The sequence below is a fragment of the Tamandua tetradactyla genome, chromosome 9 (assembly GCF_023851605.1).
Source record: "Tamandua tetradactyla isolate mTamTet1 chromosome 9, mTamTet1.pri, whole genome shotgun sequence".
NCBI classification, from domain to species: domain Eukaryota; kingdom Metazoa; phylum Chordata; class Mammalia; order Pilosa; family Myrmecophagidae; genus Tamandua; species Tamandua tetradactyla.
Genome location: NC_135335.1, coordinates 78,784,519 through 78,928,697, shown reverse-complemented (window position 1 = coordinate 78,928,697; position 144,179 = coordinate 78,784,519). Strand labels below are relative to the sequence as shown.

The window sequence follows — 144,179 nt, the reverse complement described above, 5'->3', positions numbered from 1 at the left end:
CAGAATGCAATATACCAGAAATGGATCAGCATTTGTAAAAGGGATTTATTAAGTTACAAGTTATAATTCTAAGGCCATACAAATGTCTGAATAAAAGCAGCAGCAAAAGGATACATTCTCTCAAGAAAAGCTAATCATGTTTGGGGTTTCTCTGTGACATGGAAAGGCACAGAGCAACATCAGCTGTCCTCTCCCAGCTTCTGGTTTCAAAGAGCCCACTCAGCTCCTGTTTCATGGCTTTCACTCTAAGCATCTGTGATTCCTCCCTTAGCTTCTCCACGGCAGATTCTGGGTTTCATCCTTTAGCTTAGCGTCTCCAAACATTTGTGTCTTGGTTTCATCTCTTTCCTCTCTGAGTTGGCCCTGAGCTCTTTCTACATGAACACTTTTAAGGATCTCAGCAAGCTAATTAATACCCAACTTGGATGGGCAGGGTCACATCTCCAAGTAAATAATCTAATCAAAAGGTCCCATCCACAATTGGGTGAGTCATATCTCCAAGGAAACAACCTAACCAAAAGATTCCAGCCATATAAGTCTGCACCAGCAAGACTGGATTGAAAGCAAGGCTTTTGGGGTACAGAAGTTTCAAACCAGCACAAACATTTTATAAAAAAATTGCACCCCCTTGCACATTGTAGAAACTCATGCTTCCTTTTTATCCATAGCATTTTCTACCTCCCAGAGTACATTTTCTGTCCTTTTTTTTTTTTTTTTGCTTATTGTCTTTGTTCCTCATTAAAATATTTGCTGCATAAGAAAAAAGATGTTATTGAATTTCTCAGTGCTGTATCTCTGTAGCTTAGAAATATACCTGGCAACAAATAGTTGTTGACTGTATGAATGAAAGAATGAACATATTATACAGGCACTATATTAAAAGCAAATTTAAAAAGGCATGGACTTTAGAGTTACAGATAAATGTGTTTGTGTCCTATTTTCATCACTAAATCATTTACTATTATTCTTCTGTGAATACATTCTTCATGTTTTGTTTTATTCAGTTTCTTTAACATTGATCATTGTAAATGTCAGATTATTGCCAAATGTAATATTAACATAATGCTTTGGTTTGTTACTGCTGCCAGAGTGCAATACACCAGAGATAGGCAGCTTTTATACAGCAGATTTATTTAGTTACAAATTGACAGCTCATTGGAGAAAAGGCAGCTGGCTTTCCTTTGGGTTTCTCTGACACATGGGAAAGAAAACAGTGACATCTGCTGGCCTTCTCTATAAATTTCTGGGTTCAAGCAGCTTTACCTGGGCATTTCTCTTCTGTGTCTCCAAACATAAAGACATAGTCTTTAATCTAATGTTTCATCTTTTCTACACATATTGCACTAAACATTTCCATTTCAAAATGCATTCATTTCATCACAATATCACAAAAAACTTCAATCATTTCAGTAACAATACAAATAAAACACCAACACAAAAAAGCTATCAATGTTAGCTACAGACATGAACTGCCCTAAAGAAAACTTCTTCTCTGTTTGTGTACTTAGAACTGTACTTAGAACAAGTTGTCTGTTTCTGATCTACAAAGAAGGACAGTCAAAGGATAAACTGTTCCATTGCCATATAGAGAAATTGGAAGGAAAACAGGGGTCATTAGACCTAAACAATTCTGAAAACTTGCAGAGCAAACTCCATTATATTTCAATATCTGAGAGTCATTCATCCTCGGGGCTTTAAAAAGTGGCAATCCCATACTTTCCACGGACCTACACAACTGCCCTGTTCTCTCCAGACACTGGGAGAAGGGTTGCACCATTGAGGAGCATTAAGCAAACCATTTTTACTCAGCCTTACCCTCCTCAAGTATCTGGGTGGCACCTGGATTCCCTACCATTTCTGAGGTACATGCTCAAGTCCTCCAGAACAATGGTGTGATAGCCAGGCTCCCATCAATCACTGGCAACTGTTCTCCATCCTCTCTGAGGCCTGGGCCACTAGAATTCTTCCTGAACATGGAGACCGAAGGCCTGCTCTCTGCCTCCAGGACAAACTTACCCCTTCCATATGCACAAATGGACTCACTCTCCTGGTCCTAGTTTCCTTGACTTCAAACCTTAGCTTCCATGTTTCTGCCGCTGATGTTATCTTTCCTTCTTTCTGTCCATTTTCTGTCCCTTCAAGTCCAGATCAACAGTGGTTCATTTATTCAGGTCCCACTAAAAATTTGTTGACATGAAATGGATATAGCATACAGAGATTAAAGCGATCAGATAATAATACCATCTACTATTACTTTTGTATGACTCCATCTCCAATCCTGGCTTATGTTGTAATTGCTGAGTGCTTCCATGTTTGGTTCTATTCTCATGTGGGGAACTATTCTCTGTGTTCTCATTTTCTGGAAGCCCCAAATTTACCAGGTCATCAATATCTTTGTACCCAAGAGTTCAATTCATAGCCTATTCCTCTCTTGTCTCATTTTACTATATGCTGCAAGTAAAAATCAGACTGCATTCTCCACATTCAATTTGAAAATCTCCCAGCCCAGCATCCTAGATCATCAAATTCTTATTCCCCTTTCCATGCCACACCAGGACTCAATTTTGCCAAACTTTCTGCCATTTTGAAACAAGGGTTGCACTCCTTCCAATCTGCAATGGAACTATCATTAAAGTCTATGTTTCTACCAATGGTTTCTTCAAAGTAATCTAGGCTTCTCTATCAACATTCCACAATTCTTACAAAATGTTCCCCTTAGCCACTGTTCCAGCATGTTTGATATTTTCAAATGCAGCAGCACTCTACTTCTCTGGTATCAAAATCTGTTGTATTTGCTGCTGCTTCTGGAATGCAATACATCAGAGATGGATGGTTTTATAAAAGGGTTTTATTTAGTTACAAATTTACAGTTCTTTGGAGAAAAGGCAGTTGGCTTTCCTCTGGGTTTCTCTGTCATGTGGGAAGGCACATGGTGGCATTTGCTGGCTTTCTCTATCAACTTCTGGGTTCAAACGACTTTCCCTAAGGTGTTCCCCTTCTGTGTCCCCAAACATCTAGGTCTTAGGTGGTTCTGAGCTCTGATCTGAATTGTGCTTGGCTGCACTAAGCTTCTGAACTCTCTTCTGACCTCTCTCTCTTAAGCATCCAGCTAATTAAGATAAACGTCACTCATTACAGAAGCATTCCCCTAGTAGACTGCAGATATAGTCAGCCATAGATGAATTTCACATGCTGATAATTTAAGTTCACACCAGCAAAAGACATGGGCACTAACACCTGGCCAAGTTGACACCTGAAACTAACTACTATACTGTCATGGTCAGATTCATGTGCCAACTTGGCCAAGTGGTGGTGGCCAGTTGTCTGATCATACAAGCGCTGGCCTGTCTCTTGCTGTAAGGACATTTTATGGTCTTAAATCATGATTATGTTGGCTGTATGCACAGCTGATTGTGTTTGTAATCAGGTAAGGGTGTATTTTATGCAATAAGTAATGCCTAAACTAATCACCAGAAGGCTTTTAAGGAGAATTCATAAGAGACATCACTAACTACTTTAGCTAGCAAGCCCATGCTAAAACTCCATAGATCACCTGACTTTCATAAGCCCCCACTCTGACTGGTGGACCAGAGTTATGTTTTGGATCCGCTGGAATTAATGTCACTTCTAAGCCAGTGTCTATCAATCTCCAAAATATCTGATCATTTCCTTTTCCCCACTGCAAAGTTACCCTGGTAAAAGGCCATTGGTCTCCTTGGGGAAGGCTTGGAGGAAGATTAACAGTATAAATTTGTGGCAGTGTAACAGGGTTCTCCCCCAAAGAGACCTGATCTCCCTTTCATTCAAGGAGCTCTGGGTCTGTATACTGTCTCAAGCCTGGAAATTTATTAAGGTGCCATGACTCTGTCTTTTTGTAATTCAAGTTAAACTTCTGTTCACTTGACCTAGAACTCTTTTGTTTATATAGCTCAAACAAGAACTTAGTAGAATGTCTATCTATTGCATTTCTAGGTACCCCATGATTTACTAGCCAATGCCACAAATCTCTGTGAGTCAGAGTATTTTGATTGCTGCTTTGACTTTACTGTCTATTATAATAGCCATGTCCACCTTGTCTTTGGCGATTAAGTCCATGCTGGCTTCTGCCAACTTGGGATCTGGTCATTCTCATTGTGTTTAAGGATTCCAGCTCAGTGACAGCAATTCCCATAGTAATATCTAACCTAAAGAGAAGCGCAACTACAGAGCTCTTCAGGGATGATAGTGCTAGTCTCACAAATTTATTTCTCACTGTTCTAGTAAAAGGTGCATCCTCCAGACATTACTGGGGCGTAAGAGCAGGCTTTGCATGATAAATCCACTCTAACATTTTAATCTCTCTAAGCCTCTGGATCCCCTCATCTATATTATACCAGGGAAGTTCTGGCATTTCAACCTTAGGTAATGTTGGCCACTTTTTGATCCATGTTTCAGCCAACCATCCAAGCAAACTGCTAATGTGTTTTCTAACCCCTCGAGCTATAATATTGAATGCATAATATCTGCTTAGTGGGCCCATATCAGTAAATTCAGTCTGATCCAGCTTTATATTCCTCCCACCATTATCCCACACCCTTAAAATCCAATGCCACACATTTTCCCCTGATTCCTATCTATATAAATTGGAAAACTCACACAGTTCTTTTGGAGTATAATGTACCTCCTCATGTGTGATACTTTGCACCTCACCTTTAGGGGGTTGTTGGGACTTTAGTCCAGTTATAGGTCTGGAAGAAATGAGGGGTGGTGCAGGTGGGTCATGAAAAGACTTAGAAGTATCTTCCAAGCCATTTGCTTCTGGGCATTCATTTGCAGTTTCATGTGGTGAAACAGGATTAATCACTCTAGGGCAAATCCCTTCAGGTGGAGGTTGGGTGGCTAAATCCTCAAGGCAGACTGGAGGTGGGGTGGCTATATCCTCAGGGCAGACTATTATAGGATTATCTAGAGAAGACTCAGCATGACCTAGGGTTTCAACCTCTCCACCAACATCATTATCAATCCATTAATCGTCATCCCATTTTTTAGGGTCCCACTCCATTCCAGTCAATGCCCTCATTCTAATGGCAGACACCATGCAAGATTGAGATTTCAGTTTATGTTGTAAATTTGCTACTCTAACATAAGATTCTGACCCTGATTTTCAGAGATGTCAAGTCTATGGCTACTGGAAATAAAATTTTCCTTCAGGACACTCACAGAAATTTCTACATCTGTCAGACAGAGCTTAAGCTTCTCTTTTGAAGCCTTGAGCCCATCCCTTTCACTCATTAATGCATACAGTGTGTCTAACAACAGCCAGCCAAGATCTCTACATTTACTATTTCCACAAAACTTTGTAAAGGTGTCAAAATCATTATCTCCCAGAGCCTGGCTTTGCACAAGCGAAGCATTAGAAGAATTGAATGGTGATATTTTGACTATCACTTTTGGCAACTCATTCCACGGATTGGCAATGTCATTCTGATTATAGGAACCAGAGGTCTTAATGCCTTTGATTCCAGTCAGTTTAGAAAACTAATCATAAACCCATTTTTAAGATTCTGTTTCTTAAGAACCACTCCTGGCACCAAGTTGAATTAGTTAGGGTTCTCTAGAGAAACAGAATCAACAGGAAATATTCATAAATATAAATTTTATAAAAGCGTCTCACATAACCATGGGAATATAGAGTCCACAATCTTTAGGGCAGGCTGTGAAGGTGATGACTCCGATGGAGTGTCTGGACGAACTCCGCAGGGTAGTCTTGCTGGCCGAAGCAGGAAGAGAGCCTGTCTCTTCTGAATCCTCCTTAAAAGGTTTCCAGTGATTAAACTGAGCATCACTCGTTAAAGAAGACACTTCCCTTGGCTGATTACAAATGGAATCAGCTGTGGGTCTAGCCAACATGATCATGATTTAATTCTATGAAGTACCCTCATAGCAAAAGGCAGGTCAGCACTTGCCCAACCAGACAAATGGTTCCACAACCTGGCCAAGTTCACACATGAATCTGACCATGGCAATAACATTTCTAGTCAATGAGTCTGTTGAAATTAAACTATGGGTTTACTAGTCTAACAGAAGATACCCTTTCCCTGCCATCTACCATAAACTTGTTTTCTCTCATTTCTATCTTGTCTAAAAATCTCCCCTTTGACACTGAGACACAAAAACACAGTTTGAAACAGGTTTATTTTGTTTTAAGGCATTAAGATAGAGTGGACCACACAGTCTAAGAAGCACTGGAAATTAGTTAGGGGTATGACCCAAGCATCACAGCTAAGTCAATAGCTCCCCACAAGAGTTTATACTGGTAGTATAATGCAAATAAGAAAAACGTATTTTTCAGACCCAAGCCTAGGTATTTATTATGATATCTTCAATGTATGTGAAATGTATAAAGAGTAAAAAAGTATTAATGCATCTACCATTCAACTAGACATAAAATACTATTAATTCACTGGAGGGCCTTGTCAACATTATCACATCCACTTGTCTCATTATAAAGGAAATCACAACTCTAAACTTTATAATTAACATACGTCTGTAATATTTTTTTATAATTTTGTCATATGTCCAAGTATGATGTGTACTTGTGAATGTCATATAGAAGTCTTAACATTTCATGGGCAAATGCTGAAATATGGAACCCTGAGAGTAAATGGATAAAGGTTTTTCCCTTTTGATTCCCTCCAGTGAACTGTACTGGAATATTCAATTGTGCAACTTGATAATTCGTTCAAAATTTGGTTTTCTCTTCTTCATTGGCATATTAATCATGTATAAATTACTCTCACAGTAGAGGAGGGACAGAGAACAATTAAGATAAAGTATATGATATGTACTTCATGCTTTTCCTTAAATTGGTTGTACCGATTTACATTTTCACCAGAAGTCCACATAAGTTCATATAATCCTTTCTCACTGATAAGATATGGGAATAAGGGTCCCAAATTTGTATCATCATCTGAGATCTCTTCTTGAACACCCAATTAATATATGTGACTGCCTTGGAATTCAATTAGGTACTTCAAATTTAATAAATGATATATGACTCTTGATCTGCATCCTGCCAATTCAACTTCCATGTCAGTGGTGTTCTTCCCAGTAAATTGTGCCATCATCGAGCATTCTGCTAAGGCTCCAAAATGTGGGGTCATTGCTCTCTCTTTTAAACGCAGCACTCCAATCTATTGGCAACTATATTCTACTTCATTTTCAAATATATCTAAAATATTTTATGAATATCATAAAAGAAGAATGACCCCATTCAGTCAAAAAACAGCAATCCATTTGTCTTCTCCCATAATCCCATAGTCATTCATATACTCTCATGTATTTGGGGTTTCATGAAAAAATTAAAAAGGAAGAATATGCTGTTATTGGCTGCAAAGAGTTATGGTTTTAAAGGTAATTGTTTATGTTTGCCTGCAAACATAACTGATATTCTTCTTCTTTTATGAATATCAGTTCTTAAATAAACTACCAAAATAACTTTTCTTTACTTTTTTTATTAATTAAAAAAATAACAAACAAAACATTTAGAAATCATTCCATTCTACATATATAATCAGTAATTCTTAATATCATCACATAGTTGCATATTCATCATTTCTTAGTACATTTGCATCGATTTAGAAAAAGAAATAAAAAGACAACAAAAAAAGAAATAAAATGATAATAGAGAAAGAAAAAAAAACTATATGTACCATACCCCTTACCCCTCGCTTTCATTTACCACTATTTCAAACTGAATTTATTTTAACATTTGTTCCCCCTATTATTTACTTTTACTCCATATGTTCTACTCCTCCTTTGATATAGTAGCTAAAAGGAGCATCAGACACAAGGTTTTCACATTCACAGAGTCTCATTGTGAAAGCTATATCATTGTTCAATCATTGTCAAGAAACATGGCTACTGGAACACAGCACTACATTTTCAGGCAATTCCCTCCAGCCTCTCCACTACATCTTGAACAACAAGGTAATATCTACTTAACGCGCAAGAACAACCTCCAGGATAAACTCTCGACTCTGCTTGGACTCTCTCAGCCATTGACACTTTGCCTCATTTTACTCTTCCCCCTTTTGGTCGAGAAGGTTCTCTCAGTCTCTTGATGTTAATTCTCACCCAGATAATTTTTTAATCTGCCTGTCAGCTGTCATTATCCATCTTCCTTCTAGTCTCTTTGCCACAAAGCACCCAAATTAATTTTTATTTATTTTTTATTTATTAGAGACATTTTAGGTCTGCATAACAATAATGCATAAAATACAGGATTCACATACACTGCCTCTGATGGTAAGGTGCATGTGTCAACTTGGCCAGGTGGTGGTGTCCGGTTGTGTGGTTGGGCAAGTGCTGGCCTGTCTGTTGCTGTGAGGACATTTCATGGATTTGAATCATGACCACATTGACTGCATCCACAACTAATAGTATTTGCAATCAGCTAAGGAGAGTGTCTTCTGCAATGAGTGATGCTTAATCTAATCATCAGAAGGCTCTTAACGAGGATTCAAAAGAGATCATCACTATTCCTGCTTCAGCCAGTCAGCATTTACTGAGAGTGTGTTGAGGACCTTTGTTGGAGCTGCCAGCTGTGGCCTGCCCTACAGATCTTGGATTCTTAAATCCCCATAGTGTGTGAGACACTTTATAAATTTTATATTCACAGATATCTCCTGCTGATTCTGTTTCTCTAGAGAACCATAACTAATACACTGCCCTATGATTAAAACCTTGCATTGGTATGGAACATTTTTTTTTAATTAGTGATAGAACACTTTTATTAAGTATAATACTGATCTAACTTAGGCTTTACTCTTTATTTAGTGCAGTTGTATGGGTTTTTAAAAATTTATTCTGTTACCATATATAATATAGCATTTCTCCTTTTAATCACATTCAGCTATATATTTCAATGCTGTTAATTATGTTTTCAATGTTCTACTGCCTACATCATCCATTACCAAAACATTTTCATGATTCCAAATAAGAGGCTCATACAGTTTAAACCTTAATTTCCAATTCCCTATTCACACACAATACCCTGCCAACCTATATTCTAGATTCTGACTCTATGAATTATATTTTTCTGTTTCAAATCTGTGAGATGATTTAATATTTGTCCTTTGTGCTTACCTTCAAAGTTTTCCATCTATGTTGCTTATATCTGGACTTCATTCCTTTTTATAGCCAAATAATATACCATTTTAGGTATATACCACATATTTTCCATTCATTGTACTTATCCATTGCACATATATACTACTCACTTGAGTTGCTTCCATTTTTTGACAATTATGGGTAATGCTGCTATAACATCACTGTGAAAGTATCTGTTTGAGTCCCTCCTTTCAATTATTTGGGTTTTTTTTTTTACCTAGTAGTAGGATTCATGCATCAGATTTGGTTTTATACTTAGCTTTCTGAGGAATTCCAAACTGTCTCCCACAGTGGCTGCACTATTTTGCATTCTCACCAGCAATAAATGAGCGTTCCTCTTTGTTTGTCCTCTCCAACACTTGTTCTTCTTCTTTTTTTTAAATCCCAACCATTCTAATGGATGTGAAATGGTATCTCATGGTTTTGATTTGCATTTCCCTGATGGCTAATGATGTTAAACATCTTGCTATTTGCTTTCAGACCATTTTTATATCTTCTCCTTAGAGATGTCTATTCAAGTCTTTTGTCCATTTATAATTGGGTTGTTTGTCTATTTCTTGTAAAGCTGAAGGGTGTCTTTACATATTCTGGATATTAAACATTTGCCAATTTGGTTCCCAAATGTTTTCTTTCACTGTGAGATTGTTTTACTTTCAAAAGATTTTGAGGTGCAAAAAAATTTGATATTGTCCCATCCAAAGTCATTTCTAAAATGTAATTCAAATCATGTTAGTCCCATTTCTCTATTCAAAAAATTTCCAAACTATTCCATTTATACTACAATAAAAAGCAGAAATCTGGTATTGGCCCCTGGTGGCCTCCCTGTCCTCGTTATGGCCCTCTACCTGGATAATTCTCTCTTAGGTGATTAACTTGCTTCCCATTAAAAGGGACCTTTATATTTCGCACTCCATTCATTGGAAATATACTTTTACATGGCATTTTCACTGCAATGTTTCCTCTTTAGAGGTGGCTTGCTGTTACCCAATCAATATTTCAGTATCATTTCACCCTATTTCACTGTAAAACAATTATTACTAACCTCATATAATATATTAATTTAATTTATCTTTCTAATTGTTTATTGTCTAATTCTACTTAACTTCCTGTCCCAGAAGAATGAGGGTACTTTGTCTATTCTTTATCCTTTTCACAAGCACAGGCCAAGGCCTAGCATAGGGTCAGAATCATACTTGGTACCTAATCAATGTTTTATTTTCAACTATTCATGGCTAAAATGAAGAAATAAAATATTGTAGCATATGGGGAAAAATCAGCAACAATAAAAAATCAAGAGGATTGAAAGAAACACTCTTGAGAGTGGGGATACGTATTGTAAGGATTCTTGTGATGAACACTTCTTGGGATGGTGGGCCAACAGCTCCCACTGGGTCTATTAACTTATTGATATGGGTGGGCTGTGGTTATTCATTGTACAATTGGAAAAATGGATGGCAGTGTTTTCCATCTCACTTAAAATTGAATCAAGGGAAAAAATGGTGTTCAGGTTTGCTAAAGCTGCTGGAATACAATATACCAGAGATGGATTGAGTTTTTTAGGTTACATACTTTCAGTTCTAAGACAATGAAAATGTCCAAATTACGGCCATCAACAAGAGAATACCTTCACTCAAGAAAGGCTGATGGATTCGGGGGTTTCTATGTCACATGAGAAGACATATAGCATGTCTTTTGGCTTTTCGTCCCAGCTTTCATTGCTTTCAGCTCCTGGTTCCAGTGGCCTCCTCTCTCAGTTTCTGTCTCTCTCCAAACATTTCAAAAGGCTGTGTCTACTCTTCTTAAAGGACTCCAGCAAGTTGGTTAACACCCACCTTGAATTGGGTAGGTCAAGTCTCCATAATCAAATCTCCCAAAATAGGTTTGCCCCAACAGATTGAATTAGAAGAGCATGGCTTTTCTGGGGTACACAACAGTCTCAAACCAGCACATATGGTAATAAAATATTTTCTCTTGTTTTGTCATCAATCACATCCATGTGACCTCATTCCTGCAACCCACAATTATGTTAAATAGTAAGGTTTATTATATTTATTGAGAAATAATGAGAGCTATTGCATAAAATATGCACTGTAGGTATTTTTAAGGTAACCTCAGTGAAAACAGGCTTCATTTTCTAAATGTCTTAATTTGTTCTATTTCACTGCTGTTGCAAACTCAATTTCCAGAATAGAAAATAATCACAGTTTCGGGTTATACTCTAAAGAGATGCTTCAAATTACAATTACTAACCTAATATATGTCATTCCCTCTACTGCAATGAAAATGAGTTCATACAGGGGCACTCTAAGTCTTGTGACTTGTTTAATCAAATGTCAATTTCCAAAGATTATTTTATTATTAATGAAAGTACATTTGCCAAACTATTTCCATTGAAACATATTAAAGAGAAATTTACCTAAACATTGCAAACCTTTGTTGCAACTAAAATTTCTATTTAAATATTTATATTGCAAATTTTAAAATATCTACCTATTGCATAAAATAAAGCATGTTCTCTATATATCTAATTCAGGTAAGTTCTTTAATTTTTCCTATTGTAAAAATGGATATTTTAGGGACAAACCCTTTGATTCCTTTTCTTTTTTCCTTGTGTATTTCTGAGTTTTCTGATGTCTCTTGTATAAGCAAATGAGTTTTTCTTGTTTATCTAATTAATATTTGAATCACATCTGAGTCAAATTAAATGATGGAGAAATATTTTTCACCATGCATCCTAGAAATGCATGTCATAATTGTTCATTGGATTCTTTTTCAAGAATTGCACTGAATGAAAAAGCAAATAGCAACATATTTCATCAGTTTGGCAAATATTAAAAATATCTGACAATATCAGATGTTTGTGAAAATGTGAAATATCATCAATATGGGTTGTCTACTACTTTATTTAACAGTCATAAAGATGAAGATGTAAATGCTGTCCTACTGAGCAATTCAACTCCTAGATATTCATCTACCTGCATACTTATTAGAATATCCATATGGCACTTATACTGATGGAAAAAAAATCAGAAAAATATACATGTTAACAGTAAAATGGGTAACAAAGATGATTAATATGTTGGGGTGATATGCATCAGCAAAATATGAATAAATCACACAAGATAATAGATGAATCTCAAAAACACAATGTTGAGAAACAAGATTCAAGAACGTATATATTATTATTTTCCTTACTATAAAGTCCAAAATCAATCAATCAAGAAATAAACCATATTTTTGGAATGCAAATTTAAATATGAAATTATAAAGAACTGCAAGGAAAAGAACATCACAAAAATTAAGATAGAGGTTGCATCGAGGTGGTCTAGGGATTTGTTGCTGGGGAAGGAAACATGAGAATTATCTGTAGAAATGAAAATGGTCTGATTGTTGCCGTGGATCACATAATTCACTTTAAATATTATGAAAAATCCCAGTGAAGTAGTCAAGAGATATTTAGTGAAACTTGTAACAATATATTAGCATTTTAAAAAGGTTAATATATTTCACATTACTGTTCAAGCCCATCCAGGTCTCACGGGCCAGTTGATATATCACTTTTTTTTAATGAATAGCACCCCGTCTCCCATATCATAAAAAAAATCACTCTCTTCTTAGTAAACTGTAATGTGAAGTGTAATTTGTTCAATTGTGTAAGTTGTATTTCTTATGGTTGTAGCAAAGAAAAGAAGTTAGGATCACCTTGGATTATGATGAGAATTTAATGAATGAACTTTTCACAGATGTATAGGCAGGCTTAAAGAACCACCACAGGATATTCTAGCATTCCGCAACAAGCAATAGCAGGAAGCACTTTCATCCTGACGAGCCAATGGAAGGAAATGGTGTAAGTAAAATAAATTGAAATGTAGAAGCATTGAGGTGAATAGGAGATAGAAGAAAAATATTTGTGGAAGAGAAGAATGTAGTAAATAAGAAATCTATGGTCTTGAAATGGGGAGGGATGCAGAAATATATCAGTTTTTCTACCGGCAAAATGTAACCAGAAGAAGGGTGGCACAAGAAACACAGTGATAGAATCCATTAAGTCTGAAAATGGGTAACAGAGATACACAGTTTATGCACCTTTCTTTTATAGAATATATAATACATCAGTTATAAAATTTAATATAGTATTTTGCAAATAGCATTGTTAAATCATGTTTTCTGAACTTATTAAAAATCTACACATTTAATTTACTGCAGCTTTTCAATATACTAAGCTGTTCAGAGTACAAATGTTTTGAAAGATTTTTAGACATTCCCATACACGCCTGAACTTATTAATATCTGTTTTACCTGAGGGTATTGTCTCGCCATTTATTTTCTCCCATTTTCCATTTTCCATATCCAATGTCCATCCAAACAATAAACTGTTGGTTTCTACATCTTTTAAGGTATAAGGAGACCTTCTTGGGAATAGCTATTTCCAAGAAACTAGCTCTCCCCAGGTAACTTGCTTTGCAAAACCATCAGAGAAAGATAAGCTGCCAAGAACCTTTGCTTCCTGAAAACTCTATGGAAGTAGATCATGACTTAATTGAGCTTGAGAACTATCCAGGATATATGAAAAAATGTGTCACTTATGGCAGGGTTCATATTTATTTATGCCAGGACTAGATAAGACATATATACTGGTTCTTAGGAAATAACAACAGACCCTGTTTTTCCAGCAACTCCAGATTCTGTTTAGCATATTTGGAGACTCTTGGGAGCAAATAAATGCTCTGATATTCACTTTATACCTAAATTCTTATTCAGTATCATATAGAAGAAACAATGATAGAGATAAAGATAAAAAAAACTATATTATACAGAATAAAAGATCATGTGCATTTGTGTACTGGATTTATCTCATCAAAAATAGTACATCGTTTTGTCAAACTTTTATTTTCCTTTACTTTATGAAATGAGGAAGCAGAAACAGATCTTGGATTTTACCAAACTTCTTTTTCCATTTCAAAATTCAAGGTGTGGATTTCAAGAAATGTAAATTCTAATATAAATTCAGTGTTATTTTTCCGTGAGTGTCGATTCATTATAGTCGAAGTGGCTCCATCAAAATGATCTTCTCTATTTCTTCTCATTCAGGGTAAGACAATTTCCTTGAATTAAGGGAACACCTTTCTAACTCTCCAGAGTTCACAGTGACTTTTAATAATAAATTATAAAATAATGGTGTGAAATAATTTGTTGAAAAATGCTGTGCATATGCTTTTTTAGAATGACAGCTGCATTGAACTAAAAGGGGAACCAGTACAACAATATTTAGGGAAATTTCCTAATAGAACCAAGTGTAATTATGAAATAACTTGGCAGGGAAAGTGGTAGAATAGCCCAGGTAGCTTTAATAATCTCATTGTGGTTATAACTTTAGATATTATCAGGAATTATTCAGAAATGTACATTTCGATAGTTCATAATTCCCCAAAATTTTCAACGTGTCTGTCTCAAGGTTCTGTAAATAAAAATGGGACCTGAAAAATAATTTTAGATTTGGCCAATAATTTTACATTTTATATGAGATATTAAACATATTGCTTTCTGGAAGGAAAAAAAGTAAAGACAAAAAGAAATATTCCTGGTGTCATTCTAACCACACCTTAGATGTGGCTCATGTAGATATCCATTCAATCTTTCTACTTCTTAGCTCCTTCCCAGAGTTCTAGTCACCTTTTTCTTCAGACATCTTCCATCTGTGAAAGCTCCTCCCATTGTTTTTTTCTCCTCACTTTTTTTTTTAAGATTATCTAGACTCCAGTGTCAAGCTTGAATCCGAGTAATTTTGGGGCTTCTTAATTCCACATATTTCTTAATAAAAACTGAAGGTATTATGAAAATTCAGTCTGAAAGGAACCCTAGATATCAAAAGTCCACATTTACAAGTAATAAAACTAAAAACAAAGAATTTACATTGTTGAATTGCAAGTTAGTTTACACAAAGCTCTTAAGAGAGGATTCATATATTACAGGACATTACAAATTAAAACATATGGTTTTTACAAATTTTATTAAAAATTTGCGAATCAAAAGCTACACCATTTGTGAAAAAAATAATAAAACATTTAAAAATATATACCATTTGTGTAATTTCATATTAAACAGTTTTGTATTAGATTTCACATAATATGTTTATTTCTAGAAATAGAATAATAAAACCAAATTCAAAAGAATTCAAAATGAACCAATTGCTTTTATTCATTATTTCATTTGATTACAATTACCATGCTTTCTAGGGAAAAGGTCAGACAGTTCTGTTGTGATCATTAGAAATTAAAGGGTAGCTAACACTCTGAATGGTTAAATAATATTATCTTTTAAGTCTTAGAAACAAATTCCATTTCAGAATTTTGAGTTAAAGTGAGTGATGAATCTATCCTAACACGAGGCCTAACTCCACACATCTGAAGGATATTTGTGTGCATGTGTGCTTAATTTTTATTATTCTCATTTTGGGAGATTATGTTGCAAAATTTTAAAATATTATGCAATAATTATATTTAAAATTTTATTGGTATTTTTTAAAGTACGAGATAAGTCATGATAATGGGACAAATAATACTTAGCTGCTGAATATAAACAAAGCATAGAGTAGCATAAATTTTGCAAGCACAAAAGTGGTAAAAACAGCAAGATTTAGGAGTTCTCGTACAAGAGAGATATATAGTACCAACTGTAGTAATCTCAAAAATTTATATCCAAAAATGTGCAGACTTGATCTTGTTTTCAGTCAGTATGTTCTGTATGGAAGATGAACATGCTCATGATAATGTCTGATTTTAAAACTAGATCGTGCACAGAGGAATATAAAATATGATTATATACTGCAATTCTTTGCAAAATTTTAAGTAGAATGTAATCAATCAGCTTGAAGCCTATATATATTTGGGGGCCAATGACACTATTCTTAAATTATGTGTAGTTTATAAATGTACAAAATTAATGATGTCTTTTTGTGTACACTTTCTACTTTGGAATGAAACTACTAAGAACTATATTACCAGACCAAACAGCCTTTGAAAATTTGTGTGCTACAGGGCAATTTGTCACTTCACTTTAATGGAATGTTCCATACTGAAAATGTCTAACTGCTCAGAAGAGCGATAGGCATATATATTTATTATCTTAGCAAAGAAAATTAATTGACATAGGCCAAAAAATTTAATGAAATTATACCTATGTGGAATAATTGAGAACTTCAGGAACTTTATCTAAGCTCTATGGAATGATAAAATTATATGCAGAAAAGTTGAAATGTGTCCTTCTACAAAATAATCTCATGATTACTCAAAGGAATCCTAAATAAAATAATTAAATCTTTGTCTCTAAAAGAATCTAGTCTTTGAGAGAATAGAGCATGCCACTCGTAGTATAAACCAAATTTTTATTGTTGTTGATTTTGTTACTGTTGTGCCTGGTATTGTTAAGTATTAGCATCCTATTATTGTTAAAATAAAAGATAAAGACAATGTAGAGAAAACTGATTTAGTCAAAATCATTTATTGACTGTCTATTATTTTCCGGGTAATGTTTTACAAACTTGGAATATAGTTAATACTTCAAAATGGAAAAGTTGGAGAGACAAGTATCAGAGAAGTAATTCAATATATAAACTGGCCATTCCAATTAGCTGCATATGCTATGAAAATAGTCAAAGAGGCAGAGAACAAACAGTAATGGCAAACCAATTCTGCAGTAATAAATATGCCATGTTTGTTGAATATAAAATAGTCCAGTGTGACTGAAACTCAGAGTCAGGAAGATGTGGTATGGATTAAGACTCAAAGAAGTATTCAGTGATTTTTAGCTACAGTATTGATTATCAAAAATGTAGACTGAATTTAACCCTATAATATACATTGCAATAAATTATCTAATTGGTTTGGAAAGAACTGTCTCACCCTGTCTGTAATTTCTATTGTCTCTTCCTCTGATGATGATATTGATCTGTGACTTGTTTTATGTATCATCATGTTTGAAATTATGTCACTGAATTTTGGTAAATATTTCCCACCTTGGGTCACAATTTTGCCTCCAGATAAACATATCATATTATTACTTTTAGAGTTAGCCATGCAAATTTAGGAAAAAAAAACATGTAAGTGAATTGTCATGTTATATATAGTGAATTTATGAAATACATGGAGGTAACATGGACCAACACAATATATCATTGCCCCTAAAAATATGGTGAGACTCTCTCTATTTAATTGACCAATGGAGAACTCATTTCAGAGTGCTTGTTCATGTTTACAGAACTTATAAACAGTATAAGAATTTTATTGCTAGTATTTCCTAGCAAAATTTCCATGGACCATATTTATGGCACTTGAGGGCTAAAATTAATAAAACATTAACTTGAGATAAAACATGAATTATCAGGACCTCCAGGAAAAGACCCAATGCAGATTGAATCTGTAGCTCAAAGGAAAATCTCAAAATGGCTCAGTCTTGTGAGGAGCTCTTATTCCCATGTAATAGAGAATGATATGAGTGCAAATAATTTATGTTACTTTCTTATCACAACTGAGAGTAATAAAATCAAGCTTGGAAAAGTGGTCTTTGATTATAAAATGCTCCTTTTTAAAGCTATGGCTTATTTCTCTTATGGTTAAGATACACTCTGTATGATTTCTATAATTTGATATTTATTGAGTCTTCTTGTTGGCACACCATACCTTTAACTCTGGTAAATAGTTTATGACTGCTTAAAAATGAATGTGCAGTTGTTTGGGTATTGTGTTTTACATGTAATTTTAGATCAGTTTTACAGTATAATGTCCTACATCATTACAGATATATTATTTGCCTGTATTTTTTTTCAGATATCATAAGAACTTTGTTGAAATCAATCTTTTATTGTTCATACTTTTATGTTAATACATTTGCTGTTTGTAGGCTGATCCATTTCTCCTTATTGTTACATTGATTTTTTTTTTTTAAGCTGCATTGTCCAGGAATCGAACCCGGGTCTCCCTCATGAAGGCGAGCATTCTACCACTGAACCACCTATGCACTCTTACTTTTATTTTTAATATATGTATTTCAAACCTAAACTGTTTGGTATATTTAAATTTGTAATTGTCCCTCTTTATGTTTAGTTTATGTTTTTCATTGATAGTCAACTTTTTCTAAAATTATTATATTTAGAACAACTCTTTTCTGCCAGTTATTTGCATGGAATATAATTTTCTATTGCATATTTTTATCTTTCCTGTATCATTCTGTTTTAGATGTATCTCCTGTAAATAGAATACATTTGGATTTGTTACACTTACTCTCACAACCTCTGTATTTTAATTTGATTATTTTCTCTAATTCTATGAATGTATTTACTAATTGTAGGTCTTTAAACATGACATCCCATTATATCTCTTTTGTGTCACTTTCGATGACACAAATATATCTTTGATTATATTTTTCTTTCTTTAATTGAAAACTTTTATACTGATAGCATACTTATTTTAATTTTTACCCTCTAGTAGCAATTTTGCTGATCGTTTATTTAGTTATTTAGTTAGCCTAGAGGTTACAGAATGAATTTTCTGTTTTGAAAGTCTAGTACTTATTGTTTAATATATTTAACATATTTTATAATAAATATTTATTCTTATCTCTCTATATTAGAGCCACTACAGATTTGCAAAATTTACCCTTTTGTGAATATCTGATTTAATATGAAAATCTTTCCATTTGTTTGAGCAAGACCTGTTTCTTTTGTGCAGTTTTGCTGGTGGTGAATTCAATGCATGTATGCATGTAATGCCTATACTACATTTTCAGTATGATGAATATTTTTGTCGATTGTAGAAAGCTAAGTTAATAATTCTTCAATAACTCAAATACAGTATTCTAATATCTCCTTGTTTTTTACCGACGCTATTGTGACGATATATGTCAGCCTACATGCAGCTACTTCCAAGTAAACTTTCTTCTTTTCTGTAATTGCTTTGCTGCTCATTTTTCAGAAGTTCTATTAGTGGTGTGATTCTCTATTTTTCTTTCTTTTTGTTTACAAGGCCGCTTGGATCTAGGATATAATGTGTTCCAGCAGTTTTAGACAATTCCTTGGCTTTGAATCGTCAAGAACTATTCTTGCACTTCCATCTCTTTTCATTCCTGTTAAGAATCCACTGCTAAGTTATGTTAAATTTTCACATTGTATTCTTCTTGTCTCTTGCCTTTTTCTCATTTCTGCTCCCTCTGTTTCTCTATATTCCATTCCTTATTTCTGATTTATTCTGTAGTTCACTGGTTGTACCTTCTTCTTCTTCTTCTTTTTTTTTTTTTTTTTGGTATGCTGAATGGCAGGAGTCACATTTCATTCTTTCTCTGTGTAAGTATCCCGTTATTGCAGCACCATTTGTGATTTGTTTGTTTATTTGTTTTTTGGGGAAGTCCATGGGCTGTGAATCAAACCCAGGTCTCCCACATGGCAAGCAAGAATTCCACCACTGAACTGCACTTGCATCCATGTATCTTTATTTCAATGTAATTTTATCTTAAGCCTTTCCTTGGAGTTATTCATTTGTTATTGGAATTTTTCGTTCTCGGTTTTTTGTTTTTTTTTGGGGGGGTGGAGGTTCATGGTACTGGAATCGAACCCAGCTCTCCTTCATGAAAGGCGAGTATTCTATCACTGAACCACAGTTCTCAGTTTTACATTTGGCTCTCTATACCTTTTTCACATCTCTACTTTAATTCTGAATCATGTTTTTTATCTTCTTGGACATGTTAAATAAAATCATTTTTATGTTTTATTTGATAATCTCATTGTATGAAGCCTTATGCATCTGTTTGTTGTTTTTGTAGGATTTCACTCATTGTCTCATTCTATTCTTGATTATTTTATTCATTCTTGTCTCATTGTATTCTTGATTCTTTTATTCACTCCCAACATTGTATTAGCACTTAAAAAATTAGTATCCTTGTAATGTATTGATTTTTTCTGGATCCTAGACAAACACTAAAAAAGCAAGCAAGCAACAACAAAACTTCTCCTTCAGAGTTTGGAGATTTAATAAGCTTAGAAGTTTAAAACTACCAGATATTTAATTATATGAAGAGAATAGCATTTGTTTTAAAGTGAGATAATGGAAATTTGTTTGTTTTAAAATTTGAGCCCATATATTTTATCATTCATATTTTTTGCAAGAAATAAATCTTTATTTCTTAATCCACAAATATTTGGCGTAGTAAATTATAACAACATAACATAATCTATCAATACTTAATTAAAAAATTTAACATTTTTGACTGTTCAAAAAGTATCCATATATTAAATAGCATATAATCTTAAATGATAAAAAAGTGATCAAATTTCTAATTTATTTATTGATTGTTACAATTTATTTTGCTTTTAACTTCAAATATCTATAACTTCAATATATTGTGTTTCTTATATTTAAAAATAAAGGATAGAATTCTGAAACCTGAATCATTTCAAAGGTATCAACCATGAAGCTTCAAAATCTCATGGTATCAGAAAAAACATTTAGAGCAGATTTTAAAACATGCAACGAAATTCTGAAATTGAAAAGCTGAGTACTAAAACACATATGAACATGAGTATCCTTTGAAAAGAAGCTGCTATGTAAATACCTCATGAACAGAATTTTCTTGTTTCATTAATGCTTCTGAAATATTTCTACTTACTCCAAATTTTAATGATTCTGAGAAAACTGGATTGAATCAGTTTCTAAAATAAGTAAAATTTGAGAGCTGTGAGAAATTTTATCCAACACATTTTTCTGCATTCATGTTCTAATGTTGAATGAATAAGTTCTTGGTGAATAAAAACTATATTTTTAAGGACACATAATGAACTTGTGCATGGGTAAATTTATATGATGCTTAGGATTCACATTATGATACATCATGTGTGATTTGGATGGAGGCAAAGCCTATTCAAGATTGGTCATTATTTGATATTTGATATCTGAATATTCTGGGGCTGCATTCATGGAATCTCATCATATGTTTAAATTCTCCATATCAAAAGTTAAAAAGTATTTTGAAAACATAGAGTATCTATCCTCAGAGTATTTACTATTTTTTTCTCTTTATGCCAGTTACATAGCTATACAAGCAACTCAGGATCACCTCCATTCTCTTTCTTTATTTAGGGATTAAGACAATTCAAATACGGGCTTCAGCTTCTGCAATAGCCATTTAAGTATTGCAAATTCTTTTAGCTAGGACTCTGTATTGGGATGATGACATAAAGCAAAAGTCTTATCCCCATTATTCCAATAATCGAGGCTTCAATCTCTCCTACCAGTATCCTTGGGATTCCTAGGAAGTTTCATTCATTTTTGCCTCCAGGACATTGATATTTGTAAAGATTACTTGTGAAATATTTTGCCAAATACCGTTCCATTTTGTTAAATATAACAATTTATTATGGTTGAATTCAGGTTATACCTTCTTGGTAGAGATGCTACTTAAGTGACTTGGTGTCCTCAGTAGGTCACATCCTAAAACACATGATGTTACTGATGTGGGCCTTGATTTTGAGGAAGGTAATGTCTGCAGAGTTCTCAACTATTAAGTCAATAATTTTCCCCTTCATTATTAAGAACTCTGTAAGGATATGTTTTAAACTATTAAAATAGATCTTCCCCTTCAATGTTTTATTCAATAGATTTGTATGATTTCTCCCTGAGTTAATGAAAGATATGGTGGTAGCAAAATTAAAATTTCCTAACTTTTATTACCTCTGTGCTTATTGGTTGGCACTCTACAGTAAGAGGAGCTTGTCCCTTTCTTTCGTTCATTTGTCTACCTAATCAAATATTTATTTTATCTATTTGTTTGTGTCTATGTATGGACACCTGGGGCTAATTGTTTTATTTGGTAGTGTATGATCTTTTGTGACTGTTATTCATCTTGCAGTTCAGATTGTCCTGTATTTGGAAAGGATAAACCATTCGAGCTATTTCCTGTGATCTATTCATATGTGCCCAATATTTTTTTAGTACTTTCATTCTGTGAGGCACACTGAAGTATTACAGGCTCAATTATCATATATTATTAAATTTGCTCAGCTATTTTTGTTGTCCTCAGCTTAAATGTTGGTTCAAATTGCATACTCTACCATTACCAGAAGCAAAGTCTCTTCATTTAGTATTCATTATATTCCATCTTATACTTTTTTTGACTATTTTACCATATTTATGTTATTTTTGTAAGAATAATATGAGTCTTCCGAAATCCCTGCACAAATATAAACTACTTACAAATGATAATGAATACATTTCAAAATTAATGTTTATTATTATATTATACAATATATTGTTTTCAATGTGAGAAGTCCCATCTATTGCTTTTTGGTAGTTTGCATGTATCTACTTAATTCTCAATATTTTCTTTTATATTTTAGAACACATTAGCATATCTCTTGGTATACTTTAATCTTAAATTTTTAGAAGAGAGAAAATACAGTTGAAGTATGTAGTAAAAATTGATTTTTATTATTAATTTTGTATAAAGAGTTCTCATATTTTACTGCAAGCAGGTATTATTAAATGAATTTAAGTATCCCTCAAAAATTTGCCACAATAAAATCCTATCTTTCTCTATGGAAATTTTTCTCTGTAAACATCTTGCATTTTGTATTCCTAGCATATTCAAGTTCCTTGTGCCCAAACCTCTGGAGTTCGGTGTTGCACTATGATTTTCCCTTCCTTTTCCCTCATAACCTGGCCCTTCATCCTGATCTCACCATTAATGGTATCTCCCCAAGCAGTAAACCCACATAACTGCAAAGGAACATGAGTGCAAAAGTCTCCAGTGAAGTTTTCCTTTACGGAAATTGGAAATTAGAAGAAAAAATCTCTTTCTAAATGAACTGAACCAATCAATTATTTGACGGCAAACATAAACAATAACCTTTAAAAAGATAACTCTTAGCAGTCGATGACAGCACATTCTTCCTTTTTAATTTTTTCATAAAACCTAAATATATGACAGTATATGAATAACTATGGGATTATGAGAGAAGAGAGGTGGGTTGTTGTTTCTTTGATTGACTAGGGGTCATTCTTCTGAAATGAGAAAGAAAATGGATAACTGAGAGTGTAGCTTTAGAATAATTTAAAATTAAAGCATGATTTTTTAAAATAAATATTTAAGAATAATTACTCAAAAGGAAAGAAATTAAAAATTGTTAGATGTGAAGTCAAACTGGGCATCAAGGAAATAAAATAGATTTATTGAAGAATAAATATTGCCAAGCGGGAAGCCTGGGTTTGATTCCTGGCCCATGCACTTCTCCAAAAATCAAACAAACAAAAAACAGAAGCAAACAAACAAACAAAAAAACAAAAATTCAACTAATGGTGCTACAATAATGGGATACTCACATGGAAAAGGAATGAAATATGATCCCTCCATACAGCAAACAAACAAATTACTAATGACTTGCTTTACTGAAGAAAAGTACTTCTGAATATGTGATAGCTTTAGATATATTGCATGCAATTATTTATGCTGTGTCTGAGGTGTGTTTTCACCTCTAATATAAACTAACATTATGCTTTCCTTACATCACAGACAACATAAAAATTGGAGCAAAACCAATCCTGAGAAAAAGGCAACACTAGTCATTTGCTGAATATGTTTCAGTAACTATACTGAATAGTTCATATGAAAAATGCAGTTTTTTTTAAAAGAGACAATGATACTTAGTCCAAAATGCCAATTTACAATTGTTTAAAATACATTAGGTCTTGCTTTAAATTCTAAAATACGATCTATCCTGGAGAATCTTTTATGTGGGCTTGAAAAAAACTGTATTCTTCTGTTTATCTATTGAGCATTCTATTTGTGTCCAATAGATCTTGATTACCTATAGTGTTCAAGTCTTATATTTCTATTTTGATCTTCAGCATGGATGTCCTGTTCATTATTCAAAGGAGGTAATGCAATTCCACATCATTATTTTGAAATTATCTATTTTTTCCGTCAGTTGATCAATTTTTGTTTCATGTAATTTGAAGGTTTTTTTTATGTGCATATAAATTAATTTTTTATGTCTTTCTGGTATATTGATGATTTTCTCATACAGTATCATTGTTTGGTGCTAGTAAAAATTTTAGTCTTAAAGTATATATTTTTCTGATATTTTTAGAGCCACTATAGCTGTCTTTTTGGTAGTGTTCCCATGGTATTTCTTTGTCCATCCTTTTCATTTCAATCTGATTTTATCTTCCAATCTAAGATGCGTATCTTATAAGCAATAAAAAGATGAATTGGCCTTTTATTAATAATTTCTGCCAATCATTACTTTTTTATTAGAATGTTTAATTTATTTACATTTATTGTAGTTTCTGACAATTACATATGACATTTTGCCATTTGTTTTTAGTATGTATTCTGTGTTTTATATTTCTTTATTTCTTCATTGATGTCTTATTTTGTATTTACTAGATATATTCTACATATAATTTAAACTCCTTGTCACTTATTTCACTGTATTTCTCTGAAGTTTTCCATAGTCATTGCCTTGAGTACTTACAAATAACATTTTATCTTAAAACAGCCTAGTTCAAATTAATAAAATGTAATTTCAGTCATATAAGAAAATCTTTGTGTAATATAACTCTCTTCCCCTCCCCCACCTTTGTACTATCATTGCCATGCAAATTACATCTTTATATATTTTAATCACATCACCATTGTTTTATAACTGTTGATTTATTTAACTGTCATTAAATATGATAAGGGAAGAAAAGTGTTACCAAAACGAACAAACAAACAAAAACCTATTATCCAGTCACAAAAAGGAATGAAGTACTGACATGTTTCAGAATGGATGAATCTTGAAAACATGCTAAATTAGAGATGCTATACACAAAATACCATATGTTGCAAATTCCCAAATAGGCAAATCCATAGAAAAAGGAAAAAATATATATTGATTCTAAGGGTATGGGGAAAGAGAGGATTGAGAGTAAAAACTAATGGGTGTGAGGTTTCCATTTGTGGTGATGAAATCTTCTAAAATATATTATGGAGATGACTTCAAAATAGTGGGAATACACTAAATGCCAAATATATTTATAAAGTCTTAAATATTAACCCAAGAAGTTAGCTTTATCACTGTTCTTTATTTCTTTATGTGGATTTGAATTGTTATCTACTGTATTTTTATGTATTTATGTTTTGGTCCTAAGTACTTCCTTTAATATTTTCACAATGCAAATAAACTAACCACACATTTTCTCAGTTTTTATTTATCTGATTTCTTAGTTTATGGACACTAATTTTGTTGATTATACAATTTTTGATTGACAAATTTTTCTTTCAGTCCCTCTTCCTGGCCTCCATGGTTTTGATAAGAAGCCAACTATGAATCTAATCGTGAAACCCTTCCATGTGATAAATGACTTTTCTCTTTCTGCTTTCAAGAGTTTTTCTTTGCCTTTGGACTTGTGATAGTTTGACTATGATGTGTCTCAATATGGTCTTGAAACATTATTTTCCATCAAATGTGGAACATTTTGGCTGTTATTTATTCGCATACTTTTTTGTCCCTTTCTTTCAATCCCCTCCTTTTGGGGATTCATATTATGAATTATTTTGGTATGCTTGATGGTGATCAACATGATTCTGATGCCCTGTTCCTCTTTCTTCATTCTTTTTGTTTTCTCTTCCTTGAATTGGGCAATCTCAATTCACCTGTCTTCAAGTTTTCTGATTATTTAGTCTGTAATTTAAAACATGCTGTTGAGACTCTTTGGTTATTATTATTTTTTTTCTTTTTAGGTTTTGCATTTTCAACTACTACATTTGGCTCATTTTCTTTATAACATATATCTTTATTGATATTCTGTGGATGAGCCATACCATTCTGTCTCTTTGCATTTCTTATATACTTTGCTTAAACATGAACATTTCAGTTAGTATAATGTGGAAACTCTAGGGAAATTTCCTTCCTTCTCAGGGTTTGTGTCTCTGACATTTTAATGTTGTGACTCAGGATATCTCCACCCCTCCCCCAGAGTCTCTTATGCTTTTATTTATTGTTGTTTTCATTGCTGCTTTTTGTTTGCGTAGTGACTTTTCTGTGCTAATTCTGTAAAGTTGATACTGTTTGTCATTTGTGGCCACTGAAATGTCTTCTCAGTTTTCTTAATGGTTAGCTGAGAGATTTCCTTGAATGTCTTAAAACTGTGAGTTTTACAGTTTATTTTAAGAGTGTTAGGGAATGTTTTTAATGCTTCGGTGGGCAGTTTCCAATTCTCCCTTGGCCTTCATGTCCTATAGGCATCAAACCTCAAGGTCAGCCAGAGGTAAGAGTGTAGGGTGTGTTCATACACACAGCTTGATGCATAAGTGGGGATACTCAGGAATATGTTGGAGGTTTCCAAAGTACCCTATGGGAATCTTACTTCCATTTTTCTGGCTAGACTCTCTTTGCCCTGTTACCACCTCAGACAGCTATGTTGTTAAATAATTTCCACTATTTGTTTCAACAAATGCTCTGAGCATAGGGCTGTTTGCACAGAACACATTCTGTGTCATGTCAAATAAAGACAGGTTCTGAGACTGCAGCTTTCCAGAGAGATGCCAGATATGTCAGGGACAATTCACTGAGGTTTAGGCTTTTTGGGAGATAGAAACTTTTGTGTTTATTCAGCAGTGTCAGGTTACTGGTTTCACAGCTACCTGACTGTGGGGCTGCTGATTTTCAAGGCTACTGCAGAGCTGGGAAAAGGCGCTGGGAATGCGAAAAGTTGAAATGTCATTAAAGCTTGTTGTTCTTACTGAGATTCAATGCCGTTCTTAAGTAAATTGTTCTTTGGGTCATTGCAAGCCTTTAGTTCATTTCCAGAGTTCTGAAAAAGTTGACTTTAGACTTCCCCCCTGCTCAGTGTTCTCAGTTGCTTTCATAGAAGAGAGTATTTTCAGATGTCCTTTCTTTCTGACATTCTAGATTTTCCCTCTAAGTATCACTTTTAAGGACTTTTGCTGTCAATTAACAGATGATGTATTATTATTCTGTTACTGAAATATATGGCTAGGCAGTATTTTACGACATGATATGTAATAGAAGAACAAAGAATGCTAACTATTCTATTTCCTTCCTTATTCCCAGCCTTCTCTTAGACTGATGTGGAAAATTCCAGGAAATAAGATGTCAGCAGAAGTCGCATGTCACCTTTATTCGGTATGGTAGGCTATGGGGAGATAATTTTAAGGTAGCAATAAAGGAGCCACTGATTTTACAAATTGAAAGGCAAAAGTTTGTGTAATTGACTATCTTTACAAGACTGACTCTGGTGCTGAGCTTTGCGGAAAAATATTTTAATTCCCCAGGTTTTTAACTGGCTTTGGAGAGTTTACTTTCATGTTCTGTTGTTCTGGAACCAAGAGGCAAATTTTGGTTGTACACACTATATATAAGAATGTAATTCTTATAATTGGTTGGTTATAAGAGTCTCTCTCCTTAATCCTCTCTGCTTATTCTTCTTAGTTATCAAAGGAAGGTTCACAGGAGAATTTCTCAATATCCATCTGCAAGAAATTTCTTGAATCATGTTGAATTCCTCAAGGTAACCCCACATTAAGAGCTATAAAATCTTAGATTTATTAATGGCATGCTAACTAAGGCATATATTCTAAGTCTACATAAGTGATAGATAGCTCACTTTTTAGTAAGCATTCACAGAGATCGACAATTCACTGCATAGTGAAGCAGTCTTCTTTGTAGCAGAACGATTACTTTTCAAAGAAAGCTTCTGCATGTTCTGTAAATATATAACTGTCTCACTTCCCCTCCTTGCTCCCTAGTCATATGTAAATTTATTAGAGTAGATTTACTCTTGGCATTATTATTTAACAGTAACATTTTCAAAGACAAACTTATTATTCCTCTCAAGAATTCTAACAACCTCTCAGGCAGAGCAGGATGTTACAGAGTTTTAAGATATTTTCCCAAATTTTGCAAATAAAAATTCCCAAAAAATGTGAATCCAGAGGAAATAATGAGGAATAGGACATTATCCTACTTAATTGTATTAAGTGTCTTCTGTTGCAATACTGAATGCTGAATAATTACATCTCTCAGAATTTTGATAACTAAATAAGCCTCTGTAATACTGTTAGAGTACACTGTATAGAAGATGCCAGTAGGCAATATTAAAAATAAACAAAATTGCATGAGAATGGCTTTCGTGTAATTACATTTGCAATGAAAAGCAGCATAAGTGAGGGGCAAATAGGATAAATACAATATTAAATAATTGCCACATATAAAAATGTTTCTTTAGACTTGGGAACCTATCCAAAGTTAAGTGAAAAGAATCTTAAGCTCTAAACCATCCCAGTTTTCACATTGAGAAAAAGTAGAAGCATGACCATTGAGATACAAACATACATGATATTATTAACTATATAACTGCACAATAGTGTTAATTTTGTATTGCTTCATGACAAATTACCACAAATACAGAGGCTTATAACAACACAGATTTAATGTCACACAGTTTCTATGGTCAGGAGTTCTTTTACAACTTGACTGGGTCCTTCTTAGCATCTCACAGACAACAATCTGTGACCAGGACTTGTTTATCATCTGAAGGTTTAAGTGATGATGGATCTGCCACCAAGTTCACTCAAGTTGTTGGAAGAATTATTTTCCTTGTGCTCTTAGGAGTAATGGTCCTGGCTAGCTGGCTGACTGTTGGATGGAGGCCACTCTTAACTCTGAGAGGCAACCATGGTTCCTAGGAGTCTCCTATAGTTCCCTGTCACATGACTTCCATTGGCTGCCTACATCATGTAGCCAGCAAAGGAAAGGTTCCAGAGAAAAATCTGTTAGCAGGATAGAGACTTATATAATATTTTATAATTCCAGCTGTAACATTCCATCACCATTGTTATATTCTGTTGGTTAGAACTAAGTCCCAGGCCTGTCCACCCTAAGGGTAGGGTAATACTCAAGGCACGAACACCAGGGAGTGGGGATCAGAGGGCTCAACACATAGTGTCTCTACCATTCTGGAGATGGATTGCAGTGTGTGATGGTCAGGTTTATATGTCAAGTTGGCTAACCTATAGTACCCAGTTATTCAAACACAAATCTAGATGTTTTGAAGGTATTTCACAGATGTGATTGATATCTACAATCTATTGATTTATGTATAGAAGATAGCTATGATAATCTGGGTGGGTCTAACCCAACCAGTTTAAGGGCCATATGAGCAAAACTGAGGTTTTCCTGTAGAAGTAGAAATTCCATCTGTGGACTATAGGTACTGTCTGAGAGTTTCAAACCTTCCTTTTCTGACAATACTTGATCTAAGGTAGTGTTCACACCTGATCTCAGGAGAATCACGTTCTCTTGGGCACATATGCTCTTGAAAAGAATCTCAACCATTGGTTGCAAACCTTTTCAGTTGTTGTCTCTCAATTATACTGATGGAAGTTTTATTCCCATTCTCACTACTTATAGCTACATATGGTCATACACATTAGAACTCTCATGCATTCTTTGACTGGCATCTTATTTGGCAATACGCTATTTGAGTTCTTCAAGAAGCACACATTAAAGTGAAGTTAGCAGTGTTAACAATATATTAAAGCATAATGCCTTCCTTCTGAAAGATGGAAATGGGGAGAGCAGAATTGGGCAGGGAATACCTCCAAGCCTTGACATTATTAATCTGCTCTAGTAAATAGACCACATCTTGCACAGCATCTGTGATGCAGAATACTACGTAGTTAATCTTGTATAGACTTTGTGTTATTTTCCAGGATACTTTTATTTCTTAGTGGTCAGAATGGTGATTAAAAGGAGATACAACAGACCTCACCTTTCCCAAATGTGTAAGAGCCTTAAGACTGATGAAAATTTCCACCATTCAACCCAGGATGCAATATTGTTTGTGAACTATTGTATTAGTTTTTAGTTGAGATAGGGAATGGGAACAGTTTCAGAGGTTTTATCTAAGTCTTCTCCACTATTAAAGCAGAAGCATTACCCCAGATGCTAAGGACCAATCTCAGAATTCCTAAAATTGCCAAGTGTGTCAGAGTCAATTATGCATTTGGAAACTTTGAAGGTCCACATTGACAATGACTTAAACCAAGCTATCACTGATTACTTGGCCCCTGTATTAAATCATTCTAACACAGAGAGGGAGGGCAGCATGGTACTTCTGGTCTCCAGGAGTCTGGATAGCCAAAAATTCCAGTGTTATCAACCCACATGTCCATAGATCATGTTCGAGAGTTGCAGGTTTTCCCAACGAGTTCTAACATAACAAACTCTACTAAGCATTCAATCATCTTTGAAGCTAAGCAACTCCAACTATTAAATCCCAGGTTTGGTCACTATTTTGATTTGTTAAAGCTGCTAGAATGTAATATACAAGAAATGATTTGGCTTTTACAAAAGGGATTTATTAGGTTGCATATTTGCAGTTCTAAGGCCATGGAAATGTCTGAATTAATGAATCAAAAGAAGGTTATGTTCCCTAAGGAATGGCTGCTGGCATCCTCGGTTCCTCTGTCACATGGGAAGACACGTGGTGATGTTTTCTGGTTTGTCTCTCCTGGGTTCTGTTTTCAAAATGGCTTTCTTAGCTCCCATGGGTCCTTCTTGCTTCTTTGGGATGTTTTATTTCTCTGAGTTCTTTTTATCCTTTATGAGAGGATAAACAGCAAAATGTCTCTGCCTTTTATTGCCTCATAAAAGACTCCATTAAGGGGATTAAGACCCACCTTGAATGGGCTGGGTTACATATCTATGGAAACAACCTAAGCAAAAGGTCCCACCCACAATATGTTTGCCTCCACAGGTATACGTTTAAGGACCATTAGCTTTTCTGGGTCACATTACAGACTCAAACTAGCACACTTCACCTTCTGGACTCCCTAAAGATACGTTCTTTACATGTGCAAAATACGTTAATTCCATTACAATATCACAAAAACTTAAATTGTTTCAGTAACAATATTAAGTACAAAGGCTTATCAAAATCAGTAGCAAGCATGGCTTGTCCTAAGGCAACATTCTCTCTGTCTGTAGATCTGTGAAACTTAGAACAAGTTATGTGCTTCTAATGTGCAAAGGAAGGACAGTCATTGGATAAATCTTCCCATTTCCAAAGGGAGAAATTGAAAGGAAAACATGGATCTCTGGACCCAAACAGTTCCAAAAACCTGCAGGGCAATGCCATTAGATTTCAAAGTCTGAAAGTCATCTACAGAAAGCTGTTTTATCCTCAAGACTTGAGAAAGCAGCAATCCCATTCCTTGTAAGGGCTTGTAAGTCATCCTTGTTCTCTCCAAACACTGGGGTGAGGGCTCTCTAAGTATTGAGGAGCCAAACTTGTTCTCAGTTCCACTCTCTTCAAGTATGAGTGGCACTTCAACTGTCATCTCTGGGACACAGGCTCAACCCTCTCCAAATAGTGCACCCATGGCCAGGTTTTCCCCAATTCCCAAAGAATGTGCTACACCCTCTCCGAGGCCTAGGGAATCAGCACTGTTCCTGAACAACAGGGCAGTCATCCTGGCCTTAAACCCCCAGGCATCTGAGAGTATTGAAGTGGTAGCACTCTTTCTAAATGACAGGAAGGAAAGCTTGCCTTCTGCAGACTCCTGGGCGAATTCTCTGTCTCCATATGCATGATGGGTTCATTCTCCTGGCCTGAGGTATCTTAGCTCCAGAACTTAGCTTCCTTGGTTTTGCCTTTGAGGTATATTTTCCTTCAATCTTTCCTTTTTCTGTCCCTTTCATCTGAATGGCAGTAGTTCTATTCATACAAATCCAACAAAAAAATGGACAATTTAGCATGCATCACACAAGGATCCCAGCCACAAGACAATAGGACTTATTACAAATCATTTCTGGATAACTCCATCTCCAATCCTTACTCCCACTGATGCGGTTGACTTGTTCTTCCATGTTTGGTCAAATCCTCACATGGGATACTAAACTCTGTGGTCTCACTTTCGGAGGCCCAGAATTTTAAAGACCATCAATTCCTGGTTTCTTTGTACCCAAGAGTTTACTTCTCAGCTTATTCACTTCCTCTCTCATTTTAGTATGATTCAAGGTGAAGCCAGGCTGCATTTTACAAATGTATTTTGGAAATTTCCTCAGGTAGATATCCAAACTCATTACCTTCAAATTATACTTTCCATCCAGTACCAGTACTCAATTTTTCCATATTCTCTGCCACTTTAAAACAAGGATCACCTTTCTTCCAGTTTGCATTGATACATTCATCATTCCTCATGAGAATTCCTCATCAGTCCTCATGAGAATCATCTTTAGAGTCCATATTTCTGCCAATAGTCCCTTCAAAGCAATCAACGCCTTTCCTATCGAACTTTTCTAAATTCTTCCAGAATCTTCCCCTTATCCATTTATAAAGGCAGTCCAGCATGTTCTGGTATTTGAAAATCACAGCACACCACTCCTGTTACCAAACTCTGTTTCAATATTTAGAGATGCTGTAGGCAATATGCCAGAAATGGATTGGCTTTTACAATGGGGATTTATTAGATCATGAAAAGGTCCAAATTAAGGCGTCAAGAGGGGGCCAACTTCTCTGAGGAAAGGCTTTTGGCATTCAGGTTCTTCTGTCATGTGGGAAGGAACATGGAGATGCTTACTGTTCCTTTCTTTCTTGATTCTAGGGTTTAAATTGGCTTTCTCAGCTCCTGTGGGTGCCTCTTACTTCTTCTGAGGTGTTTTCTTTTTCTGGGCTCTCTCCAATACCTCGTGCCTTTTGTTCTTTCAGAATTTATAGGACTCCAGCAAACAGTAAAAGATTAAGACCCATTTTGAATGGGCTGAGTCACATCTCCATGAAACAACTAAGCAAAATTTCCTACCCACAATAGGTCTCTTCCCACATGGAAGCATTAAAAGAACATAGGATTTTCTTGGGTAACATAACAGATTCAAACTAGCATACTCTCTCTCTTTTTCTCTTTCTCCCCCCCCCCCATACTTACATACTTATATGTGTGTATGTATATATATATTTACATATACATATATATAGTTTTGTTGTTGTTTTGTTTTCTGGGTCTATGAATTGTTTACTCTAATTCTTTCATATCAAGGAGATCAGAAAATATTTGTTGTTTTGGTCTGGCATATTTCACTTGACATGATGTCTTCAAGGGCCTTCCATGTTCTTAAGTGCATGAGAAATTCATTCTTTTTTTACAGCTGACTAATATTCTGTTGAATGTACACTACATTTAGTTTATTCATCCAACTATTGAGACTGAGATTGCTTCCATACTTTTGTAATTGTGAATAATGCTACTATGAACATTAAAGTGAAAATATCTGTTCAAGTCCCTGCTTACAATCCTTTTGGGTTTATACCAAGGAGTAGATATACCAGGTTATCAGGTAAGTCAATTACTATATGAGGAATTGCCAAACTGTTTTCCACAGTGGTTGAACCATTTTTCATTTGCACCAAGAATGAATGAGAATTCCTATTAAGCCTCGTTCTCTGAAGCACTATTTCCTTTTTTTAGTAGTAACCATCCCAATGGTTGTGAAATGATATCTTATTATGGTTTTATTTTACATTTCCCTAATAGCTAGTGATGTTGAACATTGTTACATGTTTATTTAGCCATTTATATATGCTTTTTGTTCATTTCTTAATTGGGTTGTTTGTCTTTATATTGTCGAGTTGGACCATTTATTTATATATTCTGGACATGAAACCCTTCTTGGATATGTTGTTTCCAAATATTTTCTCCCAATGAGTAGGTTTTATTTTCATTTTCATAATAAAGTAATTCAATGTGTAAAATTTTCATTTTAATCGGGTTCCATTTATCTATTTTTTCTTTTGTTGCTTGTGTTTTGGGTGTAAATTCTATGAAACCATTGCCTAACACAAGATCCTGAGAATCCTTTCCAATTTTCTTTTAGGAGTTTTACAGTCCTGGTTATTATTTTTAAATCTGTGATCCATTTTGAATTAATTTTTGTGTATGGTGTGACATAAGGTTCTTCCTTCATTCTTTTGCCAATAGATACCCGGTTCTCCCAGTACCATTTTTTGAAAATACTATTCTTCCCCAATTTAGTGGACTTGGAAGTCTTGTCAAAAATCAATTGGCCATCATTGCAAAGCCAAGAGCATCTATTTCTGGACTCTCAATTTGATTCAATTTTTTTTATATATCTTTCCTATGCCAGTATCATACTGTTTTGACAACTATAGCTTTGTAACAAGCTTTAAAGTAAAAAACTGAATTGTCCAACCTGTGCTTTGTTTTTAAAGGTGTTTTTGTCTATTCAGGGCAATTTATCCTTCCAAATAAATTTGATAATTGGCTTTTCTATTTCTGCAATATCAGCTATTAGGGTTTTGATTGAAATTGTATTGAATCTGCAAATCATTTTGGGTAGAACTGATATCTTAATGATATTTATTCTTCTAATCCATCATCATGGAATGTACTTCCATTTATTTAGTCTTCTTTGCCTGGATGTTTTATCTATTGATGAAAGTGATGTATTAAAATCTCCAACTATTGTTGGTCTATGTATTTTTGGGCACTGTGATTAGGTTAATGCATATTTCTGACTGTTATTTCTATTTGGTGGATGACCCCTTTTAATAATATATAGTGTCCATCCTTTTCTCATAATGACTTCTGTCTTAAAGTCTATTTTGTCTGATATTGGTATAGCTACCCCAGGTTTTTGGTTATTATTTGCATAGAATATCTTTATTCAACCTTTTGCTTTCAACTTATTTGTGTCTTTGGGTCTAAAGTGAGTTTCTTATAAGTAGCGTATAGTTGGATCATGTGTTTTATCCATTCTGCCAGACTTTGTCTTTTGATTGTGGAATTTGATCCATTAACATTAAGTGTTATTACTCAAAAGCATTATTTCATCCATTCTGTCCTTTGGTTTTAATATGTCATCTTTTTCTGTCTCTGTTTTCATTTATTGCAGCCTCATTTTCTGTATAGCTGGTTTTTTTATGATGTATCTGACATGTTTCTCATTTATGTTTCTGTGTACTTTTTAAAGTACATTATTTGTGTCACCCTGGGAATTGTATTGCCCAATCTACATCTATAACCTACTAATTTGAAAAGATACCAACCTAGCTTCAATAGGATACATGTTGTCTGCTCACATTTCCCTGGTTCCCTTCTTTTTGCTGTTTGGTTCCACTTTATCTCTTTACATTTTGCCTGCCCATTATCAGGAAATATGCCTCTTTCTTGTTCAACAGTATTCTGTCTCTTATAAGATTTAAAGAGTAGAGGTATATATTGAGGATACAGTATTTTTGGGTTTTGAATGTATCCTTTACTTATCCTTGCCTAAGATCTTCATTTCTTCACACTACTCCAAACCACTCTCTCCTCTCTCTAACTTTCCAACTGCAGATTATCCTTTAATAATTCTTGTAGGGAAGATTTTTGGTTGTAAAATCTCCCAGTTTCTGTGTATCTGTGAATATTCATGTTTGAAGAATAGTATTTCTGAATAAAGACTTTTTGGCTAGAAAATTTTCTCTTTCAGTACCCTAAATATATTATACCACTGTCTTCTCACTTCCATGGTTTCTGCTGAGAAATTGGCACTCAGTGTTATTGAGGATTCCTTGTATGCGATAAATCCTTTTTCTCCCACTTCTTTCACAATTCTCTCTTTATCGTTCACATTTGACATCCTGATTAGTATGTGTCTGATAGCAGGTCTGCTATAATTTGTTCTTTGTGAAGTACATTGTATTTCTTGGACATGTATATTTATATCTTTCATAACAGCTGGGAAATTTTCAGCTATTATTTACACAAGTATTCTTTCTGTCCCCTTTCCCTTTTCTTCTACTTCTGGAATGCTTATGGTAAATATGTGTGTTTTCAAATCCCTGAGACACTGCTCCATTTTTTTTTTTTTTTTTTTTTTTAAAGGAAAGACAGAGAGAAGGAAGGAAGGATAGAAGGAAGGAAGGAAGGAAGAAAGGGAAACATTTTTAAACATTTTCTTGTTTTATTGTATTTTGTTTTTCCGTTTTTTGTTACATGGGCTGGGGCCGGGAATCGAACCGAGGTCCTCCGGCATAGCAGGCAAGCACTTTGCCCGCTGAGCCACCGCGGCCCGCCCTGCTCCATTTTTCTGCTCTTTTCTCTTTCTGTTCTTCTAATTATACACTTTTGATTGTCCGCTTCTCTAGTTCATGGATTTTCTTTCCTGTTCAAATCTGTCTGCTGTTGTATGCCTCTAGTGTATTGCTAATCTCTATTATTTTACATTTCATCCCCATAATTTCTGTGATGTTTCTTTTTATAATCTAAAATTCTTATTTATCATCACACATTATCTTCTAAATATCCTTTAGCTCTGTATCCACATTTTCTTTGATCTTCTTGAAGTGATCTAGTAGATTTGTTTGAGGTTCTTATGGTTTTGCCAGATATTGCTTGTTGATCAAAGTTTCTTTGGGGAGAATGCATCCCTGGAACTTCTCATTCATCTTGATTGGGGCAGATCCTATCATTACATTCCATGCATATAATTTGAGAACCTGTAAAATGTAAAGTGGAGTTACATACAAAAAAATACTATAGAATAGTACTAGCATTTATAATTACCCATAAGTTTACTTTTACTAGAGGTCGTTATTTCTCTGTGAGCTTTGTTCCACTGTCTGGCATCCTTTACCTTCAGTCTGAACAGCTTCCATTAGCATTGCTTGAGCAGTGGATCTAGTAGTGATGAATTTCTTCACCTTTTGTTTTTCTGGTAATGTCTTAATTTCTCCTTACATTTTTTAAATCTGTCTTTAAGATGCTTCTGCCTATAGGGCAAGTTCTCAGAATGTGGGCCACACACAAGTTCCCTGTTTCAGTCTTTCAAGTTGCCTCCTGATAGACTGGCACTGGCATATAGGCAGCACAGTATGCTCATAGGGGTTGCACTGCTGTCTTCAGAACTTAGCTTACATTGTAAACTAAGAGCCCACAATGTAATCAAGGGCTGTCACCACACTACATTAAGGAGGGGATGGGTAAGGACCAGGCAAGGGTGCCATGAGTGTCTTCAACTGCTTTTAAAGCTACTGTTTTTTTTTTTTTTTTTTTTTTGAATTTGACACTTGCCTAGTTACAGCAATCTGTTAACTGTTTGCCAGGGTTTTATGGAAGTTGCCCATTTTTGCTAGATGTTCTAAGATTTTGTGGAGGAAAAGCATCCTGAAGCATTTTATGCTGCCATCTCAGCCTGTCTATTTGGATTTTGGGGCAACATATCTCTCATGTGAGTGTGCTACCCCAGCTCATTTAAATAGTGACCCAAAAAGCTGTTCATTTTTGGGCCAGAAAAAGAAGAGGCACTGAAATTGGTCCAAGCTGCTATGCAAACTGCTCTGCCACTTGAGCCATATGGATAATTTAGCAGATCCAGTGGTGCTGGAAGTGTCAATGGCAGACACTTAAATAAATACACAAATATAAATAAAGATTATATTTATAGCCTTTAACAAGTTTCATAGGAAACTCATAGTGTATGTCCTTGGGATTTTAAAGCAAATCCCTACCATAACCTGCAGATATCCCCTCTCCTTTTGTGAAACAGCTTTTGGCCTCCTGCCAGGACTTGGAGAGATTGAAGTGTTAACCTTTTGCCTCCAATTTGTCATGAGGGCTGAGCTGTCCACAGTAAACTGAGTATTTTCTGACACACAGAGCCATAAACTTAGGCATGCACAGGAGTTCTCTATCATCAAATGGAAGTGGTATATATATGAGATTTGACTTGAATAGGCCCTAAAAGCACAAGTAAGATACATGAGGAAGTGGCTCAAATGCCAATGGCCCCCATTCTTGCCTCATTAACTTCTCTTTCTTAACCCACAGCTATGACCCCTTGAAGAATTTCTTGTAATCAGTTGACTGAAGAAGAGGAAATTTGGGGCTGGTTTATAGATCGCTCTGCATAATAAACAGTTTCCACCCAAGAATGGACAGCTGCAGCACTATAGCCTCTTTCTGGACATCCCTGAAGGACTTGTATTTATTCCTTCTTTTCTTCTGAATTATGTTTGTGTGTGTGTGTGTGTGTATGTTTATGGAAGATGTATCTGTTTTATTTCCACTCTCAGTCCCTTATTGTATAGCACAAGTTTTATTATCAAGCTATTGTGTTTAAGTTACAAGACATTAAGTATAAATGTGTATAACACTCAAGGTCTTACGTAGAAAGATATAGGGCATTTTCTGTTACATGCAGGATAGTTCAGTTCTTAGTAGTTCCTGAGTTCTGTGAAGTGTTGAGGTGAATTATTAATATGAAAGTGTGGTGGAAACCCTTTAATTTGTAATCAGTTGACCAAGTGTGGGTGGCTTTGGATCCCCAAGCTTGAAGCTGTTGTCTGTAAAGAGGGTGGGATTGTGCCCTAACCTGTGCAGTCTACCTAATTCTGGGTAAAGTGAGGTATAATATTGCGGTTGGTGCAGAAGAATCTGAGGTTCCCACACATCCAAAGGAATTCTATGCACAGAAAACTATAGGTATGCATGTATGCATGTATGTATGTATACATGTATGTAGGAAGGAAGGAACTAAAACAACTGGAATGATATCCATTTATCAACCAAATACTGGAATTTGCTCTTGGAAGAAGCAAGAAGGCAGGTAACTTGATTAGTGTCCATGTAATTATGTTATTAGCTATTCTGCCAGTAAATGGACATCATGCTTATTGCTAGGAGAAGAGCCCTTATCAATGAAATGCTTGTGGCATTAAGCCAGGCTTTATGATTGCTTAATGTAAACAAATTTTCAATCTATAGATTTATGAGGACCATATCCTTGTTGAATGCCAAGTAAGCTATATAACTATCTATAGTATAAAATAGGATAGTTTATGACTTAGATGTTTCTTGATGTGTGAGGTAACACATGTGTCTCATTAGTGACCTTGTCTACTCTGTTGACAGAGTCTATGGGCAGTGAGAAAAGGAAGGATCTGACACTGTGCCTACTTTAGAATTGTCTATTGATTTATTGTAACCTAGAAATTGTTCATAATATTTGGCAATTCCACAGTTCGTGTGGCTCTCAGCTGACAATCTGATCCTTTTTATTAACTCAGTATATTCTGTACCAATTCTCATTTTGTTCATATTTTTTAATCTTTTCATATAAATAAAATCTTTTGGAGAAATTTACAAAATAGTGTGCAGTCAGAACATCTAGTTCATTTTCATTGTGATTGCAGGAGATCTTAGATGCTGTAGATTTCTGGAATCTCTAGGTTTCTCTATTGGTGTATTTATTTGTCATTTGACCCATATCCCTCTGTCGCATTTATTACGAATTTGAGTAAATCTTCATTTCTGATTGTGTATGTGTTCAACCATTCTTCAAAGTTCCCATGGCTATTCTCAATATATTATTTTTGTTTTCAATATAAATTTTAAAATCAGCTAGTCAATTTCTATTACAAAGTCTTCTGAGGTTTTGAGAGAGGTACTTTGGGAGCTTGGTTCAATTTGAAGTGAATTGACGACTTAAAAAGATTGAGTCAATTAACATAATATAACTTTTAATTTACTGAATTATCTGAATAAAGCATTATTCTGATGTAGAGGCTTGGCTCATCTTTCATTAAATTATAGGTAAGTATTTTATTTTTTGGTAGAATTCTAGATTAAATATAAATTCACTTGCACATTGTTGCTAGAATTTATAAAGACAAATTATTTTTATAATGACCTTGTTTCTATCAACCTTCCTTAATTTACTTATTATTTCTATTAATTTGGTGAATTATATATTTACACAACCATGTCATCTGCAAACAATGAGTGTTTTAATTTGCCCCTCGAATCTCAGTGTTTTTTATTTATTTTTGATGTCTTATTACATCAGAAAGGAACTCCAGTAAATTGTAGAAAAACTATATATTAAGAAACATATAAGAACACTTTTCTACATTATCAAATATTTAGGTGAAAGTAGTATACTTGCCACTTTGCAGGAGAGAAAATGAGGCTTAGTGAATTACACACTTCCTCAAAGTCAAACAATTGTATGTGGTAAAATCAACACTAGAAACACAATTAATTTATTGTAATTCCAGTATTTTCTCCTTTTTCTATTTTTATCACAACATCTAATTTAAAATTCAATTCGAAATACATTTTTTTCTTCTAAAACTCTTCCTGTATGTTTCCTTCTAATTCTCTGATTAAACATCCCCTGTACTAATTAGGTCAATGGAAAATCAATTTCTCTTAATAAGGGCTACAAACTAAAGTACCCAGAATTGAGTCCTCAGTACTAAAACTTTTATATTCTCAGAACCTATCTCAATAAAAAATCCTATGTTTCAATATAAAGAATACCATTAGTGACATTTTATAGAATATTGCAAACATTTTTATCTGGAGGGCCTCTAATGTAAAATTAACATGCATTCTTCACCTGATTCTGTATTGACAAACCGTTGATGGTTACAAACTTTATGCACCCTAGAAAATCATGCTTTGGATGTAAACTTATTGTAAATAGGACCTTTTGATTAGGTTACTTCAGTTAAACATTGTCCAGGCTGGGTCTTAATTGTCTTCCTGGAGTCCTATATAAATGGGATGAGTTAATAGAGAGAAAGAGAGATGGCCAAGGAAGCAAGAAAACGAAAGCAACAAAACCTGGAAGAGAAGAGAGAGGCCTGGATGTGCTGCCATGTGCCTTGTCATGTGACAGAGGAGTCCAGGATTGCAGGCAGCCAGCCTTTGAAAAGAAAGTATCACCTTAGGATGCCTTGTTTTGGACACTTTTCTCAACCTAAAAACTTTAAGATTGTAAGCTAATAAATTCTCATTGTTAAAGCCTATGCATTTAATGGTATCTGCCTTGAGCAGCTTAGCAAGTGGAAGCAAAACCCGTACCTCATGTTTTTCAGTGATGTAAACATTCCTTCCATACTTCTATTTAAATGCTTCTCTGTCTAACTACAGAGAAGTTAAATACCAAGCACCAAATAGTCCATATATTTTTCTCTATATACAAAAAGAATAATAAAATTTAATTTGAATAAAATTGTCATGTTTCCAAATGATCTTGCTGAGTATATTTTTAACTACCTGCATGAGCCCAGTTAAGCCATTTTTGATATTTTATATGGAAAGTGATTATAGAGGCCATTTGATGTTATTAAATTGCATAAAAACCTTACATTTCTCTAGTTGATGAATCTCACTCTTGAGTTTCATTTTATTAAACTATAATTATTAGATACTCTAATATTCATATGGAATGAGGCTGTATCACTATTTGAGCTCAAAATTACGGCGTGAGATGATGAAATATAATGATATAAGTGAGCTAAAATAGTTATAGGAGTTCCTTTTTGAAAGTATCAATCCATTTAATATCCAAAGCTAGAGACAAAAGAATGAAATTTCAATATAGATGCTTTATCATGCAAATTGAGGTCGACTTTCTAAAATCCTCAGTTTTTAACCTTCCAAAATATCTTTCCTATATTTTACATTATAATTTACCTTAAAATACTACTTATTTTTATTTTTGTTTTAACATTTTTCAGTGATCAGTATCTGATGATGTTTCACTTTATTTCTCACTTTATATCTCAAAAGGTACTGGACCTCTTATGCACCTTAATAAGAATCCTCAATAGATTCAGTATGATAAAGGAAGTTTACATCATTGGCCTCAGATAAACTGTACATAGTTGCCTGTTCAGATCCATCTAGAATTGAACCTAGATCCATCTGGAGCTGTCAATAGTTCACACACTGGAATGGCCAAGAGAAAAAATAAGAAAATGAAAAGGTCCCAAGGAAGCACACACACAGAATCCCCTGCTGTGTGAACTGTGTTATGTGAAATAAGAAAAACTGAATTGTATTTAAAATATCCCATTGCTTTCTATTATAAGGGCAATGAGTATCAGAAGACCAATAAACCTTCCTGTAAAATGTCAATATCACAGAAAGGACACTGGAAAGGGTGAGCACATAAAAAAAATAACATATTGCAAATGGGACTGCCACTTTGAATTTGGAAATAAGGCAAGCATTGTGCCTAACATTTGCGATCTATGAGAACTAAATTTGCCTATGCCCGTGTCCTGTATCTAAAGAGGCTGATTCTATCGAACAGTGGATGGGTAACAGTGGATGGGTACAATTCTTCTAGTAGTAACATGGAATAATTCCAAATATGCACTACTATCAACTTATTTGAGCTTCATTTATTGTCAATCATAATTAATGAACAACTGAGGAACTATTTATCTTAAATATATATATATATATATATATATATACACACACACAGATAATATATATATGATATATATGTTTATATCAAGAATGGAATCAAGTATCTAATAATATTTTCATTCTTAAAAAGAAGAAATGTATTTATAATTTCTGTAATATGTTTGTGACAAACCCATTTAACTATTTAAAAGAAAACTTTAGGTTTTTATTAAGTGGTTAAATAAATATATTTACTATTTCATTTAATAATCTGATTTTTATTGAAGTATCCAGTTTGTATTTCATTGATATTCTTTCTGTTTATAACTTATGTTTTTCATGATTTTTATTTCAAATTTACCAAATAACAATTCTAAGTTGTCAAAGACTAAAAATGAAAGTTTACAGCTGTACACTTGAGCCAAATTTTAAGACATGGTGAGCTGGCCCCAGATTTCAATATAGAAATCAGAGGAAGAAATGTCTTTCTAGTTCTGAAGGCATATTCACTTCATTATTCTTGGTATAATGGGGGAGGAAACAAATGAAAGGCTAAGAAGCTGTGGGGTCTAAAATGTGCAGCTCTAACTTCCTATGCTGTTCTCATCAGGGAAGCTTGAGGACAGGAAAACTTTCACCAGTTCATCGGTTAACATCTGTTAAGTGAATATTAAGATTTAGGTAGAAAATAAAGTGGTTAAAAAGTAGAGTTCTGGCCCCAAGAAGCTCATATATATATATATATTTTTTTTTTTTTGCATGGCCAGGCACAGGGAATCGAACCTGGGTCTCCGGCATGGCAGGCGAGAACTCTGCCTGCTGAGCCACAATGGCCCACCCTCATATATATTTTAAAGGGGAAAAATATTAAACATCCAAACATAAACAAAGAAGATGCTTTCCTGTTTTTATGAAAAGAAAGTAAAGCCAAAAATCATAAGAAGGCAGCAATGAAAATATCTTGAAGAAGAATGTTCCAAGAAGAAGGAATACAACAGAAGGAGACACACTTTTTAGGAATGGATCTGAATTGCCAGAGGGTCATAAAGGCCACAGAATCACAAGCATAGCCTTTCAACTTAATGATAATAAAAAAATGTCACTGACAGTCCATGGTATGAGTTGGCAATAGAGGTACACAAAATATCACCATTTGATTCTATTAATTGTATGCTTACATGAGGCAAGACTCTGGATAACAATGTTTTTGACACCTTGACAGAGTTTTGTGGAGTTAAGAGGTATAATGATGCTGGCTGGTTATTGTTAAATATGTTAGATGCAGTTATGAGGGAAGGGGATGTGCTGTAACCTTCAAATTTGCAAATTAAGTATCATAAGAAAGATGTAAAAGTTTCCATATATGACCTGAAAGAAAATATTATTTCCTTTGGTCACAGACTTGAGGTCACTGAAAACAAGACACAGAGTTTCTTTGTGTAAGCAACAAATTCCAACACAGACTAAAGTCTCAACCTTGTGAGGTGTCTGCTATTAAAATAAGGGCTTTAATTGGAAAAGACTGGGGTCCTGAATCTTGGCATTGGGACATATGGGTTGATAATGATGGCAATGGGCAAATGGAAAACCTGGATTCTGTTGAGTCTTTGGTAGATAGACTTGTAATGGTCGGTCATGGGGAAAATGTCACCGAATCTCCGCCTGCCCTGAGAAAAGATATTCCTGACCTCCATTTTACCTTGAGGAAACAATGGAATCCTGGCCTCCATTCCACCCAGAGGAGTCTTCCATGCAATCTCCACCTAAAGAGGTTAACTCTTCAGAGCCTGCTAAAGCTGCAACCACCTCACCTGGGGAACCATCCTCATTACTCTGGAGTGATTAATCTTGCTTCACTAGAGGAAATTGCAACAGAATGCCCTGAGGTAATTGGCATGAAAGGTGCTTCTAATTCTTTTCATGATCCACTCCCACCACCCCTTCTAACTACTCTAAAGTCCCCAATAGGCCCTGAAAGGAGAGGTACAAGTGTCACCCATGAGGAAGTACATTATACTCCAAAAGAGTTGCATGAGTTTTCCAATCTATATGGAAAGAAATCAGCAGAATATGTGTGAGAATGGATATTAGGTATTAGGGATAATGGTGGAAGGAATTAAAGTTGGATCAAGCTGAAGTTTTTATATGGGCCCACTAAGCAGAGATTCCTCATTCAATACTGTAGCATGAGGGGTTAGAAAGTCATTAACAGTTTGTTAATGGGTAAAAATGTGGTTGACTGCTTGAGGTCAAAATGTCAGAATTGCCCTGGTATAATATAGATGAGGGGATCCAGAGGCTTAAAGAGATTGGATGTAACATTCAAAATAATATGACTTGCAGAGACTTGTGGAATTGACTAGTAGATCATGGTGTTAGCAAAACATATGACTGTTATTACGTTCTGTTTAGAAATCAAGCATGTTTTAAAGTAATGTGTATATGTACCAAGTTGACAAGGGGTGAACTGTGATGGCTATATTCTGGTGTCAACTTGACCAAGTGATGGTACCCAGTTGTCTACAAATCATTATCACAGGTTGTTTTGTGACTGGTTGATAAACCAGAAGGTTGGATTATTAAATGATCAGTCAGTTGATTGGAGCTGTAGCTGATTACATCTATGATCAACTAAGAGTTTGTCCCCTGCAAGCAGATAAACCAATCAGCCACAATTTGATCTGATCAGTTGAAGACTTTTAAGCAATATAATAGAATTTTCACTGCTTCTTCTGCCAACAAGCCTTTCCTGTGGAATTTGTTGATACCATCGTCAGAGTTGCCAGCTTCACAGTCTGTGCTACAGGTTTTGGACTCTCACATCCCCATGGTCTTCCATAGGAAGGTCTATAAAAGTGTGAGACACTTTTATAAATCTAATATTTGCAGATTTTTCCTGTTGGTTCTGTTTCTCTAGAAAACCCTTTTTTATTCACTTACTTAGATAATTACATTCCCTGAACACAACAGAAAATAACAAAGCACATGAAGATCCAAACAGAAAACGTCCAGCTAAATGTCATAATCAAAACTTCAGAGAGGATACAGAATATGGAGCAACTACTCAGTAATATTTATAAAGAAATGAAGGATGTCAGAAAGACACTAGAAGATCATAAAGAATAATTTGAAAGATTAAATAGAAAAATGGCAGATCTCACAGAGATGAAAGATAGAGTAGACCAAATTAGAAATATACCAAAGACACTTAATAGCAGATCTGAAGAAGCAGGAGGAAGAATAAGTGAGCTAGAAGACCAAACAATTGAACTAAAGTTGATGTACCCAGACAACTGGGTACCATCACTTGGTCAAGTTGACACCAGAACATAACCATCACAGTTCACCCTTTGTCAACTTGGTACGTATACACATCACTTTAAAACATGCTCTGGGGCGGGCCGCGGTGGCTCAGCGGGCAAAGTGCTTGCCTGCTATGCCGGAGGACCTCGGTTCGATTCCCGGCCCCAGCCCATGTAACAAAAAACGGAGAAACAGAATACAATAAAACAAGAAAATGTTTAAAAGATGTTTCCCTTTCTTCCTTCCTTCCTTCCTTCTATCCTTCCTTCCTTCTCTCTGTCTTTCCTTTAAAAAAAAAAAAAAAAAAAAAAACATGCTTAATTTCTAAACAGAACATAATAACAGTCATATGGTTTGCTAACATAGAAACAAATGGCAAGAAAGATGGAAAACATGGATCTGAATGTTAATGATGGACAAGAGGTGAACAAATATACGAATCATTAGTGTACCAGAAGGAGAAGAGAAAAGTGCTGAGAAAGTTAGTTAAAGATGTAATAGATGAAAACTTCCCAACACCTATAAAAGACATAAATATGCAAATAAAAGATGTCCAACAAACTTCAAATAGAATAAATACAAATAGGTCAACTCCAAGACACGTAATAATCAAACTGTCAAATGTTGAACAGAAACCAAAAGTCCTGAAAGCAGAACAAGAAATGTGATCTACTACATATAAGGAAAACACATAAGACTTTGTTCGGACTACTCAGCAGATATCATGTAAGCAAGAAGGCAGTGATGTTATATACTTAAGATTCTGAATGAGAAAACCTTCCAGTCAAGAAATTTTTAACTAGCCATGGGTTGTTCTTCAAAATTAAGGGACGGTTTAAAATCTTCAAAGATAAACAAAGACTGAGATTCATCAAAAAGATACCTGCCCTACAAAAAAATATTAAAGAGAGTCTTGTCAGATGAAAAAAAAAAAAAGACAATAGAAGGATATCTGGATGAAGGCTCAGAATTGAAGGCTACCAGTAACTTTCATTCAAAGGATAAAAAGAGAGAGAGAGGGAAAAGAACATATAGATCTGACAAATCAAAATAATGGATAAGTTTTTAAATTCAAGAACTGCCCTTATAGTAATAACTTTGAAGTTTAATGGACTATACTCATGAGTATTAAAAGATACAGAATGGCAGAATGCATTAAAAATATAATCCAACTATATGTTTGTAAAACACATCATAGACCCAGGGCCACAAATAGATTGAAAGTGAAAGGATTGTAAAAGATATTCTATGCAAGCTGAAACCAAAAAAAAGCAAGAGTAGCTATATTAATATCAGATAAAATAGACTTTAAATATAAAGACATCATAAGAAACAAAAAAGACACTGCATATTATAAAAGGGACATTTCACCTAGGAGAAATAATGATTATAAATGTTTATACTCTTAATCAAGGAGCTCCAAAGTACATGATGCAAACACTGGCAAAACTGAAGGAAGCTATAGATGTTTCAGTAATAATAATGGGAGGCGTCAATGCACCAGTCTCCCCTATAGACAGAACAATCAGAAAGAGGATTAACAAGGATATAGAGAACCTTTCCAATGTAATAATTGAATAAAACCTATAGACATATACAGACTATTACACCCTGAAACAACAGGTTATGCATTCTTCTCTAGAGCATATAGAACATTCTCCAGGCTGCGATGCAAATTGGGTCCTTATTAATTTAATGAGATTGAAATTATTCAAAGCACTTTCTCTGACCACAACAGAATGAAGCTGGAAATTAATAACTACCACAAAAACAGAGTTTTCACAAATATATGGATATTCAAATAGCACACTCTTAAATAATCAGTGAGTCACAGAACAAATTGCAAGAGAAATTGGTAAATATCTGGAGACAAATAATAATGAGAACACAACATATCAGAACTCATGGGATGAAGCAAAGACAGTGCTGAGAGGAAAATTTATGAAACAAATTGCCTATTTTAAAAAGCAAGAATGAGCAAAAATCAAGGACTTAAATGCTTACCTGGAGAATTTAGAGAAGGAATAGCAAACTAACCACAAAGCAAATAGAAGAAAATAAATAGCAAAGATTATAGCAGAAATAAACAAACCGGAAAGCAATTAAACAATAAAAAGAATCAACAAAGCCAAAAGTTGGTTCGCTGAAAAAAGCAATAAAATTGATAGACCCCTTACTAATCTAACAAAGCAAAAAAGAGAGGACAAGAATAATTAAAATCAGAAATGAGTGGGTGAATATTACTAAGGATTCTGAAGGAATTTAAAAAGTCGTAAGAGAATATTATGAAAAGCTATATGCCAACAAACTAGATAAATTAGATGAAATGGAAAAATACCTAGAAGGACATGAACTACCTACATTTACTTGAGAAAAAATAGAAGATTTCAACAAACCAATTACAAATAAAGATCCAATCATTCATCGAATATCCTTCTAAAAAGAAAAGCCCAAGCCCAGACAGGATCACAGGGGAATTTTATCAAATGTTCAGAAATATAGAAATACTGACCAATGTAATCAAATCAAGAATGTGGGAATAGAACACCAAATCTATGGTAAACTAATCTTTGAAAAAGACCCCAAAACCATTGAACCAGAACAGAATTGTCTTCAATAAATGGGCGTGGGAGAATTGGATATCAATAGCCAAAGAATAAAAGAGGATCCCTACCTTGCACCAAGAGCTTCTGTGCCTCAAAGGACTTTATCAAAAAGGTGAAGAGGCAGCCAACTCAAAGGGAGAAAATATTTGGAAACCACTATTGGATAAAGGCTTGATATCCTGTGTACATAAAGAAAGTATACAGTTCACCAACACAAGAGCAAACAAACCAATTTTAAAATGGGCAGAAGATACGTGTAGACACTCTTCTGAAAATCAAATACAGATGACTAAGCTGCACATGAAGAGATGCTCATTTTCATTAGCTATAAGGGAAATGCATATCAACATGACCCTGAGATATTACCTCACACCTCTAAGAATAGCTGTTATTAAACAGAAAACTACAAATGTTGGAGAGGATGTGGAGAAATTAGAACAGTTATTCACTGTTGATGGGAATGTCTGATGGTGCAGTTGCTATGGTGATTCCTCAGAATACTAAATACTGAGTTTCCCTTTGACTCAGGAATACCACTACTGGGTATATACCCAGAAGAGCTGAAAGCAGTGACCTGAACAGACATTTGGACACCAATGTTCACAGCCACACTATTCACAATTGCCAAAAGATGGAAACAATCCAAGTGCCCATCAGCAGACGAGTGGATAAACAAAATGTGGAACATACATATGTGCTGGTTTGAGAAGATTTATGTACCCTAGAAAATTCATGTTTTAATCCTACTCCCTATTCAGTACTGTATGTTGGAAACTTTAATTTATCTCCTTGGAAATGTGATTCAATCAGTGTGCGTATTAAACTTGATTAGGTGGAAACGTGTCTCTACCCATTCCAGGTGGAATGGTTTTATTATTAATTGATTTTATTGGAATCCTTTAAAAGAAAAATCACTTTGGAAAAAGCTGGAGAACAGGAAGAGAGAAAGCCAGGAGATTACAAGAGCAGAGAAGAATGACAGAGCCACCAGAAAGCAACAGAGAATGCTGCAGAACCACGAAGCAGAGAGTCCACCAGCTTGTGACTTTTGGAGATAAAGAAAACATCTCTTAGGGAGCTGAAGAGGAAGCTAACAGAGGATGCCAAGTTCACCATGTGCCCTTCCAGCCAAGAGAGACACCCTGACAGTGTTCACCAGGTGCCTTTCCGCTTGAGAGACAAAAACCCTGAACTTCACTGGCCTTCTGAAATCAAGGTATCTTTCCCTGGATGCTTTAGATTGGACATTTCCATAGACTTGCTTAAATTGGGACATTTCCACAGCCTAACTTTCAACTTATTAAATTCCCCTTTTTAGATGTCATTCCATTTCTGGTATATTGCATCCTGGCAACTAGCAAACTAGAAAAAGATACAATGGAATATTATGCAGCAATAAGATGAAATGAGGTCCCAAAGCACATGGCAGTGTAGATGAACCTTGAAGACATAATGCTGAGTGAAATAAGACACGAAAGGACAGACGTTGTATGATTTCACTATTATGATTCTGGTAAAGGTAATCTTACTGTAGGATATAATAGACCACTACACTGGAAAAAGCTAGAGACAGAAGAAAGTCTACTCAATTAGGGTAAATTTAAATGCAAGTGAACAGATAGAAGTGTTGGCAACAGATGAGTGGGGTTCTATGTAACATTTCATTACTATATTGAAGGTGAATATGATTGAAAGGGGATGCATAGTGCCATGTATCTTATGGATTAAATCAACAATTATAAATATTTTTTTAAAAAAGAAAGCTTATAAAGAATATAAAGGAGAAAACTGCACATATTGAACATTATCTATGCTTATCCAAAGCACTTCATGGGACTTATTTCATTTATTTTTATAACAACCATACATGATCAATAATTTTTTGCCTGCTGTATAGAAAGGAAGTTGAATTACTGAGACAATGTCACCAATTTGGCAGCTAGAGTGGTGATCATGTGAGGATACAAATTCAACACTGATCTAATCCAAGAGTGCGATCTCTAATTTTACATTATTTCTCAAGAGAAGGGCATGGAGAAAAAATTCATCCCAGTAGTCTAATGATTTTCTTTTGTCTTTTTAATAATGATGAATTGTTTGCTTTTACACTTTCTTGACTGGTTCCTTCTTTTGTAGGCTGTTCCATTGCAGAATGTTACAAACAACACTGTGAATATGACATTTATCAAAGAGAGAGGTTGTCAAACCAGTTGAGAATAACCTTACAATGTGTATATTGATTTCAAATCCAAATGTTTACAACCCTCAGAACAAAACTTTCTGACTTTTGGAAAATACTAATTTCTAAAGAGTGACACATCCTTGCATTATGTGTGAGAGTATGGGTCTTTTATGACAAACTCAATATTTTGTTGAATTATTTGAGACCAATAAAACAAAACCAAAATATACCATTAACCTTAATACAAGTTCATAGAATTTTGGACTCTTAAAAATGTCTTTTTATAAAGGCAGGCAGGCTAATTTGAATGTGCTATAAAAATGATTTCTTGAATATTGCACAAAGCATGTCAAATAAGCCTTTAATATACTCAATGGATATATGAACAAAACTGAATAAACAGCTCTAGGGATATAAAATTATATATGCTCATATTTAATGCCAACGCTGGAATTTGTGATTACTAATTGAAGACATTAGTGAATGTCAATACAGCAATATTTTAATGACTCTGAGATAATCCCACAGCAATCAATTCAGATCAAAATGAGTTTATTGTAAAGTGCCAAAGGTGAAAAAAATTGCTTCTTTTACACTATAAAGTAAAAATTTCTCAGATGAGTAATGCCGAGTCAAAACTTAACTAGGTAATTACTTAATTTGCATTTATTGATGAAATTTAATAACTGGGAAGAGAGTTCTTTGGGAAATGACCTAAGAGCTAATAGTCGACTTAGGTAAAATGCAGCTTAAATATTAAAGATACAAATATACTAGACAACAGAAACAAAAAGAAAACATAAAGTTTATTTTAAAGAACGTAGGCACTAATATCAAAGTTTGCACATGTAGAAAAATCACCAATCTTTGGTAGAGGGTACTTTATCTAGTTAAAGTGAGAAGGCAAATTTCAGTTCTTATATATTCAGTCTGGTTGGCATAACAGCAGGGGAGGTCATCTGCATTTATATTTGCACTTGTATAAATGCAAGTAAAAAGATATTCAAGAAAAGTTTTTATTTCCATTATGTCAACATGATATGAACATTATGTAACCACTTCATGCTTTTGCTAGCAAAATGTCACAAAGAAATTACAACGTTGTAATTGTATTCCCCTTTCTTTAGAAGTATTGTATCTAATCTAACTAATCGGGTTCTTTTGAGTGATTGTCTTAGCAACTGGAGATTGTTACTAACAGCAAAGGAGGGTACTATAAGGCTTTCTGAGCTGGGCTGAGGTGTGATTTTGAATAAAAATAAGTCAGAGGAATTTTTTCCAATGCTTTGTGGAAATAAAGGAAGCAAGAACAGATACTAAAGCTGAAGAAAAGAATCAGGAATTATGAAAAAATATACGAAGGCAAAATGCAATAGATTGCAAAAGCGATGACAGTACTTTGTAGGTTCTCCTATCAAGAAGTGGAATCTATTTTCCACCCTTTGAATATAATCTGGCTTTGTTACTTGCTTTTACTGATAGAATATAGCCACTTCTGTTCTCATGCCTTACATTGCTGTTGCATTTTGGACAAACTGCAAATAGTCTGTGGCATAATGAATGACACACATCCCTGTCACCTTAGTCATTTCAATAGAAAGCCAGTCATCTGCTCTTGATGGAAGAGGAACAATCTGGGATAAGTCATCCACCTGCCCAAATCAACTTTCTGCAGATATTTGAGTGAATCTACTGAGATCAGCCAAACACAGCCCAGACCAGGAAAAAAAAAAAACAAAAAAACAAAAAACGAAAAACAGCATAGTCATCAGCTAAATAAATTATATATATTTTTAAAGACACTAAGTTTGGGATGCTTCATTATGCAGCCAAAGCTGATACACATGACCAAGTACTTACCATTGCTTATTACTTTTGTTTTGTTCATACCACCTTGTGTGAGGTATGCTAAATTCAGGTACAGATTAAAGGAGAGAGACTGGATGGGATTTAAGGATTTATTATATTCACAGTTCTCTGGGGAGAGGGCACAGGCCACTCAGGGCCACATGGGAAACACCAGGGTTGGTCATGAGGCAAAGAGAGCAAGAATCAACTTACAGTTTGACAGGGGTAACTTATCCAGGTGTTGGTTGGCTATCTTTGAAAGTGGTGGCCCCCAAGTTTGAAGTTGTTTATTTGTAAGCAGATTGAGGCCATAATTTTCTAGCATTAATAGATGTATAGGTAGGGTCTTGGTCACCAAGGAACATCTATAAATGATAAAGAATTAATTTACAGATGCTAGAAAACATGGGTAACAATCCTATTCAACTTTCACTTGACAACCTTTCATCAGGCTTCTCTCTTCCTCACAGATTCCTAAACAGGCTTGACTCAAGTTTGCAAAGCACTAAAGCGTTAAGGTGAAAACCCTTCAAAAACATTCCTCCTTAACCATTTGTTCAGAAAATCTTCTGCCTTAGAAGAAACATTTCTTGTTAAATTGTCCTGATTACACTCTCTGTTCACTTGTCATTTGCCCTACTCCTCAAAAAACAAAAGTTTCTGCTAGGACCTTCTTAGCCCTCCCTATTAAAAATTTATCTTCTTTCTAGGTTTGAGATACTTGTAGACTTTGAGATTGGAGTATTCTCCCCATTGCAATAATGTTTCAAACAAAGTCTCCCCTTACTTCGTGTGGATTTATTTTTATTTGACACACAACACAAATAATTAGAGAATAATGAGAAAGACCTGGTCAAGTGACTGAAAAGGCACTATATACTAAATAATTTCATTTCATATTATCTTTGGCGTATAATCAGTGTGTGGTTTGCTCAAGAACAGCAGTGCATGATATTACTATTAATTAATGCAGTGATTCTCAAACTTTAATGTGCAAAGGAATCACCTGTAGAGCTTGTTAGGCAGATCTGGAAAGAACTCTGAGATACTACATTTCTAACATACTCACAGATGGCATCAATGCCACTGCTCAGTTCATCTCACTTTGAATACCTAGGGGTTAAGAGACAGAAACTCATGTATTCTTACTACAGATCAAAGTTGACAAAGAAAGGGTATTGAAAAAATTGTCCTACTACTCACTCTCTACTATAGAGGTATTTTTTTATGTGATGTTTGTTTAGAGATGGTAATATATTTCTAAATCTGCTTTGCCCTCAAAGCTCTTCACAGGTACACTCTGAGATTAATTTAAAAAGATTATGTTTTTGAATCCCCATCAGCAGTTTTTTTGATATGTGCAAATGCTAATTGTTTCAATAAATTGAAAACAATTTAATTTATAGTAAACAAGTAAGCAAGGAAAAAAGGAACTCAGCATGCTGACTCCTTAGAGAAATGGGTAGTAAAGTAATCACTTGGGGTATGGTCCCATATAACATTGCGTTTTGGTTATATTGAAATAAGAGATAGCAGAATTAAAGTTCTAAATTAGAAGTACTAGGACCCTTTGGGCAAAGAAAGCCACTCACATACCTCAATCCCCACATACACACCTGTGGTGTTTTTTATGAACACTTAATTTGAATAATTTGTGGTGCCCATAAATTCACCATTTTGATGCCAACTTCACAATCCAAATACTTTTAACTCAGGCCAAATTAAACTTTCCAATACTGGATTCTCATAGGTGTTTGAGGCCTTTTTTGTTGATCAGTAACCAAACAAGATATTCTGGTAGTCAAGGATTGGAATTTTAGTCTGTTCATCTTTATTTATTTGTTATTTTCCTTGAATAGTGCAATTTACCTGTATCTTGTGTGTGTATTAGTAACAAAGAATTCCCATTTTGGTAATAAATTTCATTGGTATAAATGTCAGGCAAGTTCAGATTAAAGTAATCATTTAGAAGGGTTAGAATACCTTATAGTTCTAAGTGCATCTACGTCATTAGAGCACTTCTGAACATCAACCATAATTCCTTACATAACAATTAAGGTGCATTAAAAATGAGATTTACATTACCATTAAATATATGTGTATATATATGTGTATATATATATATATATATATATATATATATATGTGTATATATATATATATTTAGCATATGGTTTTTAAATCTGTATTTGAAAAAATATGTTTTTGAAGAAAAATTAACCTATTTGTTTACACTATTCTCTATAGTAAACTGTACAATTTTGTATACAGTAGATTTTCATGGAATTACTATATGTGTTCTTTTTCCCATGTTTTTAGAATTATTCTGCTAGTTTTCGCTTTTATAATGATCAATGTTAATGAAATCATGATTTTTCTATATTTGGGTCTCTAGGAGTCTTCCATTATAACCCAATATTAGTTACCTGCATTTATATGCAATAAAATGCTTTAAAAATCTATTAAATTAGACAATAAGGCAGCACTTATCTTAAGAGTTTGTCTTATTAATGTAGATCAGCTTATCTTATTTCTTTTAAAAGTGATATCCAGGATTGATGGGCTTAAAAATGTAAGGCAGGGGAGGATCAGACGAAGGTAGTCCTTCAGGGTCAAGTAACTATCCATACCCGCAAGTTGGAGTGGAACTCATGATGGATCATCATACCTGATTTGGAAATTCGCACTTCGAATTTGAAAATGGTTTATGCTTATTGCATAACCCCTTCCGAAATTAATTCCAAAAGACTAAATCTCCAGAGAGAAATAAGAATTATATATTTGCTAAAAATAATAGACACTGGCTATTAGTGCCTTGTTTTATCAATAGGAAAACTAAAATATGATTCTTAAACTATTTCAAAATTAAGGTCCTTGATCTAAACGTCATGGTTTCTCTTTTATCGGAATATACCTCGACATTGTATTTATTTACTGTTCTCAATTAACTCCAGATTATTCATCATGTTCTTTCACAAGACATAAAATATAAATTGGGTTCATAGCTATTAGCCCACCACTAGTAAAAGAGATAAACCTTGAATTATTTCAGAACTCAAGAAATGAGTTTATTAGAATATTCTACAATAATACTATGTAATGAGAGACTATAACAATATTACCATTGTTAGTAATATTTATTACTGTGTATTATATTTTCTAGCCAGTTAAAATATTAAATGTAAATATAAGATATGTAATGATATATAGTATTCCCTTAGGAAAATATTAATGTTCCTTCTAGTATTACTTTTTTAAAACAGATGCTTTAACATTTGATATACAGTTAATCATGATAACTCTTTTAGGTGAAAGAACAACATTGACCTGTTCTTTAGGACACACAAATTTAGCCATAAGTCACTTGTGGGAACTTTATTTACCTACTCAACTACTCATTCACAAATTTTCTCAACAAAATTTTCTCCATGCATGGTGACCACGGTGAGAGTTCCCACTCTGAAGGAGCTTATTATATAATGGGGTAGAGACACATGCACTAGTAATACAAGAATATTTGGGATAAAAATAAAGACAGACAATAATGAGAGTATTTATCTATCTGGTCCTGATAGCACCGGAAATGAATTTAAAAGTGGTTCAATAGATTGGGAAAGGGCTTTCAAACCAGAGGAAAAAGTAGTATAAGTTTTTCCTTCCATAATAAACCTTTAAATATAATATTTTCAGAGAGCAAAATTATTTGTTAAAAATTTCATATCTACTATTTAAAATACAAGTTCTTTTAAAATTCAATTAAATGTGAATAAATGAAGTGAAAGACACATTTTGGAGTTGCATGAGCTCATGCTATAAAATCTCTGTATTTAATTTTGAGAGAGAGTGTATTCATGGAAGCCTATATAACAGGTACAGAGAGAATTATGCTTTAAATTTGAGATTTAGTCATAATTCTATTATACATCAATGAAAACTACGACGTTTAAAATGAAACGCACACAAACACGTGCGATGTGCAATAAAAACACAAAAACAACAAAACCCTACTATCCCAATTGGATAAGATATACTTTAAAGTCTTCTTTGTTTTAGTATTCATATTTTTACTTTTTGCCAACAATACATACATATATATATATATATATATATATATATATATATATATATATATATTGAAATAGACATATATAAAAGGTAGGAGTAAAAGCAGTGTTATACAATTTGAAAAAATTTAATAGTTTAAAGATAATCTTTTATTTCCTTTGTACCATGATTAGATGTTTGATCTCCAAAATTGATCTTAAGTGCAAATTTACTGTTTGTCAAGCTATATAGACCTAAGCAGAAGTAAAACCTTACGGATTACAGAGAAAATAATTATAGTTAAAACCTACATGATTGCCATAGGGCAGATAAAGCATGGCAATGAAATATTTTAGCTCTAGAATCCTAAAGAGCACCAAAGGAGGGGTCAAATACCTTTCTATTATTTTCCTATTTCCATACATTGATGACAAATTGTGTGTCAGTGTTATTCTCTGTATATCTTTTCTTTATGAGGCTATATATTATTATGCTTGTGTATATGCATGGGTGCGTTTGTGTATGAATTTGTGTCTCTAGCACCTACTTTCCATTTGTTTTTACTATCATCATAACTCTTTCTCCTGGCTTTTTGAATATCTTTTTTCTCTACTTTATAGCTTTCTAAGCCATGTCCTTTCCACATAATTGGCCATAGTTTTCAACTGAAATAAGCTTTAATTTTCTTCTCCATTTAGTAAAAAAGGGTTTGCATTTACTAAACTTATTATTAAAGGATAAATGACCCATATGCTTTATATCTCTCTCTGAAATATATTTGCATTCTATAAATATGGATCCTTTCTAAATCTTCACTGGTCCTGTGTAGAAAATAAATGCTACAACTGTGGGTAAATAAATATTTATTCCTCAGAACTGGTAACAGATTACCATTTTATAATAAGTGTTTTCAGAGTTCTCAGATAGCAGACATTTTTTTTAAGATAACATTTAAATGTTCAACATTGCACAGTAACAGTATAGATACTTTTATTTTTATGTTTTATCAGATATATTGAAATAAAATTGACATACTGAAAAACTGAAGATTTTTAAAGTATACAGTTTGATGGACATTTTGTATAGGTATATAGTCATCAAATCATGACAATGGAGAAAATAAATGCAACTATTGATCCCAAATATTTACTGGTGCCACTTTGTTATCCTTCCCACCCATAAAATTTTTAAAATTGTATATAAATGAATGCATGCAATATGATGTTTTACCTTACTTCTTTAATTCAAAATATTTATTTTGAGATTAATCCATCATGCATCATGTAGTGATAGATTGTCCATTCCATTTTTATTACGAAGTAGCATTTCATTGTGTGGCTATTCCACAGTTGCTTATCCATTCACCTATTAATGGCCATTTGGGTCATAACCAAGATTGGGCTAAGCTTCCATGAAAGCTTGTGTATACGTATTTTTAATAGACATATGTTTTCATTACTCTTGAATAAATGGAATGACTAGATCATCTAAAATGTGCACATTTAAATTTTTGAGTAATTGCCAGATGATTTTTCATTGTGGTTTTGCCAATTAACATTCTCCTGGCAGTTCATGACTATAGGTTTTACATATTTTCTGGATATAGATGATAAGAATGTTTGAATAAAGGCTTTTAACTACAAATATAATTTCTCAACAGACATATTTATATTTAGGTTATCTATAACTTTTTGAAATACTTTTAGTTGTTTGTGTTTCAAGAAATTTTCTCATTTAATCTGTTATCAAATTTAATAAGCATAAACTTGTTCACATAATTTCTTACTATACTTTTCATAGAAGCACTTTGTAGGGAATTATTTATTTGTTGCTTCCTGAAAAAAAAAGGTTTTCCTTCATTTCACTTTTGAAAGATGTCTTCATTTGGTATAAAATTCTCAGTTGGAATTTGTTTATATTTTTTTAATAGTTTAAAGAAAATGTATTCAGCACTTCAGATAACCTATTTTATTCCTGTTTGCCTAGTTTCCAATGGGAAGTCTGTTTTAATTCCTTTCATTTTTCCTCTACATATAGTGTGTCTTTATTCTCTCACTGCTTTCAGGATTTTCTCTTTGTCTTTGGATTTTGGCAGTTTTAAAATGATATGTCTAGGTACTTGTGCGTGGGATATGTTTGTATTAATATTTATATTCCATAAGATATTTATCTTGCTCTGAACTTCTTGAATCTGTGATCCAATGTCTAATTATTTTTGGAACTTTGTCAGCATTATCTCTTCAAATATTTCTAATACAGCGTATCTCCTTCTGGGATATCAATTACGTATATGTCATCTACTTAATATTTCTCTACAATCGTTGGATGCTCTGTCCTTTTGTTTCCCTCTTTCCTGTATTGTCTCTATCTTGAAGTTCACTGAGTCTGTCATTAGCTATGATGTATCTACTGTCCTTCAAATGTATTCTTTATCTCTGTTTAGACTTTAACATATTTATCACATTTGTTTTAATCTCCCACCTGATAATACACAACATTTATCCTATTTCAGAGTCTAGTTCTATTGATTTATTTTCTCTTCTAATAGTGGTTTGAATTTCCTTGTTTTGTTCTGCATCTAAAAAATTTTGCCTAACAGCTGCATATTTGGCAGACAGAGATTGAAGTTAACAGTATTCATACCTAAAATTTGCTTACCTTTTCAATGTCTAGACTTCTTGTGTGAGAAATTGAATCAAACTTTTTGATTGTCAAGGTGGACCTATTTTATGGCATTTGCTTTTTTATGTTGCCATGATTATCTTCAGACCTCCATTGGCTTCTAATTCTCAGTCGTCTTGTGCTTATGCTGCTAATCCTGCCCATCCTTCATTTTGGTGCACCTGCCCATCAGAAAGCGTTTCTCTATATATTCTTGTACATCTCCTATGTTTAATGACTGTTATTTGATACCAGGTGTTTTCTAGCCTTGAGGTGATGAATAGCGGTTTCTTCATTGTCCTGTTTTCATTTTAGTCTTACACCGAATTTGTGTCCTTGGATCTTAGGTGTGGGGGCTTCTTAGTGATTTTGCTCCACTCCAGTTTGTAAGAGATCTCTTATAGGAAGGCTCAGCATAGTTTTCTGGTCATATACAGTTGTAGAGAATTTTTTTTTTCTTTTACAACTCTCCCAGTCTCAAGATGCCTTCATTTTTGCCATAAAAGCAATGACTTTGCTGCCCTTTCAACAGCATCCTTAAGCTTTTATCCTAAAGTGAAAATAATTCCAATGGGACTCTCTGCCTTTCCTGCAGTGGCAATTACTCCCACAGCTCAGTTATACACCCACTACAAGGGAGGCTTTCTATTGCCCTCTACTTGTCTCAGTATATCTTGAGGCTGACTGGTGGAAATTCCTGGAAAGGAGGCTGCAAGTAGGTACCAAGATGTCTGACATCTGATACTCCCTGGGGTCTGTAATCTCAAGATAGCCTATACTCAACATACAAGTATTTGTTTAAAAATCCACTTTTCTTATCCTTTTGTAGAGAGGGCCTATCTTCTTTGCATGCACTGTCATAGGTTTACATGCCATCTCTTTTTGTAGGCATCTATCTATCGAAAAGTCAGTTTAGTAGAAGTTCAACTTCAGCTGTCTGATGATTTCAAGAAAAAATATTATTTCATTTCTTTACAAGGATTATCTTTTCATTAAGCTGAATGTGATGTTTTTCAGGGTTCTATATCCTAAACAAGAAAACTATTTAGGATCTGGGATGTCTTTTTATGTAAACTATATTTTATTATTGCACAAAGTTATATGTAAAATATGTTCCTAGAGATTCATAACAATCATATGGCTTTTTCCTGTCCTATAATTATGTCTCATTTTAAATAAACAAATTATAGCTATTTGGAGGATTATGAACTTTTTTATTAGAATAATAAAGCAAGAAAATTTTTGCATTAAATACTTTTTGTCAAGTTCCAAAAGTTTATTACTGTAATACTATGGATATGTGGAAAAATATTAACAACAGCAAAACCTTTGTTTTTTGTAGGTTATCTCTCATTTTTAAAATTCTATGAAATTGACTAATAATAATATTAAATAATATATTTCAAGTAAATGATTGCATAAATCATTTTTAAAAAATATGCAGCCATTAGAGTAGATATATATTATATATATTCATTCTTTATCACTAAATTATTCAATCTTTATCATAATTATTGAATGATGCATTCACATCTACAAAACTAGCATGAAATTTAATGTAGCTTAAGAAGCACGTTTGTAAGATTTGAGTGAAATATATGCACACTTAATACTCCCATAAAAGTTCAAGACCATCTTTTATTGAATGTCAGAATTTGTGAAATAAGTAGAAAGTGCAGAAAAAATTCAAAGCAAAAAATATATAAGCAGGCCAAATACTGGAAACATGTCTCTTAAATAAAAAATAAATATATGTGGATGAGCATATCAGTATTCATTCAACAGTAAAGAAGAAGGAATTTCAAACAAATGGTAAGAACATGAGAAAGTGGGATAGCTATGCATGAGTTGAGAGATTTGGAGAACATTCAGGTATAGTAGATGACATAATTTGGGGAGAATCTGGAGAGTTAAACATTACAATTTTGGAAAGAAATAAAAGTTCTGTATGGTCAAAAGTAATTTGGAAACAACAGAATGCTATGCATTTTTTGCTTATATGATTTAATCCAATAATACTGCCATATTAATCAAAAGTCTATTGAAGATTTTAATTCCATAGTATATGAATAGACTATTTTTAGAGTAGTTTCAGGTTCACTTAGAAATTACACAGAAATTACAAGGTTCCAACATATCCCCAAATATCACATCCACACTCATTGCATGAGTGTGGTAAAATTGTTTAAATTGGCTAACTAATAATGAGCCATTAGTATTAACTAAAGCTAGTATTTTACATTAGGGTTCAATCTTTGAGTTGTACAGTTTTATGGGTTTTGACAAAAATATAATGTCCAACATTATATTATCATACAGAATAGTTTTTAATGTCATAAAAATGTCTACACTGCACTTGTTTATTGCCCCCTCCTTCTGAACCCTTTGCAACCAATGAAACTTTTACTACCTTTATAGTTTTGTTGTTTACTTAATGTCATAAATTGGAGTCATACTATATTGTAGCATTTTCAGACTGGCTTCTTTCCCTTAGCAATTTGCCTGTGAGCATCATTTCATGGCTTGATAATCCATTTATTTTTATTCCTGGACGATATTCCAGTGTATGCAAATGTCACAGTTACCTTCTGAAGAAGAATAAGTGCTTCAAATTTTGGGTAATTATGGATACCTCTTCTATAAACATTCATGAGCAGGTTTTTGCATGAACATAGTTTTTCAATACATTTGGTTAAATACCTAGAAGCATGATTGATGGATCTTCCCAGCAATACTATAACTAGCTTTCTAAGAAACTGCTACACTGTCTTTTGACGTTTCTGTACTGTTTTTCATTCATATCAACAATGGATTAGAGTTCCTTTTCCTACATATACTCACCAGCATTTTATTTTGCTGGGGATTTCTATTTTAGCCATTTCTAATAGGTTTGTAATAAGATCACATTGGTGTTTTCAATTTAAATTCCCTAATTTTATATGGTGCTGAGCATCATTTCATATGTTTATGTACCATCTCTATATCTTCTTTGGTGAGGTGCCTGTTCAGATCACTTGCCAATTTTTAAATCAGGTTATTTTTTTAATTGTTGTTTAATGGTTCTTTGAATATTTTGGAGAGAAGACTTTTTTTTGAGATATGTGTTTTGAAAATATTTTCTCCAATTCTGTAGCTTGTTTTTTCATTCACTTGTGAGCATATTACACAGAGCATAATTTTCCATTTTCATGGATCCTGACATCAACTTTTTTCTTTCATGCATCCTGCTTTTAGTGTTGTATCTAAGAAGGCACTTATATTGTTCCCTGTCTTAGTTTGCCACAGACTCTGTAACAGGGTGCCACAGACTAATCGACTTGAACAACAAAAATTTATGGCTTCAGATATGGAGGGCAGAAATCTGAAATCAAGGTGTTGACAAGGACATAATTCTTTTTGAAGGGAATAATCCATGTGGTACATCTCTCCAACTTCTGGTAGTAACTGTCAATCCATAACATTTCTTGATTTCTGGTAAACATAACTCAATATCTGCCTCCATCATGTGGACCTATATCCTTCTTTCTCTCTCTTACTTATTATGTTCAAATGTACTTGGCTTATAAGCACACCAGTCATATTAGATTTGAGCTCCACCCTAACCCAATTTGGTTTCATCTCAGCTAATAGCATCTGCAAACATCCTTTTTCCAAGTGATGTCATAGTCACATGACTGAGAGTTAGGATTTGAACAAATCTTTTTGTGGGACACAATACAACCCTACAACCAATGTTGTTTTATGGAAGTTTTATATATTTGTGCTCTACAAAATCATCTCTTATGAATTAATCTTTGTGAAACAAGTAAGGTCTGCAACAAGATTCTTTCTTTTTTATAAATATGGATGTCCATTTGTTGAAAAGACTTCCCTCTCCATTGAATTACCATTGTTCCATGTCAGAGTTACTTAACTGTTTTTGTGTGGGTCTATTTTTCAGAGCTTTCTATTGTGTTCTGTTGATTTATTTATCTGTTCTTTCAACAAAATCGTACTGTCTTGGTCAGTGTAGATTTAGATGTAGTAGTGAGTTTGGGTAATTACTGTCAGTCCCCAGCATTTTTCTTTTACATATTTGTGTTGTCTGCATTCCAGATCTTTTGCTTTTCTATGTAAATATTACAGTCATTTTGTCAATGTCCCCAAAATGCATTGCAGAGATATTGATTGTATTTTGTTGAATTTATAGATCAATTTGGATGAATTGATATCTTAATAATATTAAGTCTTCTTAGCCATGGATATGGAATATCTCTCCATTTATTAAGATCTTGATTTCTTTCAACAAAGTTTTATAGATTTCCTTATGAAGATCTTGTACATATTTTATTAGATTTAAAACTATGTATTCCATGTGAGTTTGTGCTTGTGTTAGTTAAGTGTTGTGCTTTTAATTTCAAGCTCCATTTGTTCATGGTTGCTATATAGGATAGCAATTGACTTTTGAATGTTAATTTAGTATTTCACAACCATGCTTTAATTGCTTATTAGTTCCAGTGCATTTTTGTCAATTCTTTGGGATTTTCTAGAGGGACTAGTTTGTCATCTGTGAACAAAAGAACTCACTTCTTCCTTGCCAATCTGTGTGTCATTTTTCCTTTTCTTGTGTTATTGCTTTATCTAGGACTTCCAGCACGAAGTTGAATAGGAGTGGTGAGAGAAGACATCTTTGTCTTGTTCTTTCTTGTAGAAGACAAATTTATCATCATTAATTGTGATGTTACTGTGCTTTTTTGACAGATAGTTCCCTTCTATTCCAGTTTGCTGGTAGGTTTTATAATGAATGTATATTGAATTTTGTCAAATACTTTTTCTGCATCTATTGACATCAAAATACTAATTTTCTTCTTTAGCCTGTTGATCTGATGATCGTATTAACTGGTTCAAATGTTGAACCAACCCTGAATATCTGAAATAAACTCCATTTGGTCATAGTATATAATTATTTTTGACACGCTGTTGGATTCAGTATGCCTATAAGAATCCTTATAGGCATAAGGATTCTTATGCCTATATTCATGAAATATCTTGGTTTATAATTTCTCTTCCTGGCATTACCTAAGTCTTGTTTTTGTTTGGGCCTCATAAAATAATTTAGGATTTAGCATAAATAATTATAAATAAATAAATCCTAAATAATAAATAAATCCTAAAAATAAATAAATAAATGTCTTAAAAATAATTTAAGATTTAGCATAAATAATGTTGGTTTCATAAAATAATTTAGGAAAATCTCCATCTGCTTGTCTTTTCTAGAAGACCTGTAAAGAACCGACATCATTTCTATAATAAATATTTAGTAGAACTCAATAATGAAACAGTCTGGGCCTGATGCTTTCTTTTCAAAGGTTGGCAATAGCTGACTTAACTTATTTAATATATATAAGCTTATTCAGATTATTTATTTCTCCTTGTGTGAGTTTTGGTACATTGTATTTTTCAAAGAATTGATCTATTTCATCTAAGTTACTGAATTTATGGCTATAAAAGTATACCTAGAGTTCTTTTATTATACTTTTAATGCCCATGGCATCAGTGGTAGTGGCCTTTTTTCACTTCTGGTATTAGCATTTTAAAAGAAAAAACAACTTAGTAAAATCAAATAATAGTTGAAAATGAGATAATAAAATGTAACAATTGCATCTCAATAGAGGATAATTCTATATCAACACAAATCATTTTCTCACTAATAATGTTTTTACTTTAATCATTTTTTTAAATCTTGTAATAATTGCATAAAGAAATATGCTCCTAGAAAACACTATTTGCTTAGAGGACAAATGAAAATGGCACCAAAAAGCTCTGCCACTTTTCTTTCATTTTCACATCAAATTTTGCTCTCAAACATTCACTGCTGCTATACAGCTCACATTCAGTTTCTAGAACACTGATGATTAGAAACGTACACAGTAATACTGCCTGGTGATCATATTTTGCTTTATTTGAAAAGCTAACACATACACTTCTTACATCTGTTTTAGTCTGCTAAGCTACTCAAAGTAGATACCATGAAATGGATTGGGTTTTAATAATGAAATATTACTAGCTTACAGTTTGAGGTCATGAGAACATCCAGGTCAAGGAATGATCAAAGTGAGTCTTTCTTTCTGGATCTGGCTGCCAGTGATCCTTGGGTCCATGGAAAGGGACGTGGTGGCACATGTGGTCTCTCCATTCTCTTCTGTGTTTCATTTCTTTCAGCTTCTTATTTCCATGACTTTCTCCCTCTTTGTCTGAATTTCATTTTCTGTAAAGAACAACAGCAAGAAGATTAAGAGCCACTCTGGTCCATGCCTTCACTGAAGTAACCTTATCAAAATATCTTACAATAAGTTTATACCAAAAGGAACAGTTAAACTTGAAGAACATGGTTTTCTGGGATATATATACAGTTCCAAACCATCACAAGTCTTATCCCTTTATATTGTTTATCTTCAAAATTTGAAGTTGAGATTATATAATTTAAGGAGTACTTGGATTTTACTGCTCAAAAAATGATCCACATTCCTTCCATTTTCTTTCACTTTCCATTAGTTTTCTTTTCAATTGGTCTTATTTGGAGATTTTCTTTGATTCTCATAGTAAACTAATAAGACATCTAGGGAAATCTTATAATCTTATTCTTGAGAGGCTAAATTATAGTAAACACCTTCTAAATATTATACAGCTAGAAAATCCCAAATTTGAAAACTTATTTTGGGTCCCAAACACTTAACATTAAGACATTAAGTGTTTTCATGATTATTTCTTATCCTATATTGTGTTCAAGGAATTTTTAGTTTATTTATTTTTGCCTTCTCATCCTCTCTCTCTTTTTCTGATGATAATTGGAAAAAGTCTGATTTTTGACATTTGATTATGTTAAAAAATAAGAACAGTAGTTTAATTCACCAGAATTACTTTCATAATTTTAATGGTATAAGGTAATCTATTAACAAGGCATTGAAAATACCAGTGTTCTCTAACAAAAGGAAACTATAAGTTGAGGTTTATTTTTATCACTAATTCAGACAAAAATGACCTTCACCACACCAATCTGACCTTGTTAAATAGTTAAGCAAGTTAATTCTTAGGGCCCTTTTACATCTTTGTTAGCTTAATACCATCTATGCTTCTTCATCATCTTTCCACAGAGTTAAAAATCCTTGGGAAGAACAAAAGCTTCTTACGGAACAATTCATATATTTGAAAGCAAACAGTTACAGTCTCATATCTAGGCTACACAATAATAATTCCTGACACTTTTTTCATTTCCTACCTTTGAACTCCTTAGACTGTCATTTTTTTTCTGAATTTTGAGTACATACTAGTTCTACTACAGGCAAATGATGAAGCAATATGAAGCTCTTCTATTATAAGGACCTTACAAATACAGGTATAGTAAGAAGATTATTTCCTGGGTCATGAATAATTGTCACCCTTTTAAAATCACTTATATAATGTTGGTTCTTAATGGCCATATTTATTGTTTATATTACATTTGTAATTGGTGGCAATAACATTTTTTAATCTTTTCTATCATAATATTTTAACTTTTTGTTTTCATTGATTCTTTATCCCAAATATTCCATTTGTGCATTTTCCCTTTAAAAAGTCTTTCTATCTTTAAAAATATATCATCATTTTAAATGATTATATATATTTATTCAAAATTAATATGTTTTGATTTTTATTGGAAGGAATATCAACATCATGTAAATCAGAATTGACCTTTCTTGGAAATTAATACATTTTTTGACATTGAATGTAATGACTCATAGGTGACTCTGGCTTTAGTCAGTCGACTTTTTGTCAATATAATTTCAGAAAAACTGGAATTTGGATGATAGAGAACTATGGAATATAAATAATCACTTTAACCATATACCATCACAATTTCTTCATTGTTTTGTGCATGATTGTTGCAATTTTACATGAATTATATATATATAATGTACATGTACTTTTCAATAATTTATTTCCAAAATGTGATATTCCATAGAATTTTAGTATGATTATTTTTTAATAATAATGAATTTACAGCGTTTATCTTTATGTTAAGATCGCTGAATCTTTTAAAACAATTTAAATAAAGGAGTTTTGCAAGTGGGAATTTTATGCATTGATATGTTTGTCTAGTGCAAATGTTTTCCCAGATACCTTTCTCTTTACTGGTGTGAGGTTGATTGAATTATGTCTCCAACTAAAATATGTTCAAGTCCAAATTGCTTGGCCCATGGATGGGAAAACATTTTAAATGAACTCTTCAACTCTTAATCCCGGGTCCTGAGGATGCAAACTCATTTGTAATTGGGATCTCCAAAGATTTTAGTGAGAGAGACCACAGATACAGGGTGGCCTTTAATCCACAGTGACTCAAGTTCTTATAAACAGAAGAAAAGTGGACTTGGAGTTACAAGTGATGGGAGGTAATAGATAGATAGGGATTATCTCTGCTATCTGTGACAGAAGCCACCGCCAGAATGCAACAGATTTTAGAAAAGGCATAACCTTCAAAATTTGAGCCAATAAATTGTTTTTCAAAGCAACTAGTTTGTAGTATTTTGTGATAGCAGACCTGGTGAAAACAGAAATTCACCATGGCTCAGTGATTGTTTATTTTAATAAGAATCAATTGAAAAAATATTGAGTCATGAGATGAATTTGGCACCCCCTCAACAGAGTAATTGTTTCCTTTTTTGTCTTGATTTGTCATTATTTGCATGCAAATCTAAATTAGTGATTTTAAAGACACAAGCTATAAATAGGCATTAATAAGTTAAGTTACAATATGTTGAATTAAAGGTAACATTAGTGAAATACAAGATCTATTGATTATATGCAGAAATACATAAAAGACATCTAATATAGAATGTTTTCTGGACAGCAGAGGATGGGAAACACTCAGATTCCACTCTAAGGCAATTTTTCTTACTGTTTCTAATCATCTCTTCAAAATGTTATAGTGGAAAGAACTATTTCATTTCAAGAAATATGAGTAGTACTCTTACAAAGATGAACAGATGCCAGCCTTTTCCCTCCACTTTTGTTTATTATTCCAGGGCTATCTTTTGTTTCATTGCATCTGTTTTTCATCAGAATTCTCTTCTTACACCCACACAATAAAGTCAATGGAGTTTTGATTTGTAATATAATTGTAGAAAAACAGTTTGCTTTCCTTTCCTCTATGAGTGAATGGTATGCTAACAAAATAACTCTTACTGCATGCTCACTCTTCAAGGCTCAACATTTACAATACAATATTTTAACTGATTTGCTTTCTGCTATTTGAAGCAAATTTTATTTTCCTTAAGTTCTTTTTCATGGACATAGACACACACATATAAAATGATTATTGCCATAGTAGAAAAAAGCCATATTATTAAAAATAAACAAAAGAATTATTCCAGTTAGGGAAAAATGATCTTGGTACAATTTTCTGCTTATTTCTTGTAATAATATATAAACCCATGCAAAGTTAATTTAAAATGCTTTATGCTTTTTACTTTTAAAATTTTTTATATGTAATGTTAAAACAAATACTCAAAGTAAGTAAAAATTAACAAAATCCCACTATGTACAATAATATAGTATGATTTTGAATATCTTTTCCACAGTCCTGCTCTAATACTGCCCTGGTGTTCTTCTCCACATGTAACTCTTAAATTTTATTATTTTTCCTGCTAAACCTTTTCTATTAGTTTATTCAGATGTATATTTTTATGAATATCTTTCCCAAATAAAAGGTACAGCAATACATACCTAACTACTATATCAGTTTTTCATCTAACACCCCAATATATATGTCTCTCTAATACATATTTGAAATTGTATATGATTATATAAATTATGGATTTTCTATGATTTATTCATTCAGATCTCTTTGGTGGATGTTTATATGATTTTCTATATTTCTTCACAATGCTTCGAGGAACATATTAGACATATAACATTATGTAGGCATACCCAAACTTTAATATTTATGAATAATGGGCTGGTTTTGTTTGAACAACCTCTCCTTGACATTTTTTTCTAAATTATTTAAAGCAAATCGCACGTATTTTGTAATTTCATCATGAATGCTTCTCCAACAGGGCCGTCTTCACCTCTGCCCCTTCTTCCTTCTTCCAGACTTAAATATCACTCTCTTTCTCTTCCATATCTGAACAGTCATTAATTCACATTTACATAATTTTATAAATATTTTTGGTCGTTTTGAATTTATTCCTTCCTTTGAGACACCATTATTACTTTCTTATTTTATTTTGCACTGTCACATCTAAAATGACAATTTAGCTATACCTTGTGGGTTCAGTCCAGAGCATGTCTAATCCATGTATTAAAATATTACCAGAATATTTACCTGGCAGGGGAGACACCATGATCACGAAGGTGGTTTTCCCAGGACGAGGCTTGTCCATTGCACTCCGGGCGTGTTGGCCCCTGCGATTTTCCCACATGCGGGAAACTCTACTGCATAATTTGTAGTAGTGGGAACTACTTGTGTGCTCTCCCCTTAAAAAATAAAAAAATATTACCAGAACAAATTCTCTAAAGAGGAAATATTTTCCTGCTCTGAATAATACCATATAATTGTGTTCTAGTTTGCTAGCTGCCAGAATGCAATATACCAGAAATGGAATGGTTTTTAAAAAAGGGGAAATTTAATAAGTTGCTAGTTTACCATTCTAAGGCCGAGAAAATGTCCCAATTGATGCAAGTCTATAGAAATGTCCAATCAAAAGCATCCAGTGAAAGATACCTTGGTTCAAGAAGGCTGATAAAGTTCAGGGTTTCTCTTTCAAGTGGAAGGGCATATGGCAACACAGAGTTTCTCTCTCATCTGGAAAGGCACATGCCATCATCTGCTAGCTTTCTCTCCTGGCTTCCTGTTTCATGAAGCTCCCTGGGAGGCATTTTCCTTCTTCATCTCCCAAAGACCACTGGCTTGTGGACTCTGCTTCTCATGGCTATGTCATTCTGTTCTGCTCTCTATAAATCTCTCATTCTCCAAAATGTTTCCTCTTTTATAGGACTCCAGTAAACTAATCAAGACCCACCCAAATAGGTGGAGACAGGCCTCTCCTAATCCAGTTTAACAACCACTCTTGATGGGTTATATCTCCAGGGAGCTAATCTAATTACATACAGTATTGAATAGGGATTATTCTGCCTTTACAAAATGGGATTTTGATTAAAACATGGCTTTTCAAGGGTACATACATCCTTTCAAACCAGCGCATTCTACCCCCTGGACCCTAAAAAAAGGCATGTTTTTCCCATATAGAAAATACATTAATTTCATAACAATATCAGAAATCCTTAAACAATTTCAGTAGTAATACAAATAGAATACAAAGTTAGATTAAAATAAATTTGATAAAATTTATCAAAGTTAGTTACAGGCATGGTTTATTCTCATGCAAAATTCTCCTCTGGCTCTGGACCTGTGGAACTCACAACAAGTCATTTGTTGCCAATATACAAAGAAGGAACAGTCATGGGATACAAATACACATTTCCATAGGGAGAAAAGAACACAGGGGTTACCAGACCCATATACTTTCAGAAGACCACAGGGCAAAGTCCTTTAGATTTCAAAGACAAATCATTTGTCTTCGGGGCTTCTGAAAGTGGCAGCCCCACCCTTTCCAAGGGCCTATGTAGAGGCCTGCCTCTCTCCAAATGCAACATTGGAGGATATTGAGGAGACCACCCTTTTCTCGGCTCCACCTTCTCCGGGCATTGGGGCTGCACCCAGACTCTCTGCCATCTCTGGGGTAAACATTCAACCCCTCCATGTGGTTGGCAGCCAAGCTCTCCCCAAACCCCAAGGAATGTGTTTCACCCTCTCCAAGGTTTGAGGTGGCAGGATTCTTCCACTGCACTGAGGTGGAAGTCAGATCCTCTACCCTTGGGGCAGACTCACCCTCTCCATGGACTTGTGTGGGTTCGCTCTCCTGGCCCAAGTCTTCTTGACTTCAGACCTCAGCCTCCATGGTTTTGTCTCTGAAGTTATTTTTTCTCCAATGTGTCCTGTCTTTGAATCCCCCAGTACAGATTGGCAGTGGCTCTATTTATATAGGTCCCACGGTACTCTCGTTTGCTTTCTATGCAGTAGCCTCAGATCATGCCCATCAGACATAAGGAATTTCCACAAATCTTTCCTGGATAATGGCATGTCCAATCCTGGCTTTCTCTGAAATGGCTGACTGGTTCCACATTTGGCCAAGACCTCATGTGAGGCACTATTCCCTGTGGTTTTCCTTCCTGGAAGCCCAGAATTTTCCAGAATATCATTTCTAGTTTATTTGTACCCAAGAGTTCAGTTCCCAACTTATCTCTTTCTTGTCACATTCCACTATGAGCTGTGAGGAAAAACCAGGCTACAATTTTGACATTTAATTTGGAGATCTCTTCTGTTGAGTATCCAAATTCATGGTTTTTAAAATGAGCCTTCCAACCAAAGCCACTAGTCAACTTTGCCATATTGTCTACCATTTTAAAACAAGGCTTGCTTTCCTTCTAGTCTGTAATAACACATGCCTCATTTTTGTCTAAGGCTTTATCAGAAGTGTCTTTAGAGTCTACCAACGGTCTCTTCAAAGTATTCCAGGCCTTCTCCATAAAGCTTCTCACAACTCTTTCAGTATCTTCCTCTTATCCACTTAAAAAGCCATTCTAACATGTTTGGTATTTGCAAAATGCAGCAGCAGCACCCAACTCTCCAGTACCAAAATCTGTTCTAATTTGCTAGATACCGGAATGCAATATACCAGAAATGGAATGGTTTTTAAAAGAAAGGAATTTAATAAGCTGCTAGTTTACAGCTCTAAGGCTGAGAAAATGTCAGAATTAAAACAAGTCTATAGAAATGTCCAATCAAAGGTATCCAGGGAAAGATACCTTGGTTCAAGAAGGCTGATGAAGTTCAGGGTTTCTCTCTCAAGTGGAAGGCACATGGTGAACATAGGGTTTCTCTCTCGGCTGGAAGGGCACATGACAAACATGCCATCATCTGCTAGCTTTCTCTCCTGGCTTCCTGTTTCATGAAGCTCCCTGGGAGGCATTTTCCTTCTTCATCTCCCAAAGGCCATTGGCTGGTGGACTCTACTTCTCAAAGCTATGTCGTTCTGCTCTGCTCTCTATAAATCTCTCATTCTCCAAAATATTTCCTCTTTTGTAAGACTCCAGTAAACCAATCAAGACCCACCCAAATGGGTGGAGACAGGCCTCCCCTAATCCAGTTTAACAACTACTCTTGATTGGGTTACATCTCCAGGGAGATGATCTAATTGCATACAGTATTGAGTAGGGATTATTCTGCTTTTACAAAATGGGATTTTGATTAAAACATGACTCTTCAAGGGTACATACATCCTTCAAACCAGCACAAATGGCTACCTAGTAATTAAAACATAATTAAATTAAAGTAATTTTTAAAGTAATTAAAACTTGAAATCCTTATTTAGCAGGCTAGCATAACTGCGTGCTTGAATTTGGATTACATATACACCTTCATCTATTTTAATATCTATATTCACTGTATTTTATATAATTCTAATGAATTATATAAAATATTTAAAGAAAAATAATACTATAACTTCAAAATAAAATTCTTTAAAATTCCAACCAGAACATAGAGGAAGAGGCATTTTTCTCAGTTCTTTTATGATTCTGGTTAATTCTGACACCAAAGCCAAGCAAAGCCATTAAAAGAAAAGAAGGATCATGGAAATATATATGTAAAATTGACAAACTGATCACTAGACATTCTCCAATTTCCCTGTGCAGTATATACTGTGCCTTTTCTTAGAACTGTATCACTCTTACTCTGTTCCATTTGGCTGAGTCCCATTTGGTCTTTAATACTCTGTTAAAGCATATTCATCTCTTCAAGTAGCATTATAAAAGCCAACTTGATCAGAACCAATTAAGTGGTTTTAGTAGCTTTTAATTTGCAATGTTACTTTGAATTACATTGATAATAAGAGCACAATTCTAATAATTACACTTTAAAATATTTATTGAAGCATAACTGAAGTACACTAGATTCACATATTTAAGTGCATTATTTGATCAGTTTTGACATAGTTAAAATGAGCAATAAAATAAATTTTGATATAAATAAACATGTAGGAAACTATTACTGAAATAAAGATAAATACTTCCATCTTGAAAATTTTTCTTAAGCAGTTTTTTAATCCATTTTTCCTTCCTCTACTTCCCCAGGCTTTTCTAGGATAGTATGTAATCTTTTCATCAGTTTCTTTCAGTCAGAATAAAATGATTTTGATATGGGTCAGTGTCATTGAATGCATGAAATGTTTGTTCATATTAAGGAGTGGGGGGGGGGCATCAATATCTCCTTAACTATTATGGATAGAATGATGAGAAAGAATAGAAAACCCCAGCAAGCACATAGAAGACATGACCATCAGTAGCAAACAATTTGACCTAACTAATATCTATGGGACACTTCACCCAACAACAGCAGTACATACACTATTTTTAAATACACATAAAATATTGCCATGATAGGCCTACATTAAGTCATAAAAAGTTTCAATAACTTGAAAAAACATTGACATCATATAAAGTCTGTGCTACCAAAAAAGGTATTAAAATATAAATCAACTAAGGAACATTTGGGAAATCTACAAATATTTATAATTTAAATAACACAATGACAAATTACTCATGACTCAAGGAAGAAATCACAAGAAAGTATTTTGAAATTTTTGAAAATGCAAATGATATATCAAACGATATGGGATTCAACTTAAACAGTTCGTAGTAGATATTTAAAGCTTTAACAAATCATAACAGAAAAGAGAGAAAAAAAAAGATTTCAAACCAATAATCTAAGCCTTCAATTAAAATAAAAAAATAAAATATCAAATTTAACCCAAGTCAAATGGAAGAAAACAATTCTGAATATTGGAGTAGGACTCAATAAGTTATGAAGTAGAAAGAAAATGGAGAACATTAATGAAACCAAAAGTAGGTTACTGGTAAATATTAACAAATTTAACAAACGTCAAAAGAGAAGAAAAATAGTGAGAGAGAGAAGACACACATTATCCAAATCAGGGATGAATGAAGAGATATCACTGCTGGCATTAAGGAAAATAAAAATGATTATAAGAAAATACTTTAAAGAACTTTGTGCACAAATTTTAAAAAGTTATATGAAATGGACAAATTTTTAGAAAAGCACTCATTTCCAAAACTAAATCAAGAACAAAACTAAAATTCTCAGTATAATTTATAATAAATAAGGTAATGAATACTTAAAAATATCCCCACAAGTATAAAGCTCATGCTTAGATGACTTTTCTAATGAATTATATAAAATATTTAAAGAAAAATAATACTATAACTTCAAAATAAAATTCTTTAAAATTCCAACCAGAACATAGAGGAAGAGGCATTTTTCTCAGTTCTTTTATGATTCTGGTTAATTCTGACACCAAAGCCAAGCAAAGCCATTAAAAGAAAAGAAGGATCATGGAAATATATATGTAAAATTGACAAACTATTTGCAAACAAAATTCAGCAACATATATGATTATGCAACATGACCAAATAGTATTTATGTCAGGAATCCAGTGCTGGTTAACATTCAAAACTAAATTAATGTAATACTGTACATTATTAGAACAAAAGACAAAAAGCTACATAATTATTTCTATAGATGCAGAAAGATGTTTTTAGCAAAACTTGACATCTGTTCATGAAAGAAAATCAACAAATAGAGAATTCAAGAACACTAACTTAAATATATAAACAACTTCTATGAAAAAAACATAAACCTAACATCATATAAAATGACAAAAGGCTGGATGCTTCCCTTCTAAACCAGAGAACAAGCCAATAGGTTTACTTTTCCCATGTCTAGTTAACATTGTACTAAGGTCTAGCTAATACAACCAAGCTTGGAAAATAGATAAAAGCATTCATATTGTAAAGGTAAAAGTAAAACTTAATAACATGTTCCTGGTTATAGAAAATCCTAAGGAATCATACCCACCCTAACAAATAAAAATTCCTACTGGAACTAATAATCAAGTTCATTTAATGTATAGGCTGCTCAGTCAATACAAATTGTATGTTATTTATCTATACTAGCAATGAACAATCCCAAATTAAATTGAAAATATCTTTCTAAATTGGATCAATAAGAATAAAATGCTCAGTAATAAGTTTAACAAAAACAGTAAGACTTACAAAGAAAAATGGCAATATATTGAAGAAGTAACTTAAAAGAAGAGCTATATAAAAATAGGGCAAAATGGCTAGACTCATTTCACACTGCTACACCCCATAAGTGTAGTTAGCAACCATGGAAATAATACAAGTGGCAATCAAAGGGGAACTCTGGCAGGCATAAAAGTAAGGTGATATTTTTCTGGATATCAGGATGGGAGGAAAAACATAGCTGTAGAACATCTATGCCCCCTAACCCCCAAAACAGAAAAGTGATATTTCTCAATCCCATACTAGCAAAATAAGACAGTTATCCCATTAGCTCCTTGGATCAAATAAAAGTCCCTCAAATACATGAGGAAAACCTTGCATTAATGGTAAGATTATCGACCAAGAATCACACTAACAATAGATATTCTCCTCTTCCAATGGACTTGAGAATCCCCTTACTCATGAACAGAGAGTAGATTTCTAGCACTGACAAGAAGAACCCCACCACAAAAAGCACCCAGGCCAGGGGTGCATCTTCATTCCCCATGGGTCTGATTCTTCTCTCTCTGATAGATACCAGGTGGGTCAGCCTCAGGAAATCTCTTCCCCATCCCAGGTAGCACTCTCAAGAAACAGAAGCAGCAGCACCAGATGTAAAAAGCATACTAAATAAAACTTCAAATTCTCAGAAATTAAATTATCATTGTAACCACAGGCTATAAAATAGGCCAAGATTGCACACTAAACCTAAACAAGATGACAGCCTGATTAGGTAAAATATGTAAATATGACCTAAGATCACCACAAAATAGACAAAATGAGAAGAAACAATGGAAAATCACCTGTTATACCAAGAATCAATAGGAAACATGTAAAACTTGATTTAAAAAGGCAATGATTGAATGCCAACATTGAAATTAATCCTGTGTAGGAATTATCCATAACAATGCTTCACCAACCCATTATAAATTTTCTTGAAATAAATGAAAAGAAATTAAAAAAAATATATCTGCAAAGGAACAGCACCTATATAATAGAACGAAGGGGAAATTATTGAATTGAAAAATACAATAATATCAATAAAAATTCATCAGATGGACTCAATAGTAGAATGGACAAAATAGAAGATACAATCAGTGGACCTAAGACAAATCATTAGACTCTAACAAACTTGAGAAGTAGAGAGGACCTAGACTGCAAAAGAAAATGAAGAGACTCTCCTGAGCCTGAGGGACAAAAAGAAAAGAGCCACCGTTTTTATCATTGGAGTTGCAGAGGAGAGGGGAAAGAACGTGGGTAAAAGAGTATTTGAGGAAATTATCACTGAAAAACTTCCAAATACTGTATGATGAAAGACACAAATCTTCAGACCCAAGAAAGTAAGTGAAACCTAAACAATATAAAACCAAATAAATCACTGTAAAATTCGTGTTTGCACAGTAAGTTTCATAAACCAATTTAAAATTAAGGCAACAAGGAAATTCTACAATGTTTTTTTGGATACATTATTTAAATATGCCTATGGAAAAGCTATGCAAGATATACATATTTGGTGGTTCTACATGTATTATTTGTTTTCTTAAATAAAAATCTTAAAAAAAAATAAATCATCACCGAACTTTTGAAAATTAAATACAAATAGAAAATCGACTTTGAAATTAACCAGAGAGAAACCTTACCTTATCAAATAGGGTAAAAACAAATTGATTTAAAATGGATTCCTCATCTGAAATCATGGAATCGAAAAGAAAATATCCCAAGAATTTTAAATGTTAAAAGAAAATGACTGTTAACCTCAAAATCTATATCCAGCAAAACCATCCTTAAGGAATGACAGGGGAAATAGTCATTCTCAGTTGAAAGAAAATGTAGAATATTTGTCATTAACAGACACCCTTAAAGATTGGTTAAAGAAAGATTTTCAAGCAGAAGGGATAATATAAAGGAAATGATCTTGAAACATCAGGGAGGAAGGAAGAACAATGGAAAGAGTAGAAATATAGATATATGCAATAAATTATTCATTTCTTTAAGAATACTAAAATTCAGATTTGATGATTGAAGTGAAAAGTATAATAGCATCTGATACTAAAGAAAATGACATTTAAAATTGGAAAGATAAGGACTGTTAATCAGAAGCAAGACTCAAAGTGAAATGGTAAAATTATTGATACTCAGAGTCTCTTATAAGTCACGTATACATTATAATACAGGGCAAAATAGTAAAACTATACAAATACATGAAATTAAAAAACAAACTATAAATAACTCAAGATGGATTCCAAAAATATTGAAGTAATCCACAGGAGAGGAAAAAAAAAGAAATAGAAGAACAAGAAACACAATAGAAAACAAAATGGAAAAAATAAGTGATAAAATAATAATTACTTCAAATGCAAATGGTCTATATATACCAATCAAAAGTCATTTGTATAAAAAAATTTACCTACCTTGCACTCTTGACATATTCTTGACATATGCAGGTTGAAAGTGAAAGGCTGGGAAAAGGAATGTTTTTAAAAAGATGTTGTTATATTAGTATCTGATAATTTACACTCAGAAAAAGTTGCCTGAGAAAAAGAGATGCTATTTAATGTTAAAATAATCAGTTTACCATGAAAGTGCAATGATACAAAATATTTAAAAATCCAAAAACAGAACTTCAGAATATGTGAAGCAAAAAATGATGAAAATGTCAGATATTTTACATTTCTTTGATTCGAAGACTAAATATTGTTAATATGATACTCTGCAAATTGATCTAAGATTTGAGGAAATCCAATAAAATCCTAGCAGTTTTTATTACAGAAAGTGAAAAGCTTGATTCTAAAATTTATGTGGAATTCCAAATGACTTTAAATAGCCAAACTGAATTTGATAGAGAAGAAAAAAGTTTGAGAATTTACACTTTTGATTTCATAATGTACTTCAAAGCAACAGTTATAAAGGGAATGTGAAACATGCTTAGGGAAAGACAGATAAGTCAATGAAACATAAATGAGAGTCAAAAATAAATCCTAGCATTTAAGTCAAATGATTTTCAACAAAAGCCCCTAGTTGATTGTTGAAATGGCAATCTTTTTAAGAAATCATGCTCAGACAATTGGATCTGTACAGACAAGTTAAATTTAATGCTTTATCTCACACTACACACACAAAACTTACAATCTCAAAATTCATCATAGGACTATATAGAAGAGCTGAATGTATTATAAAACATTTAGAAGGAAATATATGAGTAAATATTCATGAACTAGGGCTAAGCAGTGATCTCTTAGGAACCACAGCAAAATTACATGGAATAAAACAGTAAAATTGATAAATTGAACTTCATAAAATATTATTTGTATGCTACACAGGAAACCATAAATGGAATTAAGAGACAACTGCCAAAATGAGAGAAAAAGCATTTTCAAATCAGATATCTGATAAGGTACTCTATCTGGGATATATAAAGTACAATCATATTTCAAAAATAACAAGATAAATAAACCAATTAAAATGGGCAAAACATTTGAGTAGACATCTTTCCAAAGAAAATATTTGAATGATCAAAAGCACATAGGTATGATTTTTCAATATCAAATTATGCCCAACATCATTAATCATTACACAAATGTAAATTAAAATCAGAATGAGAGATACCACTCATGCCTACTAGAATATAATCAGAGACAAAGAATATGAAACATTGGAAACAAACCTCATTCTTAGCTGGTGGAAATGTAAATCAGTACAGCAAATATGGAAAACTGGTTAATAAATCTGAAAATTATTAATAAATTTGTTATTTGAACAAGAAATTTTACTCCTAGCATTCTAACCAAGAAAATAACAATTTTATCCAAAACTATATTCATAGCAATATTATGCATAATTTTCAACAATTGGAAACACTCCAATGTTCATCAACTAGAGAATGGATTAAAAATGTATATCTGTGTATTGGAATACTCTTCAGTAACACAAAGAAACAAATTGTTTATACAAACTGTGGTAGTTATATTCAGTTGTCAACTTGGCCAGGTGAAGGCACCTAGTTCTGTTGCTATGGCCATGAGCCAATTGTACGTGAACCTCATCTTTTGCTGATTACATCTGCAGTTGGCTAGGAGGTATGTCTGCTGCAATGAATGATGTTTGACTTAACTGGCTGGTGCTTAAATGAGAGAGGTCAATGTAGCACAGCCCAAGCAGCTCAGCATACCTCATTTCAGCACTCACAGTTCAGCCCAGTCCTTTGGAGATGCAGAAATAAATCACCCCAGGGAAAGTTTGGAACCCAGAGGCCTGGAGTGAAGGCCAGCAGAGATCACCCTGTGCCTTCCCAGGTAAGAAAGAATCTCAGTTGAAAGTTAGCTGCTTTTCCTCTGAAAAAGTAATGAAATAAATCCCCTTTTATTAAAAGCCAAGCCATCTCTGGAGTGTTGTATTCTGGTGGCTAGCAAACTAGAACACAAACTAAACAAGGATCAACCTCAAAAATACTTAACTAAATAAAATAAGTCAGATATAAAAGATAACATATTGAATGATTTTATTTAAAAGCCATGTTTAGAAAAAGGAAATCTATAGATATGGAAAGTAGATGATGATGTAAATTTTAGTTCTTTTCATTTGTACTGTCAACGTAAATGCCACATATTAAAATATCACTATTAAGGAATGTGTAAGGAATGAGTTTATATTATGCAACACTAATTTTTAATTTTATAATTAGTTCATGATTCTTTTTTAAAATTTATGAAAATATAAAACATTTGCTATGGATATTTATCTTGATGTGTATATTTGATATGTATCTACCTGTTTGCAGTTTGCACACTACTGTTGCCATGCTATTGACCAAGAAAAAGTTTCATTTTTATGAAAAATGTTCTTTTGTAAAATAGTTTTATTATCAGAGCATACATTCTTTTTTTTTCTTTTAATCTGGAAAGACTTCTTAGCAGAGAAGCCTATTTTTCTGGTGAGAAATGTTAAAGTGTTTAAAGTAAAACTCCAAAGGTTTATACACATCAGGAAATCAGCCAATAAGAATAGTCTTTCAAAGTCTTTATATTCCCTCAGTTTCAAAGCAAAACAAAGTTAGTAGAACTCATTGTTAAAAATATGGTTTTACCTCAGAATAAAACTTTATTTTGTAAGTTATAGTTATATGTTAGCCTCAAACTATTTAAAATCAGAAAACCTCAGTATGTGTGCAAAAATGAATTGTGCTCATTTAGCTCTGGAATAAGAATCTATTCAAAGCAAAAACCCATCTTCTAAATTAAACATTGGCTTTGATCAAGGGCCAAAGTTTTGTGCCATGGCTATCAGTGAAAATAGAAAAATAAATGACCTGCAAAGTTGCAGTGCAATTTTACTTTTTTTTTATTTGGAGCCAGAGAATTGCTAGAATATGCTGACAGTAGTAAATATTTGAATTTGATGTGATTGTGAAGATAGCAAAAGGAGCTCAGGATTTGTAAAAGGGACACATGTATTAAACAAATAACTATACAATGCCTATGTCATTAGAATTGTGATAACTAATATGAAGAAAACCCCCAAAGTAAAAGCCATCAATTTTGTTAGACTCTTCAATTAGGAAAGGCCATCTAAATGATATTTTACTTGAATACTGAAGGACAGTAGGTGCTGGGCCTCAGGAAAAAGGGGCAAGGGAATAGTAGGCATGGAAAAATAGCAGCTATGTTAGCTGAGGCAAAGAAGATCTGAGCATTTTGACACTTATTACAGTGCAATATGAAAGTCCGCAGTCAGGAAGGTGGGGTACAACAACGATCCTGTTAATGCTGCAAAAATAATGCACTGTTAATGCTGCAATAGCTTAAATCCTGTGTGGGTAATATTGAGGATTTTGATATAAGTCCTGGTTGAAGAAGCAGAGGGGAAAAATGATCAATTTTGGTGGATATTTAATATTTAAGTCAATTTTGCATTAAATACAGTCCAATTACAAAGGAAAAGCAAATATTTTCTATTAATTTCAGAAAATGTATGGTTTCTGCAATAACTGATGGCATTATTTTTGTTCATTTAGTCTTTTGTTTATTTTGTTTATCTATTTGTATAGATCACGTTATGTTTTATAACTCTATTCAAGTTATGTGTTCATCTGATTTGCAGGGTTTAAAAAATAAATAGCATATATTGTATCTAGACTTTGCTTGTTACATGTGTTCCAAATGATTTATCCTGAGCCAAACATAAATATTTACTCTCATAATGATTTATTTTATAGGGCAAAAGTTATAACTTTGATATAAATCCATTAACACTCTTTTTACTCTATGGCTACTTTGAACTAATTAAGCAAATCTACTCCTTTCCTCATTTTATTAACCTGGTAGTTACATACTCTTATTTTTAATCTTTCAGAAGTTAACCATAGATATTGAAAGCTGTATCTGTGCCTTCTAAATGTTTAATATAAGTTGGTAATTTACTTCATTTACTTATAGACAGTAAAAGGGATTACAAGGCAAGGCCTTTATTCATTTTCTGCATTTCATAGTCATAATTATTCATATTTACCCTCCATATTTTCTCCTCCATTGTTTTATTTTCTTTCTGCAATTTTATTCTTTAATCTGTGATTATTATCAATTTACTGAAGATCTTCTTTAAAAATTCTCTTAATGCAAGTCAGGTGGGAACTGATTTTCATATTTTGATTACTAAATATTGTTTTCATTAATTTAAAGCTATTCTTTTATAGTCTTGCTTCTATCACTTCTCTTGAAAAGCCTCCTCTTAGTCTTATTGCTGCTCTTTTAAATGTATCATGTCTTTTTCTAAGGCTTTCTCCTGGTGTCTTTGGTCTTCCTAATCTTAAAAGAATGGGTACAGAAAAAAACAAAAGGATGGGTATAAGTACAATTTTTCTTTTTCTTTTCTATATATCTTCTGTGGAGTTTGTAATGCTTCTTAAATAGGTTGCTTCAGATCTTTAAAAAAAATTCAGAGCATTTTAATGGTTATCTCCTAAAATATCACTTTACCCTTATCTTTCCTTGACATGTAAATTCCAATTATATACAATTTTATTGTGTTATATTCTTATTTCAATCATTTTATCTCTCCCTGCTTCAATGTCTTTTGTAGGTTGCATAATTGTTTTAAATCTGTGTTTAATTTGCTCTTATAGCCTCAAATTAGTTGTTTTAAATTTAATTACATATTTCATTCAATCAAATCCAAAATATATAATTGGATAACTTTTACAGATGCATAAGACTGTATAACCCCTGTTCAAATTAGGTGTGGAGGACCAGGGTCTGGGCCCTTTCATAAACGGGAATGAAACCTCAAGCATGTAACAACCTGCTTAACCAGAACAAAGGTCAAGAAAGAAAACAATCTCCCTGGAAGGAGAGAAATGTAACCAGAGATGTAAAATGATACTGGGTACATCTTAGCCTTAAACATTAATCTTATCAAATATCAGGTCTTAAGCCACTTTAATAATAATACTAAGAAACCTGATGTTTTCATATTGTATGAAATGTCTTTGTTATAAAATCATATACACTCTTGCCCCTGTGCAGAGTGCAGCCCCTCCAGACTGCTGCCATCGGAGACTCTCTCTTCTTCATAAGTCCTAATAAATCTATACCTGTTTCTATGCCTGGAGTGTTTTTTTGTCTCACAGCAGCACTATTTCCTACTCTTCATGAACTCAATCTGGGCCTGAAAAATTGGTGAGCCAGCCAGGAGACTGAGACACTGCCAGCAGCTTAGGCATGGATCTGGGGAAAGAAGGCTCAGCAGGGGAAATCCCAGGTTGGCTAGCATCATCCATTTGGGGAGATTTGGCTGTCCTCTTGGATAGATGGGAACCACTGTGAGAATTTGAGGATGGCCTAAAAACTCTGGTGAAATTGTTAGCTGTTTACAACAAATAGCAGGGCTATAATAATTCTTATGGAAACTCCACATTACCATGAGAAATTATACCACTGCTGAATTAAGCAATCTTGGGCAGTGTTATGGGCAGAAAGCCAAAGAAGGAGTGATTACCCAACTGGCTTTTGTGATTAAGAGCTGTGGTCATAATAGTAACTGGGATGGAGATGAGTAAGCTAGCACCTATTACAACACACCCATCCCTATTCCAGCACCTGTATGTCACTCTAAATCATGCAAAATGATATTTACTAGGCAGTTTATCCTGGCTAGTAGCTATATGCAAGGCTGCCTGGCCCATTGAGAGATATATACCATACACTATTCCCTATAGGCAATCTATGGAAGAACTGCAAGATGTTTTGTGGGGTTTTGGGATGAAACATGCTATATATTCTGTGGATTTTGTAGGTCCCAATAATATTTTTTTATTAATTAAAAATATTAACTAACACAACATTTAGAAATCATTCCATTCTACATATGCAATCAGTAATTCTTAATATCATCACATAGATGTATGATCATCATTTCTCAGTACATTTGCATCAATTTAGAAAAAGAAATGGCAAGACAACAGAAAAAGAAATAAAATGATAATAGAGAAAAAATAAAAATAAAAAATACAAAAATATATATAAAAAAACAAAACAAACAAACAAACAAAAAACTATAGCTCAGATGCAGCTTCATTCAGTGTTTTAACATAATTAAATTACAATTAGGTAGTATTGTGCTGTCCATTTTTGAGTTTTGTAATAAAACTTTTTTTGTAATAAAATTTTATAGTAGAAATGAATGGCACCCTTCTGCCCACCACTCCTAATAATTTTTATAGACGCCTATGTTCATTTTGAGTCCTTTAGTGAAACAGTTTGTTTTGAGAGCTGCTCAAGCCATGGCAAATCTCAAGGAATCAGAGAAGCCCTGGAAAAAAGGAGTGAGAGTAGAGAAAAAGACTTCCCAATAACATGAAAGCCATAATTGAGTCTTATGTAGGCAAATATAAGCTGATCTAATCTCCATGGGGACAGAATGTGAAACTGTAGCTAAGCAATCATATGTTCCTTTAGTCAAGTTATGGAGCAAATTACCCAAAGACATGAGATTTGCTAAAACGAATCCTCAAACAGCTGAATGGGAAGATAAACTAAGAAACCCCCTTTCAGAATATGAGATATCTCCACACCCCCAGATGAGACTAAAAGCTTCCTTTCCCCTCTCATCAGGTAAGGGTCAAGATTCCCCAAATAAAAGCAATTATTGAGGAACTCAGCAATCAGAGACCACATATAGAATTAATTATTTATTGGTCCTCTACTAAAAAACAGTGTTAGCACTAGTTGACACCAGAGCTAAATACACTTTGATTTATGGCAATGTAGTTTGATTTACAGACTCCTCCTGGCTACAGATGGCTATAGGGGAAAGACAATTAGAGTCAAACAATGTAATTTTGTTTTTCAGTTTGAGAGATTGCCCATATCCTTGGAATATACTATATATATTTTTCCTATGCCAAAATATATATTAGAAATTGATCATCTCTTAAATTCTACATTACCAACTGCTATAAGAGGATTCCATCTCTGGTGTGGAGTAGTGAAAGCTGTTTAAAAGGGCAAGTGAAATGGAGGACTAGTAGCCATTAAACATTATAAGCTCCCATCAAGGGATTTCTTCAACTATTAAGGAATTAGAAAGAGTAGGGATATTAGTACCAACTCATAACCTATTTTATTTTTTTGCATGGGCAGACACTGGAAATTAAACCCGGGTCTCTGGCATGGCAGGCCAGAATTCTGCCTGCTGAGCCACCGTGGCCCACCCGCAACTCATAACCTCTTTAATAGCCTGTGTGGCCAACTGGAAACCTGAAGGAACATTGTGCATGACAGTGGATTATTGCAAATTTAATAAAACTAAAGCAATGTCAGCCACCTTTGTAAGCAGTGGTTCCAAACATTGCACTCATTTATGACAATATCATTTTGTTTTAGATTTAGTTAATGCTTTCTTCAGTATTCTCTTAGATAAAGCAAATCAATGTACTTTCACCTTCATCTGGGGAAGACAGGAGAGGACTTTCCTTGTGCCCCTGCAAGGTATCTACATAGTCCAACTATTTGTCATGGCTTAGTGGCAAAAGATTTGGCCAATTGGGAGAAACTCAAATTCGCAACTTTATTTCATTATATTGATGAGATTATGTTAACCAATGATTCTCTTACAGAACTAAAAGATGTGTTAGAAACCTTACTATCCCATCTTGAGAGCCAGAGATGGGCAATCAACTGTGACAAGATATAAGGCCCTGTTAAATTCTTGGGTGTTGTATGGTCATGTAGGACAAAAATTATTCCTTCTACAGTAATTGGTAAAGTACAAGGTTTTCCTATGCCTCATATGCCAAATCAATTAATGACCTTTCTAGGACTGTTAGAACATTGGAGACATTTCATTCCCAATTTAGTTCAAATATTAAGACCATTGTGTATGATAATTAGAAAAGATCATACTTGAGAATGGAGGACACCCAGCAGGCTGCTTTTGAGAAAGCAAAAAGGGCAATATCTCAGTAGCAAGCATTATGGGGTTGGATTCTGACTTACTCTGTAAGTTGGATGTAGCTAGCACCAACATTGGCTTTGTGTGGGGTTTGTGGCAAAGGCAACATTCTAAATAAGTACTCTAGGGTACTTTACATTTATGAAAAAGGGGCAGAATTAAGATATAGGCCTTTAGGAAAGTAATTGCATGCTGCATATAATGTTCTATTACAAATCTGATGCAGAACTGTCTTATCACCATGAGGATTGCCCTCCCTATACATAATTAATAAGCCACACTCTGGCAATGCACAATTAAATACTTTAACAAAGTAGAAAGCTTACTTGTTGCAATACAGTATTTTCAATACCACCCTTTTTAGTGCTAAGATGCATGAAATTTTAGGACCAATATCATATGATGAAGATTCAACAGCTAAAACTGTCACATCTGAAATAGCTGTTGAACTACCCACTTTGGTGGGCACAGGAAAAACCCCCAAGTCTGCTTGGTATGCTGATGGACCATGTAGTGGGCAGCCTCCTACATGGACAGCTGTGGTGGCAAAACCCAGTACAGACACTATATGGTAAAAGACTGATGCTATGCAAAGCAGTCAACAGACTGAATTGAAAGCCATATGGATGGTTATAATGCATGAACCTGGAGACATGCTAACTATGGGTAGTGAATGTTGGGCTGTTTACAAAGGCCTTATGTTGTGGAGGACAATCTGGAAAAAGACCAAGAAAATGACAGTAGTAGGTCTTCCCTTATAGGGATAAGAACTGTAACAAGACATTGGGAACACTCGTGAGTAAGGAAAGTTAACTGTACCATGTCCTTGCTTAGATTCCTAACAGACAACCTGGGAATGTTAAGGCAGATGCCCTCACTTGAGTCTGAAGCCATACTACTGAAACTCAAGAAGCAGCGGTACCTTCATCAAAAGAGTGGATACTGAGTGTAACAAACCTTATGGCATTTAGCCAAGGAGTTCCAGCTATCTACCACATGTCAACATCTTATAGACACCACACGGGAGTGCCCATTATGCTTCCTATAATGACCATGCCCCACCAGATGGGATACATTGGTAATCAAAGGCTGCGGTCACCCAGTGGCAAGTCATCAGCCCACTTCCACTCTTGGAAGGGGTAAGGTATGCATTCACCATGGTAGTTACAGCCATGGGACATCTGTTAGCTTTTCTGGTGGGAAAAGCTAATCAGTGAGCAACCGTATGCTGCCTAGAAAAAGTAAGCATCCTCTACAGGATATGTACACAAATAGACAATGATCAAGGAGCCATATTCATTGGATACATGACCCAAGCATGGGCTATGGGCTATGATATAATGTGGACTTTTCATCTACCCTGTAACCCCACAGCCACAGGCATTATAGAAAAAATTAATGGCAGTTTAGAGGAACAGTTGCCCCTGCAATAATGGACTAAATGGCTGTATCAAGCCCTAACCTGTCTAAACTCTACATTGTGGACTGTAGCCCCAGCTCCAGTTGAAATGTTAATGGCAGGGCTGATGCAAGCACTAAGACAACAAATGAAAGTGCCAGTCACTTTATAGCTTCAAAGGAAGAATAGTAATAATTTATTGTTGCCTATGCCTTGGACCATATAAATCAGGGAACATGAGCTCCTTTGGCCTTGGTGCCTCTGCCCTTGTTAGAAACCTTAAGCCTATGGGGAAAAGGAGTCACCCCAAACATTATAATATGGCCATAATTTATGCAAAAAAATGCCTGGTAAAATTTTTGTTACCAATCTGGGACCTCCCATTCCCACAGGAGTATTATGCATGGACCTTTCTTATTCCTAGACTAATGATTAATGCCACAGTGGAGGACGCTCAAGACTTACATGGAGACAATATCTGGCATTTAACTTCCCACAATGTCCCTCTGTCTGGAAGCTTAATATCTACCAATGGAACTCTTGCATGTATATTATTAGACCAACAGGATTTCCCCCTTAGTGTTCCTTATAAACATCTTTCTTTTTTCCAATAGCACCCTAGTGGACACCTTTCTACAGTGGACTTCAGCAGTAACTCATGCCTACAGTCAAATCCAATGTTGAGTTTGTATGGATTTGCTTATTTCAGGTGCTAATGGCCTTCCCTGGACCATAGGTCCTGCTAAGTGGACTATGGGGAAAGCCATGCTGATATGGCAGGAGTGGACACACTCACAAATGTGGAGTGAGAATTTTTCTTTTCTTTTTTTTGGTATGGGCGGGCACTGAGAATTTTTCTTTTAACACAAACTTAATTACCATCTTATAATGAGATTTGAGCTTATGCATTTTTTCCCCTTTGTGAGGAAACAAATAAGCCCCAACCTATATTAGGGTATGCTGTACATGATGGGATAGGGTGGCTAACAGTGAAAGCAGTAACCTTAGACTGTATCGCCTCTGTCTGCATGGATCATTTTAATGGGAACTGAGATATGGTGCGGTTTACCCTCAGAAATTTGTAATTTTACCATTAAGTAACAAAATGATGGCCTTTTACAATGGCAAAGTGCTTGCCCAGTACACAGCATATGCCTCCCCTATGGGATGACTGTGGACTAGCGAGCAATGTGGATGATGCCATTTCCCCTACAATTAGACATGATGATGTATATGCGGACAGCTAAAAGTCCCTGTCACATTATAAGATTCTTTGTCACCCACTCCTATGAATTGGGAAATGGTTAAATCTAGATATTGAGTGAAGTGTATCTCATGGTGGTTTTATTCTTTAGCTATTTTTTCCCCCAAGGAGAGTTGTAAGATTTACCAAAAAGCATATAACAACTTTAGCTAGTCATACTGCTCATGTAGTTAATGAATCTAGTTTGGCAATATCATTGTTAAATGATGAGACTACCCAATTGTGGAAAGTAGTCTTTCAAAATGGAATGGCTTTAGGCACTTTACTGCAGCACAAAATAGAAACTGTGCCTTACAAACATATGATGATGTGTATATGTATTCCTGATCACTCACATAATATTTCACAAGCTTTAAATCACATGCAAGAGCACATACCCATATTAATCAACTATCTACCTAACCTCTTTCTACTAGGTTCAATTCTCTTACTCAGCCTTGACAACATTTCTTTGCAGGATTATTTGACCTATGTATTGGAGTATTATTACTCTATGTTTTCATATTGTTGTTGTGATATATGGATTCAACGTCTATATATGGTCAATGCAATCTGTGACGTGGGGTGGAGGGTGATGGCTCAGGGCCTAAACGGGATTAGAAATCCCAAGCATGTGACAGTCTGCTTAACCAGGACAAATGTTAAGAAAGAAAATAAACTCGGAGGTAGAAAAATATAAACATGGATGTAAAATGGCACTGATTGTATCTTTGTCTTAAATATTAATCTTAGTAAAACATCAGCTCTTAAGCCACTTTAGTGATTATTCTAGAGGCCCAATGTCTCACATGAAATGAAATGTCTTTTTCTAAAATCGTATATGCATCTTGCCCTTTGCACTCCTCTCTGCAGAGTACTCCCTCTCCAGACTGTTGCCACCAGAGATTGTCCTGTTGGTAAGTTCTAACAAATCTGTGCCTGCTTCTCTCACTGGCATGTTTTTTTTTTTTTTTGTAATCTCACAGCAGCACTGCCGTGTGCTCTCCACAAGCTCGGTGTTGGCATGAACGTTAGGATAGACAATATTATCACCACTCCTAAACTCACCCTTGGTTCACTGCCTATCCAATAATATGATAAAAGAAAAGTAATAATTTGACCTTCATCAACACAGAATAATTTTCATGTAACTGAACTATACATAAATTGGAAAAAAAAAAGTATGTTACTATTTTATGTCTGATTACTATCACTTCATATTGTGTAAGTGAGATTCATCCACTATGGTGATTATTTTTTCACTTATTTCACTGTGTCCCTTTGTACACATATTCTCCATTTGGGTTATCTATTCTCTTAATAAACATTTGAATTCCTTTCAATTTGGGGATGTTATAAATAAAAGTGATTACGAGCTTTCATATTCATATATTTTCATGGAATTCAGACCTCATTATGTTGAATATATGTTCAGGACTCACACTGCTACATCATTTGATCATATAATACAATAATAGACACTATATAAGTTACTTAAGGATTTTATGTTTCTCCATAAATTTACCCTCACACTAGAAGTACATAATATTATTGGTGGCTCTTCACCCTAGAGAATGATTTAAACAGAAAGTTTGTAGATTTTAGGGATTTTGGTATGTTATCAATGGTTGTTTATTGTGATATTAATTTTCAAGTGTTAATAATATTGAGCACTTTTGAAATGTTTATTAGCCACTTGGATGCCTGACTTTGAATTGCCTGCCCACCTGCACCATTTCATTGGGCTCTTCTTTCCTATTTTTGATTTGTATAGTAAGATTTTATAAACTAGATACTAGTTGTTTTACAGATAAATGAACTGAACGTTTTCAAAATATTTGGATTTATTTTCTTTTAATTTTCTAGATGATGAAATAATTTAGAAATTTTAACAGAGAGCACATTTTAAAAATTTTATTTTCTGATGAATTTTATGAGTCCCTACAAATTTTGTAATTTTATCTAGTTCAGATTTTGATACAAGATTTCTATCTTTTAGGTCTGTAATTTTGTTCATTTCACCTTTTCATCTAATTTCTTCTTTTATCACTTATGGAAAGAATGGATATCATTGTTCTCCCATATGGAATCCAAACCTTGAAATCAGTGTGTCAATTTTGTGAAGATTTGCTGTGGTTTTAATATAGGGAATGTTCTCCTAAGCTGTGTATGCAAAGGGCGAAACTCCAACAAATCTCGTAGAAATGAAAAGCTGGCAGAATAAAAATAATAATAAGTAGAAAATTTAGCAACCACTGAGGGGAAAGGACAAGGCTGTGAAAATTTTGTTGACTAAACTTATGATGTTTTATTTGTTTGTACAATTTTAATTTTTTTATTTGTGTTGTATTTACTGTATTTTAGTAATGTATTTTAGAATATTCATGTTAGGAAAAATTCATGGGGTGGCCACTTTCGATAACTACTCTTCTTAAAAACTAAAAATAGTCATTTTAAGTTTCATGTAATATCCAAAAGAATAACTAAGTTCTTTTTCTTGATAATGAATTTTAGGTTGTAGTTTTCTCTTTGTGAGGAAACTATATATAAGCTAATACCCTTTTTTGTGTGGAAAACTTCCCATTATTTGTAGTATTGGAAAAGTTTGATAATTGATCTATGCTGATTTAGTAAGCTAGAGGGTATGATATTTTTCTACTCTAATTTCACATATGTAGCACACATGTGATCATGTTTATATATAGGCGGTTTTAAGGGAAAACCACATGGCATCTGATGAGGGTCTATAGCAACAACTTATTTGTCTATACTTCAAAATCACATGCATGGTCATTTTATTAGCAACCTTCTTAGGAACACTCTTTGACATATAAAACTGCATGCAGAAGGTTCACTGGGGATTGCTCTTAACATACATGCCAATGACAAATGAAAATGGCAAGCTTTATTTAAGAGGAAAATATGATTGACAGTGGGATTGCAGCAGATATGTCCCAAACTGAGGCAAGGGGGCCAGGCCTATCAACCCTCACATAAGCCAGTTACTGGCTCTAAGTTGCCACAGGCAGCTGAGAGCAGTTCCCAATGAGGGATGTGCGTTAGGATAGTTACAAGGTGAGCATATCAGTTGTAAATAGAGAATCTGATCAAAGAATCAATGGTCACTACCTCATATGCACTAAGATTCACTTGTTTGTTATAATATGGTGTTTCCATTTGAAACAGTTTGTAATATATTTCATGTCATAGAATCTATGACAATCATGATATTTTAACTTTAAAATTATTAAATATCAGCTTAGACAGTAATACATTATAAAAGAGTCCAGTTAATATAGTCAGTGATAAATTTAAATATAAGAAATGCCATTTGCTTGCTTCATTTTAATAAAAATTTCATTTGCTTGCCAATAAAATGGAGAAAATGAAACCTGACTCATGAGTAAGCTATAAAATATTAGAGATAATCATCAGTTGCATCATAACATTAACATCTTCATTAATACTTTCAAAATTTGATTATGTGATGGCATGTTTTCCTATTCTATCAGCATAATAGTCATTAGTTATTACAAAGTATCAATCTCTCACTCACCTGTCCCATACATTTACTTATAAGCTATTTTCTAAACACAAATAAACAGTTTACATAAACTGTTTCAAACGGAAACTTCATATTATAACAAACAAGTGAATCTTAGTGCGTATGAGGTAGTGACCATTGATTCTTTGATCAGATTCTCTTTTTACAACTGATATGCTCACCTTGCAACTATCCTAACACACATCCCTCATTGGGAACTGCTCTCAACTGCCTGTGGCAACTTAGAGCCAGTAACTGGCTTATGTGAGTGTTGATAGGCCTGGCCCCCTTGCCTCAGTTTGGGACATATCTGCTGCAATCCCACTGTCAATCATATTTTCCTCTTAAATAAAGCTTGCCATTTTCATTTGTCATTGGCATGTATGTTAAGAGCAATCCCCAGTGAACCTTCTGCATGCAGTTTTATATCTCAAAGAGTGTTCCTAAGAAGGTTGCTAATAAAATGACCATGCATGTGATTTTGAAGTATAGACAAATAAGTTGTTGCTATAGACCCTCATCAGATGCCATGTGGTTTTCCCTTAAAACTGTCTATATATAAACATGATCACATGTGTGCTACATATGTGAAATTAGAGTAGAAGAATTTCATACCCTCTAGCTTACTAAATCAGCATAGATCAATTAACAAACTTTTCCAATACTACAAATAATGGGAAGTTTTCCACGCAGAAAAGGGTATTAGCTTATATATGGTTTCCTCACAAAGAGAAAACTACAACCTAAAATTCATCATCAAGAAAAAGAACTTAGTTATTCTTTTGGATATTACATGAAACTTAAAATGACTATTTTTAGTTTTTAAGAAGAGTAGTTATCGAAAGTGGCCACTCCATGAATTTTTCCTAGCATGAATATTCTAAAATACATTACTGAAATACAGTAAATACAACACAGTCAAAATATCTTTTGTCTATGAAGTTTAATATATGATATACTCAGGTATCATATGCATACATATATATATACATACATATGTATATACATATGTATCTGGGAATGTATTTAGCAGCTTGCTTTAAACAAATTCTTCCAGCCCTTGAACGTAGTAGTTATTGCCATTAAAAGAGCAAGGTATAACTCTTTAAAATATAATATATGTAATATATTGGTGATACAATGATTTGATCCCCAATCTCCTTTAGAATTAACCAATATGATAATCTGATACAGTAAATTATGTGATAAATCCCTATCTCACACAAATATTATGAATTAGAAAATTAGTCAAGTGAGAATAAGAATACATATAGGGATTCACATTTTAACATATAAATGGGTGAAAGATGTTTTTTATTCAATTTTGAAAATGTCATGCTGTAGACATTAGTGCTGATCACAAAAATAGTCTGTGCCCTCTCCTTCTGTGTACATGACGGGAAGACACTTTCTCAACTACATGAAGTTGGGTTTGGTCACAAGATTTCCTCTGGCAATGACATGTGAATCGTAATGGCCTGTTGCAGTTTCTGCCAGGAGCTTTAAAATGGAATACATTTTCCTCTTAAGTTTCCTCTTCCTTCAGTATATGGCAACCATCAGTGGCTGCTCCATCTGTCTCTATCCTTGATAAGAATCATGATGAACATTTATCAAGAATGAGAAATTTCATGTTTTTGTCTTAAATCACTGAGTTTTGGTGTCTTATTGTTACTGCAGCATAACCTAACTCATTTTGACAATGTTCATTCAAGGTAGTTAATGAGGTTTTATTTTATTGTTTCTTATATAATTTCTGACTTTTTCTCAAGTAACTGAGAAGCACACAAGATGATGCTTTAATCTTTATTTTCTTTCTTATCAAAGCAGAAGGACATATGCTGTAATAATATTTTCTACTCCTTTTATTTACTTTGAAGTGTAATTTTTATACTGAGATAAAACATTTCCAAAGTGAACAGTGTAACAAAGCATTATGTCAGGACTAAACTTGAAAAGGGTGTTTGAAAACTCATGAAAATTGGTCTCGTATACATGAAGGGTAATTTGTAACTTCAGAAATCAACACTTAAATACAATTGAAGCTTAAAATCACAAAATATTTATTCCTTGATTCCCTGATTTAAAATATTAATTTTAAATGATTTTATATCTGAGAAAAGTACTTCAAACAAGGTTAGCTGATATTACAAACTATGAAAGCATTAGCTGTTACTTTTCATTTAACAGATACTTATTGATTCAAACTTAATACCAAGTATTGTTCTAGGCACCAGACATACAGCACAGAACAAAATAAACAAAACCCTTGCCCTCACATAACTTATGTTCAGTTGGAATCAGACAATGTATAAACAAATGATTAAGATAAAATTATTACTGAACAAAATGAAGCAGGTGGGAGGATTGGGATATGTAGGATTTTAAGAGGAACAATCAATTTTACATAAGATGGAAAGGAATCACTTAATTGAGAAGGCAATATTTGGTCATGATCTTAAACTGAGGGGTCAAGATCATGGTACCTGAGGAAAGAGTTTTCTAGGCATATGGGATAGCAAGAACAAAGTCTATGAGATTGGACCATAACAGGTAATTCTGAGAAAGGCAAAGAGGCCAGAATAGCCAAACTCCAGGAAACAATAGGGAGAATAGTAGTAGAAAGATGGAAAAAAAGGATGGAGAGGCAACCAGGTACTAGTTCTGGGGGAATTATTAGGTTGTTTAGGAATTTTAATTTAATTCTTTATGACGCAAAAAATCTTTGGAGAATTGGAGAAAGTGAGTGAACTCATGCTTTTAAGTAAATCACAGACACTTGTTAAGCAGCCATCCCCAGCCCTCACCTACCCCTACACGATTCTCTGTGGAAGTCACAAGCATGCTAAGAGGCCATCCTCTGGCCTTCCCTTACCCCCACCTCATTTCTATTGCATGCCATTCCACAACCTGTGGGACATATTGCCTAATGAAAAGGACTGGCTAGACCTTAAACCCTTAAACCTGAAGGAGCAGCTCCATTACTTATCAGAACAGGAATTCTCGGGGGCAGTTCCCCGCCCTCACCAGATGGATTTTAAAAAGCAGTCAATAGAGATTGTTCTCTCTTCTCCAACTGCTATCTTGCCATCTATAGACCCATCACAGAGCAGTTTTTAGCCACCCTAGGAGACCAGTTGTGATGGGAGTGCTTTCCCAGGTCTTTTGGACACTTTGTGCTGTGTGGCAAGAGATTGTTTGCCCTTTCTGAACTTTTACTGTGCCATAATAATGGGTCATTTGCTGAAAGTTTCTGTTGTTCCCGCAATGACATGTTGCAGCAACTTGCTCTAATTTAGCTTACATTTGAAAGGATCACTATAATTGCTTGTCTTGAGAGAACATAAGGGAGTAAATGCCTGAAAAGGAGACCAATGGAAAACTTATATAGGGGGTTGGACAAGGAAATAGGTATGGAAGTAGTGATATGTGGTCACATTTTGGTAAATATTTTTGATCATTTAGATTGAATGTGGAACATGAAAAAAACAAGTGGATTCATAAAATATTAATTAACTGAGATGCGAAAGATGGTCAAAAGAATGCTGTTTGTTAGAGGAATACCAGCTGTCCAAATTCTCCATCAATCTCTTTCTGTTTGGCTACCTTAATGACAGGTATGACTTCATTTTCTGAATGAATAGGACATACTGTCTTAGTTAAAAAGAATATGGAAAAAAATAGAAATAGAAAGAAGCTATAATGGATAATCATCTTGATATCACACCATTCTGTCTCTTTCAGGTATCCCGCATACACAGAGCACAGTTATTTTGCTCCGTCTCACTGCCTGAGCTCTCATACCCAACTAATAACCTATCTGTTTACCCTGAGTGACCATCCGCTGATGTTGGGTGCCACAACTAAGTAAGGAGAGTTCTTGGAGAATTGTTCTTGAATTATCTTCCACATGATTTTTCAACTATGATTTCTTTTTTCTCCTCCTTATAATAAAAAAACACGGTGAATACAATAAAATTTTAAAAAGCCACACTCAAACTGAAAGAAAATTCACTTTAATATCTCTATAAGTTTGTATTGGAAAAATATACAAAGGAAAGGATAGATCATATCACCCCCAGAATCTCTTTTTTAATATCACTAACTATAAACTAAATGACTCCTAGTTAAATATTTTCCCAAACATAAATATAAGACTCCCCCACCATATGTATTTATATCTGAGGAGTCCCATGAGTAAAACTTCAATCAATAAACTTCAGTCAACATTTCAGAGCTATTTACCCATATTTACTTTTTACAACACATTTTATGAATTTTTACTACTGCCACAATCCATCAAGAGAATACAATACCCATGCATTGGTTATGATTTCTGGTTGATCCCAACTTTCCTTGGAGCCCAGAGAAGTGAAGATTCCATGCTGAGGAATTCTCTCCACATCAATAATACCTCAAAATTCACTTTCATGAAGAATATCTGGAATTGTTCTTCTGTGATTTGCTAGATCTTCTATCTTTAGATGCATGAAATAAGTCTGATGGAATTTGTGGATAAGAAAAATTCCCTCTATCTTGATCTTTTCTTTAACCTGATCCTTTCCAAACACTTCTCATCTCAAGTTAACTATAAGTATGCTATTTTGTTTATTAATAAAGATAAACAGATAAACATAAAGCAGCTTGTGCAAACACTGCTGTTATAAGAAGCAGTCATGATTACCTGATTTGTATCTGCATTCTTATTTTGTACGTATTAATCTATTCAAAACATTGTACCATGAGATATTATGGCTAAAGAACAATTATAAGTGGCTGAGCTGGATTTTAACTGATAACATTCTAAGACCAAGGCATATCTCGGAGATATTGAGGGTTGGGTTCCAGAACACCAAAATAAAATGAATATCACAATACAGGCAGTCACGTGAATATTTTGGTTTCTTAGTATATTTAAAAGTTACACTTACACTATAATGGAGTCTAAGTGTGCAAAAGAATTAGTTCTAAAAAATAGCAATGTTCCTACCTTAATTAAAATATACTTTATTTTTAAAAAATACTAACCATCATCTGACACTTCAGGGGCTCAAAATCTTTTTGCTGGTGGAGGATATTGCCTTGATATTAATGACCATTGATTAATCGGGGTGATGTTGGCTGAAGGTTGTGGTGGCTGTGGCAATTTTTTTTTTAACTTTTTTTATTGTATAGTATAAAATATACATATAGCAAAGAAATAAAAAAGCAATAGTTTTCAAAGCACTCTGCAACAAGTAATTACAGAAGAGATCCCAGAGTTTGTCATGGACTACTATATGATCCTCTCATATTTTTTCCTTCTAGCTGCTTCTAAATATAGGAGGCTAGAGGGTTTAAATATTTTTTATCGCCTCAATTGACTGTTTTTCCTTCCCTTTTTTGTGAAAAATAACATATATACAACAGATCTATAAATTTCAAAGCACAACACCACAATTAGTTGTAGAACATATGTCAGAGTTTGACATGGGTTACAATGCCACAATTTTAGGTTTTTACTTCTAGCTGCTCTAAAATACTGGGGACTGAAATAGATATTAATTTAATGATTCAGCATTCATATTCATTTGTTAAATCCTGTCTTCTCTGTTTAATTCCACCGCCACCCTTGATCTTTCTATCCCACTCTTTAGGAGTATTTGGGCTATGGCCATTCTAACATTTTCATGTTGAAAGGGGATGTCAGTAATACAGGATAAGGAAATGGAGATAGTTGATGTTCTGGAGAGGCTGGCCCCTCTAGGTTTCAGGACTTATCTGGCCCAGGGACACATCTGAAAGTTGTAGGTTTCTGGAACGTTACCCTAGTGCATGGACCCTTGTGAAATCTTATATATTGCCCTAGGCGTTCTTTGAGATTGTCTGGAATGGTTCTGGTTGGGGGTTGGCAGGTTATGATAAGTACCAAGGTCTACCTGAAGCTTGAGTAAGAGGAACTTCCAGAGTAGCCTCTCAACTCTATTTGAACTCTCTCTGTCACTGATATTTTATTAGTTAAGCTTTTTTTCCCCTTTTGGTCAGGATGGAACTGTTGATCCTTTGGTGGCAGGTCTGGATTCATCCCTGAGATTCGTCTCCCATGTTGCCAGGAAGACTTTTACCCATGGTTGTCATGTCCCACATAGGGGGTAGAGCAATAATTTCACTTGCAGAGTTGGGCTTACAGAGAGTAAGACTACATCTGAACAACAGAATGTGGCAATTTTTTTAAGTAAGAAAACAATTGAGTATGTAACATTGATTGATTTTTTCTTTCATGAAAGATTTCTCTGTAGCATGCAATGCTATTTGACAGCATCTAACCCACAGCAAACTTATTTCAAACTTGAAGTCAATCCTCTAAAACCTGCTGCTCTTTAATTAAGTTTATTTAATATTCCAAATTCTTTATTGTCATTTCAACAATGTTCCCAGCAACTTCACTAGGAGTAGATTCCATCTCAAGAAACCACTTTCCTCATTCATCCATAAGAAACTACTCTTCATCTGTTCAAATTTTATTATAAGATTACAGCAACTCAATTATTTCTTCAAGCTCAACCTCTAATTTTAGTTCTCTTGCTATTTCTACTATATCTTCTGTTGCTTCCTGAACTGAAGTTTTGAAACCCTGGAAGTCATCCATGAGGGTAGAAATCAGATTATACTGAACTCCTGTTAGTGCTGATATTTTGACTTCCTCCCATGCATCCTGAATGTACTTAATGTAACCTAGAATGGTGAATCTTTTCTTGAAATTTTTCAATATACTTTGTGCAGATAGATCAGAGGAATCACTATCTATGGCAGCTGTAGTCTCATGAAATATATTTCTTCAATAATAAGACTGGAAAATCAAAATTACTCCTTGATCCATGGACTGCAGAATGGGATTGTGTTAGTATTAAAACAATATTAATCTTGTTTTACATCTCCATCAAAGATCTTGGGTGGCCAAGTCCACTGTCAATGAGCAGTAATATTTTGAAAGAACTCTTTTGTTCTTAGTGATAGGCCTCAACAATAGGTCTCAATTATTTAGCAAGCTGTGTTGCAAACATATATGCTATCATCCATGCTTTGTTGTTCCATTTATTGTAACAGGCAGAATAGATTTAGCAGAAATTTTAAGGGCCCTATGATTTTCACAGTGATGAATGTGAAATATTGGCTTCAACTTAAATTCATTAGCTGCATTAGCCCCTGTGCTGGTTTGAAATGATGTATGTACCTTAGAAAAGCCATGCAAAATCCCAATCCCATTTTGCAAAGGCAACTGTTTCTTCTAATCCCTATTCAGTACTGTATGCTTGAAACTGTGATTAGCTTATCTCCCCGGGAATGGGATTTGATCAAGAGTGGTTGCTAAACTGAGTTAGGTGATGACATGTCTCCACCTCTTTGGGTGCGTCTTGATTAGTTTATTGGAATCCTAGAAAAGAGGAACCATTTTGGAGAAAGTGAGAGATTCAGAAAGAGCAGAGAAGAACAACATAGCCATGAGAAGCAGAGGGAAACAGCCAGTGATCTTTGGAAATAAAGAAGGAAAATTCCTCCCAGGGAGCTTCATGAAACAGGAAGCTAGGAGAGAAAGCTAGCAGATGATGTCGTGTTCACCATGTGCCCTTCCAGATGAGAGAGGAAACCCTGACTGTGTTTGCCATGTGCCTTCTCACTTGAGAGAAAATAACTGAACTTCATCAACCTTCTTGAACCAGGGTATCTCTCCCTGGATGCCTTAGATTGGACATTTCTATAGGCTTGCTTTAACTGGGTCATTTTCTCAGCCTTAGAACTGTAAACTAGGAACTTATTAAATTCCCCCTTTTAAAGGCCATTCCGCTTTTGGAATATTGCATTTCAGCAGCTAGCAAGCTAGAACAGCCCCTAGCAAGAATGTTAACCTGCCTTTTGAAGTTTAGAATTCAGGCATCGAATTTCCTCTCTAGGTATGAGAATCCTAGATGGCATCAAATTCAAATAGAAGGCTATTTTGTCTACACTGAAAAATCTATTGTTTAGTGTAGCCATCTTTATCAATTGTCTTACTTAGATCTTTTGAGATAACATGCTGCAGTTTTTGCAGCAGAACCTGCTACTTCACCTTCCACTTTGATGTTATTCAGATGGCTTCTTTCCTTTAATCCCATGAAACAATGTCTACTTTTAGCAAATTTCTATCCTGCAGCTTTCCCACCAGTCTCAGGCTTTATATAATTAAGGAGAGTTAGGTTCTTGCTCTGGATTAGGCTTTGGCTTTAAGGAATATTGTGCTTGGTTTGATTGATCTGTTATCCAGACCACTAAAACTTTCTCCATATCAGTAATAAGACTGCTTCACTTTTCTATCATTCATGTGTTTACAGGAACAGCATTTTAATTTCCTGGAGAAACTGTTCCTTTCCATTCACAAATTGCTAAGTGGTATAAGAGGCTTAGCCTTTAGCCTATCTTGGCTTTTGAAAACTCAGCTTAATCATTTCTAGCTTTTCATTTAAAGTGAAGGAGATGCAACTCTTCCTTTCCCCTGAATATTTAGTGGCCATGTAAAGTTATTAATTGGCCTAATTTCAACATTGTTAGGCCTCAGGGAATAAGAAAGCCTGAGGAAAGGGAGAGAAATGGGGAATGACCAGTTGATGGAACGTTCAGTGCACACACAAAATTCATTCATGGCATTTGTCATCTTATGTGGATGTGATTTGTGGTCCCCCCAAATAGTCAAGTAACCTGACAGATCACTGATCACAGATCACCATAACAGATATAATGATATAAAATGTTTAAAATATTGTGGGAATTATCAAAATATGACACAGAGACATGAAGTGAGCACATGTTGTTGGAAAAATGGCTCTGGTAGATTTGCCTGATGCAGGGTTGCCACAAACCTTCAATTTGTAAAAACAGAATCTGTGCAGCACAATAAATCAAAGCACGGTGAAACTTGGTATGCCTTTATATGTTCTTAACCTGTAGCATGTTACTTCTAAAAGGAAGCAGGAAATATCATGTCTATTAACGAAATTGCAGAAGCAATTCACAAAAAAGAAAGCAAAATTTAAATAAATATGTCAAAGGTTTTAGTCTCATAGAACTCAAAGAAACAGCAATTAGGAGAATAATAAAAGGCATTTTGTCACCAATCAAGCTGGGTAACTTCAATGGCAAATTCTAGCAATTTCTGAGTGAATAGGAATTATCATATACTGCAAAACAAAGTTTAAGTTAGATCTGATTTTTAAAAATAATTTAGCTACTTTTATTAAAGGATTAGAGCTCTACTTAAACACAGTGCCTCTCTGGCCTCCTTCCTTGCTTGGATACATGTGGGGCTTGGGGCCCATAACCTTTGGATACCTGGGGTGGCTGCCTGCCTGCGGGTTTTTTTTTATGTTCCTGAGGCTCAGCCTAGCTAGGAGCCACTGGGGTATGGGCGCATGGGCAGGGGGTAATGGGAGTGGGTGCACCTTGCTGAGTTCACCCATAGCTTTGAAAGTGTGAGCTGGAGTAATAATCTCCTAGACCTGGAATATTAGTAACTTTAATTCCTAGCAGGAGAGGTGGGTCTGAAGAAATCAGCCCCAGAAGGGAGAATCTTATCTTGCTCCCTGCACAGGCGCAAAGGAGAGAACTTTTATCCTTTTTCTTTTGACCCTTTGTTGCTAGGATTTAATGGCAGTCAACTATATTCAGCCTCAGAAAATGGATAGTTTTCTTAGTTTGGAGCAGATAGTATAAAAACATTTCAAAAAGTGTCAAGATTGGCAAGCATATCTTTAAAGCATCAAAGAAATAGAATTTTTATTTACTGAAAATGTTATATATACACTATATGAATTGACCAAATGAGTCCTGTACTTTCAATTTAGGAGCTTGACCTATGGAAGTAATCAGAAAAATATCTAAGTATGTGTGCACAGATATGTCAATAACCACATTGTAATTAAAAAATAAGATTGGCCAAATGAAAGGAAATATGTTTTTTCCACACATGTTATATTATATATACACAAATATATGTGGGCAGGCAATCATGTTATATTAGTCACACGTTGGTAACATTGTGGTGACTGGGTCCTTCAGGTATAAAATCAGCATTTATGTTCCAAAGTTAGCCCGTGGTCTATTAACCAACATGCCTAAATTGCTATGATTATATCTCGGGGAAATCTTTTGAGTTGCAAGGATAATTCTGCCTTTCTTCTTTGACTACTTTGCAAGAAAATCACCATACATTAGTGTCTCCAAAGATGACAAACTTCACCTTCAACCTTCAAGCATGTGTTTTTATAGCATAATGCAGAAATATTTTTCCTGGATATTAAATTGAAGAATAAATTCTTATTGCCCCCACCAATTTTCAAAGTGAATATATAGATTTTTTAAATATGCTTTATTGATATATTTAACATACAATAAAGCTCACCCTTTTAAATCGTACATGTAAGTGGCTCTTAGAATATTCACAGCTCTATATTCCCATCACCACTAGGATTAGGATTAGGGTTTAGGATTAGGGTTCAATTCCAAAATCTTTTCTTTATTCTCCAGAGAAACCTTCTACCTATTATGAGGCAATCCCCATACCCTTTTCCTCCAGTCCTGGGCAAACATTAATCTACTCTCTGTTTCTAGATATTTGCATATTCTGGACACCTCATACAAATGGGATAATACATTTTGTGATTTTTGTGTTTGTCTCATTTCATTTAAAATAATATTTTCAAAGTTCACCCTTGTTTCATCTCATATCTGATCTTCACTCATTTTGTGGCTGAAAAATATTTCATTGTATAGCTAGTGACACCAACTATTTTTAACCATTCATCAGTTGATGGATATCTGGACTTAGTCCAGTTTGGGGCCACAGTTAATGATGCTGCAATTCTCCAGTTTGGTGCTCTAAGCATTCTTTATAGACTGGCTTCATAAATCCAATCTCTGTCTTCAGAAAGACTTCTCCTGAGTGTCTCTTTTAAGAACGCTTAACATTCTATTTAGTTTCCACTGGGCAGCATCTCATCTCAAGATCCATTACTCAATTTCATCAAAAAAGACCCTTCTAAATATGGCCATGTTCACGAGATACTATGATTAAGCTGTGGAAATACATATTGAGGAGAAAGCCTTCAACCCACTATGGTCACTATATCAACATTTTAGACCATGGATTTGTTTTATTCTTCACTTAAATTTATGTAAATGGATGTATACTTTATGTACTCATCTGTGAGTGAAATTTTTACTAAATTTTATATGCCCAAGATTGTATTGTATTGTGGCCTAGGGAATCCGTTAATTTGTTTTCATCGCAGTACAATATGCAATTTTATGAATATTATCACAAGCAGTGTATCTATTCTATGCTTAATAGATATTTGAGTTGTATCCAGATTAGAGCTATTATTATTGCTGAAATAAACATTCTCATTTTGTTGAAAATATTAGCAGGTTTTATTCAATGGCTTTATTTGCAAAATTGAAATCTTGGTATCCTATGATTTTGTTTGTATTGTCAGATTTTTCATTGGTTTTTACTCATTTGTAATTACTCAGTAGTATGCTTTAGATTGAAAGACAGGCAGAGAGTAACTGAAATTTTAAAAATAATTTGAGACTGTGTCATCTTTTTTCAGAATTGACTACATTTGCATCTAGGAAGCAGTTAGGGTAGTTGTGACAATGACGTATTGAGGAAATTTGAAGTTAGAACTTTGTGCTTGTTTGCCTTAGCTCTTTAGTCAGTCAACTGAAAGTCTGGCATGTTAATAGAAGTCTTCTCTTTAGTGGGCTGAAGTCTAATCTTAATTCTTCAAACAAGAACCCTGCTCATTTCTTCAAACTCTTGGTTGCTGGATTCATCTCAACTTCTCATTTTCCCTAAGTGTTTCAAAAGAATATGTTGCAGAATGTCAAGTTCACTTGTATTTCTCTTTTCTCTAGAATCGCTGCCTTGGTAGATTTGCAAAGCTTTCATATGTATAAATATTAAACACCAAACCACTGCTCACTAAGTTTTTGGAAATTGTATATATATATATATATATAATATAATATAATATAATAATTAATATATATATATACTTAGGGACTGGTGATTTGGTATTCAATATTTTTCTAAATGGAAACCAGAATTTTTCCAATAATTTTGAATCATTATTCAAAATAATGATTAAGAAATCATTATTCTAAGAAATTAATAAATTTCTTAATTAAGAAATTAAATTTTTCAAGCCAAGATGCAATTCAAAACTCTGGATTGGATTTATCGTTAATTATTTTCCCCCTGAACAGCTTGGACCTGAACCAGGCTGAAAGTCTGCTGTGATTAAATAGGGCTGGATCCTTCTGCTTTATATTTTCTCCCTGCTCATTTCTTCCCTAGTGTGCCAGCTGCTATTCCTCTGTATAGTAACTGGCATGGAATGAAGGAGGTAAATGTATATGATTATATTCCTTGATGGGAAAAATAGATAATAAAACTCCAAGTTAACGAACATAAAGAATTCTAAACCCAAGGCCACCAAAAGATAAAAATGAGAAAGAGTACCAAGTTTAAAAATATTTGGAGTCAAAGAGTTCAGTTAGAGAAAGACTAGATAGATAAAAATATAGTTTTAGATATCTTAATAATAGTCATTGTACTCTCTGTTAGCTAAGATAGGAAGAATAAGCATTATTTTTCCCATTTATTTTCACAAATGACAAAATACCCCAACAACAGATAATATTCTTAAGTAATGACTTATGAAACATAATTCTGGATGTGAATGTTCAAATATAAAACTTCAAGTAGTTGACCTAACAATACCAATGACAGAGACTCTTTGTTATCTAGTAAAAATTTGTGCTCACTCCTTTATAGTACAGAGTGCCTGTCAAATCAGGGGACATATTCCCATTTCCTTTTGCATCTAGTGTGGTGATATGGTTCTCTCTCAGCCATAGAACACAAGACACATTGATAACATTATTTCTAGAAGTTTCTAAAGCATCAGTGTTCCTTCTCTACACACTCTATCACATTTCACCAGTTGCTGGTAAAGAGGACCTAGAGATTGACCAATCTGTAATAAGTAGCTGTAATAAGTAGCCTAAGTTACAGAATCATGAAATAATAGAAAGGTACTTGCTTAGTTGCAGTACCCTTGAAAATTTACATGGGCAAGAAATAAATTGTTATCACAAGTTAAGTGGTCCATTTGTTGTAGAAGCATGCATTACATTAACTAATATGATATATAAATTTATTTTCTGTATAACTTTGCTGTTTTATTTTGATGTACACAATCCCTTATCTGACACTTACACAAAAATTCACTTTGGGCTACAGAATGTTTTGGATTTTGAAGATATTGTATATACTCTATAATAAGTAATATGTGCTGTGCGTCTGAGAAAGAACACTCAAATAAAAAGAATACAATTTCTGTAGTGAAATACATGCATATTCACACTAAATGAAATGAAGATTATAAGTAGTATCATCAAAATTTACTGCAAATTTTCCCATGGAAATGGTTTTGGCTCAAAACTTATAGAGCTATATTTTTGGAATTGTAATTAAGGGATGGTTGAACTTGATTTGAATATAAAATATCTATTTTTCTATTTACCTATTTTCTTAACATTTGAGAGTAAGTTGTATACATCATGCAATTTGAACAGTTAATACTTCTAAGTACATTTCCTAAAAAAAAGAAGGATATTCAATCATGCAACCACTTTAAATATATTTCATGTTCAAGAAATTTAAGGTTAATATAAAGCTTACAGGCTATACTTCACTTTTTTTTATATGTCCTCATAATGTCTTTTTGAGCACTTTCTCCTGTATTCTTAAATCCTGCCCCAGGATCATGTATTACTTCTAATTATTGCCTTTTAAATCTCTCTCTTTCTTTTAATTGTAGAAAAAAAAACACAGCATGAAATGCATCATTCTAATCATTCCCAAGGATACACTATAGTGGGATTAATCACACTAAAAATGTGCAACTCATATTACCATCCATTGCCAGAACTTTGCCAACACCCTAAAAGAAACCTGAATCCACTACGCATTACTTCTCCATTCTCACTCCTCTCATGCCCTTGGTAGCCTTTACTCTATTTTCTGTCTCTATGAACTATTGTATTCTGGTTATCTCCTATAAGTGTGATCATACAATGCCTGTCCCTTTGTATCTGACTTATTTCATGCCAAACGATGTCCTCCAGGTTAATCCATGCAATAGCAGGAATCATTCCTTTTAGGATTTAATAGTATTCCATTGTTTGTATATATCACATCTTGTTTATCCATTAATCTGCTCATGGACATTGGGGTTGCTTCTAATTTGGGACTGTTATGGATAACGCTGCTATGAATGCTGGTGTATCCTCTAAACTGCTCGTATACGACTTCCTCACTATTGAAGTCAAACTCCTCAGTTGATTGTAGATGCAACCAACCATACTATTTATGGATATATTCCATATAATTCAAATTACTATTTATTTATAGCCATGAAATATCCTCACACTAACAACCAGGCCAATGCTTGCTTGACCAAACAACTGGGCACCATAACATGGCCAAGTTGGCACACGAATCTAACCATCACGCCGTCATTGTATATGAAGTATTTTAATGCAGTTTTGTTATGACATTTTCACACACCATATAAGCCATCCAAAGTAAAATCACTGGCTCACAGTGTCATCATATACTTGCACATTCATCACCACAACCAGTTTTAGAAGATTTTTATTACTCCAAAATAAAAAATAAATAAATAGAAACATGCCCAAAACATCCCATACCACTTATCCACTCCTACTATGTGTTTGTTTATTTATTTAATTCTTTATTTTGTTATTCTTCTTCCCATACAAAAAGGTCAACAACTCAGAATTTAAAAAATAACAGTTGAAATGCAGAAATAGATGTAACTGATGTAAGAGCTTACAATCTAGGAACCTTTAGAATTAGACTTATTGAACACACTTTACTCCTTATCAAATACTCAACCCCTGCCCATATTCTGTCCTATGACAATCTATGCTTTCACATTCAATTTTCAAAGTTTGTTCATTATAGTTAGCCCATATTAGTGAGAACTTACTATATTTGTTCTTTTGTTTCTGGTTCATTTCTATTCCATTTTATGCATACACCACAGTTTGCTGTTTCATTCATCAGTCAATGTACCCTTAGGTGACCTCCTTCCAACAAATCATGAATAATGCCAAGATAAACACTTATGTGCAAATGACCATTTCAGTCCCTGCTTTCAGTTCTTCAAAGTATATACCTAATAATAGTGTTGAAGGATCATATGGTAACACTATACCTAGCCTCCTTTGTAAACACTATACTGCCATCCAGAGGGGCTGTGCCAATCTACTTCCCTACCAAAAGGGAATAGATACTTCTCTCTCTCCACATCTTCTCCAGCACTGGTATTTCTCTGTTTATTTTTAAAGCAGTTTTAGTCACACACTATACAATCCAACGCAAGTAAATAATCAATGGCTCCCAGTATAAACACATAGCTATGCATTCACCCCTACAATCTACGAGAACATTTCCATTTCTTGACAAGGAAAGAAGAAGAGAATTTTTTTTTTAAATAAGAAATTATAAAAAGGAGATAAAACGAGAACCCCATATCTCTCCCTAATATCTCCCTCTTATTGGCATTCATTTTTGGTATATTACCTTTGTTACAATTCATGGAAAATATTACAATGTTATTAACTACAGTCCCTAGTTTGTCTTGATTGTATTTTTTCCATACACCATCCCATTTTTTCAATACCTTGCAATAGGGACATTTATTTGTTCTCCCTCATGTAAATATGATCCGTAAGTGTTTTGAAGTAGGTCTATTCAGGTCTGTTCTCAGATATGCTGCACTTCTTGGCGCTGTAATTTTATATCTTTCATAAGAGTTGGAGTATTTTCAGTGATTATTTCCTCCATTATTCTTTCTGTTCCAATTCCCTCCTCTTCTCATTCTGGGACACCTCATAACATGTATATTCATGTGCTTCATGTTGTCATTCAATTCCCTGAATGAGTGACAACATGAAAATATGAAATCCTGCTCATATTTTTCCATTATTTTCCCTATCTGTTCTTTTGTGTGTAGGATGACAGAAGTCCTGTCCTAGTTCTCTAGGTCCTTTCTTCTGACTTTACAAATCTGCTGTTGTATGTCTCCATTGTATTTTTCATTTTTCAATTTTTCCCTTCATTCCTGTTCTAGTTTGCTAGCTATCAGAATGCAATATACCAGGAATGGAATGGCTTTTTAAAAGGCGAAGTTAATAAGTTGCAAGTTTAAGTTACAGTTCTAAGGCTGAGAAAATGTCCAAATTAAAACAAGTCTATAGAAATGTCCAACCAAAGGCATTCAGGTAAAGATACCTTGGTTCAAGAAGGCCAGTGAAGTTTCAGGGTTTCTCTTACATCTGGAAGGGCACATGGTGAACACGGCATCATCTGCTAGCTTCTTCTCCTGGTGTCCTGTTTCATGAAGCTCCCGGGAGGCATTTTCCTTCTTCATCTCCGAAGGTCACTGGCTGGTGGATTCTGCTTCTCCTGGCTATGTCATTCTGCTCTGCTCTCTCTGAATCTCCTTCATTCTCCAAAATGTTTCCTCTTTTATAGGACTCCAGAAACTTATCAAGACCCACCCAAATGGGTGGAGACTTGTCATCACCTAATCCAGCTGAACAACCCCTCTTGATTAAATCACATCTCCAGGGAGATGATCTGACTACAATTTCAAACATACAGTATTGAATAGGAATTATTCTGCCTTTATGAAATGGGAGTTTGATTAAAACATGGCTTTTCTAGGGGACATATATCCTTTCAAACCAGCACAATTCCCATAAGTTCTGCCATTTGTTTTTTCAATTTTGTAAGGTTTTCTATATGATCACACAGTGTCTTTTATACATCCTTTTCATTTCTTTTGCCATATTTTTCTTCATCTCATTGATTTCATCATTGATTAGATTTGGAAAATTTGTTTGAACAACTTTAATTTGTTCTTTCAATTCCTGCATTTTTTTCAAAGTGTTAGCTTGTTGCTTTGACTGGACCATATCTTCATGCTTCCTAGTATGACTCGTGATTTTTGCTGAAATCCTTGATTATTTTATTCTGGAGATTGTTTTCTCTTTTTACCTAGGGTTTCTCATTGGCTGGCTTTGTCTTCTATGTGTTCTTTGACCTTCAGTACAACTTATTCTAGACCTTTAGCATAGCATCTGTTAACTAATCAGAATTTTTCAACTCTTGTCGCCCTGGTTCTTTTTTTTTTTTTCTTCTTCTTTTTTTCTTTTTTTTTGCATGGGCAGGCACTGGGAATCTAACCTGGGTCTCCAGCACAGCAGGCGAGAACTCTACCTACTGAGCCACTGCAGCCTGCCCATTGTTCTGGTTCTTGACCTTTAAGGTAGGATCATGCTCCAATCTGATTTTCCCAAATAAGACAGGCCCAGGACTCAGGAAGATGATGTAGTCAAAATCAAGTTTCCCTGAGGATGAGACCAGTAAAAAACCAGTCTTTCCTACGAGAACTCTTGATTTTGTGTTTTTCCTATCCTGCCCAGCAGGTAGCACTTGTCAGCCCACAGCTCCCCGCTGGCAAAAAAAAGTGGTTCAGTGCCTTTAATTCTCAGTAGACACTGACTTGTCTAGGGAATGTTTGAAGCAGAAGTTGGGTCTACACTGCTTATGTTTTCCAGTCCCTTAAGTCTGAATTGACTAAATGACAGCTGTTATTTGTACTGGGTCATGTTACCCCCCCACCCACCCCCCACACATTTTTGTTTTCCTTAGGGAAGATAGGCTCTTAACTGAATTTTCTCCTTCATTTCAGTAGTTGCTTTGTCTCTCAGATATACCTTAACTCCACCCTTACCTGGGGTAGTGGTGAAACCTGAGAATTTCTGCAGCTTTATTTAATAGGCTGCTGGAAAGTAAAAACAAAAATTAAAAATCAAAAAATAAAAGAAAGGAATGCGTAAAAAAGCCTTTTTTGAGCTGGACTCCAGCCCTCTGAGTTCACCAATCAAGTGCCAAAACTGGTACAGCTTTATGTGCTCCTCTGTTGGGCACACAGCCCTTTTCCAGAATTCTGTACTCAGTCAACTACCAAATTCCCTGGGTCTTTTGGTTGTTGTTTTTTTGTTTGTCTGTTTTTTGTCAACCCAACCTCCTCTTTGCTGTGGTGTTAACTCTAGTCCTTATTACCATAGATTTGAAATTTTACCTTTTCACCCGCTTCTTAAATTAAGCCAGTAGAAAAAAGTTTATGCACTGCCTATATTACCTGCAATGAGGAAAAAATTTAATTCAGCATTAGAAGCTAGGTTTGCCTATCATAATTTTGCCAGCCAATTCCTAGAGCCTCAACCTCTCTCCCTGCAAGGGACTCATCGCCTTTGCATATCACTGTCTTTTATTATAATCGCATCCAATAATGAGCTTATCATGTATTTATAACACATTTGTGTATGTTTGGTATATATGTTTTTTCTGAAAAAGAACACAAATATTAATTATGTTTATGATTCATTCATTTACATATTTCTATCATGGGTCTTTGGCATGATAGTCCCATTTTGAACTCTAAGATTTATGGCTTTCTAAATTGACTTGAGACCATTTTGAAACAGAAATTATCAATCTGTTCCTTATATTAAATCTCCAATATTTTCATTTCTCTCTGTTCAAATAAAATATATCTTATTCTTCAAATACTTTTTCCAAATTTCCATTCTTCTCTGAATGTAATTTTGGCTCCTATCATTGCTTGATGTTCTATTCCAATCTTGTCATAAAATCAAATTCCTTTCAACTTTCCTGATAATAATTAACTTGGCTTGTTCTTTTATCTCATCCCAGGATGCTTGCCAGTTTTAGCATTTGAGATATAATTCAGACAATGGTTGAATGATGCTGGGTATTGATAAAGCATTAATTTCTAGGACTTTCATTTCTCTACTTTTAAATATACCTTAAAATGATATTGGATATTTCCGGTTTTAATCTATTTTATGTTCATAGTGAGTCTGCTGTGATTTGCAATTGATCAGGATGTTTTAATGAAATCTAATTTTATAAATTTTTTGGTCTCTTAGCATGTTACATTTTACAAAGGTCATGCAATAATAAATTACATAGTATTAGGAGTGTTTTCTAAGTGTAGCATTAATATTTTAATTTTTTCCTATATCATATAACATTAATAACATCACTTACCTTCTTATAACCCACAAGTATAAAAAACATGTCTAAGTTCTTATTTGGAAGTAGATACATAAAAGTAATGCATAGTAGAGTACTAACATGTTTTGAGAAACCATGTTGATATGGCTATTCACAATAATTATTAAAATATATCCTTTATACTAAATACTTACCTAGCTGTTTACTCACTTAAAAGTAACCTAATCAGAAGTGCACAAGCCTTGATTGTTAGGTGTAGTCCTCTCTGCTTTTATAGGGATATATTGTTAAAGGTATTATGAGTATGTATTTTCCATCTCAACTTTTTCTAATTTTATTCCTTACTTCCAATTATAGCTATAGCTATACCTCAATCTATTTGAAATGTATCTGTAAAAGTGTAGTAATCTCCAACTATGTAGAAAGATTGCTGAAACTTCTAACTTTAGTTTCATGAATAGCTATATGAAAGACTAAAAATAAATCCTGATGTTGAAGGTTACACTAAAAGTAATTTCAGTCAAGTCAGTACAACTGCATTCTTTGGATCATAATATGTCCTTGACCATATAGTATTTTTTTTTTTTCATTCTTAACCCTACTAACACTGCAGTGCGAATATCACCAAGCCCTCTCATCCTAGGCTGTTTGGACTAGAAAATCCACTACAGTTGTTTACATCAGCAACCTGTTCCCATAGGTAGTTATATGTCCTAATTGGCAAATAAGCAGACCCATGCTCCTATTTTTATCTAAACTTTTCAAACAGGTCTATGTGTTATCTTATCCTCATACGAATCCTTCCAGTGAGAGATTGCCTTTTTCATTCCTTTTAATTTTCATAGAGAGTTTATATTTTAATTATGAACAAAGAATATAATTGTACATATTTGGTGTCAGAAACTGGTCTGCTTTCTTCAAATTTTGGGAGCAAAATTATTCAAACCCATATACAAATCATTATATTGAAGAAAATCAAACTGAATATTTGAAGACTATTTCTAAATCTATTGTTTGTGAACTTCTAGAGCCTACCAAAGATTTATTTCAAATGTATAATGATTTAGAAATACTCATTTTAATAAAATACTTCTATTTTCAATTATGATAGGGAAAATTTATTTTCAATGAAAGTGTTGAATGAAGTTGCTCACATGAATATTACTCATAATCAAAATGAAAGAGCTATTTAATTATGCATCAGAGCTACTTCATATTATTACACATCTCTACTACAATGCCAAAGTATTTTGCTAATCCTTCTTGTTTAAATTACATTAAAACAGGCCACAGATTTCAGAGAAAAAAATAAAAACAAAGGATCCAGTCATAATGGCAATAAATATAAATCTACAACATTTTGACAAGAGTCTCTTGAGTGCTTAATACGAGTTATTATTTTTTTTTAACTTTATGACCTTGTATATTAGCTTCTTTTTCTACCATTTGGTTTTCAAAAAAGACAGAGAATGAGACGTAGATAGAGCTAAAAGTTCATGTGTTCCCTTTGCAAGTGTTCTTGCCCCTCCTTGTTCCATCACTCTTTGTCTTAATTTTAATCACTGTGGTGGGATGTCTCCCCATTATTAAGGTAGGTGTGGAGGACATGGTAGTTGACCTAGAACATTACAAAATAAGAATCAGGAGTGTAAATTACTAGTTCTGCAGGCCAGTTGACATTTTCCTCCTTTCCTTCTTATTTCTTCCCAATTGACAAAAATAGTTCTTGGAAAAATTAAATGTGGCCAAATGTATGACTTTTGGATAACATACAAGATTATATATGCCATAGATTTAACGGGTCATAGAATTGAAACTGGCACTATGCCTGAAAGTGAGAATTAAGCTTCCTCTTTTGGGCTTGATTTGCTTTACTTCTTTAAAAATATGTGTAGGGGTAATTTCCTCAATGACTTAAATTTCTATTTGGGGTATATAATTCAATATAGTTAAGCTGCTCCAATGTCTGAGATTACAAATAAAATATTGTAAATACAATTATAACAAGAAACCAGTAAAGTAATAAAGAGTAATAAGTCAGACTCATCATCTCATGAAGCTTTTTTATTAATCCAAATGACGTCCAGCTTTACTTTCTGGATAAATAGTAGCACTATATCCCAACAATTTAGGCTTGTGTCCTAGTGATATTGAGCTTCCTTCTTGATTCTGAAGTGAAAAACAACAACTGCTAGAACTTCAGTAAACAGAACAGATTTAGAAAATGGCAAATGAAGACATTAATAGAAGAAGGGGAGTAATAAGATAATAGCAACGCAAAAGGCTAATTTCACTCTAATCACAATTTGCTGTCTTCTGGATGTAGAGGAATCTTACTGTTTCTGTTACTTCTACATTGTTTCATCAAAAAAGGTGGAAACAATAAACACCAAGCAAATTACAGGCAATCATGTTACCTTTCTTTCCACAACCTATTATCCTAGTCAGAGGGAAATGGAGAGTGTGAGGCTGGGGATCGAGGGAATTCATCTTCATTTCAGAAAAGAGGGAGCTTTTAACTGAGAAGTCTGAAGTTTTTAATACATTAATTTCCAGAAGTCCATACACTGAAAGTCGTTGTTCCTCTAATAAAATGGCCACAATTTTTCTACACAATCATGGAAAAATGATTTTACCAGAGCAAGAAAAACGAGGAGGGAAACCAATTAGAATGATATTTAAGTAAACCTAGTGCAAGCTAATGGTAATAAGAGCTAGTGAAGTAGTATAGAATTTAGATGCATAACCACAATAAATTTTAGAAAATTTTTATCACCTCTTAAAGGAATACTGCACCCATTGTCAGTCATTCACCATTTAGTCTCAACTCCTAATACCTTAATACACAGAGACTATTTACATTCTTTTTGTCTCTAGCATTTTAATTATTCTGGACACTTCACAATAATGTCATGAGATGTGTGATCTTTTGTGACTTTCTTCCTTCAGGTAGCATAATATTTCAGGGTCCACTTGTGTTAGCGTATATCACTATTTCATTTTTTTTTTTTTTTTTTTTTGGTAATTGATATTTATTGTATGAGTATATAGCATTTTGTTTACCCTTTCATCTGTTGATGGACATTTGGGATGCTTTTGCTTTTTGGCTGTAATGAATAATGCTGCCATAAACAAAAGTTTAAATTGATATGTATTTTCATTTCTCTTGGTCTGTGTCTAGGAGTGGAATCATTGATTTCTTCATATGTTAAACCCATTTAAAACTTGGAACTGCCAGACACAGTTTTCCAAAATGGCTGCACAATTTTTCATTTGCACTAGTAGCGTATGTGAGCTGTGATTTTTCCACATACTTGAAGAATCCAGCTATTTTTTATTTTCTTTTGTTTCAGCCATCCTAATGAGTGTGAAAAGCTATCTCACTGTGGTTTTGATGTACATTTCTTTAATGGTTAAAGACAATTAACATTTTTTCATGTATTTATTGTCCATGTGTTATTTTCTTTGGAGGAATGTCTATTTGGATCCTGTGACTTTTTTTTTTTTTAAAAAAACAAACTTTAAGCAGTATTAGGTTTGCAGAAAAATTGCAGTGAAAGTACAGAGAATACCCATACTCCCATCCCCAAAACATAGTTTCCTATATTATTTGGTTATTTTCTTCTTCTCATTGAATTTTCAGAGTTCTTTAAATTGCTTATATACAAATGCTTTATCAGAAATGCAATTTGTAAATATGATTCTTCCATTCTGCAGGTTTTCTGTTCATTTCTTTATGTTGTCCTTACAGCACATCTTTTAAATTTTTGAGTAAGTCTAATTTATTTGTGTTTTTAAACGTTGGTTTTTTGTGTCATATCTAAGAAACCACTGTACAATTCAAGATGCTGAAGATTTATGTCCATGCATTTACTTAAAATTTTTATATTTTAGCTTATATTTAGGTATTTGATCTATTTTGAGGTTATTTTTGTACATAATAAGAAGACAGGTGCAACTTAAATCTTTTGGATGCGAATACCCAATATCTCTTTTCTTCATGCTATTTTTTCCATTTATCTTGGCAAGTACATAATTATATTTATATTTTAATTTAATTACATCTTAACTCTTTTGGGGAACTCGACTTTTGTTAATATATTGTAACACATTATATCCACCCATTCTTCTCAAAATGTCTTTCTCTGATTTTCTCAGCTAGGATATTAACAGGCGGCTGTCATAAACTTTAGGAGTTCATTCAACAAACCACTCCCTAATTAAAAAATTCCCCAAAGAAAAATAATTTTTAAAAGCTGAATTGTTGTGATACCTTCTGAGAATTTTACAATAGTAAGAGCAGAGTGAAATCAACAAAGGGATTTAAGTAATATACAAAGCAATTCAACAAGACCAGATTTTGTACTTCTTGAATGAATTTTTTGTTGACCAGACATTTGTGCTATCAGTTGATTTTTTCATGGTTTGAGGTTACATTTTTAAGTCTAGCTACATATTAAAGTACTATACAAGAAAGAAGGAAGCATGATACCTACACATAGTATATAATTATAAAAATCTCTTTTAATTCTTACATACTCCTTTTAGTAGATGCTTCAAGTCAAACTACTCTCATTAAGATAAAAAATGCTGTACAAAATTCTGAAATCTCATACTGTCCTCAAACAGAAAACTAAAGAAATGTATTTTCTGAGTAAAGAAAATAAAAAGTCACTTGCAAGTGGATAATTCAATGACAAATACTCAGATGACACTCCTTTTCTCATTCTCTGAAGTGATTTTTTATGTTTTAAACATGTCAAATATCAATGTCTTCCCTAATCCATCCCATGATTTTTTTTTTAAATAAATTAATGAATAACTTAGGAAAGTGTTTTTCAAGCCTATCATCTAAGGACTATCATCTGGCTGGCTATCGAAATATTCATATTTCAGAAATTTTGAATTAGAACCTCTGGGAAAGAATTTAGAAATAGGGAGCTTATAATAAAAAATAAGATTATTCTAAAGATCAGTCAACTTCGGAAAATTTTGTTCATAGGTAACCTCCTTGAAATGCAAAAATCCTTCAGATTAGCAATGTAATATTCAGTTTCTCTAATCATTTTCATCATCTAGGGAGTTAACTTAGTATGCATTTGCACACCACAATAAACTTCATGTTGATTTTAGTAGGACAAATTGAAGGCAACATGAAATAAGTATATTCTAACTCTGAGACTGTAGAGGAAAAGGAAGAGTCCATGGTCAGATGTGATAAAGTTAGGAAATGAAGAAATTAAATGTAAAATGATGTCGCTACCTATAAATGCATCTTGAATTGAAAAAGTTTTATCAAGCAATTAGTTATAATAAATTCCTCCAGAATAGAGACTGCATTTAATTTTATTCTTTTCATTTATTCTGCAAAGAGATATGAATTTAGTGCCTTCTTTAAGGCTTTCTAATGTGAGGCACTGTATCAAGTATGAGGAAATGTTGAGAATATGACTCTATCTCTACCCTCAACTTTCCCACAACCTTGTTTATTTAACATAAACCTTAATTAATCACTATCATTGGACTTGGAACAGGACGTTCACAATAAATATGTATTGAATGAATGTGCCCATATTTGGCAACTTTCCTTAGGCATATCTTCCTGAAAAATATGCTTTTAGTAAGAAAATTTGACTTAGGGATTTTATTTTTTCTAATGACAAAGATTCAATACATAATTCTGGTCAAAAATATTGTTCTAGTTTGCAAGCTGTCAGAATACAATATCCCAGAAATGGAGTGACTTATGAAAATGAAAAATCAATAACTTACAAGTTTACAGTTCTGAATCTATAAAAATGTCCAAATAAGGCATCCAGTTAAGATATCTTAATTCAAGGAAACACTTCTGTCAGCTGGGAAGCCATGTGGTTGGCATCTGCTGGCCCCTTGCTCCTGGGCTCCATTGCCTTCAGCCTCTGTTCCTGTGAGCGTTACTCACTTTACTTCTCTGGGGCTGACTTTCATCTCTTGGCTTCCCTTATATCTCTCCAGGTTCTGACTTGCTTAACATCTCATGCTGATGCCTTTTGGGCTCCAAGCATCTCCAAACATCTGTGTTTCTGTTCTCCACATGTCAGCATCTGTGGAGCTCCGCTCTGAAGTTTCTGTTGGCTGTCATTTCTAACTCTCTTCAAAATGTTTCCTCTTTTAAAGGATCCCAGGAAATTAGTCAAGAGCCACCTGGAACAGGTGAAGTCAAATGTCCATCTGTTCAAAAGATCACACCCACAATTTGGCATGTTACATATCACTGGAGATAATCTAATCAAGAGTTTCTGCCTACAATTTTGAATTAAGATTAAAAGAAATGGCTGCCTCTACAAGATTGAATCAGAATTAAAACATGGCTTTTCTCTGGTACCTAATACTTTCAAACAAGCTCACTGATGAATAAGAAAATAGTAAGTAAAATAGGAATTAATAAGCAATAGTAAGTAAAACATCGTTGTAAACGTGCCAATTTGAAATGTTTACAGTTATTACAGACTACCACTTTATTGAGGATCTATTCTAAACTATGCCCTTTCAAATAAAGGCACTTCTAGTCATATTAAAATTAATGCTAATGCATTATTCTTTCAGGTATTTATACATGTTTGTATTGTCTTTTTCTTCATTTCATTTTCTAAAGCATTTATAATTTATAATTTTGTTTTTAATAACTTAGCCTGAAATATCTTTCTGCACATGTGTATGTTTGAAATTTATCCATACATTCTTTAAAAAAGGAAAACAGATTGCTTAATGTGCATTGTTCTTTACCCACAAATTAAAAAAAAATATATTAAAATTATTTAGGGGCAAACATTTTACTTTAAGGGAAATAATAAAGCACAAGCCCATGGACTAATTCCTTTGAGCATGAATCATTGTCCTGTTAACTTGAACAGATTTTTTTGTTGTTCATGATTTTAAAAAACAGGAAAAAAATAATTGCTTCAAACATACTTGATCTGTGGCCTGACATTGCTCTGAATTTTGTTTATCTCAAATCTGTCAAAATTAAACATTTATTTTGTGTTTTGAAAGATTAAAAAATAGAGTAATGTCAAATACAATTTATGTGACAAACTTTTATAATTTTAGTTCAGATATTTTCGCAAACTTTGGTGCTACAATGAATCCCTTGAAGGTTTTGATAAAAATGTAGATGTTTAAACTCTATCTCTTCAAGAGATCTAGAAAAGAAGGTAAGCGATTTATGTCACATTAAAAAGAATAGCTTGCATGGCAATTGAACTATTTATCTTGAACGACTTATCTTCCTATATCAAAATTTATTTCAAAATTAACTACTTATTCTATTAAATTGTCTGGAAAACACAATTATTTTCTTTTTAGCCTCTTCTTCTTTATAAAATTGTAACACTGTGCAATGAAAATACAATCAAAATTGTAATAAAATTAAGTTCTGAAGATACACCTCTGAATTTTAAAATTAAAGCACTTAAACATGTCTTACCTGAAGTAATATCTGAATTATTTAACTCAGGTTTATGAGGGTTAATTTATATAACAACTTGTATATTGGCTTCAACATACAATACACATATGCATATTCTATGTAATACTTTATGAGATCTGTTAAATCTCGTATTATTAAAATCATTCAATATATTAATGTTGCATATAAAAAAGAACAAGTAATTCTATACATGTGGGAATTTGTCCTGTTTTTTTGTGTGTGTGGTTTTCTAAGTCTGCTTTTATGGGGCTTAAGCCCTATTTCTTTTTTTAAACAAGGGGAGAATCTCCCTACATACTTCATATGTATGGAGAAATATCAAATTAGATTATGTATTTATCCCAATCTAATCTGGCTTATCTACTTTCAATACTATAATGATGAAACCAATATTATATGTTGCTGGCCTCCACCTTTTAAAAACACATAATAGAAAAATCATAAAAAATATATGCAATTGTATATGCAAGCTGGGAAACTTTTCCAATTTCCGAGCTGTTTCCAAACAGCGTTTCTTCACTGTAGACAAATTAGATGTGATGCAACTTAGAAAATTGATTATTTTATGTCCTTCTTATATATAATATTAAGGTTAGAATAGGGTCTACTTAATTTACTGCTTAGTTTATAATGAATTAAACAAGCTTCCCAAATAGTCCCCTAACATTTTAAGTATGCTCTTTAAAATAATAGTACCTTCCTATTTGAAAAGATTTTTACATGCACATCTTTTGCTTAGGTGGCAAAATGCCTAAGTTTCTGTTAGAAAGAGAAAAATCTATAAATGCCCAACATATTTGAGTGAAACCTATAAATGTTCCAATATATTGCTTTTTCACTCAATGTATCATTTACTAATATTTTCTTTTGATTATCTAATGATAATAGTTATAACTTTATGGTGTTTTATAAAATTGCATTATGCCTGATGACTAAAAGAAAATCTCCTGCAGCAAAATAACTGTCATTAATTTGTGGATGGAAGATATTCCCATCAGGAGACCTCATTTTACTTCTATTTTGAGTGGTCTGACGTAAAAAGTATGTGTTATCCGAATTAAAAATAATTTCTTATTACTGGCTCATGGATCTCTTATTTTGTTAATATATATATTCTCTCAGAACATCTTTTTTCAGAAATTTGATAATATTCTAAAGTATGCACTGATTAATTCTTTTAATCATGTAAAAATATTCCTAAATCATTTCAATATCAAACATACCATTCTGATACTTATTTTCTTTTTGTTTTGGTGACAGGAATCTCTCTAATCCTTTTCCAGAAGTCTAATGTTCTTTCATCTGAGTGTAGTTTTCTTTAGATACTTACATACATAAACACCCAGAGCACAGAAACACACACACATATCAGGAATTGAATTGGTAAAATAAAGATTTTACTCTCATATTTGTAACTATGTTATGTTTATTCTTTGTAGATCAGAAGTTTTGAAAGGGATTCTGATGAGGAGAATCAATTATCACATGATAATTTGTTACAAATACTGATTCTCAGACATCTGTTTGATATCCATGAAAAAATGAAAAAAAAACAATCTTTTTACAGCCCTTCAGATGAATCATATGCGTGCCGAAGATCGAGAACATTGCTTTTAAGTATGTTGATTTCTTTTAGAACGTTTCAATCGAAAAGCAAATAAGGTAGAGACCCATTGCTGAAAAAACATACAGTAGTTCCAATAGTATGAGATATTTTCACAAAAATCAGCACTGTAAACTGTAAATAGAATAAATTTATATGTGAGGATGAATGGTTAAGAATTTGATTAATCTTTCTAAAGAATGATCTCAGATTGTTATAAGAGGATTAATTGTAAGCTTAATGGAATTCTGAAAAGAAATTAAAACCTTAATGAAAAGAAAAATACACTATTATAAATTTAGAGGTGTATTCCTGAATACTTTGCATTATTTAGGTTTTTTATTTATATTTGTACGCTTTATATGGAAAGCCTACTATGGTAAATTGTTCACTTTTTCTGACCTTTTCTACATATGTCTTTGCAACCTGACCTGGCAAGATCAAAAAGTGCAATTTCTTTCCCCATTCTGAATATGGTCCCACTTTATGACTTGATTTTGCCAATACAGAGAGGCAGAAGTGATGTTCTATGAATTCCAGAATACTGACTTTAAGAGAGCTTTGTCCTTTGGAGCCCAGCTCTGACACTTCTATAGGAAAGAAAACCAGTCTAGCCTCACAGAGGGGGAAAGGTCTTGTGTGGTTACCCAAGGTACTCAGCTGACCGCCAGGGTAACCACCAGACCCCTTAACTGCAGCCATGTCACAGGGTGCAGCCAGCCAACTACCCTGCTGAATGCACTCATGTGAACATTTTAAGAAATAATAAATGTTTGTGGTTTGAAAGCCTTATTTGCTTGGGGTGGTTTGTTATTCAGCAGTAGTTATCTGATACAGCAATGAATACATGTATTTTTTCTGCCAAGTAAGTCAGAAACATGATAGCACAATTTAGAACAGAATTAATTTTCAAAACATATAAGAATTATAATCCTATCCAACCTATGACTATTCTGTATATTTTAAAGTACAGAAATGAGGAAGCTTTATAAAATGAGGGAGAAAATTTTAGAAAGATAACCAAGCTTGTCAACAAACATTGATTCTGTATCATTATTTCTACTACTTCTCATTTTTAGAAACTGTGATTATGGGGGTTTTATATAGGTAATATCTTTTCAGTTCTTAGGTAAGGCTTGATAGAGACATTGCATGTAGGCAAACTGTTCATGGACAATTTATAAATGGGCTAGTGAACTCACAGTAAGATAATGGAAGGAAATACTCAAAATCCCCAAATTATCAGGTAAGTTCCTTCTGGTTGAAAGCAAAGGGATACACCTAGGGCATAAATTAATAAATTTCTTAAAATTAAAATTAATTAATCTATTAGAATTCATGTATTTCAATTTGAATTGTTATAACTACATACTTTTACTTGCAATTATTTGGCTGCTTCTTTAGCTTGCTTTTGTTTCACCTTGATGATCTTACAAGAATTACTTAAAATCATGTACTAATGTATTCAATTCTAGGTTTCGTTGTGTAGAAAATGCATGTGATTTAATTAAGACCAAAAATAATCAAAGTGAATGAAAAGATATACTGGCTTGCATATGATAAAATAATAATAAATGTAAAATAAACAAAAATAATAATAAATGCATCTTCTATTAGCTCATCTATATTGCCAATATACAGTTGAAAATACACAGAAAGGTTAATTTCTGCATTTGTTTTATATGACAATTTATATTCTTGTTATATCCGACGTTTTTTCTTAAATTATATGTATCATTCATAATTGTCATTTACATTATTTATAGTCCATTTCAAAGGATAAATATATTGATATTCACTTTGTAAAAATATAATACATTATAATGCTTCATTTACAAATGAAGGATATAACAGTACTATGATTCATGGCATATACTTGTAAATTGGAGAGGACATTTAAAGGCATCAAAGGAGTTGGAGTGATAAGTCTTTTTTTTTAATTTTTGGGTTTGGACCAAGTTGCTAGACAATCAGAGTAAGTCCAAGAATATTTACTGAAGGTATTTGTTATTTTGTAACATTTACTATGATCTATGCATCCTCTGATTGGTGGCTAAGATACTGTCATTGAAATAGAGAATGTCAATTTATGAATGGAGAATTGAATATAACTGTGATGGTTGGCCAGGTAATGTCCAGTTGTCTAGTCAAACAAGTACAGTACTAGCCATTACTGTGAGGACATTTCATGGACTTAAATCATTAGTAAGTTGATTACATCTATGACTGGTTACATCTACAAACAACAAATGAAAATAACTTCAGTAATGAAAGACATTTAATCCAATCAGTTGAAACCTTTAGAAGAAGTGATGACTTCAGTATTCAGAAGAATTTTTATATCTACCTCAGCCAACCCGTCTCTTCAGGGAATTTGTTGAAAAGCTTCATCAAAATTCTCAGCTTGCATCCTCCCCTATGAATTTTGAACTCGTGATTATGGGGGCTTTATATAGGTAATATCTTTTCAGTTCTTAGGTAAGGCTTGATAGAGACATTGCATGTAGGCAAACTGTTCATGGACAATTTATAAATGGGCCAGTGAACTCACAGTAAGATAATGGAAGGAAATACTCAAAATCCCCAAATTATCAGGTAAGTTCCTTCTGGTTGAAAGCAAAGGGATACACCTAGGGCATAAATTAATACATTTCTTAAAATTAAAATTAATTAATCTATTAGAATTCATGTATTTCAATTTGAATTGTTATAACTACATACTTTTACTTGCAATTATTTGGAAGTAAATAATTCCCCCCCACAGTTGTGTGAGACACTTTTATAAAATCTCATATTCGCAGATATTTCCTGTTGATTCTGTTTCCTTAGAGAATCTTGACTAATATAATGCTTAATAGAAGAACTTCTACCATTTTGGGGTATATGTAAGAAATTGAAACATAAAGATAAGTTTTCTTCATGGGTCATAATCAAAAGTGAACAAGATAAATTAATGTGTAATTTAATTTTAATGGATGACTTTCTGTTATCCATCCTTAGATCATGCTTGTCCCAGATGTATGAAATTTATGATTACCCCAGATCTAAGAAATAGAGATCCTCTTAACCATCTTATTTGTAGATTCTAATTTCTTAAACTCATAGCATTGTGTTCTCTGTAAAAATCCTGGCCTTGTAAATGTACAATCAGAGTGGAAACCTATTGTTTTTAGTATTATTTTTGTGTTTGCTTTCTTCTTTCCAAGAGTAATGGTTGGGCATTCCCGAAATTGCAGTGTCTTTTCTTTGACTTGATTTCAGTCAGTCTTCTTTCAGAAAGGCATAATCATTGTATGTATATATATATATAACTTGATATGTTACAGTAAAAATTGTACAAGTTGAGGCTATTCATTTCAGGGGATTTGCACATATATTTATCTGCTTTTATCCAATAAGAGTCAATCCAGCTGCATTCTTCATGGTCAAATACTAGGATGAGAGAGAGATTCCCTATTCAGAGATATACTCAGCAATGTATATTTGAGGAGCCAATATATGATCTCATTCTACATTCCACCAATATATTATTCATAAGTGAATGAAATATAAGACAAATTATCAGATTAAAAATGACGGATATACATATCCCACTAGGATTAATGTTATATCCAAATGAAGAACTCAACAGGCTGGTTATGAGCACCAAAAGGAGGACATAATTAAGTGTAATCTTAACATCTGCTGTAAATACATTTCTACTACTAAAATTAAAAATAAAACTGGCTTGTGTCCTGTTGAATTTTTTTTCTGTTTCAAAATGTGTTTATTTTTGAATTGTGGACTTTTTCATGGAAAAAATCACAAATGAATAATAAAATCTATTATTTTTATATGTCAACTCCAGAAACAATAAGGTAGCTTTTTCAATTTAAAATATAATTTTATTATTAGTGTGTTCCTCACACTGGATAGTAAGAAATGGCTCTAGAGTTTAAATTTTTAGATATCATTCATGGGAATTAAATAAGATAATGAGGTGGTGAATTGAGCAACTTGACTTTTGAGTGGGAAATAAAGCTGTTTCAGTTATCTCTTGCTGGTAACAAACACATTTAAGTGTTTTTTTAACTCCTTAAAACAAATGTATTATTATTCTCACAATTCTTAGGATTGACTGCACTCATTTGAATAGTTCTTGCCTCGGCTTTCTTGCATGGTTACAATCAGGTGGCAACTGGTCTACACTTGCCCTAAACCTCCACTTGTCTTAACTCACATGGTTGAAATGACCTGAGTGTTGTCTGCATGCTCAATTGCAGTGTTATGAATGTAACCTTTGGCACAACAATGAACCTTTGTATTTCATTCCGTTGGTCAAAATCTAATCTCACAACCAGAGCAACATCAATTGGAAAGGACTTCCTGAGTGAAACAAAGAGGATTGACTCATTACAGAATCCTGCTTGGAGACAAGATACCCTAATAGGGGAGAGACGATGTCCAGAAATAACTTCTCTGAGCTTTCTGATTGTGGAGACTATGCCCGTTCACTCATATGTCCATGACCTTGAGAACATCGGAGTGAATTATTTAATTGAGACCAGAAATAATGAAAAGACATTTTTAAAGATGTTTTTCAAGACTCAAAGGTTGTTGTTTTGTTTCTTTTTTCATTTTGTCTTTAACAGAAACTCTGTAAAGATGAAATATTAACATGAAACGAAGTTTTCTTTCAAGGTCAAAGTGATAAAGAGTGGCTTTCACAAATAAAACTCAATTGAGCGTGAGTGTATGCTATCTCTGAGATATATTCCACCTCTGAGAGGTGGGCAGAGATATATTTAATTCAATGTAATTCTGAAAATAAGATGATTTGAAATTTTGGCACTTGAGTGCAGAGCAAATTCAACCATAGCATATTTTATTACAGGACAAAAACAAAACAAGCAAATCCCCCCAAACTATAAATGCGCCTTTTAAAGAAGCCATATAACAGTTTCAAAACAGTAATAATTTCATTAAAACATCTCAGAATATAGCAATTATAACATCAACTAAATTAAAAGTAGGGATGCTTGAGCAGATGAAATCACATGAACTTTTCAGAACAAGTTAATCTAGATTTTTTTTGCCATATTAATATATAGAGTAAGTGTGAGTTATTGCTACTCTGAGGTATGCATGTTATTAAATTGCTTTGAAGTATTAATTGATTGATGTTATTTTCATTAAAATGGAAATTGAGCAAAACCTAAGGTACAAAAATATGGACAATATGATAGCATTTATGTAGATTGCAAAGTGCACCAATATATATTTTAGATAAATATATAAAAAAGATTGAACATTATCAGTTTAGAGTTGAAGTAGTGTGGGTAAAACTCCAAAAAAGTTCTTCAATAGTAGATAATTGAACTACCTGTTAAACAGAAAAAAGAATCAGAATGCCATGGAAAATATCTTTTAAAATCTCTTTACTACTTAAATTATGGAAAAATATAAAATAGTAAGCATGTTATTCATATGCATAGACCAGCAAGGAGGTCTTTAGTTTCCTAGCTGCTAAAACAAATATCACATAATGGGTTGTCTTAACAATAGGAATTTATTGGCTCATCGTTTTAAAGCAAGATAAAATGGGCAAGTGCCAGTCCCTGCTTTCCTATCCGGCTGTGAAAGAGTTAACAGAAAACTGCAATTCCCTTGTTTCTTATACCAGGGAAGGGTAGAGATTTGGCAGGCAGGTGGAAAACAAGGTTTCACGGAAGATTGGTAATGAATTATGCCAAGTGTCATGTAGTAGTAACTCTGATGTAGCATTTTGATAAATAGGACATTCAAAAAAGAATAGGGGGAGAGATTTTGGAGATAGGAAATAGAATGAATTGTGTCTAATTAAGAGAGAGTCAAGAAATAGGGTAGGAAATGGACAGAAGTAGGGTTTAATAACAAAAAATATTGTTTTCATTTTCACTTTTTAGTATATAAGGTATAAGGATGTTTGCATGTTTATGGGAAAGAATAACAAATCACTGAGGAAAACAATTTCAAATTGGAAACATGACTAGAATATAAACAGATTAAAAGAATGGAATGATTGCCACATATGTATCATTTTAAAGACTTGAATTGCAACATAACTATTTAAATGAAGTATTGAAATGAAAATTTTGTACACATATACATTATATATATGTATTTTTTGATAAACTTGTAATGAAACAAAATGCTTTTATTTTCAGAAAATATATAGTCCAATGGACACTTATATTAAAAAAATATTTACCTAAGTCTGTTTTTACCCACAAATTTTAAAAATATCTTAAGTTTGTCATGTAAACACAGCCTTAGATTTACAAAGTTGATCTTTGTTTTTACACTTGCCAGTCTAACCTAGTCACTTATATTGGATAAGCTGATCAGAGACTTTCTATTTATGAAAATAGTTTGCTTACCTTAGCCACAGAAACACGTGGTGGTCTACTGCTGTATGCTTTTTCTTTTACAAAATGTATATGCATTGTCATGCAGACATTAACCATGACAGGGATCTCCCCAATTGCTTAAATGGTGATGCATTTTTTCTTCACATATTTATTATTAGGGACTATATCTTAATGATTTTTAAAAAAATCAAAATGAATCTAATGGAAGATATCTTCAGTGTACTGAAGCTGAAGTTTTTTTGCAATATGCTTTTATTCTTTAATTTCCACCTATTCTGATTCTGAGAAAATTGCATGTCTTTGCAAGAGAAATGGTCTAAATTTTTGTACACATACATTGAAAGAAGTGCCAGAGAGAACAGTTAGAAATAATTTACAGATGACAAGGTCTTCTGAAGTCCCAAGTGCCTTCTCAATTGTTGGCTGTGAACGTACTACTCAATTTTATGCTATTTCATTTCTCAAAGAAGAAACAGCATGATGTTTGAAAAAGGTAAACATGCTTCACCCTGCCCAGTCAACAACTGTTAGGAGCTTTTCATGTGGTTATAATGTGTTGATATAACAAGATGTTTCTTTTTCTCTTCATGTCATAAGTAGCAGAACAAAATGAGAGTCTGTTGATAGATTCTACTAACCAGCAGGTGGATAATTATCTGTGGTGTCAGAGAAAATTCCTTCACACCAGATCATTTCCCAGGAGTATGTTGAATATTTTACATATGTTTTATAAACTTGAGGAAAAGTAAGGTTTAAAAAAATCTAGACTTCCGGAGAAGATGGCGGCTTAGTAAGGAGCGTGCGTCTTAGTTCCTCCTCCAGAACAACTACTAAAGAACTAGAAACAGTACAGAACAGCTCCCGGAGCCATGACAGAGACCAGACACATAGTGTAACCTATTCTGGAATGGCTGGACCAGATAAGAGACTCTGCTGCGGTGAGGTCCCCAAGAGGCACGCACTTCCCCGGGCCGCGGTGGCTTGTGGCTGGAGCCCCACTCTCCCTCCTTCCTGGGCCGGCTGGGAGCTTCGGATTGGTGGTTCCCCAAGCCGTGGCAGCCGGCGCCCCTTCCCCACACGCAGCTTCCTGGGCCGGCTGGGAGCCTCGGATTGGTGGTTCCCCAAGCTGCAGTGGCCAGCGACCAGAGCCCCTTCCACACAAGCGGCTTCCCAGGCCGGCTGGGAGTCTCAAATCGGCGGTTCCCCAAGCCACAGTGGCCAGCGACTGGAGCCCCTTCCACACATGCGGCTTCCCAGGCCAGCTGGGAGCCTCAGATCAGCGGTCCCCCAAGCAGCGGCAGCCAGTGCCACTCCCCCACAGGTGACTTCCCAAAGGGAAAGGAAAGAGTCTCCAACAGTAGTAGAGACTGAGCCCAACCTAACACCAATAGTGGCATTAATGAACAACTTCTGACTACTAAAAATAGGCCCTCAGCTCAGGCGAAACTGATCAAGGCAGAAGTCGCTGATTGGGCTAAATGAAAAAGAGGTAAGGGGGTGAAATAGAGCCTTCTGCGGCTGTTTCTATGGAGGCTTGGTTGCCTCTGGGCTCAGGGCTGGGATTACACAGGTTGCAACTGCCCTGAACGCAGAAACAGTCTGCTTTCAGGGCTCTCTACCACCTGAACCTTCCCCGCGAGAGGGGAGAACTGCAATTCAAGAGGACTCCTTCTCTCAAGGAATTCAGATCCCAGGACTTCACAATTCGAAGCCATTAAAACCAACCTACAACCTTTCCTCTGTCGCCACCACACACCCAGCAGCGAGAGTCTTCCAAAGTTAAAGGAGTCACAACATCTTTTGCTGGTGGGACCCGCAGACAGACAAGCACCACATACTGGGCAGGATAAGAAAAACAGAGCCCAGAGACTTCACAGGAAAGTCTTTCAACATGCTGGGTCCCACACTCAGGGAAATCTGATTAAATGCCCAGACGCCAGCAAAAAATAACAAATCACACCAGCAAAATTGAAGATATGGCCCAGTCAAAGGAACAAACCAATAGCTCAAATGAGACACAGATGCTGAGAAAACTAATTCTGAATATACGAACAGAAATGGAAAACCTCTTCAAAAATCAAATAAAAAAATTGAGGGAGGACATGAAGAAGCCATGGAATGAACAAAAAGAAGAAATGGAAAGTCTGAAAAAACAAATCACAGAACTTATGGGAATGAAAGATACAGTAGAAAAGATGAAAAAAACAATGGAAACCTACAATGGTAGATTTCAAGAGACAGAGGCTAGAATTAGTGAACTGGAGGATGGAACATCTGAAATCCAAAAAGAAACAGAAACTATAGGGAAAAGAATGGAAAAGTTTGAGCAGGTGCTCATGGAATTGAATGATAATACGAAGCACACAAATATAAGTGTTCTGGGTGTCCCAGAAGGAAAAGAGAAGGGAAAAGGAGGAGAAAAACTAATGGAAGAAATTATCACTGAAAATTTCCCGACTCTTATGAAACCTAAAATTACAGATCCAAGAAGTACAGCGCACCCCAAAGAGAATAGACCCAAATAGGTGTTCTCCAAGACACTTACTAGTTAGAATGTCAGAGGTCAAAGAGAAAGAGAGGATCTTGAAAGCAGCAAGATAAAAACAATCCATCACATGCAAGGGAAACCCAATAAGACTATGTGCAGATTTCTCAGCAGAAACCATGGAAGCTAGAAGACAGTGGGATGATATATTTAAATTACTAAAAGAGAAAAACTGCCAACCAAGACTTCTATATCCAGCAAAATTGTCCTTCAAAAATGAGGGAGAAATTAAAACATTTTCAGACAAAAAGTCACTGAGAGAATTTGTGACCAAGAGACCAGCTCTGCAAGAAATACTAAAGGGAGCACTAGAGTCAGATACAAAAAGACAGAAGAGCGAGGTATGGAGAAGAGTGTAGAAAGAAGGAAAATCAGAAATGATATATAAATACAAAAGGCAAAATGGTAGAGGAAAGTATTACCCAAACAGTAATAACACTAAATGTTAATGGACTGAACTCCCCAATCAAAAGACATAGACTGGAAGAATGGATTAAAAAACAGGATCCTTCTATATGCTGTCTACAGGAAACACATCTTAGACCCAAAGATAAACATAGGTTGAAAGTGAAAGGTTGGGAAAAGATATTTCATGCAAATAACAACCAGAAACAGCAGGAGTAGCTATACTAATATCCAACAAATTAGACTTCAAATGTAAAACAGTTAAAAGAGACAAAGAAAGATACTATCTACTAATAAAAGGAACAATCAAACACGAAGACATAACAATCATAAATATTTACGCACCGAATCAGAATGCCCCAAAATACGTGAGGAATAAACTGCAATCACTGAAAAGGGAAATAGACACATCTACCATAATAGTTGGAGACTTCAATTCACCACTCTCATCAATGGACAGAACATCTAGACAGAGGATCAATAAAGAAATGGAGAATTTGAATATTACAATAAATGAGCTAGACTTAACAGACATTTATAGGACATTACATCCCACAACAGCAGGATACACCTTTTTCTCAAGTGCTCATGGATCATTCTCAAAGATAGACCATATGCTGTGTCACAAAGCAAGTCTCAACAAATTTAAAAAGATTGAAATCATACACAACACTTTCTCGGATCACAAAGGAATGAAGTTGGAAATCAATAATAGGCAGAGTGCCAGAAAATAAACAAATATGTGGAGGCTCAACAACACACTCTTAAACAACAAGTGGGTCAAGGGAGAAATTACAAGAGAAATTAGTAAATATCTTGAGGTGAATGAATATGAAAACACAACATATCAAAACCTATGGGATGCAGCAAAGACAGTGCTAAGAGGGAAATTTATTGCCCTAAATGCCTATATCAGAAAAGAAGAAATGGCAAAAATTCAGGAATTAACTGTCCACTTGGAAGAACTGGAGAAAGAACAGCAAACTAATCCCAAAGCAAGCAAAAGGAAAGAAATAACAAAGATTAGAGCAGAAATAATTGAAATTGAGAACATGAAAGCAATAGAGAAAATCAATAAGACCAGAAGTTGGTTCTATGAGAAAATCAATAAGATTGATGGGCCCTTAGCAAAATTGACAAAAAGAAGAAGAGTGAGGACGCAAATAAATAAGAACAGAAATGGAAGAGGAGACATAACTACTGACCTCACAGAAATAAAGGAAGTAATAACAGGATACTATGAACAACTTTACACTAATAAATACAACAATGTAGATGAAATGGACAAGTTCCTAGACAGGCATGAACAACCAACTTTGACTCAAGAAGAAATAGATGACCTCAACAAACCAATCACAAGTAAAGAAATTGAGTCAGTCATTCAAAAGCTTCCCAAAAAAAAAGTCCAGGACCAGACGGCTTCACATGTGAATTCTACCAAACATTCCAGAAAGAATTAGTACCAACTCTCCTCAAACTCTTCAAAAAAATTGAAGTGGAGGGAAAACTACCTAATTCATTTTATGAAGCCAATATCACCCTCATACCAAAACCAGGCAAAGATATTACAAAAAAAGAAAACTACAGACCAATCTCTCTAATGAATATAGATGCAAAAATCCTCAACAAAATTCTAGCAAATCGAATTCAGCAACACATTAAAAGAATTATACATCATGACCAAGTAGGATTCATTCCAGGTATGCAAGGATGGTTCAACATAAGAAAATCAATTAATGTAATATACCATATCAACAAATCAAAGGAGAAAAATCACATGATCATCTCAATGGATGCAGAGATGGCATTTGACAAGATTCAAAATCCTTTCCTGTTGAAAACACTTCAAAGGATAAGAATACAATGGAACTTCCTTAAAATGATAGAGGGAATATATGAAAAACCCACAGCTAATATCATCTTTAATGGGGAAAAATTGAAAACGTTCCCCCTAAGATCAGGAACAAGACAAGGATGTCCATTATCACCACTATTATTCAACATCGTTTTGGAGGTTCTAGCCAGAGCAATTAGACAAGAAAAAGAAATACAAGGCATTAAAATTGGAAAGGAAGAAGTAAAACTATCACTGTTTGCAGATGATATGATACTATATGTCAAAAACCCGGAAAAATCCACAACAAAACTAATAAAGCTAATAAACGAGTAGAGCAAAGTAGCAGGTTACAAGATAGCATTCAAAAATCTGTAGTGTTTCTATACACTAGCAATGAACAAGCTGAGGGGCAAATCAAGAAATGAATTACATTTACAATTGCAACTAAAAGAATAAAATACTTAGGAATAAATTTAACTAAAGAGACAAAAGACCTATACAAAGAAAACTACAAGGAACTGTTAAAAGAAATCACAGAAGACCTAAATAGATGGAAGGGCATACCGTGTTCATGGATTGGAAGACTAAATATAGTTAAGATGTCAATCCTACCTAAATTGATTTACAGATTCAATGCAATACCAATCATAATCCCAACAACTTATTTTTCAGAAATAAAAAAACCAATAAGCAAATCTATCTGGAAGGGCAGGGTGCCCCGAATTGCTAAAAGTATCTTGAGGGAAAAAAACGAAACTGGAGGTCTCACGCTGCTGGACTTTAAGGCATATTATGAAGCCACAGTGGTCAAAACAGCATGGTATTGGCATAAAAATAGATGTATCGACCAATGCAATCGAATAGAGTTCTCAGATATAGACCCTCTCATCTATGGACATTTGATCTTTGATAAGGCAGTCAAGCCAACTCACCTGGGACAGAACAGTCTCTTCAATAAATGGTGCTTAGAGAACTGGATACCCATATGCAAAAGAATGAAAGAAGACCCATATCTCACACCCTATACAAAAGTTAATTCAAAATGGATCAAAGATCTAAACATTAGGTCTAAGACCATAAAACAGTTAGAGGAAAATGTAGGGAGATATCTTATGAAACTTACAATTCAAGGCGGTTTTATGGACCTTAAACCTAAAACAAGAGCACTGAAGAAAGAAAGAAATAAATGGGAGCTCCTCAAAATTAATCACTTTTGTGCATCAAATAACTTCATCAAGAAAGTAGAAAGACAGCCTACACAATGGGAGACAATATTTGGAAACGACATATCAGATAAAGGTCTAGTATCCAGAATTTATAAAGGGATTGTTCAACTCAACAACAAAAAGACAGCCAACCCAATTAAAAAATGGGAAAAAGACTTGAACAGACAACTCTCAGAAGAGGAAATACAAATGGCCAAAAGGTACATGAAGAGATGCTCAATATTCCTGGCCATTAGAGAAATGCAAATCAAAACCACAATGAGATATCATCTCACACCCACCAGAATGGCCATTATCAACAAAACAGAAAATGTCAAGTGCTGGAGAGGATGCGGAGAAAGAGGCACACTTATGCACTGTTGGTGGGAATGTCAAATGGTGCAACCACTGTTGAAGGCAGTTTAGCGGTTCCTCAAAAAACTGAATATAGAATTGTCATATGACCCAGCAATACCATTGCTAGGTATCTACTCAAAGACTTAAGGGCAAAGACACAAACCGACATTTGCAAACCAATGTTTATAGCAGCATTATTTACAATTGCAAAGAGATGGAAACAGCCAAAATGTCCATCAACAGACGCGTGGCTAAACAAACTGTGGTATATACATACGATGGAATATTATGCAGCTTTAAGACAGAATAAACTTATGAAGCATGTAATAACATGGATGGACCTAGAGAACATTTTGCTGAATGAGACTAGCCAAAAACTAAAGGACAAATACTGTATTGTCCCACTGATGTGAACCGACATTAGAGAATAAACTTGGAATATGTCATTGGTAACAGAGACCATCAGGAGTTAGAAATAAAGTAAAATAATGGGTAATTGGAGCTGAAGGGATACAGACTGTGCAACAGGACTGGATACAAAAACTCAAAAATGGACAACACAATACTACCTAATTGTAATGTAATTATGTTAAAACACTGAATGAAGCTGCATCTGAGCTATAGTTTTTTGTTTTTTTTTTTTGTTTTTTAAATATATATTTTTTTATTTTTTATTTTTATTTTTCTCTATATTATCATTTTATTTCTTTTTCTGTTGTCTTGCTATTTCTTTTTCTAAATCAATGCAAATGTACTAAGAAATGATACTCATATCTATGTGATGATATTAAGAGTTACTGATTGCATATGTAGAATGGAATGATTTGTAAATGTTGTGTTAGTTAATTTTTTTCAATTAGTAAAAAAAATCTAAACTTTAGAATTATCTGTTAAGAAGTGAAGTCCTGCTGTTTATTCATAAAGGGCTCCTGACTTATTATAATAATGCAATTGTTGAAATTTATAATTAAACTACCTATATAAATCTGTCATAATTTTTTTCATTACTTTTCCTTGTAATGATATTTGTGAACATTCTTTAAGACCTGACAAAAGAGATGTAGTCAGAAAGATAAAGAGAAGATATTATTCACAATAATCCAAAAACAATTTTGAGGTCATGTGATGGTGGCTCAGTGGCAGAATTCTCACCTGCCGTGATGGAGGACCTGGGTTTGATTCCTGGTGCCTGCCCATGCAGAAAGAAAAAAAAAAAACAAAACAAAAAAAAACGCAGTTATGAACTCTGCTGTGTTGTCCTGAATGGTGTTATTCATAAAACACTCATTTCAAAGGTTGGAATGTCGCAATCACATAGAACAAATCACAATTTTTCTGAACATTTGCTTTATCTCTCCATGCACCTTTTCTGTTCCTTTATTTTCATATGTCTCATGTTGCCTTTTTTAGTAGTGCCACATTGGTTCAATAAATATTTTACTAAATAGACATGGAATAGTAATGTGATAATACTTTAATTCCTTTCTCAAGTTAGAAAGAAAAGTTTTGAGGCCATCACAGGAAGATTTCTTCAACTTTGGGTTTAATTTTTGAAATAGTGGATGCATTAATTATGAAAATATACATTTTAGAATGTCCTACAGATTAAGTATTGGAAACAGTTCTCTTTTACATCCCTAGAAACTTATTTTTCCATTATGTGAGAACTCATCTCATATTCTCTCTCCCAATATTCTGATATTCATTTCTTTTGTTGCTTTTCTCCAATGACCATACTAAATATATCACAGAAAATAATATATATGAAAGAAGAAAACTACCTAGCTTTCTCACCATCATTTTTACTAACTTATTTAATCATGTTCTATATTTTCTGCCATCCTTTCATTCCAGTAAGAATGATGCATGCTTCTTTTTACAATCAACCCATTTGGATTTGCTCTATCCTTTGTCTCTTTTCACCATTAAAAGTGTTTTCTTGCATCAACACATTGCCCAACTTTATTTTGATTATTTCCATGAGGAAACAAAGATGTTGAAAATCACCCTCCATTGGTCCCATACCAGGTTTTGCTCTATTTTCTAGCTTTCTTTCCAGAAGCACTGAAGGAAATATTTGTTTATATTCACAATTTCTACTATAACTTTAATTCTCTCCTTCACCAACTCTGATTAGACTTTCATCTTCGCAGAGACTAATAAGATTGTTCTTAATGCCACAACCAAGGATGATGATAAAATTTCTCTCCACATTTTCTTTTATCAGGAACAATTATCACCTGTGTATGTGAGAAACAACCTCTGGCTAAAGTTAGCAGACTAGAACTTATTAACAACACTTTGATTGATTCAATAATTGCTGGCAAGGATACTTGCCATATAGCTTTGAACAATAATTAAAATGTATTTTCAGAATGTTTCCATGAATAATTTGCTTTATTACGCACAGTTCTAGATATTGCAGCCTGACCCATAGGCATCACCAAGAAGGCACTTTTAAATATGCCACCACTGATACAGTCACCTAATGACAACCACTAATAATGAAGCAATTTTGCTGAAAGTTCCGTTGCTATGAAAATGAAAGTACTGTGGTTCCAGAAACTTTGTCACAAGTTTTTTGGAAACTCAGAGTAATAGCACCCGACCTACAGAGCCTATTATGTCAGATGGTCATGCTCATTCTGCAAGTAGGCTGGGGAAATGTCTAGCTGGATTTATTTGGTTCTATAGTAAGAAGGAAGTTCCTTATAATATTTAGATTCATATTGAGGAATTCTCCAAACATTGCAACTGAATATTTAAAAAAGAAATAAAGAAAAAAGTTAAAAAGGAAATATGGGAGGATGGATGGGTGGGTGGGTGGGTAGAAAGATGGAAGGAAAGAAAGAATGCAGAAAGAAAAGAAGGAAGGAAAATAAAAGTGGAAAAATATGCAGTACCATCCACACCACTGACATGCTAACATAAATATACACACTTCTTCCCATGTTTATATATAAAAGTTGTTCTTATATAGTCCATTGCAATATGTGTCATCATATTGAAAACATACTTCTAACTCTTAAAAAGGGAGAGTATCTAAAGACATAGCTGTCCAAAGATAGTTAAATATAGGCTATCAGAAAGGTGATGATGTGTTCTACAATTCTATCACATGCCATCTCAATATTCAATAATTTATGGATTAAATTATGATTTAACCATCTGTAAGGCACATTATACAAAATTGGTGGGTAAGTGATAGTTTATATAAGTAATGTATTTTAATTTTGGATTGATCATGAAGAAAACACAAAAAGTATCATTAAACGTAATTCCATCAATTGGTATTGAAGCTATGTTTTATGATTTATTTTATCCACTATCCATTCTATAACTCTTTATTTTTAGCTCATTTATTAGCTAGCCATGGTTCTTCATCAAATAAAACAATTGAAACTTCATTTTGGAAGGATCTAAAACTTTCTGTGCATTTTCCTGTAATGATTGACCTATTTTTTTTCCCATCAACTTTTACTACTAGACAAGCTATCCTAAGATACAGAGAAGATACATCCTGACTTTTGTAATACAATTTTCTTTCCTTGTTATGCAATAGCAACCACATATTTTCATGAAAGTCAAAATGGATCATTTCAGACAAAATCATTCTGTCTCTTTTTTTTTATACCTTTTTGCCCATATTCCCTAAGAAACAGAAAAACCTACTATGGCCAACAGTCTACTCTCAGCTTCTAGTGCAGTAACCCCTTCTCTGAGCTGGAGATGGAAGTTTTCCCACTGGACATTACAATTTTTAGGAAAAAAAATTAAATGAAATCCTTTGATGTAATAATGAGAAGGCACAGTCCCTCCTTCATGTCCTGGTTTCCAGTTCATGCAAACTGTTAATGAAAGACAGAGAATGATATGAATGGAACTCCATACTCACAAGGTCTTGTCTCTCTCAATTGGTACTACAAATAGGTCTAACTTTCTAAAATTCTCATTGCTTGTGTATGGAATACAAACTTCATAGGAATTAGCACATTGTCTCCTTCATTTGATGAAAGGAAATTATTTGGTCAGAGATAATGCTGTGCTTTATAAAATATCACTAATTAAGAAGCTTAATAAATCTTACAAAGAGAGTACTGGGAAAAGGCTTGACAACAGGGAAACTGGACACCAACCATAAATAAGTATGTCTTTTCAAAGCCATGATCACAACTCAATAAAATCTACTTGCTACCACTAATACATGGCTAACCAAAATATGGTCACTAATACATGGCTCAGAGTACTGTACTTTTTTTCAGAATCTTCTGGTATGAGGCTTCTGGAAGTATCAAAGCTCAATGAAATCTTTATCTGTTGTCAAATGAACTAATTTTTGTCTGAAATTCATTGAGTATGTCACAGCTAGCTGGAAATGAACCTATCTGATATTCACAAGGCATGCCCTACTATCTATTTAAATATAAGTATGAAGTTCTTCAGATGAGAATATCAATGATTGTTCTCACTTTCCTAAATCTGTCATAAATGCCTCAAAATTACCCCCTTCAGCTCTGATCACCTTGTCATGCCATTAACCAGTGATCATGTGAATTGTTGTTAATCTACATCTCAGGCCATGTTTCCTCTTGAGGAAAGTCATATGTAATTCTCAAGAATATGAGTTGGAAAGTTTTCCCATTCCCTGCTGCATTGCATAGACACCAATGAGTAGAGTAATAACACCACAGAAGTCTAATGAAAATCAATGTCAATTTATAATATAAGCAATCACTGTGGAGACCACTCACCATAGGGGAGTCACTATGATTAAGTATAAATTGAGTAGGTATATCAGTGCAGCAAGGATGTGTACTAAATGTGAGAGTTGCTAATAATAGTAATTGCATTTAGCCTCAAGATTGACCCACACAATCTCATATTTGCCACATTACTTCCAGTTGTGGAGGGAGTGTTGGTTCATATGACTCCCTTTATCATTAAGTAGAGAACTTACATTTAATTCATGATGTTTAGCTAAGACCTCCTAATAGTCACATGATATTCTATGATCACCATGGAAATACCATAGAAGACAATATGAAATTTTGCCTATTCTCTTTATGCAACATGACAGCCCTGGACACACATTTCTACTAGTTTGTTTCTAACATAGTCTTTTAACATGATGGCACTAAATTAATGGGTACATACAATTTCCTTTCAGATGGTGAGAAACTTATGTTCCTTCCAGATTATATATTTCCACAGCACTAGAAAGATAATAACTTTGAGGAATTGAAATATATGCGGATTCAGTCCCTGACAAGGCAAGCAACCTAATTTTAGTATTTTCAGTTTAGTGGGAAAGGTTGGGAGCACATTTCCAAAATCAAAGCTGCATGCCATATATCAGCGTCTGTAAAAATATGCTTCAAAGAATAAAAAGAGTATGTAATAGAGCCTTAACTGGAATTGCCATTTGACTAATCTTAGAAAAGAGACTTCAGACTTATTCTATATATGACCAGAGAGTAAATGATGTAGACTTTGCTGGATATACATTCTTCACTGAAACTAGTCAACTCTGCGGATGTAGTACAAAAGAAGCAACAGACAATATGCAAAACTAAGCATATTCATTTCAATAAAACTCATTGCATAAGGAATAGCTGGAAGCTGGATTTGACCCATAGGCTCTAGTTTACCAAGTGCTGACTTATACTGCATTGCCATTTCCCATGGTCCAACTATCTTTTCAACTAAAGTGGGATCCAGCTTCCAACTATTCCTTATGCATGGAATTTTATTGAAATGGATACACTCAGTTTTGCATATTGTCTGTTGCTTCTTTTGCACTACTCCACAGAGTTGATGAGTTTCAGCGAAAAATGTATATCCAGCAAAGTCTACTTCATTTACATCTGGCCATATATAGAATGAGTTTGAAGTCTCTTTTCTAAGATTAGTCAAATAGCAATTCCAGTTAAGGCTCTATTGCATACTCTTTTTATTCTTCAAAGCATATTCTTACAGACTCTGATATATGGAATTGCATTCATATATACTAGGAATTGCATTCAACGTGTGTTAAGGATTGACTCATATCTTCCAGAAAGACATTCAATTCTTAAGCTTCAGTTCTGTGGATGTGAATTCATCTACAAATAGGATCTTTGAAGCCTCAGGTGAAGCCAAACTGGCTAGTATAGACCTTAATTCAGTATGACTGGAGTTCTTATAATTGTTAGAAATGTGAACATGTTAGAGCAGAATACAGTTGGGGAGGGAGATGGTCATGTGATAGAGGCAGAGATTGAGTAACAGATTCCCTGTAAATCACCGCTAGAATGCGAGAGATTTTAGGGAAAGTTTGGTCCTGCTGAAACCTTGAATTTAGATATTTAGCCTTGAAAACCGTGAGAAATAATAAATTCATATTGTTTAAGCAAATTAGTCTGTGGCACTTTGTTAAAGCAGCTGTGACAAACTAAGACAGTATCTTTCAAATCCTTGGTAGAAAATGTATCATGCATCTGAGATCCAGGATTGAATTTGGGCTGTAGCATTTTTTAGGAAGTAGAAGCTCATTGAGTTTCATATTAATTATTCCTATCTCAAATGCCAGTATAGAACAGTGCAAGAAGCTGATATGGATATTACATGAGCTCCTTAATATGATTCCAGAAATACACTTTGAAATAACCATATGGCCCATCTTGGTCCTGCTGAGACGTCCATGAGGAAGACTCACATCATAACTAGAAGTATCTCCTCTGTAAAGGCCCATTTTGAGTAGTAGAGTACAATGGACTCAGAACCAGTGTCAAATAATACCTAATAGTTTGAATGTTTTTCTTTCCCAAAACACATTGACCCCAGTAAATTACTATAGGCAACATACAGCATGACTTTGAATATATGTTTATCATATCATTGCAAGGTCTTTACTCATGTTACCATTTCCCTTCAGTTCAAAAGGTCTATGCTTTTTTTAAAAATACAAAATTTGCAAATAGGTCATTCTGGATCCAGCACAATATGAGTCCTATCAAATCTCTCATAGATTCACTTTCCATTTTTCCAGTCTCTCCTTTTTCTTGGGAAAATAATTATTCAAACTTTCAAATGAAAATGAAATGCCCACTGAAGCATACTATGGGAAGACATGGTACTGCCATTTTATAGTGAGATAAACAAAGAATCAAAAACATTGGTGATGACGTTAGGGCACTTATATTCTGATTATTTGATCATTTTTAATTTTTCATTTTTGGTGTCAAGGCAAGAACTAAAACCCTTTTAGAAAGTCAGGGTACTACAAGGGCAATCCCCTATTATACTAGATGATCATTGCCCTCGGTGCCAAATAAAAAGAAAACAAATTTTAGATTTCCCTCACTTGACTTCGGATATTTTACTTTGGATTCAATTTCTGTACTAATCAGGCCTCTTAATTTTAAGAAACTAAATTTGTTTCTAGTGGATTAAAGAATAAAATAACTTTAATAAAAGAATACCAGACTATACAGTTTTGGAATAAATAGAAAATTATTCATAGAAGGTACATACTCAGGGATCATGTCTATAATTTCACCCAAAATTGATTTAGTGGAGAAACCACTGCCATTATGTCAAAATTCTAGATATTGCAGCTTTTACCTCTGTCAGTGTACTGCTGATACAACCAGTGCTTTACTCTGGGAGTTGCTGCTAATGTTAATTTTAGTATTGCTTAAAGAACTTAAACCCAATACAGCTGTCACTGTTGTCAGAGAGGATTTATGGACAATGTTCTTTCCTTCCCATAAGCTCTTGTATCAATGTCCAGGACATATTGTATGTAGATAAGTTCAGCACCCACATTATTGGTCCAAGTAAGTGTGAAAGGTTGATATATTGGCATTTTCATATTTTGTAGTAAGAGTCGTATATTGAATTGGTTCAGACACAAACATAAAATGATCTTTTGCATGCCATGTAGCCAAAAATAAACATACATACATATATATGTACAGATATGTATATATACAGATATATATACATATGCCCATCAGTGAATAGAATAAAAAATAAACATACATACATATATATATATATATGTACAGATATGTATATATACAGATATATATATATCTGCCCATCAGTGAACAGAATCAAAATCTAGCCAGTGACTTGGTCCACAAATCTAATAATTACCTGTGATGCATCTAACCCTTATAAACCATATGCTGATTCACCAGTAGGGGTTTTCAGATCTATTTCCAAGGGGAACTAAATCTTATAAATTATACCACTGCTGCCCTTTCTAAACACATTAAAGTCTGTCTGATTTGCCGGCCTCCATTTTTGCTACCCAGCTATCCACCTACTAAACAATAATCAGAGTCATCTTTCATATGCCCGTAATGTCAAGTCGTTGCCCTGCTTTAAACCCTCCATTAAAAAGAGAAAACTATTCAAACTTCTTACCGTGTCAACAAAGCCCTACCTTATGCTGTCCCTGACTTGTTCTCTGTCCTTATTTTCTTCATCTCTGTGCTTCCCCACACTGCTTTTTGTTTGTTTCTTGGTCCTTTATATAAATTTCACTTGTCTTAGAAAAAAAATGTTTTATATTAGATACTTTATTTTTATTTTTTCTGGAAAGCTCATTCCTCAGATTTTTGCTTGGCTCCCTCCTTTTCGTGATATTAATGAGAGATCAAATACTGGTTCTCCGAGGTTACCTTTCTCAAGTAGATCCTCATAGGCCATGCTAAAAGGAAACTCTATACTCATCATTACCCCATTTTATATTCTTCAAAGCAGTAAGACCTGAAAATGCCTGTTATACAATGCATTTTTGTCAATTCTCCATCAGTCCCACTAAAATAAAAATTGCCAACCGGCAAGGACTTTTCCTCATTGCTATAACCACCATGGATATAATGGTGTGTTAGATAGTAGGTACTCAATAAGCAGTTTACATAACTGTGTAACTTTAAATCCTGTAGTTTTACATGCTATATATTCTATTAACCCCCAAATAGCCCAGTAAAAACTCAGAGCTATAAATGCTAGTATAGTCATAGAGGCTAAATTTTGATAGGCCCATAAGGAGATAAAGCCCCTTGCCTGTTCAATACTATTTTCATTATATGTTAGAACAATTAGAGACTATATACAGAATACTGGAAATAAAAGAATACTCACAATACAAATTTTTATTTTCCAAATCAATTTATAGAAATTCCACATGCCCTATTAATAATCTGAACTAAATATATTATATAAGCCTTTGAGATGAGATAAAGAAGTGGGTACTGATTAATAAAGTTCTATTTGATCTTTAACCTGAACTTATTCTCTTAAGCACGTTAGGTGATTCTGCACTGACTTGTAAATATCTTGCTTTGTCCTACTCTAAATTGCTCATCTATTCTTTGAAAATAGATATAAGTAGATAATAGCTAATAAATAACAGAGAATATTCATGGAAGCAGATTGTCCTGAATCCAAGATTGATTTTAATAGCAGTGAATTAAAAAAAAAAACTTGCAAATTGAGATATTCCCAAATTCAACTTGAATCTTGACAACTTAAATATACAATGAAAATTTCCTGTAGCCCATGAAACTGGGTAGGTTAGAACATGCACCACAGAAAGCAAGGTTCACAAGGATGGGAATTCCGTTTAATAAAACAAAGATCGAAACCTTAATTTTCCTGGGTTCAACAATGAAACTGAACCACCACTGAATTTTTTTCTCTTCCCATACTGAGTAGTAAAGCAAGAGAGCTCTGCATTTAGAAATGGGTTAAATTACACGTCTTAAGTGATTCCAATAAAAGATTATATTTCCTTCTGTCATGTGTTTGTAATAGGATTAAAGAGAAATGTGTAGAAGGCAATGTATCTAGCATGGAAAATTGTGTTTTGTGGTCCAAGGAGTTATTTCAATACAGTGATATGTTCTCTGAAGCTTTTGGATGAACAGATGTGAACTTTGAAAGATCAGGTTACATTGTGAACAGAACCTTTTACTAGCTAGCTTAGAGCTGGGGAATCACATTATTTAATTGTACGTAGGAGTTTGGAGACAGGCTGCACAATGAATATGTGTCTCTTCGCAAGAAGATAGAGCACATAAAACTGTGACAGCTTATTAGTTTCTCACAGCGTGTGGGTGAGGGTTAGAGTACTGGCATGAAAACTGAATTGAAATAAAATGATTATTTCCTTCAACTAATAGCTGAGATTCTGTGAGGTAATGCTCACTTGAAAATCAGCCCACTATTAATTTCTAAGTAAGGTTGGTAAAGAGTAAGTTTTAATGCTGCATTTTATGTTACCTTAGAACAGCAGAGCATCAATTCAAAAGGCAAAAATTTTCCTGTCGAAGGATGTTTGCAAGGGTTAACATATTTGTCTCACTCTGTTTTCCAAATTACATTTTAAAGTAATGTCCATACTGTGCCTTGAAGGAAGGCCTAAGCAGTAAACTTTAATGGCTGCCTGAGTTGGCAATCATTTCATAGAGACAAGACACTGTACTGGAAATTGCCCTATAAATAAGATCCCTTACAGAAAAATTAAAATGGAATTCATATTATTGATGTTCAGTAGCAGCCATAAGAAACACAAGGGAATCAGGAAGTGGCACTTGTTTCCAATCCCTCTCCCAGGCACCTGAAGGACACACTCAAAGTCAGCTTTGATCAATGGTGATAAGTGATTTGTCCAGCATTGAATGGCCTGTAATGCACTGGGAGACCTTGCAGATCTGCCTGCGGAATATTAATGCTCCAGGCATTAGCTGCCCTACAGCTAATTTTTGTCTACACTGACCGTTTATTCACGAATATCCAGCTTTTCGACAAAACGAGGTCTTTATCCTCCCCCATGGGCTTCTATCCCCTCGCTCCTGCTCCCATTTGTTTATTTTTTTGCATTTTTAGTTTACCTTCTCTGAAAGTTTTCTACATTTTGTCCTGGGGGAAGAGAGACCTATAAGTCTGCTGTTACTACTAGTTATATAACTTTCATTCTAGATGTATATTTTGAGGTGAGCACTATGGCATAAAACCACATTCTTTCAGTTGCACTGTTTCTGCAAGGCTTAGTGATATTGTACATTAAGTTGTACATGCTGGGGTGGAAATTTCTCATAAAAATGTAAAAATTTAACTTAGAGTCCAAGAAAAGGAGAAAAAAAATGAAACAGAGAACAAGAAGGTGAGAGAACAAAGACAATAAAATGACAGTGAAAGTAATAATGAGACAGATATAGAAAGAGCAGAGCATGAATTTGAAAGAAAAAGCAATTGGAGAAGGT

The 144,179-nt window shown here is 33.9% G+C and overlaps 1 long non-coding RNA gene and 1 other non-coding gene across 2 annotated transcripts; both read left to right on the top strand.

The window, feature by feature from the left end:
• The first annotated feature begins 27,250 nt into the window (after nt 1-27,250).
• LOC143646169 (uncharacterized) lies at nt 27,251-95,762 on the top strand. Its single transcript, XR_013157357.1, has 3 exons — nt 27,251-27,322; nt 27,629-27,707; nt 95,641-95,762. It is a non-coding gene; the product is annotated as an uncharacterized LOC143646169 (long non-coding RNA).
• Nucleotides 69,384-69,546, top strand: LOC143647546 (U1 spliceosomal RNA). Its single transcript, XR_013158158.1, has one exon. It is a non-coding gene; the product is annotated as a U1 spliceosomal RNA (small nuclear RNA).
• Nucleotides 95,763-144,179: the final 48,417 nt, after the last annotated feature.